At 43.2% G+C, this 144,179-nt stretch overlaps 1 protein-coding gene and 1 long non-coding RNA gene across 2 annotated transcripts; both read right to left on the reverse strand.

Moving 5' to 3' along the window:
- Positions 1-3,339: 3,339 nt before the first annotated feature.
- Positions 3,340-4,605, reverse strand: LOC309531251 (uncharacterized protein). Its single transcript, XM_082220621.1, has 3 exons — positions 4,356-4,605; positions 4,003-4,279; positions 3,340-3,757 (listed from the first exon to the last, which is right to left on the reverse strand). The coding sequence occupies exons 2-3, from the start codon at positions 4,195-4,197 to the stop codon at positions 3,380-3,382; spliced, it is 573 nt and encodes a 190-aa protein (XP_082076747.1). The 5' UTR covers positions 4,198-4,279; positions 4,356-4,605; the 3' UTR covers positions 3,340-3,379.
- Positions 4,606-32,454: 27,849 nt separating this feature from the next.
- LOC309531617 lies at positions 32,455-109,713 on the reverse strand. The gene is made up of 5 exons (XR_014219355.1): positions 109,709-109,713; positions 104,913-105,014; positions 84,489-84,609; positions 83,153-83,197; positions 32,455-32,675 (listed from the first exon to the last, which is right to left on the reverse strand). It is a non-coding gene; the product is annotated as an uncharacterized lncRNA (long non-coding RNA).
- Positions 109,714-144,179: the final 34,466 nt, after the last annotated feature.

Below are 144,179 nucleotides of genomic sequence, written 5' to 3' on the forward strand. Positions count from 1 at the left end.
AAAGTTAAATACTAGACACAAAGATTTGCAGGGGAATCAGAAAATACAACGAAGAAAAAAGGGCCTGGGAGGAATTGCTCAACAGAGGGGCTGTTTCTGAGGTTTGCCATCTTCTGCATCAACTGGTTCCTGACTCCATCTGTAGGTCATTTTTGCCTCTTCCACTCAAGGAAAGAGCTGGCATTCTGGACTACTGAATCAATTGCCTTTCTGAATCCAAAAGAGCTGCTGTCTTTGGCAACCAAAACCTTTGGCAGAACAGGGATGTGATGTTATACTTTTTTTGGGGGGGGGAGCTAAAATTAAGGTGTATAGCTGACTTACTGGCTCTGGTCTGGTGGAACGCTCTGTCTCATGAGACCAGGGTCCTGCAGGATCTGATTTCTTTCCGCAGGGCCTGTAAGACAGAGTTGTTCCGCCTGGCCTTTGGCTTGGAGCCAATTTGATTCCCTCCCTCTCTTTCTTTTTTCTTTTCCTTCTCCTCCTGCGATGAGGCTACATTTTAATATTTTAATGTTTCAATATTTTAATGCTGTATTTTTAATTTTGTTTTTAAGTTGTAATCATTTAACTTGTTTTTATTATTGCTTGTAAGCCGCTCTGAGCCCGGCCTTGGCTGGGGAGGGCGGGGTATAAATAAAAATTATTATTATTATTATTATTATTATTATTATTATTATTATTATTATTTATTACTGCTATTATGTGAATATGTTAAACATTTTCATGTTAAGTATGGGAAATATGTAAATGGCACTGAGGCAGCAGCAAATGAGGAAAGGCAGCTGGAATATCTGAGAATTGTGAGGAAGGCATCTTTGTTCCACCCAGTCCCTTCCTGTATGGCGACAGTAGCATCGGTCCCAGTGGGGATGTCCTGGACTATATGAGACAAAGCACCGTGTCTGAGTGGGGTTTCCTTGTTTTGGTGCTATCCCTGGGGAAGCTTGCATTTTACTGCTGAATCGGAGCAAACAGCAAATGGGTTTTCCATGGATTACCATTTTGCTCCAACTCGGCGGTATAAGATGGGTTTCCCTGGGGAAAGTGCCAGGACAAAACAAAAAGCTAAAAGCCCAAACTATTTGCTTGGGCATGGGGCTTTAAAGCACAGACCTGGGCATGAAGAATCTGGAGAAGAAGAAGAAGAAGAAGAAGAAGAAGAAGAAGAAGAAGAAGAAGAAGAAGAAGAAGAGTTTGCATTTGATATCCCGCTTTATTACTACCCTAAGGAGTCTCAAAGTGGCTAACAATCTCCTTTTCCTTCCTCCCCCCCCAACAAACACTCTGTGAGGTGAGTGGGGCTGAGAGACTTCAGAGAAGTGTGACTGGCCCAAGGTCACCCAGCAGCTGCATGTGGAGGAGCGGAGACGCGAACTCGGTTCCCCAGATTACGAGACTACCGCTCTTAACCACTGCACCATGCTGGCTCTGGCAAAACCTGCTTCAAGAGCCAGGCCATTCAGTTGCAGGATGGCATTTGTTCGAACATCAGAGAGCAAGGGGAGGGGGGCTTATATGAAGCTCTGCCCAGCTCTTGTGACTGTTGTATCACAAATTTATTGTGTTTTAAATATATTGTGAGCCACCCTGAGAACATTGATTAGTAGGCAGGGTATAAATACTCTTGAATAGATACATTGTGGAGGGCAATGGCTATGATCAACAGCCCTGTGGAACGCCCTCCCATCAGATGTCAAGGAGATAAGTAACTACGCAACTTTTAGAGGACACCTGAAGGCAGCCCTGTATAGGGACGTTTTTAATGTTTGATCTTTTATTATGTTTCTATATATGCTGGAAGCTGCCCAGAGTACCTGGGGCAATCCAGTCAGATGGGTGGGGTACAAATAATAAAATTAGTAGTACTAGTAGTAGTAATAGTATTTCGTTTTGAGGAGTAAAAATTGACTTGAAATAGTATTGTTTTGCCCAGCTTGATTTCTTTGTTAAATTTCCTTCCTTTTCACTTTTTAAGAAAATAGATCTACAGTTAAAAGCAGCAATGCAAACAGTTCTTGATCAGGCACTCCAACTTTCCCAACAGACATCTGTCAATCCTGTTACCCTCTAAGCTACCAACCAAAAATATTTCTACACAATATTTCATGACTGGCTGATTCTCTTTTATGTGCACTTTTTTCCTGCTAAAAGACACAGTAAAGAGAATAAAGTCTCTGATTCTTTGGTGCCCTTCTTTTTTCAGTATCTCAGCAAGCACAATGTTCTATAATTGCTGGAACCACCTGTTACAGGTGAAGTTCCTGCGTATTACCCCATTGCCTTGCCATTTACAGTTTTACAGGTATCAGCACAAAGGTAATCCATGCATACTTTTTGGTAGTTAACTCCGCTGCAACTGTAGGAAGAATCTGCCCATGACCCAATAATTAAATGCAGCCAACTTTATTTGACTTTGCTAATGTTACCATACCTATTTTTTCCAATAGTCACATTATACTGTTTTAAAAAAACTGTACAGAAAATGCAATCTCTTCATGAACTGCTGATATACTTCACTAACACAAGATTACATTTGCTGCAGCTACAGCCCTGGCATTAATAAGAAAAATATACTTGTGTCTAGAGAGGGAGGTGGGGGTGGGTGGGAACCAACATTTTAAAGTCACTCAATGTCATTTGCATGCAGAATTGGGATCTTCTGAATTTTAAACATGTGTAAGTCAAGAGAATCATATTAATTTGACTTATTCAATGTGGAAAATAATAGAAAGCATTTCCCATGAATGTGACACATATCCAGGTTTCTGGGAAGAATTGTTGTGAAAACTATGACCATTAAAGGCAAGACTCCATGCATTAACATCCACACCACCAAATACTGTAAATAGTGCATGATTAAATGGGCAGATAAAACAGTGGGAACTCATCCTGACTATTAAGAACTGAGGCTTCATTCTTCTCTCTCTCAAAAAAAGTTTTTGTTTTGTTTCTTAAATCACCACAACCAAATTCTGTTTCCAAAAGTATTGACATCACAAAGCTATGCAGTTTTAAAATGTAAGTATTTTTTTAACCCAGATCACACATACTAGATATGTGACTATGTACAGTGGTGCCTCACAAGACGAAATTAATTCGTTCTGCGAGTTTTTTCGTCTTGCGAATTTTTCGTCTTGCGAAGCACGGTTTCCCATAGGAATGCACTGAAAATCAATTAATGCGTTCCTATGGTCAAAAAAAGTCCAAACAAAGCCAAATTTGGTACAAAAAGAGTTTATTAAGTGCTCTTTAAAGTCACACATACTGTAAAGAGCATTTCAAAAATTGAAGGAACAATAATTTAAGTTTCTAAACATGACAGAAACATGACAGAAAAGCATTTAAAAATCACCAAAGTGTACTGTACATACATTTTCTAAGACTCTGGGGGACCACTTGAAGAAGGTTCCTCTTCCACTCTTTGCTTCTTGCTGAAGAACCTGTCCATGGTCTGCTGCTTCATCCGCCTTTTCAGCACCTCCCTGAAAGACGACATGACCGTCGTATCAAAAGTGTTCGCAAGGTCACATGTCAGGTCCTTGTCAGGGTGGTGCCGCTGTGCAAAAGCCTGCACATCTTTCCACTTCTGGCAAATGTCCCTCAGTTCTTTGGAGGACAGCCGTTGCTCAGTTGCTTCCTCCTCTTCCCGCGAGGCCTGCTCCTGCGCAGCCTCTGCCTGCAGTTCGACCAGCTCCTGGGTGGTCAGCTTGTGGTCGTGCTCCTCCACCAGCTTGCTGACGTCCTCCTCTGTGACCTCCAGGCCCATGGTCCTCCCCAAGGAAACAATGTCCTGCACCACTGTTGACTCTGGTGCATCAGAGGTTCCTGGCTGTTGCCGGACGAGGTCTGCGTGCAAGGCCTTGGCCTTCTCACAAATGAGGCCTCAGTCACTGTGTCCCCTGCATGCTGCTTCTCTTCTAACCAGATGAGCAGCAACTTCTCCACCTCCTCCAGAACAGCTGGGCGGTTCTTCACGATCCTGGTGACTCCCTTGGCTACATCAGTCGCAAGGATCTTCTCCCTCATCTTCAGGATGGTCCCGATGGTCGATGGATTCCTCCCGTGCTCCCTGGCGAGGTCTGTCACACGCATTCCACCGTCGTGCTTCCGGATGATCTCCTTCTTCATTTCCAGCATAATTTTCTCCTTCTTCCTCTCGCCAGCCTCTGCAGCAGCTGTCTTCTTGGGCCCCATGGCAGCACAGCTCCTACCTTCGCAAACCCAAAAAACAAAACAAACCAGTGCTTCACATCCAAAAAATTCAAAAGCACCAAACCTCCCAGAAAACACACAAGCTTCCAGATTCTTGCAAACCCCTTCTCAACAATTCCCTGACCCCCCCAGCCACCCACCACACAGAAATCCAAACCCAGAAATCTTTTTTTTTAACAACAGCAGAGTGCCCGAATGGTCACAAAAAATCATAAAAATGCAGAAAAAAACACACAAGCTTCCAGATTCTTGCAAACCCCTCCCCAACACCAAGTCCTTGAATTCCAAACACCCCAACCCAAAATCCAAAAAACCCCAAAAAAGTTTTAAAAGTTTAACTTACCAAATGGCTGCAAAAGAAGTTTTGGAAAAGCTTCAAAAATCACCAAAGTCTTCAAAAACCTCAAAAAAGGCTACCACACCGCGTGCTATGAGTTGCTCCTCGAAGTCAAGTCTCAACTGCACCTCTTCAAGCAATGCACCCTGGGTATTAACGGTTTTAAGAAAAAAGAAACAAACTTGCAAGACGTTTTCGTCTTGCGAAGCAAGCCCATAGGGAAATTCGTCTTGCGAAGCAACTCAAAAAACGAAAAACTCTTTCGTCTTGCGAGTTTTTCATCTTGCGAGGCATTCATCTTGCAGGGCACCACTGTATATGTTTGTGTGTGTTGAGGAACCTGGAAATGGTACAAAACTGAGATTTCTTTATTTCAGTCAGTTATATTTACTAATATACGCATCTGTTAGTTCTTGGCTTCCGTAAACAGATACTCATTCTGGAATCGCCCTCTCTGCCTGCAGCCAGGTGTTGTTCCACTGCAGGCCTATTTTACACACCCAGGGTGCCTGGAGCTGGATCATATTCAAGGTCCTGCTAGCCTACACTAGAGAATCACTCTTAAAAGGAAAGAATGGGATTACATAAGCATAACTTCAAAAACACAATTGGGGGCAGATACATTATTCTAATTAGCATACTTCAATTCTAGAGCCTGGAGGCGGAGAGATGGGACTCACATGGGATTTTGTATGTTATGCTTTGTGTTCCCTTAATATGCACTTATTACTTATTGTCTCTGCTATAGCACTGAGGTCAGTGAAATATGAAAAGCATAGTTAAAGGTAAATCCTTTTTTGTTTGGTCTCTCTGGATTACACAACCAGCAGACAGACCACTTTTCAATCTATTTGCTTTCTCATTAAGACTCAAATCTATAATTGGAAGCTTGTTCCTGGAGAAAGATCAAACAACTGTTCTGCATTTTGGATGCAACTGAGCCAGGTCCACATAAACACACACAGAGAGAACTGAGCGATAGATTTGCATGTGTGGAGAGAGAAATAAAAAGAATTTAATATAGACATAAGGGGGATGTGGCTCATAAAGTATATAGTTAATTGCCTGAAGGACTCTCCTTCAGTTACACATAAGAGAAAGAAATGTCTTCCCAACGAAATGCAGATGTGAGCTCATTTAAAAAAAAGTCGGTAATGCAATCATCCTTTTGTTCATTTCAGTGTTTGGGATTATAGTAGATTAGATGACTGCAACGTGCTCTGTGTGGGGCTTCCCTTGTGCCTGATTTGCGAAATGTAGTCTGTGCAGAATGCTGCAGCATGGTTGCTGACATGATACCCTGTCCGGACATCACACTTCTGCTCATAGATCTGCACTGGTTGCCCATTTGCTACTGGCCCACATTCAAGGTCAACCCCTCAACAGTTGTTTGCTTCGATCTGCAGAACCGGTACTGTAAAGCGTGTTCTCCCTAAATGAGAGCACGTGTTGCGGTGGGGTCCGCTGAGTCACCCCTCTGTTGCCAGGTAGGGTGATAAATATTACCCTGGCATTTAATTGGATGGCTGTGTTGCTGGGGGAATTTACTTGTTGCAAATTTGGTGGGAGGGACCGAAGTGTTTAAATTCAGAGCACGCAGCTTGATGCTTTCTCTTTCGCTGCATGAGCCGGATCACCCGCCCACCCGCCCTGAGTTTGGAAGGTTTTGCTTGACCCTGCTATGCCTGTCATGGGGTTGTCTGCCATTGGGGCAGGGGCCTGGTAGGAATTTTGTCCATCTGGCTGATTGGCTGAGCCATTTGGTTTTTGCCTACTGGATAAAAAATCGTCACAACTTGTAAGGTTGGCAGTTAGGCATTGGTTATCAATTGGTTGGAGGAGGGGTAAGGATTGGCTGTGCCTGCCCCTCCAATGCTGCTGTGGAAGGGAATTCCGTTAAAGGAATCCAGGGGCTTGCCACGATTTCGTCTGAATCCCTGGAGAGGGGCTAGGGCCGGCAAGCCCTGGGAAGCATGCGGGTGAGAGCTGAGGGCCTGTGACTCAGTTCCATTGCTCCCCAATATTGTTTTCCCTTACTGGCATCCGATGGAGTTCGGATGCCAGTTCTGTCCCCAGGCGGGCGGGGGGGGGGCAGATAGTCTTAACCAATGCCTAAGCAACCACTCATAAAAATTGTATTTTAATAAAGTTGTGGCCAAAATGATGCCCAAAACCCAAACAAAAAATTATGTGTGAGTTGTGAGTTATTTGAGGGGTGGCTTGGGGACCTCGACACGCAACAGGTGCCAGGCAATATTTGTTCCACACTTGTAATCCATTGTTCTATTGGCGTGAGAGCAACTACAGTTTGAAACTTTCATATAGCCACTGCCCATTCCTCCACTCTCATTATGCCAACTTCTGCCCCACTCCATTCGCCACCTTAGACAGATGAAGGCAGAAGCAGCAGGTCTATCCCAGCCCTTTTATTCTGCCTTCGTCTTTCTCTGTCTGCTTCCCTCCACTTCTTCCTTTCCACACGGGTCGTGGAAGCTGAGGGAACCCAATCGCTCCGTACCCTGTGCCCACACCTGTGTGTGAGAGAGGAGAGGAGGGGAGAAAGAGATGACAACGACCCAGTCATGGCTTTCTAAACCACAGGGCCAAACACACATTTATTTTACTTGGTGTCTCATCAGTTCATTATTCAGCACCCAAAGATTTGGATCTGAAAAAGGTGAACTGCCTCCTTTGGAAGACAATGAGTTTGAAGTGATACCTGTGAGATGAAATCTCTGGACATCAAGTTTGATTTGTGTAAACTGTCACTTGAAAATAGCAGTCATTAAATAACCAACATGCTTCCATGAACTCATCACAGCTCTTTTCTTTCACTTCTCTACACATGGAGAGAAAAAATGTGCTCACCCAGCCCCACCATTTTGTCCTCCACCAGCCCCAGCCAAGCTTTCCACATGTTGAAGAAAGTTCTGGAGGGGGGAAGCTTTTGGAGGTTGCCACATTATATCTGTCCTAAGGCAGGGCTGCCATCCATCCAGAATATCCAGGATTCATCCATCAAAAATAGTGTCGGGGCAGAATTTTCAAAATCCAGTTAAATTGTCTGGGAAAACCTGGGTGCACTCTTGATTTTTTGATGAATTTCCTAAAATATAGCTTTAAATTTTGATTTATTTATTTTTTGGAGGTTTTGCCAAAAGAGCTCAACAACTTTTGTTGTGTTTTGGATTTTCACTTTTTGAAATATAGCAAACCCTATCTAAGGTCATCTGGAGGCCTAAACATCTGAAATTATGACACTCCACCCCATTATCAGAAGACTCAAAGCATGCATCTGTGCCTTGGTACCATCAGTCAAAGTCTTCATCAATCACACATTAATATGCAGATTTTAATTAGTTTTTAATTCAAGATGTTCATTGTAATAATATTTTAAAAAGACAGTGCTTTGGGGAATGACAATGATGTTTACCTCTTAAGTCAGGTAATGGTTTTTAGATGATTTTATAAGAAGGATATTATTTGTCTGTGTTATTTAATCAAGAGGAACAGTTGTGCTCATTAAATATGCTAAAAGTATCATTTACATGATGGGCTGCTATATGGTGGATGAGAAGGAGGAAAATGTGACACAAGACTATGTCAATTTTAAAGATCAAGTTGGATAGTGATTATTGCAAGCTATTATCCCTGTGAAAGTTCTTACTCTCACAAAAGTGCTTGGAGGAAAATTACTACTACTACTATTAATTATTATTATTTGGACATTCTTCAGCCATGACTCTCAGAAAACAAAACGTAAAGACGCAATATAAATTAACCAACAGCTGGTTACTAACACAGCACTGTTGCAGCAAAATGAAAATGGTGTAAATAAGGAGGTATGAGGTCTTCTCATCAGACTACTTGGAAATGTGGGCGCTGTGTGTAGCAGATAATTGTACCTCACCCAAGAATGGCATGAGTCTGGCATGAAAAATGGCACCTCCTGGTCTCATTTCCTCCTAACCATGAGAATGAGAAGGATGCTCCACAAGTAATAGGACAAACAAAGATAAGCCACTTTGAGGGTTGTTGGGGTTTTTTTACAGTCAACCTGTATATAAATTTAATGAAATAAAATTAATGTAGATGCAACATTGACTAAATTTTGACCATTTTGCAAAACTGACTAGGTAGACAGCTTGTGGGCATTTTACCTTATGTTGTAAGGGTTCCAATTTAAGGAGGGGAATCATTTTTCATACTTACCTTTGTACTTTTAATTTTGTCTTTAAAAAAATTATTTGTATATCAGAATTTGAATTTGCCACCCTAGACACAGTTCTCAGAACAAAACAAAATAAAAATGAGGTGTATTGAGGTACAACGTCTTATTACAACATTGTTCTGCATGAGATGTTATAGAGGGAGTGTCATAAAATGAAACTTCATACCTAGCACTATAGATTAATGATGGTTTAACACCATGCTTTTCTGGAATGGATTTCTTTTTAATTTTATCCTTTGTTGTTACCTTAGCTGAAATGCCTCATATTAGAAGTGATAACTTTATATGGGTTCTTTTCAGCACCTAACATAAAAGTTGATTTTAAGTCTGCATTTATGAGTCTCATTTTTGTATCACTTGGTACATTTCAGTGTTGCAAAAATGCTATCCAAGCTTAGCAAAAATTTCCTTTTGGGAAATGTTTTTTCCCCTAGAATTTACATTTTCCCACCTTTAAAGTGTGTGTGTGTATAGAGAGAGAACCCAATTAGAAATCCCAAAATGCAATATACGAAGTCAATATGCAGACTAAGTATATTTAAAATAGAAATGATCCATTTTGTCAGTTGCTTACCTAAACATGAAAGTTGCAGTAGTAGGTCTAACAAGAGGTTTCATTGGCCTTGTGTGTATCATAATCTTGGACCTGCATAACAGTTTGATCTTCTTGCAGTCCATGGGACTCTCAAGAGTCTCCTGCAGCACCAGAATTCAAAAGCATCAATTCTTCGGCGAACAGCTTTCTTTGGAGCTGGACCATAAAGAGGGCTGATCGCCGAAGAATTGATGCTTTTGAATTATGGCGCTGGAGGAGACTCTTGAGATTCCCGTGGACTGCAAGAAGCTCAAACCTATCAATTCTGAAGGAAATCAGCCCTAAGTGCTCACTGGAAGGACAGATCCTGAAGCTGAGGCTCCAATACTTTGGCCACCTCATGAGAAGAGAAGGCTCCCTGGAAAAGACCCTGATGTTGGGAAAGATGGAGGGCACAAGGAGAAGGGGACGACAGAGGACGAGATGGTTGGACAGTGTTGTCGAAGCTACCAGCATGAGTTTGACCAAACTGCGGGAGGCAGTGGAAGACAGAAGTGCCTGGTGTGCTCTGGTCCATGGGGTCATGAAGAGTTGGGCACGGCTAAACAACTAAACAACAACAACAATGCATGTTTAATAACGAAGTTGTGTTATCAGTTTTTCAGCAATATTGCATGTCCCGATAAAGCTGTTAGCAAAATTTTCACCACAGTGGATAAGATCTGGGAGGACTGTGACCAATTTCTGCCAAAAGCAAAACCTAGAGGTAACCATGGAAGCTCCCTTCTTAGAAAAAATACAGATAGCAACTTCTGGAGGTTGGGATTTTCCACACCCATAATCCTGGTGACAAGGGGATCCTTTCTGGTTCAATGGGTCCTAACAAAGAATGAAAGGAGCTGTCAGATTTGGTTCTCTCTGTTTCTCATTTTTCCAATTTTTAATTCACTACTCCACATTCATTTCCTTGTGAACACTGGTCAGCATGTTGTATGCATTTCTTCTAAAGAACACATTTTTGTATGCAGTTTTTGACTAGTGTGCACATTTTTTTGCAAGCAGAAACTCCTGCTATAATTCTATTTTCGCTATTATAATCATTTTTATGCACCTCCCTCACGTATTTATTTATGTAAATATTGGTTGGAGAACTGCATCACAAAATTCAGATAAGTGTGAATTTCAAAGGATCGCTGTGTTTCAGTTCCCACATCGTTTGGAAAGTGCAGATTTGATAAATGTGCCTTTAAGTGAAAACTGATTCTAATTTCTCCCCCATCTTTACATCCTAACCAAGCATGAATACTTAAGAGAAGGGGGTTGTGGAATACACACACATACACAAACATATAATCTCTCTCTCACACACCTTTAATATTACATTGCAGAAATTGCATAACACAATGTTTGATTGAGCACAAACCTCCCTCGTTCTGTTTTTCATTACATCAGGGCCATTCTAAAAATACCTACTCGGTTCCATGGATATTCATTTTGCATTAACATTAACAGCAAGGGAGCACACATTAATCCAACCCAGAGAAAATAAAACTTAATTACTACACAATTAAAAAAGAAACACAAAATAACTGTGCTCATTATTTTAATTCCTCTGAATTTATTTAAGATCAAAATAAAAACACTGTCTGCTAATCAATCTGTCAAGGAGCCAAGGCAACAGAGAAAATATACGAGTCAGTGAGGAAATGGAATTAAATGCTTACTTACCATCTGGCTTAGTGAACCCCGCCTGGGCACTCTGATACACAAAACCAGCACTTCTCTCCCCCCCCCCTTCTGTCTCATGGCAGCAATTGCTTGCTGTTCCCCCCCCGGCACAAAACCATCTCTGATCTGACATCATGCCTCAGGTGTACAGGCTGCTGGTGGGTTCTCCCTGAAGCTCAGGACTGGCACTCCACAGGGATGCATGCTAAGTCCATACCTGTTGTATACATATGATTGCATTTCATCTGACCCTTCTCCTGCAATTATTAAGTTTGCTGATAACACCACCATAATGGATATAATTACAGGCGGAGACGAATCTGCGTACGGGGGGGGGAGGTTCAAAAGGTATCCACATGGGGCTCAGAGAAAAATCTGCACCTAAACATTGGCAAGACAAAGGAGATGGACTTTTGGAGGAAGAGAGGGGAGCTAGCCCCGTTGTATATCCGGGGGCTGTGTGGAGAGAGTCTCTTCCTTTAAATTCCTGGGAGTCCATCTTAGTGAAGACCTTACTTAGAAGGTCAGAACAGCCAAGGTGGTTAGGAAGGCCCAACAGAGACTTCATTTCCTTAGGGTCTTGTGAAAGAACAATGTTAGACAGTAACTGATGATTTTCTTCTATCGGTCCATGATAGAAAGTCTTCTCTCATACTGTATTATGGTACACTGGTTTGACAGCCATGGACAGAAAGTCCCTACAGAGGGTGGTGAAGACAGCACACGATATCATGGGCTGTCCCCTGAGTCCGCTAGATGTTATCGCAGGAGACCGTTGCCTCAGAAGAGCGAGGAACCTTCGCAGGGATGACTCACACCCTGGCCAGCACCTTTTTAATCCGGGCAGGAGATATAGAAGCATGATAAGCCAGACCAACAGGTTAAAGAACAGTTTCTACCCATGGGTCATGAGGCTGCTGAATGGAAGACAGCAATATTGCAGATGATGTTTGGGGTTGGTGGTCGTATGACAGCACACAGAGTGTAACAAGGACTGAGAGATTGGGGGGAGGGGAGCTCGCTTAATCTCACTGTAAACAAATGGTACAGTGACAATAAAGTATTTCTATTTCTCCTCTTCATCCCTGTTGGAGAAGCAGAACCTCCTTCAATGGAAAAATTAAGCAGTCAATGATCAGTTTCATATGTTACCCATTATTTCAAAGGACTATTTTAATTTTATTTTATTTACCTTTAGAGCTCTGAATAGCCAGGAACTTGGTTACTTCAAGAAAGGCCTCCCATATCCATCTAGTAAAGGCTGGGAGTCATCATGTTTCTGGTCAACTTCTGAAACCTCACCAGGCATTATACCAGACCAGGTGTTATCTGAAATCATTTATGTGGGATGGAGTTCCATATACTAGACCCGCATCCAGTGTCCTGGTGGATGCAATCACCTCTCACAATTCCCCCCACCTCCACTCCACCACAGTCTTCCTGTGTTAAGTGGGAAGGGCAGAAAAGAGATGGCATGTTCAGTGGAATGCACATACCATCATCGCCATTATTGGGGGTTCTGCACAATTGGGAATTCCTGAATGCAGGAAGACTTCTAATCCCTTTCATCTGAATGTGCTTACACCACCGCCTTCAAACTTTCCCACTTAACACAAGGAAATCACTTGCAGGGGTGTAGATCAGAACCATCCTCTGCTACCATTTGTTGGGATTTAGGATGCTTTGGGGTCACCCGGAGGCCCCCTCAGTCTCCCTGACCTTTCCGAGTGTTCTCCCGGTAAGCACAACTCTGGAATGGCACGCCCCTTCATTCCAGTGTGCCCTTCAGCAACATAAACCAGCTTGATTTATGCACACTAATGTGGCATAGCACAGCAAGAAGAATGAACCATCCGTAGAGCTAAACTACGTATTTATTTACACTATATACAGACACAGAATCATAGCTCTCTCTCTCATTCAGCGCCAAGAGAGAACAGCAACAGAACAGAACAAAGAATATGGAAGTGACGCATAATTCCTTCCGTTCCCATGCTTCCAAAGAATGGAATGTCAACACACAGAGCATGTGATCTAGTAGTCACACACACTCTGCAGCATGGGAGAGAATGAAAATCCTGACAGTTTCTGTGTGTGCCCCCATTGCCCTTTAACCACATTTGGAGTGAATGCCTGAAAAGGGTGATCTACCTTTCCATTTGGGGTGCAATCCTACCCCCTCCTGCCAGTGGGGCTTTGCACTGTGGCCATAATGGAAGGAGAAGAGGCAGGACATTGACCCTGATCTGTCCAGGGCCAGGCTTGATGCTGTCATGTGACAGCAGTGAGACCAGCTTGGGAAACAGCAAACTCTGGGCCGGCTCAGCCCCAGACCTTCCCACCCGCAGAACAACTCATTTCAGCTCTTTCCATTGCCTATAGATGGAGGGAATCCTACAAGCAGGCCTGGGGCCTGCCCTTCTATACACCTGGCAGCCAGTGGGACGCTAGCTTAGTCTGGAGAACTTGGCAGCAGGACACCATCACTCATTCCAAAACCCCTCTCAACCCAGCATAAGCAGGGTTGGACTGCTTGCTTAATCGCTTGACAGTAAACCTTATGACTTTGTATGATGAACCTATGGCAAATCTTCAATTATGGGTAAGCACTCACAGTAGGTTGCAGGCAGAAAGATTTCTGGATTTCCTGTTTGATTAAATTCTATTCTATTAGTGTAAATATGGTTGTTCCATGTTAAATAGCTTGGCAGTGAAAACCCATTTTCCTACATGGGGTATGCCTTTGCAAGCTTCCTTCTAGATTAGCACCCTTCCCATGGGACCTTCATTCACAAAAAAGAGAAGGAGGGTCAGAAGTCCACTTGACTGCGTCCTCTAACTGATGTTCAAGCTCGACGTTCCATTCCACTTAAAGACCACACCTGCAAGCAGGCAGGACTTAGAGACACTCACTCATAGGCCAGGCTCTCTACCTGGATAGGTAGGGCCTCAGGAGAGATGCACTCGGTGAGCTCACAAAGGCTTACTCACTGACATCAGGGTCTGGCCTCCCTGGGAGGGAGCAGCACCCGATTTAGAGTGGTTCCCTGAGCCGAGAGGGCACAATATTATACTTGAGAGGATTCATTTTGGGGCACCAATGTTTGGCCGCGCACAAGGGCATATTGTGAAAGATTACTGCGCAGGGAGGGAGCAGCCTGGACTTCAATCAGTGTGGTTATAAAGCCTGTCCTACTGACCAAACTCTCTTGGCCTGGATAGCACAGCTAGCTCAGGGAGGGAGCCCCAACATTTGGGGAGGGCAAATAGGGACATGCAGCCTCGCACCATCCCACTGCCCCCGCCACGACCTGCTCTTGCCCACCACCGCCTGCTTCCTTGTTCTCCCTTCCGACCTTCGCTTGCCATGGCCTCCCCCGAATCAGGTGCAACCCTGCTGACTTGTGTCAGGGTGCCAGTCTTAAATGGGACATTCCTGGATCCAAGCAGGGATTGGCTTCTGTGATCCAGGATGTCCCACTTAAAAGAGGCCAGTTGTGGGGTATGGGAGCCAGCCAGCCTGGCCTTAGAGACCACTTACATAGAGGGCCTACTATGATGTCAATTTCAAAGGAATCTTGTGGTGAGACATCCTCTATCCGGCGGTATTCCACCTGTTCTTGCAAGTTTTGGCAAGTTGAAAGGGGATTTAAGGGCCATGAGGAGATGTGATTTGGCAAAGCCAATAGAGGGAAAGCAGTAAATCTTTTGAAAAATGAAAGTAATTGTGATATATTCCTCATCATGAGGCACAGTGGAGAGTTTTCATAATTACTAGTTCTCGTCTGGTGCTTCCCAGACAAAACAGGTTTGCTCATTAAAATAAATTAAGTTCGTGAAATCAACTTCCCAGTGGATCATAACCACGACCCTGCCCAGAGATCTTTCCATTTGAGTTATAGCACTATATGTGCAAAACATATGTTTTAGAACATGTCGAGGCATTGGGGGCCTGTTCCATTTTTGTTATGTTCTCGCAACAACATTAATTAGTTCATTTTTAAAAAGAAAAAGAAGCCCCCCCCCCAAATTACAGAAGTTTAAGTGGTGCTACAGTGAAATCTGGTATGAGACAATTGAGACTGTTGTATATGAACAAATGAAAGAGGACTCTATTGCACAGTGGTACCTCTGGTTAAGAACTTAATTCGTTCCGGAGGTCCGTTCTTAACCTGAAACCGTTCTTAACCTGAAGCACCACTTTAGCTCATGGGGCCTCCTGCTGCCGCACAATTTCTGTTCTCATCGTGAGGTAAAGTTCTTAACCCAAGGTATTACTTCCAGGTTAGAGGAGTCTGTAACTGAAGCGTTTGTAACCCGAGGTACCACTGCAATGGAGGGGTCAGAAGGAGCTTGGCATACAGTCTACTCCCCTCATCCTGCCTGGCAAAAAATCCTCCTCACAACAATATGCTAGAGCAGTGGCTCCCAAAATCCCCTATCCTCCGCCATGGACCACTTGGAAATTCCTGGGAGTCTTGGTGAACCACTTAATGGTTTTTATTCCTGTTGTAGCAACTGTAATGCACTGTACTGGATAGTTTGTGCTTTCATTGCTTATTTCATTGATTTTTATTGATTTACCAGCTCTTGGGTTTTTTCTGGTTCTTAATCCTTTCCACTCCTTTCAAGCCACTTTCTCCTGCTCTGTCTTTCATACACCTAATCTTCTCCACTCCACTCAAGTGCTTCTCTCCCCCCCCCCTTCACTTCTGGTCCATCCTGCTTATCTTGTGGGTAGACCACTGCCTTCTGAGAGTGATTCAGCAGCTGCAGCTTCCACCATTCCCAGCCCCTGTCCCTGCCATTCTTCACAGATATGCTGTGGACCACTTGGGTGAAGGAGTTCACAGGCCACAGTCTGGAAACCCCTGTGCTAGAGGAAAAGAACAGGACATGGCTATCTCCCTGCTGTGGGCTTCCCATGGTATCCAGCTGGTTAGTGGTAGAAACTGAGGGGCTGAACCAGAAGCCAAAAAATACATTTCCATGGCCTGTAAGATGAAGCTGAACTCTAGAACATGCATTTAAACAAGTTGTATGAGGCAGCCGAACAGTGCTTTGCTGTCTCCGTATGTTGAAAAATGAGAAATAATTGGCCCACAATGCAGCAGCAGACAAGGAAAACTGGCCAAGAAAGGATGTCACTGGGTGTTTTTTTTTTGGTTTTTTGTCTGGAGACAATCATAGAAGTGATTACAAATTGCAACAGGCAAGGTTTTGTAAGTACATTTCTGATAGGGTGGCTAATTAAATTGGCTCCCTCAGTCATCAACATTAAACAGTTCATTAAGTGTGTTTCATCAAGGAAAAATGAAAAGCAAATAGATAAAAGAAATGTTCATGTGTCTTCTTTGCTTGACAGAGGGGTGTGCTTTTTTGACCCTATGGAGTGGCTTCTAGAAGTGGCTTCCTTTGTTAATTTTGGTGCCCTTTTTGTATGGCTATTTATTAGATACCATTCAAAACCCACACAAACTGCTATGCAAAAGAGAGGAAAGTGGGGCAGGGGAAATAGAGCAGGTGCAGATGGCTGGTTTAACTCTCTAATGAACCAGCAATCCCCATCGCGTTAAGCTGAGCTTTCTCCACAGGACTGGCAGAAGCCTCGCTCGTTTCAATGTTTTCTGTTTGGATTTTTATTTATTTTATTTTTTTTGCATCAGCAGAGTGCTTTGATTTTCTGGCAAATAAATAAATAAATAAATAAGCAAACAAACAGGAATCTCAAAAGCTCCTGTTTATGAGGTGCCCTCACAAGCTTTCCTGCTTCATGAGAGCATCACATAGAGCGTCCTCTCAGGCTTTTACTCTTCAGAGTTGAGTTTTCAAAGCGAAACTTCAGCTAAAATAATGAAAGAGAGACAGACAGACAGAGAGAGAGAAAAGGGAAATTGAGCACACCCTGAGCTGCCTACCTCATCTCCTTCTGGAGTTTTCCTATCTAATGATCTCAGCCAACATTCAGGCTCAGCTGGTAAATTAGAACCAGCTGTTCCCTGTAAGCCCTTTCACCAGCAGTGCTTCCCCGAAAGGCCCTTGAAACCATTGCAATATACTTTATCCTATCCAGAGACATTGACCAGACATTGTGGCACAGGAGGGAGAGTTGGGAGGTGGCAGGGAGGTGTGAATGCTCTGGTGAGAGCACTGGGTTGGCTCTGCTGGGATATCTGTGCCACAGCAGCCTTCTCATCACCTCATCCCACCTTGCCGGTAACTTGTAGTGATACCTGTGCTGGGAGGCCAGGTAAGCACCACCACCCTTCCCCGCCATTCACTCCTGTTTAGGAGCTCATCCACTCATTACACTAAACTCAGGTACAAGCTGTCTCAACACTAGGACTAGGGGGACCGGGGTTCAAATCCCCTCTCGGTTATGAAGCTCCCTGGGTGACCTTGGGCCAGTCACCCTCCCGGTCCCGACTTGTGACTCTCCCCCTTAGCAAGTCCCATGGAACTCAATGGGAATTCATCTGAGTAGACATGTGCTTGTGTAGCATATGTGGACAGCACCAATTCTCACACTAGGGATCATTAACAAAGTCCCCTTACAAAGCTGGCAGGGTGAAAAACAGCCAAACTGCTTTTAGTAATTGTGGCAGGAGTCACTTGTCCTCTTCCTCCCCCTGCCCTTGAATAATCCTGAAGGCTCTTTTCTTTCATTGGGGTGCTGTATCCATTGCTTGTCAATAACCTGTTCTGCACCAGGTTTCTGAAGGTGACTATGTTAGTAAGCTGCCCCTATCAGTTTTCTTTATATATATATAAAAGTAGGAATATTTCATCTCACAATAGATTTGGCTTGACTTACTATAGAGCAGGTGCAACTCAAACTCAACTATTTGTTATAGCAAGTTATGAGGGAAATAGTTAAAGCCATGGTTTTCCCAGTAGTGATGCATGGAAGTGAGAGCTGGACCATAAAGAAGGCTGATCGCCAAAGAATTGATGCTTTTGAATTATGGTGCTGGAGGAGACTCTTGAGAGTCCCATGGACTGCAAGAAGATCAAACCTATCCATTCTGAAGGAAATCAGCCCTGAGTGCTCACTGGAAGGACAGATCATGAAGCTGAGGCTCCAATACTTTGGCCACCTCATGAGAAGAGAAGACTCCCTGGAAAAGACCCTGATGTTGGGAAAGATGGAGGGCACAAGGAGAAGGGGACGACAGAGGATGAGATGGTTGGACAGTGTTCTCGAAGCTACCAGCATGAGTTTGACCAAACTGCGGGAGGCAGTGGAAGACAGGAGTGCCTGGCGTGCTCTGGTCCAGGGGGTCACGAAGAGTCAGACACGACTAAACGACTAAACAACAACAACGAGGGAAATGGATTGGAAGCAGTTCCATGGGGTTTTGTATCTACCTACCTACCTACCTACCTACCTATGCATATGCACTGAAGAGAAGATTATTTTGCCCTTGTCAGACTCTACTATTTAAGCTCTAGAGATGCAAGTGAGGTGGAAGAAACCTGAAGAAATCCACTGTGTGCATGCTAACCAGTTTTCTTATATGCCCTCCCCTACCAAAAGGCAAAACATATATAATGTTCCTTTATTTTTCTAGGTAGGGAAAGGGGACCAGCAAATTGGACTTGCATCAAAGCATACAAACACACACCTCGGGTGGAGAGAAGTGTTATGTGTGGCATTGGGGATCAACCTCAAATGGCTTTCTTCTCCCTTGTAAGACTGACATTATGACATTGTGATTTCATGTTCCATGTGATTTTGCTGTTGGAGATGATGGGAATACACACAACGCGATGACATTGCAAAATGGGGTAGCTGCACATTACAGTGAAGAGAACTCGAAATAAAATTTAAAAAATGGTTAATTGCTATGTAGTGCATAATCTGTAGTAGATGTTAAAAGCCCCATTGAGAGGATAAATCATGTTGCCCAAACAGGCAAAGCCATGTAACTTAAATCTTTCACAAGGATGCAGTCTGGGTCGCAGAGTGGAAGATTTTCTAATTGTGTTGTTTTTGAAGACAGACCTGCATTTTAAGTGTTTGAACCTAGTGCTATAAGACAGATAACACTGAATTGTTAATGCTAAAGATGTGAATCCAAATTAGGAAGAGGGTTTAAGAGGAGCCTGTTCCTCTGTGCAATCCATAGGCTTTTAAAAATACATCAGTTACCAAATAAAAAATGTTCATTCATGTTGTAAACTAGAGGGAATCAATGTTGGCTCATCAGCTATGTGTGACTCAAATCCAGACATTTTAATGAGGCATCGGGGTAAAGGCAATAATCTGGTCACTGAAGCAAATAAATTCCCCCCCGTGAGTTCAAATCAGTAGAAAGGTCTGGACACTTTTTTAATGCAGCAAAGATTAACCAAAGGGGATTTTCGCATTGTCTTTTAAGTGATAAAATCTTTATAAGTTGTGTGTGAGTGTGACCATCATCCACGGGCAAGCATGCATAAAGAGGTTAATTACTATTATCTCCCCATACCTGTCTACATATAGCATGCAATAAATAGCCATGGCAGACACAGGTATTTCAGAAGTGGCTGCTATTCATTCCATTGCTAGAGCAACTGGTGGGGAACAGTATTCTTCCCTGTGGCATTGGGAGGGGCACTGCTCGAAACAAAAGACTGAATGGGATGGATCTTAAAAAGGTAAAGGGACCCCTGACCATTAGGTCCAGTCGTGACCGACTCTGGGGTTGCAGCGCTCATCTCGCTTTACTGGCCGAGGGAGCCGGCGTACAGCTTCCGGGTCATGTGGCCAGCATGACTAAGCCGCTTCTGGTGAACCAGAGCAGCGCACGGAAACGCCGTATACCTTCCCGCCAGAGCGGTACCTATTTATCTACTAGCACTTTGACGTGCTTTCGAACTGCTAGGTTAGTAGGAGCAGGGACTGAACAACGGGAGCTCACCCCGTCGCGGGGATTCGAACTGCCGACCTTCTGATAGGCAAGTCCTAGGCTCTGTGGTTTAACCCACAGTGCTACCCATGTCCCAGGGGCTCATCTTAGTCGGTGCATATAACTTTTAGGCTGCAATCCTCTACCCATTTACTTGGGGGTAAGGGTGAAAGGAGCTTTCAGTTTCAGTTCCCCCAGTTTCTCATTTTTGCAACCTTAAATTCAGTTCAACACCTTTCTGCAGCAGTGTGTGTGTGTGTGTTTAATGCTCATGAAAAATCATCAGCATTTTGGGGCACGTCCTCAAAATCTGCTCTTGCTGGTTCCCCAAACCCTCCGGAACAGATTCTGAGGAAGCTGCACCGTGAAGAGGAAGGCAAACTCCCATTGCCCATGTTTTGCCAGTTTCTTTATAAGACTATCATCGGGGACTTTGTAAAAAAAGACCTTTCTGAAATCAAGAGACACTACATCCACAGCATTTCTCTGACCCCCCCAAGCTTGTAAGCCTATAAAAGCATGACAAGCATGCTTGTGTCTTTCTGCATGTGTAGGCAATTACTTCCCACAGTGCATGTGTGCAGTAAATATATATGTGCCAAAATGCTTCACACATGGAAATGTATAGTATGTATGAGATACATGCAATTTCTTATAGGTGTTTCTATGCAGAACTTATCTGAAGCTGTGTTTTGGATTGCATCTGTACTGTAATTCTACTGACTTCAGTAGCTTGTGTTCAGATTAGATTTATATTGTATCTGAAATTGAAATAATGTAATCAATACTCTTGAAGATTCTCTTGACAACCACAATTTGTTTGGCCTTTCCCCATTTCATTCATGAGTTACTGATCATGGCAAAGTGGTAGAGAAGACAGAAATCAGATCGTCATCAAAACGAATCAGGTATATCAAAATAAAATTTCCTTCTGCATTGAAATGATATATCATACAGTTTTAAGAATTTTATATATAACTTGGCAGTCTCGTATCACGGCCAGGATTTCAAGCAGTTAATAATCCAGAGTGTTATAAAAGGTCATCTTGGAAACATATTAACTGTACTCCCATTTTAAATTCCAGTAGATGAAATGTATGTTATTACGAAAGAAGAATACGGGTCTGTGAACATTTTGGGGATAATTTCTTTCCTTTCTGTATGATTTATATGCATGCACAGGGATAACTTAATTCGCAAGAGATGTGCAAGTAATTTATTTTCCAGCCACTGAACTAAAACTGGACAATAATTTATCTGACTTTTAGTGTGGGGTTGCAACCAAAGCAGAAATGACATTGAATGATAACCGAAGAGTTGCCATTTTGCTGTTTATCTTTGGCTCAGGGCACTTGCGCATTTTCTTTGCAAAGCCAAATTACTCTCTCCCCCACTTTTTTTTTTTTAATGTGCATGCAGAGAACAGATTTCCCTGGTCAGATATTCAATGGAAACCAAATGAGCAATAGTCATTGTTGACTATTTTTACTTCAATTGGAGAGCTCGAGAACTGCAGTAAAAAAAAAAAGAGGGAAATTACTAAAGCACTATCACGTACCTAGTACGACTAAATGCTCAACCTCTTTTTTACCACTCCACATAATCAACATATTTCATTCTGTGTAGAATTCAATTTTCAATGCCTTGCAGTTTGGAAACAAAGTGCTTCAAATTGCGTGCTCTCTCTCTCTCTCTCGTTCTGATTTTTACCAATTAGATTGAAAATATGCCTTTCCACTAGAGCGATATTACTTGATACTGAATGACAAGAGAGGCCTCTACATTGTCTTCATCTTACATGTGTCAGAAAGAGCTTTGGATACTAAAAAAATGATCAGATCGGGGGCCACTAGGGGGCGCATTGGAAGATGGCTGACAATAACATCTCTCCGACCCACACGAGGTAATTTGGAGGCTATGGTGGGAGTAATTAGCCTCCCTACCCCGCCAGGAAGGTGGGGGGGGGACTGCCCTTGCCTGCTGTGCCCTACACCACCCCCGAATTTGTGGGGGTGGGGGCATTAGGCACAAAGCCCTCCTGTGGGATTCCGGCACTCCTGGACGCTGTCCCTGATCTGCGCCACTAGCTGCAAGAACTTCAAAAGAAACAATTTGGATGAAGCTAATTGCACATATTTCAAGGAAGGAGGGGGAGTAAAGACAGCTAACAGAAGAGATTTCTGATAAAACAAGACAAGAATAAATCATGAGAAGATACGCTAAGATACGGTATGGCAAATGACTGATGGGGGAGGGGGAAAAAACTTTCCTTTCTTTCCTTATGTGATTAAACAAGAATCCCCTCCCCTCACGAGTCAGAAATGTCGTTTTAAGGACTTAAGCTGTGGATTTAAGACTGTGTGGAGATAAGCTTTAGAACCAAAGCATGTTTTAAGAAGAGCGTGGAATGTATAAGAGTTCTGGAATGACGCAGTTAAAAATGCCGTCGCCATATTGGGAAGTTCTGTCGGAGGTCTTGAGTCTGGGAGGAGAAATAGAGAAATAGAGCTGCTTTTATATTGTGGGTGAAACTCCTCAGAGGGACTTAAGAGCGACAGTTCTGCGAGATTAATGATGGAAAGAGCGATGTTATCTATGAAGGTGATGATATATGGAAACCATCTCGATTTGAGGATTGGAAGAACGGAAAAATTCACACAGGATTAATATTGGTGTTTATCAGCTTAAGGAGACTATCAGAAGAGATCATAAAGAAAAAAGAGAAAATATATGAACAAGCTGTGATGTGGAAACAGCAAGATAAGACTGTATAGAATTATGAACTCTGTTTGGACTGATTTGGTCTGATTTGGACATTAATGCAGCAGCAAGAAGATGATCAGAATCCCCCTTCGGATCTTGAAAAATGGGTCCCCCCAACAAAATTTAAAATTCGGCTTTGTAATTCGGAATTTATGTGATGTGATTTAATTTGATTTGATTGGCCGGTTAATAAAAATTATTTTTTTAAAAAAATGATCACATCAAAAGGTGTGTGTGTGTGTGTGTGTGTGTGTACCATCCTGGCTTTGATTAACACACTGCGATTGCAGCACCTGAGGTTGTGTGATGGATAAGTCTTTATTGATGGCCAGAATTTCACCTATCCAGTATTCAGCAGGGAGTTGGGGCCTGATTCCCCCTTTCCCACCAGCTGATCGGTAAAATCCCAGCTTCCTTTAAAGAGTTATGTCAGGGATAGCCAAAGTGGTACCTTCCAGATAATGCTGAACTCCAACTCCCATCAGCCCCAGTTGCTGGGGCTAATGGTCAAGGATGATGGAAGCTGTAGTTCAACAGCATTTGTGGGGACAACCCTGGCTTCCACATATATGCACACAGAAGCCTAATGGAAAGGGTTTATGTTGTCCATTCTCTCCTTCCACCCCATGTATAAATGGTTCTTATTCTGCCTTATCAGATCCCTTGTCACCCCAGGTTAGGGCTAAGTGTTTGATCTCAAATCAAGTAATATATGCTTAGGATCAAGGCACTGGTTTGCTACAATTTGATGCAAAATTGAATAACCACGCCATTATGTAGAACTTTGAAGCAGGAGTAGTCAAATCTTCTATCATTAAAGATCATGTTCCTCTGAGAGGATCTACAAGGGAACACATGTTGGAGATAGCAATGGGTGCGGTCGGTGCCACATCACTTACAGAATGTAAGAGAGAGAAAATGAAGTGAGGCAATCATCACTATCAGACGTATCTTTTCTTTCCACATATTCTTCAACCATCCGTACACATACACACACTTCTCCCAACCCAGACAAACACAAAACCACCCCTTCAGCACAGCTCCATGCTTTCAAAGCACCCTGTCCTCTTTACTCAGGTGTAGCTCCTCCTCACTTGGAAAGTTTTTTGTTTTAGAAAAAAAAATACGAATCTGCTTGTATCTGCCAGTGCTCAGCCTCTACCTGGAATATGTTCCTCAAGCTCTGTGCTCTTTCATGGCCTGAAAGCAAAGGAGGAGAGCAGTGGCATACCTTGGGGTCCCAAATTTCATTGTTGCCCAGTGCAATGCCAAAATTCAGCCCATGCCCCCACCTTCTATTTTACCTCATAGTTGCAGACATCCCCTGTGGTGGTGGGCTCCGTGCTCCCAAGATGCTGCAGAGAGGCCCTCTGCTGCCCTAAAAGGTTCATTGTATGTAAGACACTAGAGCTAAATGTTTGAAATGGAATACTTGAAATTTAAATAAAAATAAAAATGAGCACGGGATCATTTCATCATCATTTAAATTTGATACTATATGAATCAACTGGAATCACTAGCAAGATATCTCCAGCTCTTATAAGAAAAGTAATAGGCTCCAATCAGCTCTGGTATGGTGGCCTCTCCTTTAATTCAAGGTGACAGCAGTATTGATAATCTGCTAATGGGATGATGATTTCATCCCTATCAGCAATGGCTATGTCCATCCTGCTGCAGATGTAAGTTTTCCACACATAAAGAGTTCAATGAAATTATAGGTGAGTGTGTGATCTTACAGCACTATTAAGGACACAAATGACTTGGAGTTTGTAGTCATGACATTGCAGCCCTCTCAGGAGCAAGGTAAAATATGGCCTAGTGGCAGGCAGAAGGTTCCAGACCCAGTTCCTGGATGTCAGTAGCACTTGGGAAAACAACATTTCTCAGAACAATTTGCACTTCATGCGCTGTATGTGGCAAAGGAAGGAGCAGGGGTGGACATTGGTCATCTTTGGTAAGAAAGTGAGGCCAACATTTGGCACTCCAAAATGGATCTTCTCTGGTTTTGCACCTCCTCAGCTGGAGGGACAGGTCTTTTTCTTTCTTGTCACTGCAAAAGCAGCAACCACCAGACAGGTGGGTGGGAAGGAAGGTGAGCAGAGTTTGGAGTATCAGTGTCTAGGGGCGGGTGCCTGGATGTTTGGCAGGGAAAGAAAGAAGTTGAATTCTTTTCCAAGTCAGATGAAAATTAGTGTACTTGTGATATGTACCCCTCCATTTACACAATTAAGTGGCAGTGTAAACACAGGGGCATTCTGGCAACATTTTTAGGGTGAGATGTGAAAATTATTTAACATTTCAGGGGGCATGCTTGCTATTTTCTGGTGGTGGCAGAAACATAACATTATGCTGCTGTTTGGTCATCAATAAGAAAGAAATAATGGTAGAACTCTCTGTAGTGGGCACATTTTGGCAACTGCCCCTGCCACCCCCCTCAGTGTCCTAGAACAAGGTTACATCAAGGCATAGTGTCCTTACTATAGGAAAACTCTGGGATTGGCTCTGCCTCTGCCGGTTTCCTACAGCGATGAGCAAATACGTATCAGAAGGAGCATATATATTCATTCTCATTCTCTCTTTCCATATACAGTGGTGCCCCGCAAGACGAATGCCTCGCAAGACGGAAAACTCGCTAGACGAAAGAGTTTTCCATTTTGGAGGTGCTTCGCAAAACGAATCTCCTATGGGCTTGCTTCGCAAGACGAAAATGTCTTGCGAGTTCCTGCGGTCCCCCCCTTTCCTCCCCTTTCCCTAAGCCGCCAAGCCGCTTATCAGCTGATCCGATAAGCCTCTAATAGCGCTAATAGCGCTAATCCGCTAATCCGTCAATGGGCTTGCTTTGCAAGACGAAAAAACGGCTAAACGAAGAGAATCACAGAACAGATTCTTTTCGTCTTGCGAGGCACCACTGTACAGTGGTACTTTGGGTTACAGACGCTTCAGGTTACAGACGCTTCAGGTTAGACTCCGCTAACCCAGAAATAGTACCTCATGTTAAAAACTTTGCTTCAGGATGAGAACAGAAATCGTGCTCCGGTGGCTCGCTGGCAGCAGGAGGCCCCATTAGCTAAAGTGGTGCTTCAGGTTAAGAACGGACCTCCAGAACGAATTGAATTCTTATTCCAAGGTACCACTGTATATGTATCTGTTGACAACTACTTCTGGGAGTGGAGTCTTGGACCCCTTGAAATCCACCTGTGATTGGCTTGAAAGGGTAAAGTTAGCAATCCTAGCAATCTTGCAGCTTCCGGTGAGGTGTGCAGCATAACACCACGGATTCAGCTTTAGCTGATGTGACCCGAGGACATGGACAAGATGCTTGTGTCAATGTGACCAGCCATGTGTTCCCTCGACCCTTTCCCCTCTTGCCTTACTAAAGTTTGCCAACTGGGTGGATACAGGGTGCAGCCAATGCATTTTTGCCAGGGCTGGTTCATATACAGGTCAGCTGTTAGCATGCTGTTTTTCCTAATAAGAAGCTATCAGAGAGCACCACGGGGCACACCTTGCCCCCAGTACCACAGTTTCCAAGACTGCCTGCCTGTCACTCTTACTTCATTTTAAATTTCCTCCTGAGCCAGATGTCTTCCAAGCAGCCTTAAACTCTCCGGAATCCCACCCTCCTTCCTCCTCTGCCCTGTCTTCCGTGTCCACCCCCACCTTCCTCCTCTGCAGCTTCCCTTGGGGGTCCTTCGTCTGGAGCCTCCCACCACTTGTCTTTGTCCCTGACCATTTTTGAGGCAGGGAGTGGCAGCGGTGGAGCATAGGCCTGCGCTGCCCAGGGCGGGCCCGCTCCCGAGGGAGGGAGCGTGGTGTGTGCCCTCCCGGACATGGGATAGCCACTCGGGTGCTCAGAGTGGCGAGCCGCTCACGGGGGTGGAGCAAGCCACCCATGGGGGCATTCGGCACGCCACCTGCCTGCAACTCCCAAGACTCCCCCAAGCTGTCAAAATGAAGGGTGAAGAGGGGAATGCTACCGGGAAAGTGGTGCTGCTCCCCGCTTACACTGATGGCTCGGGGTAGTAGGCTTGGGAGTCGCAGATGGGTGGTGCGCTTAATGTCACCCCCCTAGTGAGGGCACCCGGGGTGGTTGTCCCCACCTCCCCCCTTCCTACACCCCTGGGGAGTGGTCCCAGCCATCTTGAAGGAGGTGGCAATTCAACCACTCCTGAAATCAATTAATTATGCACAATTAATTACACGTAAAAACACATGTGCTATGAATGCCTATGGGTTGCATTCAGTTCAAGGAATTCCACTTCTGAACACTGAAAAATCCTGTGAATACAGAGAATCTCCATATTTGTCTCTTTTTAGAGTCCAATTCTCTGACATCCACAGTGGCAGATCAAGTTTCAGAGGCTGAGCTTTTTCCCTTTCCTACTTTACTTGGATTCAAATTCACTTTCCTTATCTTGAAATAGAAATCAATAAGATTTGCCTGCCATCAGTATGTGAATAAGCAGAGAATGCAATAGATCACCAGGACTCAGGTCCAGAAATTCTATGCATTCAGTTGCAGCCATACCAATGCTCTGAGCAGTAATTGTTAATAAATAAAACAGCAAACACCTCATTCTGTTAATGGTTTAAGAAAAAACGTATTTGTGACAGGGGGTGAAAGCACCCAAACCATCATTTGTGTATATTAAAATATCTATCATAAAGACTGCATAATTAAGAGGAAGGACAAAGGAGCTTTGGATGTATGGTTTTGAATAGTTCATATCTTTTTTCAGTTATGTTTAATGCTTAATTATTTGGTTATTTAAATAAACGCACAACGATTTTCTCTTGCAGCATATAATTCTCCCAGTACTGCATGTTGAATTTAGTTGTAACCTTTGTTATTGTTAAAGAAAGGGAACAATCCCTCCCCTTTACAAATTTCCTTTGTTCTGAGGAAAACAACAAATTGTGTATTTCTTACCTACTCAAACTAGGAGAACTCTCTATGATTCATTGCAATGTGCTGAACAATTTTTTAATGCAAAAACGTGATTTTCAAAATTACCATACAACTACCTCTTATGCATTCAGAAAAATAAGACAGCTTCTAAATTATGATGATGAAAATGGTCACCTTTTTCTGTGAAGATACCCGGATGTTTGCGAACTACTTGACTGGCAGCAATTCAACTGCTGAAGCCTTTTCCTTGTTGTTTTAACTAAGTTGTGTGGTGTTGTTTTTTACCAGGAACAGAGGCAGAATATCCAGCACCATAAATCTGTGGGAGAGCACATGTTTTGCACAGAAAACACCACTATCCGAAACCAGAAGGACCAACGACCAGAATCTTTATAAAGAAAGTTTTCCAATCATCACTTCTGGTCTAAAACTTCCCTGAAAGGTGCCCTGTTCACCTACTTAAAACTTATGCAGATATTTAAGGGAAGGAACCCTGTGTGAATCACAGAAAGGAGTTTGATTCCACTGGCAGGTCAAATAAAAAACAACTAGGGAATTTTTTTATTTAAAATGCATCATGTAAAAAATTCCATGGTCATTATCATATTTTCTTTTGTTATTTCCTCAGCCTACTCCATATTTTTGCATCCTCTTAAAATGAAATGTCTGGAACAGAGTATAAGAAATATTTTTTACTTGATTAAATGTCATTACTTTTTAAACAGAATATTCATTATGTCTGATTTTTTTTTAAACCCCCCCCCCTCTGAATTATGTAAGTGATGAGCTTCTTGCAGCAGAGAGAAATGCTCTCCATTTTCCAGACAACCAGGAATGTAAGAAAAGACCTTGTACTTTATTTGTCAAAAGTACAGCATTTGCTCTTTGTGCATAATATATTTGTATTATATCAGTACCTTATGTTGTTTGCTTGACCTCCACATGGCCAATGATAGCACATCATTGAAGAGTAGCATAACTTCTGGGGGCTTTCGCATGCAGAAACATGACACTCGCCTGGAGATGCATGATACCAACACGTAACATTTCTGTCCTTAATAAATACTGTACTCTAAATGCGAGGTCCACAGCACGATGTTCACGAAACGTTTGTTCTTGCTTTTGAGGGAAACTTTTTTTCCATGTCACTTGATGTGAGTGTGGAGGTATGAATTCCTGATGTATAGCACCACACACAGATGGGTTTATTCTGTACCTCCTGGTGCAACTGACTGCCCAGAAAACTGAGTAAATGTTGAAAATGTAACCTGTTTCATGTATTCACTAGGTTCAAGAAAATCTGTGCATGGCTGAGCAGCAAGCATGCCTCCAAAAGCAGACAGAGCTAGGTGAGAGATGGGTGCTTCATGTGAATGCCAAATGACACCAGATCTCTTTTGGAGGAAGAAGAATGTGACTTGGGCATCCAACTGAAAAGCTATCCACGTGGAGCGATGCAACAGACACAATGCTATCTGCACGGTGGAGACAAAGGCAAAGGCATATCCACCCCATTGCCATTTGAACATGCTCACTTTCAAAGGTGGCAGCCCGCAGGTCAGGAGTCAGGCAACACTTTTAACGCTTTATTTTTCTACGAAAAAGAATTAAAATGTTGTAGCGTTCCAATCGACATTATGTCAGTCTTTTGTCAAACATAAAGCCATCAATCCATTCAATGGGCTTTTCTCTCCACAACAGCTTTGGAGTTTAGTCTAGCTTTGCAAAGCCTCACAAAATGGGGGGGGGGAGCTGTCTATTGAAACTGAAAATGAATGAAATGTGTGAATTACAGCAGACTGCATATTCTGTTTTGACAGGATAAATAATTATTTTAAAAATCCACCATACATTATGCTTTTCAGTGGTAACTACTTAACGACTCTGTTACCAAGGACATTTTTATTTGTGTTTCTCAGCTTTGAAGCTGAAAAGAAAGATGTACTGGCAAGGCCCTATATGCGTACTGTGAAGATGTCGCTTCATTAAGGCTTACTGGTTCATTACTTTAGAAACTAGTGTACAATTCACTCTTTTCAGCACTCTCTATATATTTTATTTATTCTTCAGTGCTGGAAAAAATGAAAGACTGCTGAATCTGGACACAACTCATTTTGGGAACAGAACTCCAGACCCTCCAAGCGTTCCTATTTTCCATGGACAGTCCCAGATTTACAGAAGCCGTATGATCCCGGAATGTCCTGCTTTTCCGTAGGACATCCCTATTTTCATGACAAAAATGTTGGAGTGTGTGGAGTAATGTGACCCTCTAAGCCAAGGAGATAATAACCAGGGGAGCCAGCTCTAGGTGGCCATGGGCATCCACAAAAATTTCCTGTGGGTACTTGGACATTGCCCACCACCACCGGCCACCAGCTTTCCTCTGGCACTGTGGCACCTCAGAGGTGAATGGGCCAGGGTCTGCACCTCTGCTGAAGGGCCTCTGTTGGCACCCGCTGTGGCCGCAGACACACCCCAGAAGCATGTCCGCAGCTGCAGCAGGTCCCAACAGAAGCCCTGTGCTTCTGCCACAGGCCCCTGTTCAGTTGTCGCCACAGCGCTGGTGGACTCGTAAGCCGTGTGCCACGCCGCCATGATGTAGTGACGTCAGGACATCACATGGTGTTGTGATGTCATGACAGTGTGGCACATGCATTCTGGCCACCCAGTCTGGGGTCCAGGTTGGCGCCGCTGTAAATAACTATACAACCATTAGAAGACATCTGAATGCACTCCTGTATAGCGAGGTTTTTAAAGGTTAAATTATGTTTTTATACATGTTGGAAGCCACCCAGAGTGGCAGGGGAACCCAGTCAGATGGGAGGGGAAATAAGATTATTACTACAGTGGTACCTTGGGTTACAGACGCTTCAGGCTACAGACTCCGCTAACCCAGAAATAGCACCTCGGGTTAAGAACTTTGCTTCAGGATGAGAACAGAAATTGCGTGGTGGCGGCACGGGAGGCCCCATTAGCTAAAGTGGTACCTCAGGTTACGAACAGTTTCAGGTTAAGAACGGACCTCAAGAATGAATTAAGTCCTTAACCTGAGGTACCATTGTATTATTAAATAGAATGTCTCTATTTTCACTGGGAAAACGTTGGAGGTTATGGAACTCTCTTTTTATTCTATTTTCAGCCTAACTATCAACAAGAGCTTTTTTTAAAAAAAAAATCTTAGAATAGGCCTTTTAACCCACTGAGCCAAACACAGTTCACCAGTCATGTATTGTAGTCAGAACAAGTGCGTGGTTTGTTTCTGCAGCTAAACCAGGAAGCCAGGTTTATCTAGCCCCTGGAGGGCTGCATTTGGCTTGGGCAAATTTTGAGCACAGGGTAGAAGTGAACAGGCAACATCCTTAAAACAGTATTAAACACAATAACCTCGAGGCATTATCAAACAGTTCTGTTTAGCTATAGTGTTTGTGACTTTGCAGTCATCCCAGTGGGAGCTCAATAGCATTGTGGCTTTTAGCCTGTGTTGCAGTGCGACAGGCAAACGGTGATCAATGGCACCTACATAATTACTTCCTATTAAGTATCAGAGTCTAACCCTGTGGCTTTGGTTGTTACACAAATAATAGCAAGTACCAATTTTGTTCGGATTATCATAATTTCAGCTACAAGAGGCATTGCATCTTGGCTTTCCATAGAAAACCTAAGGTTTACTCCAAATAACTCCATCATCACATTATGCCAAACATTTTATGACATTCCACACTTTTCACCTCGGTTCTGTCATTTGAAATCAATACAATATCCACATAAAAACTAGCACAAGCCACAAAAATCATTCAAAAAGCAACATTTAAAATCCAGCTATAATAATTAAATGCAAGTGTAGCAAGTATTTTGCAAAGTATTAGGTGTATGGAAATCCTGTAAGACCACAGGCTACCAGAACTTTCTAGCAGCATCCGGGCAATGCTAAACAGATTTATTCAGAAGTAAATCCCAAATTAAATTAGACTGCTTAGAATTGCAACCAAAATACACTTGTAAGGAAAAAGACCACGAATAATAGAGGAGTGGTTGCTGTTGTTGTTGTTTTAATCTACATTTAGGGAACACTTTCTCATTTGCTGAGTAACCTTTGAGCACCTGCTTTAGAATCCTTCCATGCTGCATACAGTTCTGAGGCAAGTTCTTGGTGCTCAGTCATTTCATCCAAAGCTTTCTCTCTTAATCCATGTGAACTGAGGGCATGCAATGTTTTCATTTGCTCTGGATCACTGCTGTATCCCCCCCCCCCCCGGCTTTGTGGATAGCTACTATTTTAAATTGCTTAGGGAAGAATCTTATGCACAAGAAGGTGGTAGAAAGCAAGCTGGTGCGAATTAAGCTGGCATAAAGTTATGCCAGATCCAAACACCATTCTCCAGTGGGGCTGCTTCTGCTCTGCCTGGGGGAAGGGAACTATTCACTTTATTAAGATAATGTTTTATGCCAGGTTGCCAGGTCACTTGACAGAGCTGAACAAGCAAAGGATTCAAACAAAGTCCTTCCTGTCTGATCCCACCTCTGCCACAGCGGTGGACTCTTGGGGGACTTGCATGAGCAAATTATGCAAGCATATTTTTGGCTGAGCCAGGGCTGGGCAATTAACATCAGCTGAGCCTGGCTAAGCCAGGCATCCTCTGCATCCTAAGTTGCTCTTTTTGGCATCCATCCATCCATCCATCCATCCATCCATCCATCCATTATCCCATCCATCTTGGCAGGTCTTGCCATAGAATCATCTCCTATGTTGTTATATTTTTGCAGGCTGCCTTGGGATTCCACATGAAATACCTAAATAAAATGAAATGAAACCAAATGCTAGAGCACTTCCAATATTTCCCTCCTTTATGTGTGAATCAGAGTATGTCTTCACAGCTATCTATAGAGAGAGTGCAGCAACTGAAGGTTTTGAACAGCTGAGCATTTCACCCCCACCCTTCATATAGTACTTACCTGACAGAATGGAGCCTCCTTTTCTCCCATCCTGCCAATTTACTTAAGATCATTTTGAAACTTTGACCTTACAGAACTTGTAATCTTTACAGTGATGACATAATGCTTTCTTTCTGCAGAGAGAATTTTAATGAGATAAACAAATGATGGGTATTGCCTGCCACAACTGAGGCATAAAAAATCAGTAATAAATGGAAATAATCTCATGTACTATATATTTTGAAAAATGAGCTCCAACAAGCCTTTTAATAAAGTCATTATTCCCCCTTTCCATAAATCACAAAAGCTTATTTTTGTCCAGTGGATTTGAAGCAGTCAAGGACAACTCTTTTAAATTTGTCCTTGCATGTAATTTATGGCACCAGAAGCGTCTTCCAATTTTTCATTAAAGAAGATATGAATATTATGTGTGCTCTATGTTGTTATTATCATACGTAAAGGAGCTTTTTATAGGATGTAAAGTTGTAGCTCCCTGAGTGCAAAAAAAGTCCATATCTTATTGCCAGCTAGTAGTGGTGCTGCTGCTATATAAGAAGTATTTTTGCTAGTGCTGAGTGCAGCTATGGGGGGTGGTGAATCACCAAGCAGGTACCCTGCAGCTCACATATTACAAAACTTGTTCTTGTGCTGCTGGGGTAGTTGGAGGGGGAAGTAACAGGGATCACAGATCTTCAGCAAAATACGGCAGAATCCAAATTGGTTCTAGAGCAGATGAACCCCTAATGAGGACATACCGTAACTTATTTAGTACATCACCACCAAAAATACACTCTCCCTAGTGTCAACTCACCTCACCTGCCCCAATAACATTCCTGTACGTAGGGAGAGACAAGGGCGACAGGAAAAATTCTGCCGCAGGGATTTTTAACCTTTAACCCAGCACCGCTCCCCAAACCCTATGGCGGGAACTTCCATCCAAGATGGAAGATGTCTACACCTAGGGAAGGGGAATCGACATTTAGCCATTCCCATAAGAACCCAGCATAAAAAAGTACCCTCAAGACCAAATGCCGGTGATATAGCCAGCCGTACTGGAACTGGTGCTACAGAGAGACCACCTGAGAGCTCTCATTTCTGACTTAGTAGACCTCAGAAAGATCTTAATATCCTCACCTGGAATTTGGCAGGGTGGGACAACAAGAAAGGAGATGAAGATTTAACTACGTTCCTGCAGAATTTAGATATCATCTGCCTGAAAGAAACTTGGCTGCAAGATGCTAACCTCCCACATTTGCATGGATAGCCTCCCTGCAGTCAAGAGGCATCAAAAAGGACAAGGAAGTGGGGGACTGACCACCTTTACCTCACTGGATCTGGCTGGGGAAATTAGTGTTGTAGAGTCGGATCTCCTTTATGAATATTTCCTGCCACTACAGTTTAGTGCAGGGGCAGGAGACCCATTTTTCTTTATTAACACTTACCTCCCACCAGCACGCACCCTAGACGTGGTGGTTAAGATTTGGATCGACCTAACTCACCTCACCCCTTAAGGCTGGGAAACCTGGAGAAGGATGTCTAATAGAGATCTTGAAGCATATACAGGAAAAGGTGATCCTTCAGGTAACACTGAGCTCCAAGCCAGTTAGGGCTTTTTAAAGGCTCTGGTTACCTCTATTCAGATAGGATTGAAAGCTGGTGTATCAACCAAAGCTTACAAAAGGTCTTATGTCAATAAGGCTACCTTTGCCTCCATTGACAATGCTGGTTCTAGTAGCTCCTTAAGACTATGAACTTGATCATTTAAGGGAAAGTGCAACCCCCAAGAAAAGCAGGATTAATGCCACTTAACTGCTCAAACAAATCACTCACAAGCAGCACCCTTGTCTTGATTGGATTGAGCACACTTTACTGGTCCTCATCTAGGGTACTATTGAGCTTACGTAGAGGTGCTTACGTAGCTTACGTAGAGGAGACTCTTGAGAGTCCCATGGACTGCAAGAAGATCAAACCTTTCCATTCTGAAGGAAATCAGCCCTGAGTGTTCACTGGAAGGACAGATCCTGAAGCTGAGGCTCCAATACTTTGGCCACCTCATGAGAAGAGAAGACTCCCTGGAAAAGACCCTGATGTTGGGAAAGATGGAGGGCACAAGGAGAAGGGGGCGACAGAGATGGTTGGACAGTGTTCTCGAAGCTACCAGCATGAGTTTGACCAAACTGCGGGAGGCAGTGGAAGACAGAAGTGCCTGGAGTGCTCTGGTCCATAGGGTCACAAAGATTCGGACATGACTAAACAACAACAACAACAACAACAACAACAACATGACATGGGCATTATTCAGCCGACATTCAAAAATAATCCACTGAAAAACCCACTTTCTTCTACTGCAAAAATCTCCTATACTCCCACAAGATTTGAATTTGGGACTTCTAGACATTAATAACAAAATAGCAGGAGGGAGCCAAGAAAGGGCTATCTGCATCTGTACGTTCCTAACTCTGACACACAGGAAGCAATCATATACCTGAGAAACTGGCATAAAACAAGGTGGTATATATTAAGCCAGCATAAAGTTACACCAGATGAAAACTCTGTTCAGCAGTGGGGCCTAACCTTGGCAGAGGGAAAACAAGCCTTTAAAATAGTGCCAGAGGATCACCACCCTTTTTGCCGGCTTAACTTCTGCCATGCTTGTTTAGGATTGCAGTATAAACTGGCAAAGAACTGCTCTAACTCAATTTGTATTTTCCATGCCACTATTAAGAACAGGGAAGAAAGACTTGCTCATATCATCAGGTTCTGTTGACAAAATTGCGTATCAAAATTAGGAGTCACATTTCAGGTGCCAGAAGGCAAGGCACTATATATCTTTATTTTCATTTTCACCTTTTTTAGTATTATTAATACTACTACTATATTAGCATCATCATCAATATTTACAGGTGTTGTACAAAATTACCCCCAAGGAGTGGCTGGGACAGAGCAGGGGGGAGAATCCGACTCAAAGCTTAAAACTAAATAAATAGCACAGCAGAAAAGTGGATAGAAAAGGGGAGTGGGGAAAGAAAAATGGAAATAGAAGAAAGATCTCCTCTCAAATATACAGTAACTGAAACAAATGAATGTTAAAACATTTAAAGGCGGCTAGAGATTGAATGTGTCAGGTCTTATTGGCAGAGTATTCAAAACAAACAAAGAGATCATGGAGACGAATAACATGAAGCAGAGAAGATATGAGGGAGCCATGAAATGGATACCCTTCGACTTTAATAATAATGTATTGAACTGAATACGGAAGGGATACGGTAAAGCCAATGAAAAGAAAGCAGAAAAGGCATGAGAGGCACAGCACATACAAATGCACAAGTAGAAAAATGAAAGACAGAAATAAGAAACCTAAAATGAGATAAGGCCAAGCCAACATGGAAGGAATTGAAATAATCCTACTGCAATAAATGATAATAATCAAACAACAAGCTTAAGAGTGAGTAGTGTCAACAGAAAGAAAAGAACAAATCTTTAAAGATTAGGAACCTAAGAGTAACAGAACTCAGCAATGGAAGTTTCATGGGATGAAAAATGAAAAGGACAAATAGAAACAGAGTGCCCAAAATTTCTGGCAGAGGAAGGAAAATGCCAGGAACAGCCGATGAAAGAGGAATGTACAGACATAATGGGAAGAGAAACAACAACTGCTTTAGCTAAATTAGGTTTCAGAAAATGAAAAGACAACCAAGAGAGGACAGACAAGCTAAAAGATTAGGAAATGATGCTAGAGCGATAACAGGGACAGAAAAGTCTAATTAAATATCATTAGCCTAGAGGCATTAATCAAAACCAAAAGGACCAAGAGGATGAAGACACAAAGTAAACATATGAGAACCAAGAACTCAGTCTTAAGGAACATAGAAAGCTGAGAATAGTTTAAAGAAGGAACATTATCTGTAGACAAATGAAATGTGAAACGAGAGAGGTAAGAAGAACACAGACTCTGGATGTTCATTTGGGAAATCAGAAGGAAATTAAATATCAATCGGGGGGGATGGGCTGTATTTATTTCAGATTTAATACATATGGATTAAGAATAACACATACTCATTCCAAAAGAATTGTTTGCTTTGGGTTTCTCTTTCTTTTGGATTTATTTAGTTACACACACACTGGAGACTTTTGCAGACCTGGGCTCCTTTGAGAAGAAGGGCAGGATAACAAATTGTGTCCTCCATCACGGAGAGCACGTCTTGCGGTGAGGTCACCCAAACTGCCCGACTGGATGGCCTCAACTCCCGATTGGTCGCCCATCGGTTGCTGGGGAAGGAATTTGGCTCAGGGAGCTCGCAATTGGCATCCGAGGGGCTATTTATATCCCTGCACGTGTCGTTGAGCTTCCTCTTTTCGCTGTGTGTACAGGATCACCCTCCCTCCCTCCCTCCCTCTATTTGGGGGCTTATTGACCTTGCTATGCCTGTCTAGGGGTCGTCTGCTTTTGGGACAGGGACCCGGTAGGAATTTTGCCATTTGGCTGATTGGCTGGTGCCATTTGGTTTTTGCCTACTGCATAGCAAATCGTCACAACTTTGTAAGGTTGGCGGTTAGGCATTGGTTCAATTGGTTGGTGGAGGGGGTGTGGTTGGCTGTCTTCCCCTCCAAGTTGCTGCTGCAAGGGTATTCTGTTAAAGCAGTGGTGCCCAAACTTTTTTCAAGGAGGGCCAGATTTGATGAAGTGAAGGGCTGTGAGGGCCAACCAAAGTTGTTGCGCCTTTTTTAGGATTGAAATTGTTGAGGGTTTTTTTTAGGGTTGAAGTTGTTGAGGTTTTTTTTTGAGGCTTTTACCCCATAAACTGCCGAAGGGGCTGGATTAGGCCCCCGAAACAGACAACAAGGGAATCAAAGGTGTGCTAAAGGCGATTCACCTTGCAAGCGGTGCGCCATCCCTTTGGCCCAGGCGAGGCAGCGAGGCGGCTGCGGCTGCGAGGCGACCTCCTCGCCCGTCTCCTCGTGAGGGAAATGCAGCGTCGGTGTCGAGGCGCCTCCGGCAGAGTAAGGCCGCTGGCCTTCGCCTTCGCCTTCCCCTCCACCTTCCTCCTTTTCACCGCGCCGCCTGCGCCCCCGCTGCCTCCCGTTCTCGGCGGGCCTTCCCGGGCTTCGGGCATCGGGCTCCAAGGGCGAAGGCGCCCCTCCTCGGCCCCACTCCACCACGCCCATCTGCAGCACAGGCCCCACCGCCGCACTCCTGCCAGCCGCCCTGGCCGCTTCGCCCGCCTCCTCCTCGGGCTCGAAGCCCGGGTTGACCTGGCTCCAGGCCTGCCTTGAGCAAGATGAGAGCGGCGGCGGCGGCGAGCAAGACGAAGGAGGAGAAGGAGAAGAAGCGCCGACGCCGATGCTGCTGCTGCCTGGCGGGTCCTGCAGCCGCCCCAGCTCCAGATGCTCCAGGCCGCCGGGAGGGCAAAGTCCCGCCCCTGAGCCTGGATGAAGGCCGCCGCCGCCACCTCAGAAATTTCTCTCAGGCCGGCCGAGTAACGGCGCGGGAAGAGAGCGCCTTCGCTTTCTCCACCGCCCACCTTCCAGCCCCCCGTCCCTGCCCACAGAGCGCCGCCTCGCAGGGGGAAGCGGGCAGGCTGGGCTGGCGGCTACACGGGCCACACAACGAGGTCTGGCGGGCCGGATTCGGCCCGCGGGCCTTGTGTTTGACACCCGTGTGTTAAAGGAATCCAGGGGCTCACTTTGCTCTTGTCCAAATCTCTGTTAAGGGGCTTGGGCCACGCCAGAGCCGCTGGGAGCATTTGGGGTGAGGTTAGAGACTGGTGTTCAGCTCAGACTTCCCCCAGATTATTTTCCCTTACTGACGTCTGCTAGAGTCCAGGCGTCAGTGCTGCCCTGCCAAGGTCAGGTGCAGCTAGTCAGGAACCAATGCCTAAGCAACCACTCACATGCTGTAATCAATAAAGTTGCGGCCAAAATTATGCCAAAAACCTTAAACTATAATTCTCTGTCTATTGTGAATTATTTCAAGGGTGGTTTGGGAGCTTAACACGCAACAACGTATTACTGAAAACAGGCCTGCATTTATTTGCACTGGGGTAACTGTCCATTGTCCACTAAGTACATTTGGGACAAAGTTCCCTACTACTATCACCATTTTGGACTACAGCCTTTCGTTCTGATTTATGAAATGTGAATTGGAACCCAAGTACAAATGAACTGAATATGAATTTTTAAAAAAGAGATGAAAGCTCAGCTCAGCCAGAAGGAAAACATTAAATCCAAAACAGAGAAAAATACATTTCCCCCCCTCTTCACATCCCTCAATAGAATAAACCCCAATATCAGATAGATAAAGAAAAACCGAGTGAACAACAGTATGAAATGCAGACAAAAGATGGACAGCAAGAAAAGAATGGAAAATGAGATTGCAATCCTAACAATCTCTATTGAGAAGCAAGTCCCATTGAATTCAATGGTGCTTACTCCCACTTAAGTGAGGTGTCGTTTGCAGCCTTAGGCAGCAATCCTACACACAAGAAACTGGCACAAAACAACTCCAGTATACGTTAAACCAGCGTTTACGCCAGATCCAAAGAAGTGGGGTTACTGCTGGTTGTGTCAGCCTAAGCCTGCCAGGGGGAAAACAAGCCTTTAAAACACTGTTTAATATGCACTGCCCTTTCTGCCAGCTCAACTTATTTGGGATTGCTCAGCCGGCTGGGTCCCAGTTGAGTTGCAGTGGAGCCAGCCTGAGGATGAGAGAGTTAAGCCTGTATCTGCTGGATCCTAGCCTGTCCATGCTTGCAAAACTTGCTCTGGGATTGCTCCCAAAGTCATTGGGAAAGGATAAGCCATTCTATAAGCAAGGAAACAAAGGGAAGTAGAGAAATTGGATACCAAAAAAGTGAACGCGGATGATAAAAAAAAAGGTATCGAAAATTATAGGACAAAGTTTAATGAAGTAGCAAATGCGATCACCCATCATTGGATACAGTGAACACAACGAGGCAATCAGGACAAAAACAATATTATGCCGGAGGATGTTGTAGATGTAATCTAATTTCCCACTTTTGAATCCATCTCAGACTTGCTTTACACATGAAGCAGAATGAAATAGATAGAATGCTGAGGTAGCAGAGAGGTTTATACCGCTTCAGACTATACGTGGGGTTGGGCCATTTTCTGAACGCTCCCGTAGGTAAAAAGAAATTTCCTGAAGAAGAGACCCAAGTAAGCAATGGAAAACTAAGATTCTAGTATTCAGCTTGCGGGGATGTTTGTTGTGGGCATCAGTCTCTCTTGAGAAACAATGGAGTACACCTCTGGAGGTGAAGTCAGATCTCTGGAGAATCACAGCCCTGCTGTAGATGCAGGGGCTGGTAACTCATGACCGCTGCCTCTGTTAGCAGCACCAAAGTGACCTCTCCGAGGCGCCAGCCTGGGCAGTGTGCATGGAGCTCCTGGGCTGCACAGACGAGAAGACTCCCTTCTCAGCCTCCCTTATGTAGGAGAACTTTAGATCATGGGATTGCTTCAGTCTGTGTTACTTCAGTATTTTAACATCTCATTTTACTGTATGTGTAGATAAAGCCCTACCATTTCAAACTTCAAGTGGGGGGTATGGCCTTGGAGTCTCCTATACAGTGGTACCTCCGGTTATGAACTTAATTCGTTCTGGAGGTCCGTTCTTAAGCTGAAACCGTTCTTAGCATGAGGCTCGCTTTCGCTAATGGGGCCTCTTGCTGTTGCATGCTAAGATTCCGAGACCTCCCCCAATAAATAAAGGCACAATTGACATGGAATTTAGTTTAAGGTTATTGGCATAATTTTGGCCACAACTTTATTCATTACAGATGATGAGTGGTTTGCTTAGGTATTGGTTCCTGACTAGCTGCACCTGACCTCAGCAGGGCAGCACTGATGCCTGGACTCCGGCAGATGTCAGTAAGGGAAAACATTGGACCAGGTTCAGACTCAAGCTCACCCCAGATGCTCCCAGGGGCTCTGGCGTGGTCCTAACCCCTGGAAGGGGATCGGACAAAAGCAAGGCGAGCCCCTGGATTCCTTTAATGAAATACCCTAGCATTGGAGGGGCAGGCACAGCCTATCCACATCCCCTCCACCACCATTGAACCAATGCCTAACCGCCAAACCTTACAAAGTTGTGACGATTTGCTACGCGGCAGGCGAAACCCAAATGGCACCAGCCATAAGGGGTGATATGATAGCCATGTTCAAATATATAAAAGGATGTCACATAGAGGAGGGAGAAAGGTTGTTTTCTGCTGCTCCAGAGAAGCGGACACGGAGCAATGGATCCAAACTACAAGAAAGAAGATTCCACCTAAACATTAGGAAGAACTTCCTGACAGTAAGAGCTGTTTGACAGTGGAATTTGCTGCCAAGGAGTGTGGTAGAGTCTCCTTCTTTGAAGGTCTTTAAGCAGAGGCTTGACAACCATATGTCAGGAGTGCTCTGATGGTGTTTCCTGCTTGGCAGGGGGTTGGACTCGATGGCCCTTGTGGTCTCTTCCAACTCTATGATTCTATGATTCTATTCTATGATTCAGTCAGCCAAATGGGAAAATTCCTACCGGGCCCCCAACAGCGGACGACCCACGACGGCATAGGAAGGTCATAATGATCCCTAAATATAAGGAGGGTGGGCAGGTGATCCGATGCATGAGGCGAAAAAGGAAGCTCAACGCAACGTGCAGCGGTATATATGTGCCCCTCGGTTAATGTATGAAATGATCCCATTGGCCGGATTTACCCCAGCAACCAGGGGACCACCAATTGGGTTGTTGTGGTTATCCAATCACTCCCACCCACAACAGTAGCGAGGTCAGTCTTCATGATCTCACAGCAACGTGTGTTCTCTGGGAGAAGGACATGATCTGCCGTGCCACCGGCGCATGACTTCCGCTCGCATCCCGGGGCAAAGTTCGCAACTAGGGGCATCTACTTCCGGATTAGCAGAGCTCGTTACCCGAAGCATTCGTAAGGAGGATGGTACATAACCCAAGGTTCCACTGTAATGTGAAAGGAAAAAACCTCCCTGCAGATATAAAGCTTGTATGGTAGATATAAAGGTTTGGGCCCAGTTGTTCTGCCACATCAGGTTGTTTTTAACACAGGGGAGCATTAAAAAAAAGTTAGACCCACCTGCCATCTATCACCTCCAGATTTTATCATTTTGTCATCAGCATGTGTAAACCAGCTCATATCTGCACTTTTTGGTTTAGTTGGGTATGCATTTTTGGGATGTTTCTGAGTACTCAGCTGCTTCAGAATTCCACAATGGGCAGAAAGCAAATGGCCTTTCATTGCCCAATGCAATTCGCAAACATCCAAGAAAACGTCAATGTAACAGAAGAGATCTGTTCTTATTGTTATGCATCCCAAGAATGTGAGAATGGTCTTCACAAGTAAAAACCATTACATGTTTGTATGCAATTTTGACAATTTTGTCAATTTCAAATGCTTCAAAATAACTGAAGCTTTTTAAGCTTCATAAGCAGCACTTGATGATTTAAAACGTTTTTCTCCATTAAAATGAATATATATTCAGTGATGCTATAATTTGTGTTTCACAAAGTGCACAATTTCAGCCTAATTCAACTTTTAAGTGTACCAAGTACCACAGTTACAGTCATGTAGATCTTCTGATATACAAACTGAAAGCAATTAAGCCATTTATCTATCGTTTTGTGAATGGAGAAATACACTCTGAATCACTTGAGAGCTCAGTACCAGACAATAGCGCCAATGCAAAAATTTAATGGTACCTGGGTGGTCTACTTGCTACCATTTCCACAGTTCCTCTTACGCTATTCAAGTCATATGTAAAACATCCACCCATGTGGGCCATGACCTGAGTCACGTGAGATCTATCCATCACACCACCGACCCAGCAATGTTCTTATGGGAAAAGAAGAAAATAATCAGGCAGAAATGAGAAAGGTAAAGAAAGTTATAGGCATAGCTGATGCAAAGATGAGGAGAAAATAAGAATGTGTGAATCCCGTAAGAGGGCTAATGTAAGTATATAACATCACCCAGAGAATAAAAGCTGTATGTTAGGGAATAAAATAGTAGTTCCACTATTTTTGGTGGGGACAAAGGAGAATCACATAAGCATGGACTGTTTTTTCCAAAACGTCCCTACACCACCAGCCTCTGCCTTCACCTGGTCAAATTTGCGCTGGTGATTAATCTCCATCATTTGACTCCTTTGGAGCAGTAGCCTAAAGGAAAGCCAAGGTCTATGCTGCAGGGTGTTAATGCAGCTGAATGCCCATACTGCCACTATTCCCGCTGACAGATTACTGCTGCACCTGTGACTCTTTAAATTAGCCACAGCTGGGATGGATGGGGCCTAATAGGAGCCAATTGTCCAAAAGTAGCTGACATCCTGTCTCTCTTTTTCTCTCTCTAGATTGAACTGGAAAGGGACCAGATACAATCCTTTTACCTGTTCCCTCAGGCAAAATCTCCCAGTCATGTTGTTTAGAACTAAAAATAAAAACAAAGCAATTCTGGGGTTTTGGTTTACGTTTTTAGAGGATGCTCAGCCTTCCAATTATAGCTAAATGGTGCCAACTTATATCACTCAATTAACACCTTAAATATGGTTCTCAAACTATTTTGTTTATTTTGGTCTACATTAGCATAACCTGGGAAGGAAAAATGAGACAAAGTCTGAAATATCACAGACAATATAAAGAATATATATTATTGTGTGTGTGATGGTTCCTATATCCACTGAACACATTATGCATGTATAATAGCCATAGCTCTATGGTAGAACACATCTGTCTATGCAAAAGTTCTATGGTCCGGTTATTATTTATTAAGATATTTCAGATCCTACTTTTTCACCAGAACATATGTAAATTTGTGTCCTCTTTTTGGTGATGCATTTCCTCTTTATTAGCTATAAAAGCTATTTGCTTTTTATACTCAAAATATAAGATTAATAAATGATGACTGTAACAAACTACAGTGGTACCTCAGGTTAAGAACTTAATTCGTTCTGGAGGTCTGTTCTTAACCTGAAACTGTTCTTAACCTGAAGCACCACTTTAGCTAATGGGGCCTCCTGCTGCTGCCACCCCACGATTTCTGTTCTCATCCTGAAGCAAAGTTCTTAACCCGAGGTACTATTTCTGGGTTAGCGGAGTCTGTAACCTGAAGCGTCTGTAACCTGAGGTACCACTGTACCTGTTTTTAACCAAAGACCCTTTCAAATGCAGCAATTAGAAGGCTGCCATTTGATGATTGTGCACCAGGGGGGGAGGGGGCACTTTTCAAAGGTTAAAGTTCTGAAGCTGACAAAAAAGAAGAAGTAAGAGTTTAACCTTCCAAATATGTAGGGTACAAATTCTGCATCTATTGAAAGGTGTGAGCTTACAAAAAGAAGTTGCTATTTCTCTGTTATACTAAATATACTAGTTAAGTCTCAAAAATAGATGTACAATCAAGGTCAATGCCAGATTCCACCCTAGTTTTCCCATCCCAATGATTGTAGTATGCATTTAAGTGTTTTAATAGTGGACACAGAGCTCATTCGACATAGGAAATGCCCTGTTTCTATGAACTAGGGCAAGTTCTACACATCTAATGGGAATGAATACCCAATATCTCAGACATTGAAGAAAATTGGCTAATGTCTTCTCCAAATTTCTGCAGTTCACAGAAGGCAGTGGCGCAGCTCCTAGGTCTAAAGAGCTCTGTGTTAAGTATTACAGCACTTGGGTTCACACTGGTGTCATTGCAGTTCATACTCGCCTGGATCTCAGTGGTTTACAACAAACCTGAAGTGCATTTCATTGTTATGCTTCAGTTAGCGGGTTGTGCCGAAAGACTAGCTTAGAGGAGCCCTGCAATATTGTCCATTGATAACATTGCAGGTCAGAGCTGATGCTGATTTGGATTCCTAGTCAAAAATCCCCATACCTCTTAAAAGGTAAAGGTAGCCCTGACCATTAGGTCCAGTCATGACCGACTCTGGGGTTGTGGCGCTCATTTCGCTTTATTGGCTGAGGGAGCTGGCGTACAGCTTCTGGGTCATGTGGCCAGCATGACTAAGCCGCTTCTGGTGAACCAGAGCAGCACACGGAAATGCCATTTACCTTCCCACCAGAGCGGTACCTATTTATCTACTTGCACTTTGTGCTTTTGAACTGCTAGGTTGGCAGGAGCAGGGACCGAGCAACGGGAGCTCACCCCGTCATGGGGATTCAAACCGCCGACCTTCTGATTGGCAAGTCCTAGGCTCTGTGGTTTAACCCACAGTGCCACCCGCATACCTCTTAGGTGGCAGCAAATGTCAATCTACTTATATATATATCCTTATGTTATCAACCTCAGACCTTATCGCTGGCTAAATTAGACACTTGGCTGCATGCAGACGTCTCGTGCTCCAGTAACTTGCATGCTGACTGGTTGCACTTATAAAAGTTCAGTAGGTATACTCCTGGCATTGATGCTGACTTTAGTTTTCCCACAGTCACAGACCAAGGTAACACACAAGGGGTACACTACCACATTTTTGCTGCAGTCTCCCACTTGTTCATTTCTATATCTGAGGAAGGCTCTTAATTTCTGAACCTCTGCCTTTGACTGGATTCAACAATATAAATAGTAAGGGGAGCCAAGGTCTCAGTTACTAACAAAATTTGGTTGAAGTTCTGCATACATTTGTTCATATTAGTTATGCTTAAAAATGAACTAGGAAAGGTTTATATTCCACTAGGTATTTTTCCTCCAGACTCTAAAGAACACTCCTTTCCTGTGTTACAACAATATGGGTCAAATGCTAACAGAAAATAACATAATTACACCAGGTATAGAAAAGCATGATAGCTGCCCCTTCTGTTTTCTAAATGACATTGCACAGAGAAGTCAGTAAACCTAAGGGAACAATAAACATTACCTACATGCAGTGTAGGTAAGTACGAATCTCTTTAAGTACGAATTGAATTAGTATGCCGATCTGCTGTTTTTCAAGGCCTGGAGCCGGCGGGAGAAGGGGAACTGTATCTGACAAAGAATATTTTAATACAGATTCACCCAAATGAACAGATAAAATTTATGTTTGTTTTCGTCTTTTATTGTCACATTTTATGAGTTTGTTTAACAGCAGATTCTGCAAAATATCACTACTATCATGTTATTGTCAAATCTCACAGTTATTGTGCAAAGACAGGTCAGGTCAGTTATGAGGCTATTGAAATGTTGCTGTTTTGCACTCTTGTTATAGTCCTGTACTTAGCCCTTTCAGGAACCCGGAGGCAGGGAGACAGATAGCTTACATTTCTCAGAAACCCATTGTAGTCATATACAATGCGGTTTTTTTCTTCAATTTAAAAAATACACATTCCACATCTGCATATTCAGCTTTTGCGCAGAAGAACCAGTTAATGCATGGAGCTCAGGCTGTGGAAAAGGTGGTGGTGACCTCAGTTTTGCCTCCACACATTATCTCTCAAATTGTCTTCTGTACAAGGTAACCATGACAGGTGGAAAGCCAAATTCTCAGTTTGCCGTTTGGAAAAGGAGTCTTAACACTGGAGGAATGCCTTTTCCAGCATAAAAACACCTTTAAAAGTCATAATTTTTTCAGGAGAGCCTTTTTCCTCAGCAAGTCCCTTTTGATGCAGCAGAATTGCCCGAGTCATATTTTGAAGGGACATTTTCGTGCTGCTCCTCCTTGGTGTTGCAGGCTACCCGATTCCAAAAGCTCATGTCCCACCTCCCGGTTCTCTTCACTGTATGTTTCCATGCCCACATTTAGTTCCAATGGCTGATAGCAACAGTCCTTTTATCACATTTCTAGCATAAACATGCAGAGCAAGGAGCAAGACCATCCTTTTCGTCCTACCCCAACATCACATCTGTGTGTGCAGAAACCCAGTACATGAACTTCTGCTCACCAGGAGTGGCTCTCCACAACCCAAACGTGCATTGCCTCTGTTTGTGAACAGGAACATTGTGATTTCTGCTCACACAACTAACTGAACAACATGTGGTTATGGAGTGATTTTTTTTTAAAAAAATTGTTAAATAGAATATGTTAACTTTGCAAAAATAAATAAATAATAAGGAAAGTAGCGAGTGGCTAAAAGGATGAGCCCATTCCTTGCTTTGTACACTTATCTCTTGCAAATGAATAATGGATGAACAGGGCTTATGTTTCCCATGGGGACCACATCATGTTTCCTATGGGGAGGGGAAATAAATAATCACGATGGTGGTGTTCTCTCCTAGGGTGTCATCCATATGGCAGGCTTAGCATATATCTGGAAAGGGTTGATTCACTCACACATGCCTGTCACTTCTTAACACTTGAGGACTCGTCATTCAGTACACTTGCAGCTGAATGTGTGATAGCTCTTCTCTTGATAAATATTGTTTCTGATGTGAAATGAGATGGAAATGCCAATGACATGTTGGTGAGCTGTGTCCGGCTTCGTGAGTCACTCAGAAATTGAATTTCTAGAGATTCCCAGGAAGGAGGCTGAAACCTGACGAAAGACAGCTCTAGCAAAAGCTCTAATGGACATTATTTTAATGGTATCTTCAACATCTCATCAACGGGTGAAATAGAGTGAAACATTGACAGTCATTTGTCAAGCATCAGTACCAGAAAAGAGGGTCTCCGCCCAAGAGACATATTTGGATTACATGCAGCAGCCATGTTCAGCAACTCGGAAGGGATGAGCAAACATCTAGAGGTGCTTTTTTTTTTTGAGACGGCAAAATTTCACAAAGGGCCAAATGTTCCCCTCAAATGGCTTCGTAGGAGAGTATAGGCTATGTATGTGAACGGTCTGAATTTCAATCCTCAACATTTCCAGATAAGGCTGAGAGATATTCCTGTCAGAGAACCTGAAGAGCCACCACCAGGGGTGGGGCCTTCCAGATATTGTTGGACTCCAAATCCCATCAGCCCCAGTCAACATAGCTGTTAGTCAGACACGTTGGAAGCTGAAAACCAACCAACACCACCACTGGTACAGACAGGAATGAATTAGATCAGTGTTTCTCAGACAGGGGAACACAATACCCCCAGTGGGCCTTGGGCCACTTACAGGTGTGTCTCAGTGGCACAGCCTGCCCAATGCCTTCTCGCTTGCCTGCCCTGCCCACTAGCTGTGGCATCGGCTTCCATGCTGATTAATGGTGGTAGAGAGACAAGCACCTTGGGGACAGAGAGAAAAATTCTCCCTCATTTGAGGGGAAAGGGCCAGAGGAAGTGCTGAAGGAAATTAGAAAGATACATAAAAGGTTAATATTTATTATTGGTAATAAAATAAACAAGGAATAAGAAGGAAGGGGGTAAGAGGGGGTAACTATTATAGGAGGAAGAAGTGAATGCAAAAGGACCAGAGAGGTGGATGGGGAACTGAGAGAGGGGAATGAGGTTCAAGTGGAGTATGAAAAGAGAATGGGAGAAGGAATACCTCCTTTTGAGAGGAAATTTTTTAAAAGAAAAGGCCTTTTCTACACACAGCCTCCGGGTCAATAAATTCTGCCTAAAATGGAAAGGCTGTCATAGTAACTCCAGAGCAAATATCTGTACTTAGCTTGAGGAAAGCAGAGCTGTGCTACACCTTGCCACAAGGAAAATGATGTACCAAAGAATTTAGCCATTTCCAAATATAGATTAAATACCAGAAAATGAAATTAGTGATTTCCATTTGATTATGCCAAACTGCCTCCACATGACGCCATTTTGTAAATACCCATGTACCAATATTTTGTTACTGGTGTCCCTCGACAATTTTCAGAACCACTGAGCTAGGTGGATCAATGGATTTACTTCCAAACAAAGACATTTAACATCAGAAGAAAAGATTGTTTGTACTTCCTTGCTTTATATTCTGGAATTGGAGAATGTAAAGTGATTAACAACAATACTTCGGAAGAGTGATGTATTATTAGCTTAGGTTTGCTGTTCCCTAATCAAATGCAGCTATAGGATTTTAATGAGGGCATGTTTATTGTTCTTAAAGTTTCATTCTTTTGTTATACGCAGAATTTTTGCTCAACTGTACTTTTGTATGAACTATTGTTAAGCACCATGAATAAAACTTGCTCCTTCATTTCACACACATATGGATGTACACAAAGCTTGACTGTTTTCTTTATAGTGTTAATTACTCTCTATATATTTTTAGAGAACTAGAGTGTTTTTATAAGCAACCTGAACACTCACTTTAATTATCACCCATGGCCTTATATTGAACTGCACTCTAAAATAACCATTTTCTATGCAACACACACACACACCTTTTATGCACACCTTTGGAGACTGAAACAGCATAGCAAAAATGTCTGTAAACTGACTGATGATTCTGCTCCAATTTGCAAGCAGGTTTGAGAACGCAAAATCAGATTGACCCACTGCAAAATGTTAACCAAACAGACTCCTCCTTCATTCCCCTCAAAACAGTTTAAAAAAACCAAACCTACTAAGTTAATTGTATTAACTGGTGGAGTGACCACTTCTTCCCCTGCTGTGGCCTAGAAAATTCATCTGATGAAGGTAGAATTTGCTTTGGGAGAAAATCCCCAATGATGACAGGAAGGGATTTCTTCCCCAATCTAAAATATCACCTTCAGAGGAGGGAATTTCCTCAAGATACCAGCAGGGCTAAATTCCCCTTACATGCCTGCTCTGATCCTCCAACTTTTAGCCTTGTACAGTGGTACCTCAGGTTAAGTACTTAATTCTTTCCGGAGGTCCATTATTAACCTGAAACAGTTCTTAATCTGAAGCACCACTTTAGCTAATGGGGCCTCCTGCTGCTGCTGTGCCACTGCCGCACGATTTCTGTTCTCATCCTGAAGCAAAGTTCATAACCCGAGGTACTATTTCTGGGTTAGCGGAGTCTGTAACCTGAAGCGTCTGTAACCTGAAGCGTATGTAACCCAAGGTACCACTATAAGAGGGATTGCTGAAATCACACTAATCACAGAAAACTCTGGTTCAATGAAACAATGGAGAAAGGATGAGGAAAGAGATGGGATGAAGGAGCTTTGAGCCCATCATTTCCTACCGATCCAAATACCTAGAAACTATGGATCCAATGAGTTTTCCGTTTGTCCTGCATTATCCAACATGGGTCAGAGTGGTTTTGCCTTCGCCCTGCTGCTTTCCCCTGGAAAATCCACTCTTTAACACTAAACCAGAATAAAATCACAACCCACATAAAACCTAATTGCCGTTTGTCCTGATTCAGCCCTAAAGTGGCAGGGCAAACAAAGGTGTGGAGAAGCTCAGAGAGGTTTGAGGAGGTTGGTGGTTTCAGCCCAGCAGGGAAGCCAATCTGCTGGTCCCACTTCTAGGAATGCAACAACTTGCTCCCTGCGGCATCATTCCCCATCTTGATAACGGCAGACCTTGGAGCCAGGAAGCCAGGTGAGCATCCCCACCCTTCCCAGCACTATTGTAAGAGAACCATGCTTTTGTGCACACCTGCAGTAGAAGAAAATTGTTATTTTCAGTGGTGGCAGCTGTGTTGTGGAACTCCCACCTCACAGAGGCTGGCCAAAATGGCTGGAAAACTTTTCTGCCTTTGGAAGTGCTCCTGGTCCTTTCAGATTCTGTTGCTCTTTTTCTTAATTTTAATTATAACTATTATGGAGAGTTTTTTATCTGACTCATCCCCCACCCCAAGATATCCTATGGGCATATTTGGCCATAACTGAGCGTAAATTTCATTTTATTGTTATTATTTTTATCACAGGAACCATATCACACTACTTGAACCACAACCACCTGAAACCCAGAGAACTGTTTCATTATAATTTTAAAAATCAATTTTCAGCAGAATAATGTATACTTTAGTTTGAAATATCCAAGGTCAAAAGAGTTAAAGATGTCTATCTTCCCTTCAAGAATCACCAGCATATTCTGCATTTTCTTCCTCCTATAGGAAAAAGAAGCCATGATGTCTGTAGGCTGACATTAATGTTTTAGTTGAATGTTCAAGCAAAGTCCATTATTACTTTGGCTTAGCTGTTGTACTCTTAAGATGTCGGCTAATGTACTTGATTGAAATGAAGTCAGCACATAAGCCTACTTTTTGCTTTGTAGTCTTTGAGTATTCAGAAATAGACATAAAAATGCATTGGATTTTGACCATTTCCCTAAATGTCCATTATAATCATACAGCTGTGCAGAAAACCTGCCATTGATACAAGATAGTCCCACAGCACAAAGCATGCTTACAAATAAGTGTTTTGTCATATAAATATTTGGTGCTTTCCTTTCATATATATGAAAATGCAGCAAATCAGACCAATTCCCATTGGAATAATATTTAGAGCCAGTTCACACATTGCCTGTACATGCTACTAGCCGTGGCAGCTAATTCTGTGTTCCACTTCTACTGTTGGAGTTAGTATGCTGCTGAATACCATTTGCTGGGAATCGCCTGTGGAGAGAATGCTCTTTTGCTCATGCCCAGCCTCTGAGCTTTCCATAAGCAGCCAGTTTGCCATTGTCAGAACAGGATACTGTACGGGAAAGGCTTTTCGTCTGATCCAACAGGCCTCTTATGATGCTCTCATGCCAAGAGTCCTAAGTAAACATCACGCGCCCACACAATGCACCTCTCTCACACAGAATCTGCCATATGATTGGACAAGCGCATGCACACATTCCCACGTGAAGCTTGCACTCAGGGCAAAACACCACTCCAACACCAGCAAAGGAGATCAGGGGTTTCATTGAAGGTGTGTGAGTGTATGTCTGTGAAGTAATGAAAGAAACAGTTTGGGGAAAAGAGGATGGATAGCTAAAGGCTCAGAGTACTTCAGGGTACAGAATGCCTCTTCTTGGAAATGTTTGGGGTTGCAGATTTACTGGATAGAACAAGTGCAGATGCCATTTCTCTCCGCTTATGCTATTTATTTCTAAGTGAAGCAAATATGACAAAAACACTGTAATCATCCAGTGCTGATTCATCCAAAGAAAACCATATTTAGATAGCATTCTTCCTGCAGCTTATTGCCTCTTGGGAAAGTAAGGAGTTTGCCACATTACATGTAGATACACATATGCACACACATTTTTAATATATCTCAATTGTTTTTGTTGCTGTCACATTTTTCTCTTTCTCTGACATATTTGATATTAGCACTTAAAAATATCCCTGCAGTCATGAATACATTTATTCTTGGCTGACATCTTTACAAAATGGAATAAAAACATCTTTTCCAGAATCTGAAAGGGCATGGTAGATGTTTTCTGACAACTGTTGGTAAGTTGCAACGTATTTATGTGTGTGTGAATTTCTAATTATTGTGCTTATTGCTTTTTCAGAGTACCTTGATCACTTGAATTCTCTAACTTTCTTCTCTTTCAGCTCATCTTTCTCATCTTTGCAATCTTTTTTCTGATAATACCTTTTGTTCCTCGCAGCTTCTGTCCCTTCAAGTATGCCCACGGTGGCTCCTAAACTACGCTTTGATACTACCTTTGTGTTTTGAGCTCTTGCTTGATTGCAAGGAAGATTCTCTCTTCTCTCCTTCTGCCCCCACTATATTATTCAGGGTAGCATGAAAAGTGACAACTAAAACAAAAGGCAACTTTCTAAAGTGTTTCCTTCTGACTGAAAATATTTTCTCCTCCACTGGAGAGACACAAAACACTATTACATGCTTTAGGAAATGAAATCATCTTACTCCAGATGAAAATGTTTCCCAACAGAATTTGATGCTGCTTTGCAAAAAGCACATTAACTTAGGGCTCGTCCACATGAAGACAGGCGAACTAATACCAGTGTACTAGAAGAAGCAAAGATCACCAGTGTCGAAGCAATGATTCTTCAACATCAACTTCGTTGGACTGGTCATGTTGTGCGAATGCCTGATGATCGCCTTCCAAAGCAACTACTCTATTCCAAACTTAAAAAATGGAAAGCGTAATGCTGGTGGTCAACAAAAGAGGTTTAAAGACTGTCTCAATGAATTTTTTTTAAAAAATGTAGTATAAAATGTGTTCTCCCTAGCAGAGAGCGTGTGTTGCGGTGGGGGATACAAGCCACCCCATTGTTGCTGGGTGGATTTGTGGAGGGACCCAGGCAGTGAATTGGTTAATCGGGTCGCTGGGGAGAACTGCTTGTTGCCAATTTTGAAGGAGTCAGAGGTTTTAAATACTGGACGCCCAACTTTGCGCGTCCTCTTGGCTGCTTGCACCGGATCACCCGCCCATCCTCCCTGTATTGGGGGGGGGGTTGTTCGCTTGACCTTGCTATGCCTGCCATGGGGTTGTCTGCTTTGAGGCAGGGGCCTGGTAGGAATTTGCCCATTTGGCTGATTGGCTGGTGCCATTTGGTTTTTGCCTTCTGCATAGCAAATCGTCACAACTTGTAAAGTTGGTGGTTAGGCATTGATTCAAATTGGTTGGTGGAGGGGTAAGTGCCTACCCCTCCAATGGTGCTGCGGAAAGGGAATTTTGTTAAAGGAATCCAGGGGCTTGCCATTCTTTTCGTCCTTGTCCCTGGCATTGGACTTGGGCCGTGCAAGCCACCAGGAGCATGAGGGTGAGAAGTGAGGGACTGAGGCCCAGCTTCATTTTCTCCCCAAAATTTGTTTCCCACACTGGCTTTCGCTGGAATCCGGAAGTCAGTTCTGTCCCTTGGGCAAGGACAGATAGTCAGAACCAATGCCTAAGCAACTACTCACTTGGATGTATTTAAATAAAGTTGTGGCCAAAATCGTGCCAAAAACCCAAACCAAAATTGAGGTGTGATGTGTGAGTTATTGGGGGGTGGCTTGGGGACCACAACATGCAAATACCAACAATTGGGAAACACTTGCATGCAATTGCTCCAATTGGAGAACAGCCTTTACGTGGGCTTTGAAGACACTCAGACTCAGAACGAAAGGGAGAAACGTGCTAAGAGGAAGGTACACTTGGCAAACTCTCACCATGATCAACTCCCACCCAGAAACCAATGTCCCCACTGTGATAGGATGTGTGGATCCAGAATTGGTCTCTATAGTCACTTACAGACTCATTGTTAAAACCATGTTTATGGAAGACAATCTTACTTGGCCACGATTTGAAGCATAATTTGAAGCAAAAATTATATGTTGCTTTTATCGATCTAAAGTCAGCTTTTGATACGGTCCCAGGACACGCATTCTGGCAAAAATTGGAAAAGACAAATATAGACCTCCGTCTATTATTTCTCATCAAAACATTATATACTGACATATCAATACAAGTAAAAGTGGATCTGGCTGGCCATCTCACCACTAGAATTAAGACCACTACTGGAGTCAAACAGGGATGCATTTTGGCACCTTTCCTGTTCAATATTAATGACATGGTTAAAGAACTGGAGGGCCTACAGTTTGCCCCTGTCACAATTCCTGACCAAAAACTCTCAGTTTTAATGTATGCTGATGACCTAGTACTTGTATCTAGAACCCAGGTGGGCCTGAGACGGCTGCTTGCAAAATTAAGTTCATATTGCATGAGGAATGCTTTATCTATAAACTATGATAAGACGCAGGTCATTGTATTTGGGAAGCGTTCTAAAAAGCATGTTTGGCACCTGGATGAACACATCATAAACCAAGTAAATACGTTTAAATATCTGGGATTGATTTATTCAGAAACGGCATCTTGGAATACACAGCTATCCAATATTAAATCGCAAGCCTTTAAATCAGCAAAAGCCATTCTGAAATTCACTGCATGTAAAGGTGGAGATCTGGTCAACCCAGCTCTATCTGTGTATAAAGCAAAAACAATGGCCCAGATTTTATATGGTGCAGAGGTTTGGGGTACCTCAAAGGTCTCCAGTCTGGAACCCCCACAGAATTATTTTTTAAGAGTTCTTTTAGGTTTACCCAAAGACGTGCAATCTGCCATGGTCAGGTTGGAAACTCGCATGTTGAGCATAGAGAGCCTAATAGATAAAAGAATTCTCTGTTACTGGTTTAGAGTTCAACAGATGGACAACACTAGGCTACCAAAAAAATGCCTGATTGAGCTCTCAAATGGATTACCCTTTAAAAACTGGGTACATCATGCTGCCCAACTGATGGGCAAATATGACCTCTCAGTGACTGAGATTAAAGCACTCCCCTTATATTCACAGAAAAATATTTTTAAATGAACCATAAGGGCAGTGGCAACTAAAAACGATCTAAACTCTATGTGCACATCTACATGCGCCCCATTGTATTTTAAACTTAGAGAGGTCAGTGAACACATATCTTATTTTAATGAATTGACTTTTGCACAGCTTTGAAAAGCTTTTACAGAGCTACGACTAAATACAATAAGCTCTGCTTATAGAGATGGGAGACACAGAGGCATACCAAAAAACGAACGTGTTTGCATTAGAGGATGTTCTGAAGTAGAGGACCTTATGCATTATATCTTGCACTGTACGTTATATAATGATGCAAGAAAAAGATTTTTGGTACCTATAATGACAGGGTCCCCTGGCCAGAACCCCCTTGATATGATGTTATATCTCCTTGCAGACACAGATAAGTATGTGACCTGGCGGGTAGCACTCTTTGCAACTGCTGCTAGGAAAATTAGACCAACTTATATAGCCAAGGTAGTCATTAACTGTAAAGGAGATGAATTTATTTGATCCTATCTATCTACCTCAGGCTATCTTTGTCACCTCTATCTTTGTCACCAAACTCTGAGTATAAATTGCACACTGTATTAATTGATATTGTTTTTAACATTAGTGACCATGTGATGATTTTAGCTTATGAATTTTATCGTTTAATGTTTTTATTTGTACATTGGGGTACTTTTATAGCTTTGTTTAGAGTATGTAATGTTTTAATAATATAAATGTTTTAAGTCTTTTTTTTACCAATTCAGTATATTTTCTTTTAATTGTCAAATAATTCTGTGTACATTGCGGCAGCCTTTGGCTATGTGCAATAAAACTGACTGAGACTGAGACTGAGACTTGGCCACGAGTGATCGCAAAAGAAGAAGAAATCATGGAACAAACAGAAGTGTGAATAAGCCATTAATCAGGGATAGGGATGTAAGAAGGCATTATTTCTGTTCAACCCTGTATTTGCCACTTGCAGAGCCATTTTCCATCTCACTGCAGATCATCTTCCATCAAACACTTAAGTTTTTGGTCTCACAGTCTACTGTGGTGAAATAACATAATTTATTAAAGTTATGTTGAGATTACATAATCTCACCCCTTCACTACAACGCAAACACAATGCAAATGCAGAGGGAACGTAATCAATTAAATATTGATTGCAGACTGAATGCAACAGAAAATAATGATCATATTTGCTGGATTGATTTCCATGCTAGACATGGGATGGATAAGCAAATATCTGCAATTTCTCCTCCCATTTCCATTGGATTCTCCAGTGTCCCTGCTCAGGGTGAGATTGTGGCCTTTGAACAGCTGGAAGGGTAGCCTCAGATATAGTTAGGAAAAGGTTAGCAAGAATTTTGCCGGCCGCAGCTAATAAAGAGATGCCTCGATAGTTTTCACAATCTGTTCTATCACCTTTTTTAAAGAGATGGATAATTTTGGCATCCCTAAAGTCTGCTGGGTTTCGCATTGTTTTCATGATGGTTTCAATACACTTGCTATGTACATTTGTATATTATGTTCACCACTTAGATATTTTTATGAACAAGTGGCATATACCTCCTCATGTAAACAAACAAATCAAGTTATTTCAGCTAATTATATATTTCCTGCTCTTCTACTCCAAGAGCATTTTTTAAAAAATCACACAAATAACACTGGCAACAATTTTTTACTTTTTGAATGTTGTCTAGATTTCTACAACTGATTTGGGGTATTTTTGCACTGCTGAATCAGGAAATGGCATCCGTTGCTCTCCATCAGGTCAGGTTTACTGTAAACTGAATAGTGGGCATTGATAAAGGTAAGTACACGTAAATTGCATGTTGTTTCACCATTTTTCAAACTTCAGGGCTTGAACTTCCTTTTCTTGGCACTCCAGGAATGCTCAGCGGCAGGGAGGTCTCTCTTCAGAGTCCAACAGTAGTCAGCCATCATGACTGCGTCCCAGCGACCCTGATACCTGGTCTCCATCTCTTTCATGTCCTGATGGAATCTCTCCCCCTGCTTGTCACTCATTGAACCCAGGTTCTCAAGAAACCGGTCCATATGTGAAAATAGGTAGTGCATCTTGACGCTCATGTTGCAGCCCAGGTTTCTGAAAGCAGTCAGCATGTTGTTGACAAGTTCTGCATAGTTTCTGGCCTTATTGTTGCCAAGAAAGTTCTTCACTACCAGAACAAATGCCTTCCATGCTTCCAGTTCCACTTCGTTCATTGCGTTTCCGAACTCTGGATCTCTGATGAGCTGATGGATCTGAGGACCGTCAAAGATGCCAGTTTTCAACTTCTTGATGGTCAATCCTGGAAAAGCCTGGCACAAGTAAGTGAAGCAGTCACCATCCTTGTCCAGAGCCTTGGTGAACTGCTTGATTAAGCCGAGCTTGATGTGCAGCAGTGGGAAGAGTATTCTGTCTCTGTCCACCAGAGGGTCGTTGATGACGTTTCTTTTTTTTTTGCAAGGCACCAATTCCTCCCGCACAGGCCAGTCCTTCTTCGTGTAATGCTGAGCACGGTCCCTACTATCCCACATGCACAGAAAACATGGGTACTTGGTGAAGACAAACTGTTGTCCCAACAAAAAGTTCACCATCTTCAGGTCAACACAAATAAACCACTTATGCTGATCATAACCAATTTTCTCCAGCACATACTTCACCGCTTCATAGTTCTGCCTCAGTGTACTCGAGTGAGCCAGGGGTATAGAGGCAAACTGGTTGCCGTTGTGTAGCAGAACACATTTCAGTGATCGCTTGCTGCTGTCAATGAACAGTCTCCAATCTTTGGGTTCGGCACTCCAAGCTTGAGAAGAAGCTGCGCAATATCTGCACAGTACACCAAGGCCTTTTACTGGCATTTTACCCCCACCAACTTCTTCTAAAATGCTCCACACAAGCGTACATGTGAACAAAAACGTAAAAAAACGACATGTGGCCATAGCTCAAAAACTTGACCTGATTGAGCAAAACCAATGTGATTTTGGGATTCAGCGCATCAGATTCATCCTAAATCAACTGAAAAAACACAGACAACAAATTTGTTCTTGACCAGTGTAATATATTGAAATCAATGCTGATTAAGGGAAAAAATCAGTACAGAACAATTTAACGGAAATTACACATTAAAAGTCTGACTGGAGTGCCCACCATTAGCACTGGAGCCACAATAAATCATTGCAGTCCTGAGATAACTTTTTCCTTCACATATATTTCTTTTCTGAGGTTTCTGCTTTGGGACTGTAGACCACAGCATGCACAAGAGGCCCACTTTGCCTTTGGTCTGCTGGATATTCTCCGATGAGATTGAACAATGACAGCCGAATTGTTTTTATTATAGGAAGGCTTGGGGGAAGCCCAAACCAATTTTTGCTGGACTTGGAAGGACTCCCTGTTTCAAAGTGTACAATTTGACAAAGACGTAAAGTGATGCTGCTCTATTCCCTGAATGCCCTCCAAAGGGCAGAAACGATTTGACCTTTAAATGAGTAACAGAACTGGCTTTGAGGGGGAATTAAAAGTTGGAATGACACACCAATATCAACTGTCTGAGATCTTTCTCCCAGGATCACCTGATTGGGCAAAGGAGAAGTGGAAATATTCCCCCTTTGAGAGCCATTTGGAGGAAACCTTAAACCCTTGTCCCTTTGTTAACCACAGTTCTCTGGCTAATTCACATTAGAGACTGCAACTTGAGCCCCAAGGAAGTGGAAGAAAAACAATGAAAAACATTCTAGAATACCACTGTTACCCAATGACTTTAGCAAGGAGACTCTGCTGCTGCATAAGGTGAGTGAAAACATCCTATGATAACAAAATCTCAGAATACTATAAATAAGGAATTGGATAGTTTTTAGACAGATCAAGAGATGAGTATCACTAAGCAGTTTGCCACCAAACATTTCTATTATTGGCTGCAGGGTAACATAACTAAGACATAGGAGAAATGAGTGACCTTGATCAGTTAAACCTTAAAATAGAACACAAAAGTTGTTTTACTGATGAAGTAGCTGAGTCTTTTGGATAGGGTTGTATTATATTTAAAGAACTGTAGTTTAGAAATATGTTCTGAAGTTTTGGGGTGTATGTTTTTCAGTGATGGTGCTGTGGGGAGCACTCATACTATTTTCAGAGGGAGGCAGATGTTTTCTAAAAATTGGAGGCTTGCCAGTAATGGTGCAGATGGCAATGCCTTTAAAAACAACAACATCTTATTTGCAAAAATATTCTTAGCCACTTCAAGGAGTCAGGAGCAGCTGAATTTGGTGGTCATTGTGGACTGCCATCTCCCCCACCAACAATGCCTCTGGAACAACACTGTGTCATGACTGACACATTGTGGGCAAACACAGTGGCCTTTTTGCCCACCAACTTCAAATACTCCTGGCAAGAAGAAAGAAAAGTTTTGTCTGCCCTCCTGAGAAGTTTTTTAAAACTTTAACTTTTGCTTGCCCCCTGAGGTTGCCGAAGGATGCCTTCTTACTTCTGTTGCTTGTGAGTGGGGTCAATGTTATGGTTTTATCGCAGTGTACTTTCACTAACCACAGTTAGAACAAAGCAGTCTCCAAGTCTTGGTGCAGTTGGTCACTGTGCTTAGTTCAAAAGTGAAAGCCCAATCAATCAATCTGCTCCTCTTCCACACAAACTAACCTAGAGTAAAGGTAAAGGTAAAGGGAGCCCTGACCATTAGTTCCAGTTGTGGCCGACTCTGGGTTTGCGGCGCTCATCTTGCTCTATAGGCAGAGGGAGCCGGCATACAGCTTCCGGGTCATGTGGCCAGCATGACTAAGCCGCTTCTGGCGAACCAGAGCAGCACACGGAAATGGCGTTTACCTTCCCACCGGAGCGGTACCTATCTATTTACTTGCACTTTGTGCTTTCAAACTGCTAGGTTGGCAGGAGCTGGGACCGACCAATGGGAGCTCACCCCGTTGCGGGGATTCAAACCGCCGACCTTCTGATCGGCAAGTCCTAGGCTCTGTGGTTTAACCCACAGCGCCACCTGCATCCCTAACCTAGAGTAAGCTGCCTTATAGTGAATCAGGCCAATGGTCCACCCAGTTCAATACTGTCTGCAGTGACAGGCAGTAGCTTTCCAAGAGTCTTTTCCGGCTCTCCCTGGAGATGCTGTAGACTGGATCAGGGCATTTTGCATGCAATAGCTTATGCTTTAACACTGAACTACAGCTCTTTCCCTAAGGGAGGGAAGAGCACCGCAGCAGTTTGTTGTTACACCTGAACTGGGGCAAAAGTGAATAAATTTTCTTTAATCAATATTTCCATTCCCACTTTTACATTTTTATAATGCCTTCTCTCCCTATGAAGGTTCATAAAATCAATCATTAACCGCATAAATAAAGCAAACAGAGAAATGATGAGCCATTGGTCTGAACTGATACGACTTAGCCCAAGGCTACTGTTAAAACTAATACCAAACTCACATGATTATTAGACTCTTGCAAGGAAAGATTCCATAATTCATGGAAAGTAGCAGCCTCAGAGCTCTATTTGTATCCTGGCATATCTTATGTCCAGTGGAGCTTCTGCATAATTATATGTGTATCCAGTTTTTAAATGGAGCATTTTACTTCTTGTTTACCAAACCTGGATGTTTTTGATGGGAATGGGGGAAAAAACATTTTTCTAAAAATGTGAGCAACATAAGGCTGGTAAGCTTTGTGGACTTACTTAGGAGCAAATTCCTTGAGCTCAATGCTTCCGATGGAGCAGATGTATGTGGGATCGCCATCCAGATATACCTGGGTGTATAAGCAACTCCATTCCACTTTGCCTTTGCTGTAAGTTAATACACTGGGTCAACTTGGCCTGGGGCCAGTCAGTGGTGTCAGTTATCCCTGCTGTTAATGTTAGTGTTACAGTGGAAATTACCATGGAACATTTATCAAAATTATAGTGTGAAAGCAATTTCATACTGAGCTGATTACCACCTGGACTCTACTGACTGTAATTGCTTAAGTAGTAAGTGAGGAAGGTTTAAAGGAATAAGAAAGAAAATACTTCCACCCCATTAGACGCCCTTCTGAGAATTCTGGGACATTGAAACAAGAAAAGAACAAAGCATTTGGGCAATCTGGATCCACATTGCGTGACAGTCTCTCTCTCTCTCTCTCTCTCTCTCTCTCTCTCTCTCTGTGTGTGTGTATATGTGTGGGATACGTATAATAAGAACACTAACATAATTATTCTCAGCTGCTTGAAAGCAAGCAAATGTATATGCACACTTCTGAGCAAAATCCAGTTCAGGTTCAGTGCACCACTCGACACATAGATGTGTACCAGTGGCCTATTTCCCTGCCTCTGCCAACACAATTGCAAAGGCACGTAAGCAGACAGCATACGGAGACACAACAGGAAATAAAAAGTCCATGCATGCCTCCCACATCCCTGCCCAGCACCTCTCAAAGCGCTGCTGAAAAGACTTTTGCCACAGCTAATATCTGCACATGAAGATTGCACAAAGATTGAAGTCCTTTTCGTCTGCAATGTATACAATTAGTCATTTTCTTCTATGAACCATAGTATACAACAGTGTTTCCCAACCTTTTTTGGGCAAAGGCACACTTGTTTCATGAAAAAAATCTCGAGGCACACCACCATTAGAAAATGTTTAAAAAATTAACTCTGTGCCTATATTGACTATATATAAAGTAATTCTCTTTAATAGGAATCAAATAAACACAAAGAAAGTATTTTATAATTACTTTATTATGAAATAGTAAGTAAACAGAAATATGAAAAATTATAAAATACTTTATTCAGTGCGCAACTTTTTCCTTTTCTGCAAAGGAAAAAAAAATGGGTTTAGATGGGGGGGGAGAGGCGGGGTAGTCGTTATACAGAACAGTTTTTACTGCCTGTATTACGGGCACGAATTATACATGGGAATGGCGGGAAGAGTGACGGCAGCACACGCAAAAGCGGAAGCCACGAGGTCCCCGAGGGCCTAGTGTGCCGCGGAACAGCGGTTGAAAAACACTGATATTAACAGAAGTTCTGAGGAAACATTGTCTGGTTTTGTTTTTAACAGAAATGATTGTGCGTGTTTTTGGTACTCAGATACCTGTTGGAGCACCCCTCCTGCTATGTGCCAGGCTGGCAGCTAAGATTTATGGAGGGGTCCCTCCTCCTGGTCCCACTCCTGTGCAGTGTGTGTGTGTGTGTGTGTGAGAGAGAGAGAGAGAGAGAGAGAGAGAGAGAGAGAGAGAGAGAGATTTTTATTTCTCTGCATTTTATTTTATATATTTTGTTATTAAGAAGATAATAAAAACTGAGGTATAAAAATGTCAGAATAAATAAATAAATACAAATCTTGAAGCTTGTCATTCTAAAACTTAAAATGGTCACTTTTTCCAATAGAACAATTCTTTCCACTCTTACTATTTACTAGGTACCTTTGCCATTGCACTGAGGATCATAAGAGACTGAGTCAGAACGAGGAGTGATGTGACAAGAATGAACCAAAGGATATTTACCATATTGGCACCAGCACCGCATAATACCTGCCAGGCTCAACGCCGGTCTCGCGCTGCCGCTTCCCGCGCTCTCAAGGCCCCGGGAGGAGGAAGGCGTGAAGGGAATCCCGAAGGCGCGAAAACCTCGCGCATGCGCAGGCCTTCCACCTGCGACAGCCCAGTAGGCCGGCCGAAGCGAGCTAGCGTGCGGCAGAGCGGCGATGGGATGTGGTAGCTCGCTCGCTCGCCGCCCCGCGTGTGCCTATGTGGTGCACGTTACAGCCCCGTGACGTCAGCGCCATGCAGGCAGGCAGGCAGACGGCGAGAGCCCCGCGCTGGGCGGCCTCTCCTCGCCGCCGCCGCCGCCCCGCCTCTCGCCGCCCGACTCGCCCGCCTCCCTCCCACGGCACACTAGGCAACATCTTGCGGCACACTAGTGTGCCGCGGAACAGCGGTTGAAAAACACTGGTATACAATTCTACAATTACAGCACTTTTACTCAGTACTGTATTCCTATTTACCCACGTCCTTTAATTACCGTATTTTTCGCTCTATAACACGCACCTGACCATAACACGCACATCGTTTTTAGAGGAGGAAAACAAGGGAAAAAATATTCTGAATGAAACAGTGGACGTATCATTTTTGTGCTTCATGCTGTGGCCACAGACATGTGATCTGATGGTGAATTTGGGGTGACCCAATGCAAAAATCCTGAGAATCCCTGTGGATCCATGCTTTGTAACCACATTTTAAGTGGGGAGGGAAGGAAAAACACAGAAGGCTAAGAATGCAGGAGAGGGCTATAACGTGAGGAAAGGAAGGCAAAAGTTTCCCCCCACCCACCCACACAAGCCAGCCACTGTTTAAGGATTTCATCCTTTTAAATGGAAGAAAGCATATTTGAATGCTGTGTGTCTCCAAAAACAAAAAGCAGGAAGTCAAATCAGAATTTTAAGCCGAACCTGTAATCTCTCTTCCCTTCACAAACATTGTTCCCTCCGGAGCAGGGAGAGGAATTAGAGGGACGCTCTGCTTTTCCTCTCTTCTTGCCTGGAGGGGAGGGGCTTCCCCTGCTCTTTGTTCCGTTTGAGCAAACACAGCAAGGAAACAGAGAGGGCGGGCAGTAAGACCCTGAGGCAGAATGCAGGAAAGCAGCAACTTCCTGTCTCACAGAGCTCCCTTCTCCCTGAAGCGCGGTTTGATTTTTGCCTTATTTTTCGGCTCCAGGGACCACACATTCGCTCCATAACACGCACAGACATTTCCCCTTCCTTTTTAGGAGAAAAAATCTGCGTGTTATAGAGCGAAAAATACGGTAAGTGGAAAACAAAGTTGGTTTCAGCTTAGGGCTAACACTTCTTGTCCAAAAAAACACAGAGATTGTAAGTTATGGCAAACTCCTAAACTTCTCTGCCAAGAAAGCAGTAAAGGGTTGATGCGCTCTTGTGCACTATGCTCTGTGATTCCATACTTAGTCCTGAGCTTCCAACTCAACCATGCCCTGGAAGCGGAATGCTTCTAGGCAAAAATTCAATAGGTGCAGAAGATTCCCCATCATTTGCTACATGCAAACCTCATGAATTTCTGGCTGATGCATTCATGCTCCATCACCAGAACAACACGTGTAATGAACCTCCAGGCAAAAATTCTACAGATGCAAGGCGAATTCTGCAGGTCTGTCTTGATTGGTCTTAGTTGGAACTTAAATAGTTGTCACGATATTTTTTCAGAGAAAAAGCAAAGCTTAAAAACAACAAAGTGCTTGCCCCATGTACACTCATTTTCAGAAACATTGTGATCTCAAGTCAAACAGGCACCACAGCATTTTAAAAGCCAGCAAAATACGTTGAACTAGAAACTGTAGTTAGAGCAAAAAGAATGAGCATGTATACCCATAGCTATGGTAGCTGTATCATTCTATCTTTATGCAACTAGAAATCTGCACATAACCTAAGAGTCATATGATTGCTTTCAATGGGATATAGGCCCAGGCTATGTTTTACTACATTGATTACAAAAGTTTGTTTTCCACCATGCCTACCACCCCAAGCTGACAACACTCATGACCCAGGGCCTTCATATCTTAAGTTTTCCTGTTGTGGGCAGGGGCAGAAGAAATACTATGCAATAGCCAAAATACATGCAGTAAATGTTGCCAAACAACATGGCTGGTCGGAGTGTGTGGGGAAAAGTTATCACAATAATTTTAATTCCTATGGTGGATGTAATGCATTTGTAGCATGAGCCCATGCCATAATTCCTCCTCCTAAACTGTGCCTAATAAATATGTATTTTGGAATTCAGAATCTGCAATTTGAGCCACAAATGAGATTAATTTAACCTCTAACTAGTTTGTAAACCATCCTCAGAGTTAATTAGTGTGAAGCTCTTTACCTGAGCTAACTTGGATCTGAATCACACCTGCCTGTTCATCATTCAGTCATTGTAACATGACTGGCATACGTGAATTGAGACCCCACAAGGAAAAAATAGTTTCCCTCATGGTGTAATGGCTTCATTTCACATACTTAAGCATGGTTCACACAGGTAGATCTTTTCTTGATTTTTTTTTTCTGGGCTTGATTACAGTGGTGCCTCGCAAGACGAAAAGAATCCGTTCTGTGATTCTCTTCGTCTAGCGGTTTTTTCGTCCTGCGAAGCAAGCCCATTGAAGGATTAGCGGATTAGCGCTATTAGCGGCTTATCTGCTGATCGGATCAGCTGATAAGCGGCTTAGCGGCTTAGAAAAAGGGGGGAGGGAAAAAAACCAGCAGGAACTCGCAAGACATTGTCGTCTTGCGAAGCAAGCCCATAGGAAATTCGTTTTGCGAAGCACCTCCAAAACGGAAAACTCTTTCGTCTAGCGAGTTTTCCGTCTTGCGAGGCATTCGTCTTGCGGGGCACCACTGTACTGTATATTTGATGTCTGTCTATATATATGGCTAGCAGTGGCCCTCATTTTTCCATTCTGCCCTGCCTTCCATAACCAAAAGGATGGAACAATATTCTGGGCACTCCATATCAATTCCCCATCACACAAAAGCTGTGCTTTTGTAATTTTTCTCCATCCATCAGTGTGGAATGGTAGCATATGCATTGTATCTTGCATCTGTAGTGGAAGGAAGGGTGTTCCAGCATATGATGATCAGTGCCATCAGCCATGATAACACAGGAGTGAGGGTTGCTGAATGACACTTGAATGTGTGAATTGAGTTGAGTGAGAAGCAATACAACTGAAGTGAAGGGAAACACAAGGAAAGAGTCATCCATGATATCCAATTCATGCATTAAATTCATCATTTGTTGCACTGTTTGATTGATACTGAATATTCATGTGAGAACCAGATTAAGAGAAAATAATTCAGATTCAGAACGGCATCCCATGGGCTCTCTTCTCCTTTCCCCTTTCTGATGTTTTCATCTACCTGCTATCTCACATAGCATGAAAGAACTTTTTATTATTTTTTAAAAATATAATTTTGGTTATCAGATCACATTAAGGAGAATATTGCTTGAAAAGGTGTTAATTATGACATTCATAGAAAGCAACTATAACAAGCAAAGGTTTTAGACAGATTACCGATTAAAAGTAATGCTGAATTCCTTTTTTTAAAAAAACAGCATCACCAAAAAACTTTATATCCCTTTGTCATGTTTGTTTCATTTTATATAATGTAGGAACTGACTTCTCAAGGGAAATATGGGAACTGAGAGTTTCATTTTTATTTATTTTTTGGCAGTGATCCATCTCCTTAATCTCCCATTCTCAGTCCGGTGTAGTTTTTACTCAACATTAAAAACTGATATTACCAAAAAATTGATCCCCACCTCCATTTTTTATGCAAAACAGTATTAACCATTCTTCCATGTATCAGTTCAGTTTTTTTTATGTGTGGGGCACAATTGTAAACTGTTAGATGGCTCATTCCTCCAACCCAACTAGGCTCTTCTATTAATCTTGATCATTACTTGCACAGGGATGACTGGATCCGGCTCTGTACATGTAGACTGGATGAGGATGCACATCTTTAAATGCATTCATATCATTCTGTACATCAAGCACTGGCACAGAAGGGGAGGTCCCAATCCACATAACAAAGTGGGTGAGCCTGCACATTTTCCTTCATGTTGGCTTATACACCTGACTTTCTAAACACATCTGTTCTCTCTCTCTCTCTCTCTCTCTCTCTCTCTCTCTCTCTCTCGGGCTTTCTGTAAGTGAAATTTGACAACCATTCCAAAATATAATCATCAATGCCACAGACTTGCAGTGGGAACAATTCTCACACAAGGGGCTTTATAATCATCAGCATAGCATAGCCAATAAGAGAAATTAATCAGAAACCAGGTCCTAAGGGAAGACGTCGAGGCTTCACCAACTAAATCTAGCTATTAATGACTCTGGGGGATCAAAGCTTTTGACAGCAACACACAACAGATATGTCAGTAAAACTAGAAATGATTTTATTATTATTTAAGTATTTTTAAACAGAGGCATAACTTGTGTTGAGCTGGACAATCCATAGGACCATTTTTTACCCCAGGATGAGTTGTTTTCCTAATTTTCAATGAAAACAACATAGTTATGGGCACACAAACAATTATATCCTGAAAGTTGCTGTGTGATAGGGTGGGTTTCTATCATGGGAAGAACAAAACACAGAGCACAACACTGCCCTCCCCCCGGTCACTTTGGTGGGTGTGAAGAAATCCTGTGTTTTAATGGCTAATGTGTAATGTAGTCTTTTATTTGTATTTTAATGTGTTTGATGGGGCAAGCTTTCTGTCTGGGCAGGGGAAAATTGGTTTAACTGTCCCTGGGGACCTTAACCAACAGCTGAAGAGGGATTGGAGATAGAACTCTTAGTGGGCAAAAGAAGGATGAACAGTATTATATAGGGTAGCTGGATCACTTGGCTTAGGCAGACAAGATGAGGGAAGAACCTGTCTCCAATGGTGAGGGACAAGGCATGAGAGGCTGTGTGAACAGCCAAAGCAGGTAGAAGGCCCTACTAGCTATAAAGGTCTCCTGCGCCAAAAAGGTCACCTGTGACCATGATGGATCCAGGAGGACCTCCTGACTATGAACCCACTCATATGACCCAGATCAAAGAAGGGAATCGACTAATTGACTAATCACCCACCCACAACACCTCCTTGCCTAGATTGAGAGTCAGTTTATTGGCCCTCATTCAGCCTGCCACCGAGCCTAAACAACTGTCCATGGCTTCCATGTCCTCTTCTGATTCAGATGTTACAGAGAGGCTGTAACTGTGAATCACCAGCCTACTGATGACCCCTCACTCAAGGATCTCTTAATGAAAGGAACCAATGACTCCATATAGATATTGAACAGCACTGAGGACAAGATGTGGCACGCCAAAGCACAACTGCCATTGGGGACAAAAGACAATCATCTAATGCTATTGTCTTAAACTGATCCTAGAGATGGGGTTAGAACCACTGTAAAACAATGCCTGCAATATGCATCCCACTAAGATGGCTGAGAAAGATACCGTGATCAATGGTATCAAGAGCTACTGAGAGATGAAGAATAACAGGGTCACACAGCCCCTGTACTTCTCAGATGAAGGTCATCCATCAGGTGCCCAAGGCTGACTCAGTCCCTAAACTCAGATTAAATGGGTCAAATCAATCTGCTTCTTTCAAGGGTACAGTGGTACCACGGGGTACAAACACCTCAGGTTACAAACTCCACTAACCCAGAAGTAGTACCTCAGGTTAAGAACTTTGTCCCAGGATGAGAACAGAAATTGCACGCCAGCAGCAGCGGGAGGCCCCATTAGCTAAAGTGGTACCTCAGGTTAAGAACGGTTTCAGGTTAAGAATGGACCTCTGGAACGAATTAAATATGTAACCCAAGGTTCCACTGTTCTTGCAATTGTTCCACCACAAGTCTGCCCATCACCTATCCTAAAGAAGGGATATTTGTGACTGGGCAGCAGTAGTCACAAATCAATAGGTTGAAGGTTGGATGTACAGTATGTATTTATTTATTAAATTTATATACCGCCCTTCATCTGAGGATCACAGGGCAGTTTTATAGACATGTGAAATGAGAACACAAAATATATAGTAAAACAAAAAGAAAACAAAATGACCCCTCTCCCACAAACATCTTTAAAAGGCCATATAATGTTAATCAGCCAAAGGCCTGGTTATAGAGAAAGGGTTTTGCCTGGCAGCTAAAGATATAAAATGAAGGCACCAGCCGAACCTCCCTGGGAACAGCATTCCACAAATGGGGATCCACGACAGAAAAGGCCCATTCTTGTGTTGCCACCCTCTGGACCTCACTTGGAGGAGGCACACAAAGAAGGGCCCAGATGATGGTCACAGAGTCTGGGTTGGTTCATATGGGAAGAGGCAGCCCTTTAGGTATTGTGGTCCTGAGATGTTTAAGGTTTTATAGGTCAAAAACAGCACTTTGAATTGGACCCGAAAACTGATTGCCAGCCAGTGCAATCGGGCCAGGATCGGTGTAATATGCTCAAACCGCCTTCCCCCATTGGGGAGTCTGGCTTTTTCTAGGACATTTTCAGGGTGGACTATTTAGAAAACAAACAAACACAGAACCTCCACTTTTAGTTTTGGTTTCAGTTCCATGCTGCTTTTATTATTGAGATATTTTTTTAAGCTTGTTATTTGTAAGTCAGCCTGGGAACATAATTGAAGGGTAGTAATAAAATATATAATAAATAAATAAATCAAAACACAAATTCTCAATGGAAAGTCAGCACTGGCTAGCAGTTCAGTAGCTTGACTTTTACACACGTGTAAGTTAAAAGTGAGATAAAACTATTGATTGTTCTCATGAAAGAGCTAGCTAGCCATTGGAAATCTGTAAGTTCACAGTTTTTGGATCACTGCCTGTAGGGAGATGGGCAAACACAACACAGATGGTAGCTTTTGAACCTAGCTAAGATGACTTCAACACTAGTCCATGTCTATCAAGTAATTCTTTTTAATTTTCCACTGTCATTCACAGATTTCTGGCCTTAGAGGTATAATGAATTTGCTGACTGCACACGATGACGTATGAAATAATCTCATTTTAATAAAGTTTTAATGTCAGATAGAGTGTGTGTAAAGTACATCTGCAAATACCACAAAGTCCTCAGATATATTTGTGTAGAGTAGTGCATTACTGAGGAAAGGCATGAATAATTGCCCCATTTTCAGAGATATGCTACCCTTTGTTTCTATGCCAACCAGGATATAACTGCTCTGCCTAAGAACAACATCAATGTACACAGGTTTAGAGGATTGTGTCATTTAAGGGCAATCCATCAAATGTTTCGTCATATAATTCAATTGCAATAAATGAGGGTTATGTAGAAGCAATGTTCCTACATCAGTTCAGAAATATTTTATTATGTTTGAAAGCATGATTCTTGACATGTCATACTTATATTCAGCAGCACAGTCTAAGAGGGAAAAGTAAAAAAGAGCAGCAACCTGATCCATCTGAAACAATTGTTCCTTCACACCATAAATGTACAGTGGTACCTTGGGTTACATATGCTTCAGGTTACAGATGCTTCAGGTTACAGACTCCGCTAACCCAGAAATAGTACCTCGGGTTAAGAACATCAGGATGACAACAGAAACCTGAAATCGGTACAGCAGCAGTGGGAGGCCCTATAAGCTAAAGTGGTGCTTCAGGTTAAGAACAGTTTCAGGTTAAGAATGGACCTCCAGAACGAATTAAGTTCTTAACCCGAGGTACCACTGTATTTCCCATTGTAGAACTTGAGAAGAACCTTAGGACCATTTAATATACTACTTAGGTATTGTAGTAGTCACCCCAAATGTTGTCCACTTTGTAAGCCTTTCACATCACAGTGGTGATGTACATACAAGGACCATGCATGGGTTGCATATAGATCATGTAGCTTTACCACATGCATTGTAACTTCACTAGGAAACTGACACTGGTAGTATGGGAAGCCAATTTTACTGTCTCTGCTTATGATATTGCCACAATATAAAGCTGAACCATGAGGAAGAGGTTTCTCAGCTGCTGGTATATGCCACCTGCCTAGGTAATGTATTCACGATGCAAGCACACTTCCTAGGAAATACATTCAGTGGCACTTATGAGTGAACAAGTGGGCTCTTTTGGAGTACTAATAAGAAACCTACATCTAATGTATGCTTTTGCACTATGTAGCATATTTTATTTTCAAGTAAAGAATAGTTGTTGTTGTTGTTGAGGAAAGTTAACAGAATGCCCAACAAGTTTGGGGGTGCTTGAAATTTGCATGAGAGTCAAAGCTCTTTAGTTTTCCAAATTTTCAGTTATCGAAATGGGGAGAAAGCAGAAGGTGAGAAATAGCTGACTGGCAACATATGTCAAAGCAGTCTTTAATATTGCACTGAGATCTTTATTGTACAGCTAGCTTTGGGAGCAGCAGAAGTTTGGGGTGCCGTGTATTTCACATCCTACAGTTCTCCTATTTCAATCTGCAGTTTCAACTTTATGTTTTGATGGCTTAGACCTACTTAGTCCTCCTAAAATATGCATTGAGTAGTTATTGGTTATTGTATCGAATCTGAGTTTATCATTGCAGACTCCATTTGAGGATCTCTCCCTCATTACAGTCGATCAGGTAAATGAAGACGAGCAGCAAAGTCAGTCCTCAGGGAATGTGCAGGCGACCTTGGAACGGCCAGCTCACGGAAGAACCCCGACCAAACCCAAGAGGAGGCGTGTAGTGGTGATAGGGGATTCCCTACTGAGGGGAACAGAAGCAGTGATCTGTGGGCCTGACAAGATGTCTCGGGAAGTGTGCTGTCTCCCCGGGGCTAAGATCCAAGATGTAACTGAACGACTGCAAGGAATCATAAAACCCACTGACAAATACCCCTTCCTCTTGGTTCATGTGGGAACCAATGACACTGCAAGCAATAGCCTCCAGAAGATCAAAAGAGACTACGGCAGGAAATTGAAGCAACTAAATGCACAAATTGTCATCTCATCTGTCCTCCCAGTTGAACGACGTGGCCCAGGGAGAGAGGGGAAAATAGTGGAAGTGAACAGCTGGCTTTGCAAATGGTGTAAACAGGAACGGTTTGGATTCTTAGATCACGGACTGCAGTTTCTTGAAGATGGACTTCTGGCAAGTGATGGGCTGCACCTCACAATGGTTGGGAGAAATGTTTTTGCCAAAAATCTCAGAAACCTCATCAGGAGGGCTTTAAACTGACTAATGTGGGGGATGGAGAACAGTGCTCCTGAAGGTAGGAGTCTATCAATTAATGAAGATGATCATCCAAATGTCATAGACCAAATGGAGCAAACAGCACGCGGACCTAGTGGTGGGAGGAAAAAATCCTTAAATAAGAGACACGGGGAATGATTAATGGACTTCAATGTCTGTACACTAATGCGCAAAGCATGGGAAATAAACAAGATGAGCTTGAGCTCTTAGTACAGCAAACTAAATATGACATAATAGGCATCACTGAAACCTGGTGGGATAAGTCCCACGATTGGAATGTAATAATGGGGGGATACAATCTATTTCAGAGAAACAGACCAGACAAGAAAGGAGGAGGAGTGGCGTTATATGTCAAGGATGTGTATACCTGTGAAGAGATCCAAGATTTAGAACCTCAAAGCCAAAGTGAGAGCATTTGGGTCAAAATTAAGGGAGAGAAGAATAACAGAGACCTCATTGTGGGAGTTTACTATAGATCCCCAAGCCAAACGGAGGACATAGATGATGCCTTCCTGGAACAGATGGCCAAGCATGCAAAAGGAAGGGAGATAGTAGTAATGGGGGACTTCAATTACCCGGATATTTGTTGGACGTCAAACTCAGCCAAGAGCTTAAGGTCAAACAGATTCCTCACTGGCCTTGCAGACAACTTCATTGTCCAGAAAGTGGGAGAAGCAACAAGAGGAACAGCCATTTTAGATCTGGTCCTAACCAATGTTGATGACCTGGTTAGTGGGGTAGAAGTGGAAGGATCATTAGGCGCGAGTGATCATGCTCTTCTGAAGTTTACTATACAGCAGAAAGGAGCAGCCAAGCATACTAGGACTCAATTTCTTGACTTTAAGAAAGCCGACTTCATAAAACTTAGGGAAGTGTTGGGTGAGATCCCATGGACAACAATACTAAAAGGAAAGGGAGTTCATGATGGCTGGGAGTTTGTTAAGAGGGAGATAGTAAAAGCACAACGTCAGGCAATACCAATGAGACGGAAACATGGAAGGTGCCTAAAGAAGCCAGGGTGGCTATCTAAAGAACTTTTAACTGAGTTAAGATTAAAAAAGGATGTGTACAAAAAATGGAAAAGGGGGGAAACCACCAAAGAGGAATTCAAACAAATAGCCAGCACGTGTAGACACAAAGTCAGAAAAGCTAAAGCACAGAATGAACTCAGGCTTGCTAGAGAGGTTAAAAGCAACAAAAAAGGCTTTTATGGGTATGTTCGTAGCAAAAGGAAGAACAAAGAAACAGTGGGGTCACTCAGAGGAGAAGATGGTGAAATGCAAACAGGGGACACAGAAAGGGCTGAACTCCTCAATGCCTTCTTTGCCTCAGTCTTCTCCGATAAAGAAAACAATGCCCGACCTGAAGAATTTGGAGCAAATGATTCAGCAAAGGAAACACAGCCCAGAATAACTAAGGAGATAGTACAAGAATATTTGGCTAGTTTAGATGTATTCAAGTCTCCAGGGCCAGATGAACTGCATCCAAGAGTATTAAAAGAACTGGCAGATGTGATCTCAGAACCACTGGCAGTCATCTTTGAGAATTCCTGGAGAACAGGCGAAGTCCCGGCAGACTGGAGGAGGGCAAATGTTGTCCCCATTTTCAAAAAGGGGAAAAGAGAGGACCCAAATAATTACCGCCCAGTCAGTCTGACATCAATACCAGGGAAGATTCTGGAGCAGATCATTAAGCAAACAGTCTGTGAGCACCTAGAAAGGAATGCTGTGATCACGAATAGTCAGCATGGATTTCTGAAAAATAAGTCATGTCAGACTAACCTGATCTCGTTTTTTGACAGAATTACAAGCCTGGTAGATGAAGGGAACACAGTGGATGTAGCCTACCTTGATTTCAGCAAGGCATTTGACAAGGTGCCCCATGATATTCTTGTAAAGAAGCTGGTAAAATGCTTCAAAACGACCTTGACAGATTAGAGAACTGGGCCAAAACAAACAAGATGAATTTTAACAGGGAGAAATGTAAAGTATTGCACTTGGGCAAAAAAAATGAGAGGCACAAATACAAGATGGGGGACACCTGGCTTGAGAGCAGTACATGTGAAAAGGATCTAGGAGTCTTGGTTGACCACAAACTTGACATGAGCCAACAGTGTGACGCGGCAGCTAAAAAAGCCAATGCAATTCTGGGCTGCATCAATAGGAGTATAGCATCTAGATCAAGGGAAGTAATGTTGTTGTTTAGTCGTTTAGTCGTGTCCGACTCTTCGTGACCCCATGGACCAGAGCACGCCAGGCACTTCTGTCCTCCACTGCCTCCCGCAGTTTGATCAAACTCATGCTAGTAGCTTCAAGAACACCATCCAACCATCTCATTCTCTGTCGTCCCCTTCTCCTTGTGCCCTCCATCTTTCCCAACATCAGGGTCTTTTCCAGGGAGTCCTCTCTTCTCATGAGGTGGCCAAAGTATTGGAGCCTCAGCTTCACGATCTGTCCTTCCAGTGAGCACTCAGGGCTGATTTCCTTCAGAATGGAGAGGTTTGATCTTCTTGCAGTCCATGGGACTCTCAAGAGTCTCCTCCAGCACCATAATTCAAAAGCATCAATTCTTCGGCGATCAGCCTTCTTTATGGTCCAGCTCTCACTTCCATACATCACTACTGGGAAAACCATGGCTTTTACTATACGGACCTTTGTTGGCAAGGTGATGTCTCTGCTTTTTAAGATGTTGTCTAGGTTTGCCATCGCCTTTCTCCCAAGGAGCAGGCGTCTTTTAATTTCGTGACTGCTGTCACCATCTGCACTGATCATGGAGCCCAAGAAAGTAAAATCTCTCACTGCCTCCATTTCTTCCCTATCTATTTGCCAGGAGGTGATGGGCCCAGTGGCCATGATCTTCGTTTTTTTGATGTTGAGCTTCAGACCATATTTTGCGCTCTCCTCTTTCACCCTCATTAAAAGGTTCTTTAATTCCTCTTCACTTTTTGCCATCAAGGTTGTGTCATCTGCATATCTGAGGTTGTTGATATTTCTTCCGGCAATCTTAATTCCGGCTTGGGATTCATCCAGCCCAGCCTTTCGCATGATGAATTCTGCATATAAGTTAAATAAGCAGGGAGACAATATACAGCCTTGCCGTACTCCTTTCCCAATTTGGAACCAATCAGTTGTTCCATATCCAGTTCTAACTGTAGCTTCTTGTCCCACATAGAGATTTCGCAGGAGACAGATGAGGTGATCAGGCACTCCCATTTCTTTAAGAACTTGCCATAGTTTGCTGTGGTCAACACAGTCAAAGGCTTTTGCATAGTCAATGAAGCAGAAGTAGATGTCTTTCTGGAACTCTCTGGCTTTCTCCATAATCCAGCGCATGTTTGCAATTTGGTCTCTGGTTCCTCTGCCTCTTCTAAATCCAGCTTGCACTTCTGGGAGTTCTCGGTCCACATACTGCTTGAGCCTTCCTTGTAGAATTTTAAGCATAACCTTGCTAGCATGTGAAATGAGTGAAATTGTGCGGTAGTTGGAGCATTCTTTGGCACTGCCTTTCTTTGGGATTGGGATGTAGACTGATCTTCTCCAATCCTCTGGCCACTGCTGAGTTTTCCAAACTTGCTGGCATATTGAGTGTAGCACCTTAACAGCATCATCTTTTAAAATTTTAAACAGTTCAGCTGGAATACCATCACTTCCACTGGCCTTGTTATTTGCAGTGCTTTCTAAGGCCCATTTGACTTCACTCTCCAGGATGTCTGGCTCAAGGTCAGCAACCACACTACCTGGGGTGTACGAGACATCCATATCTTTCTGGTATAATTCCTCTGTGTATTCTTGCCACCTCTTCTTGATGTCTTCTGCTTCAGTTAGATCTTTACCACTTTTGTCCTTTATTATGGTAATCTTTGTACGAAATGTTCCTTTCATATTTCCGATTTTCTTGAACAGATCTCTGGTTCTTCCCATTCTGTTGCTTTCCTCTATTTCTTTGCATTGCTCGTTTAAGAAGGCCTTCTTGTCTCTCCTTGCTGTTCTTTGGAAATCTGCATTCAATTTCCTGTATCTTTCACTATCTCCCTCGCATTTTGCTTGCCTTCTCTCCTCCGCTATTTGTAAGGCCTCGTTGGACAGCCACTTTGCTTTCTTGCATTTCTTTTTCATTGGGATGGTTTTAGTTGCTGCCTCCTGTATAATGTTGCGAGCCTCCATCCATAGTTCTTCAGGCACTCTGTCCAGCAAATCTAAATCCTTAAACCTGTTCCTCACTTCCACTGTGTATTCATAAGGGATTTGGTTTAGATTGTATCTTACCTGTCCAGTGGTTTTTCCTACTTTCTTCAGTTTAAGCTTGAATTCTGCTATAAGGAGCTGATGATCTGAGCCACAGTCAGCTCCAGGTCTTGTTTTTGCTGACTGTATAGAGCTTCTCCATCTTTGGCTGCAGAGAATATAATCAATCTGATTTCGATGTTGCCCATCTGGGGATGTCCATGTGTAGAGTCGTCTCTTGTGTTGTTGGAAAAGCGTGTTTGTGATGACCAGCTTGTTCTCTTGACAGAACTCTATTAGCCTTTGCCCTGCTTCGTTTTGATCTCCAAGGCCAAACTTGCCAGTTGTTCCTTTTATCTCTTGATTCCCTACTTTAGCATTCCAATCCCCTATAATGAGCAGAACATCCTTCTTTGGTGTCACTTCGATAAGGTTTTGTAAGTCTTCATAGAACTGGTCAATTTCAGTTTCTTCAGCACCAGTAGTTGGTGCATAAACTTGGATTACTGTGATGTTAAAAGGTCTGCCTTGGATTCGTATCGAGATCATTCTATCATTTTTGAGACTGCATCCCAGTACAGCTTTCGCCACTCTTTTGTTGACTATGAGGGCCACTCCATTTCTCTTACGGGTTTCTTGCCCACAGTAGTAGATATGGTAGTCATCCGAACTGAATTCGCCCATTCCCGTCCATTTTAGCTCACTGATGCCCAGGATGTCAATATTTATTCTTGCCATCTCATTTTTGACCACATCCAACTTACCCAGGTTCATGGTTCTTACATTCCAGGTTCCTATGCAATATTTTTCTTTACAGCATTGGACTTTCCTTTCGCTTCCATGCATATCCACAACTGAGCGTCCTTTCGGCTTTGGCCCAGCCGCTTCATCAGCTCTGGATCTACTTGTACTTGTCCTCCGCTCTTCCCCAGTAGCATGTTGGACACCTTCCGACCTGAGGGGCTCATCTTCCAGTGTCATAACTTTTATATGCCTGTTGTCTTTGTCCATGGAGTTTTCTTGGCAGGGATACTGGAGTGGCTTGCCGATTCCTACTCCAGGTGGATCACGTTTGGTCAAAACTCTCCACTATGACCTGTTCATCTTGTGTGCCCTGCTCGGCGTAGTTCATAGCTTCTCTGAGTTCTTCAAGCCCCTTCGCCACGGCAAGGCAGTGATCCATGAAGGGAAGTAATAGTGCCACTGTATTCTGCTCTGGTCAGACCTCACCTGGAGTACTGTGTCCAGTTCTGGGCACCACAGTTCAAGAAGGACACTGACAAACTGGAACGTGTCCAGAGGAGGGCAACCAAAATGGTCAAAGGCCTGGAAACGATGCCTTATGAGGAACGGCTAAGGGAGCTGGGCATGTTTAGCCTGGAGAAGAGGAGGTTAAGGGGTGATATGATAGCCATGCTCAAATATATAAAAGGATGTCACATAGAGGAGGGAGAAAGGTTGTTTTCTGCTGCTCCGGAGAAGCGGACACGGAGCAATGGATCCAAACTACAAGAAAGAAGATTCCACCTAAACATTAGGAAGAACTTCCTGACAGTAAGAGCTGTTCGACAGTGGAATTTGCTGCCAAGGAGCGTGGTGGAGTCTCCTACTTTGGAGGTCTTTAAGCAGAGGCTTGAGAACCATATGTCAGGAGTGCTCTGATGGTGTTTCCTGCTTGGCAGGGGGTTGGACTCGATGGCCCTTGTGGTCTCTTCCAACTCTATGATTCTATGATTCTATGATTCTATGATCTGAAGTATAACTGATATACAGTATATTACAACATGCAGAATACCTGGTAAGGTAAAAGCTGTTGAAGAGTGTGGTCACAAAATGGGCTACTGTAAAGGTGGCACGGCTTGGGGGGGTGGGGGAGTGAAAAAGACTGCCAATAAGACAGCAGATCCAGCCTCCTATCAGAATTTTCATCCCTCCCATTGCAAGGATCACCTGATCACTTTGTTTTACTTTCATGCTGTGAGAAAGGAGAGGGCGGAAGCTACTCTTCAAGACTTCCATCTCTAGTACTGTTGTACTTTTTCTTTGATCTGTCTAGAGACAGGATGGCTGTATGAGAGCTGCTCCTCTCGTACATATTTGTTACATTCTTTTATTTGATTAATTGGTAGAAATAAATTAGGTATGCTACAAAACCCCCACAGCTTTGCTTCCGTTTACTCTGCTGCATTTGGGTGCTCACATGAGCAGATGTGAGTCCACAGCACCAGGACCTGCTCCTCGGAAATGGTGCGCTGGTGTTCCTGCGTTCCTGTGATCGGAAGTTCGGAGAAGGTGCTCCCGTCACCCAGCCCATGCAGGCGCTGAAGACGTGGGCTGAACATGGGCCTACGGAAACCTCCAAGGAGTGCACCACAGCTGTTGTTGTCACAGTGGCAGCAGCAGTGAATGATGCATTCCTTGGAGGCGGGCTATGCCGCCCCTGTGGATCCTGCTACCCGAAGCAGCCGCCTCACCTTGCCTCACAGGTGGGCTGGCCCTGGGAGGCTTGGGAAAAGGCCTTTGGGTGGTAGTACTGTGACTTGTGGGGATGATTAGGGAGGCAGGAGAGGATATGCTATTTAATGATATCCTTCGTAACTTGCGCTAGCAAGTTCCATATCCTAGCAGAGTTCCAAACATCCCCCTTTTTATTACACAGCGGTTAGCTTGTTGCTGGATCATCTGAGCCTCACTACTTAAGATTCCTAGTAAGATCCCTTCTAATCCCTCTTTAAAAGAATAGACATGAGAATCTGATTAAACTTAATATAAAAGTAGTTTACTCACAGATTCATTCAGGTTCACAGATAGATCCCTGAAGGCAGGTTTAGGTTACATAACTATATACAATGGTACCTCGAGTTACAAACGCCTCAGGTTACAAACGCTTCAGGTTACAAACTCCGCTAACCTGGAAGAGTTACCTCAAGTTGAGAACTTTGCCCCAGGATGAGAATGGAAATTGTGTGCTGGCGGCGCAGCCCCATTAGCGAAAGCACATCTCTAGTTAAGAATAGTTTCAGGTTAAAAACAGACCTCCGGAATGAATTAAGTTCGTAACTAGAGGTACCACTGTATTTATATGAAAAGTCCCATAAGGGAATTAGCAGTCACTTCTCCTAACACAGAGGAACATGCAAAATGGAAAACACACACTGATCAGAACATGGAGGCCGTGTGCTCCTCCATGCTAGTACAACAGACCACACACCCTCTTCAAGTCACATGTAGTGGAAGTCTGTCCCAGCTCAGGAGGAAACAGGAAGTCTTCTCCTGAGTGGTATAAAACATCCCCTACCATGTCCACTGTAGGCATGTTGTGCTTGACTGCAGTTTTACATCTCACATGACTGACCCAGCAGGCTGGACATTATCCCAACAAGTAGGCTGGATTCACAGTTGTCCGGCATTCAGACCAAACTCTGCAATATTGGGATCACATTTTTATAATGCAAAACTTTTAGAAATGTTTTTTCCAATAAAGTTTTTGCCCGTTTTTTTCTTCTTCTCCTGAGTTTAATGTGTTGGGTTTCTTGTGGACAGAAGGATTCTCTTGAAGCCCATTTAACAACCTTTCTGAAGGATTAAATGCACTCACCACAAGATGGCTCCCCAGCAGCTTTCGGTTGCATTGTTTCCCCGTCCTATCTAGTCTTGCAGTGAAGGCATTGATTATCTTTTGGAAGTCTGGAGTACTACTGAGCAGCTTGTGGATTAGAGCCTTGTCTAATAAAATAATAGCTATTTTTACATTAAAGCCCTGGGGATCTCTTTGAAAGGTAATTCTGTTACTTTAATTTCTGTACCCCATAAAAGGCTGTTATCTAGTTTGTGCCTCTGTTCATATTTTTTTTCTAAGAGACAAAGACTGGCTCAGAGAATTCAAACTGATTTCAAGTTTTAAGCCTCCTGCTTTTAAAGGCTAAAGCTGCTTATGCTGTTAAGATTTTCCCGTTTTTTAAGTATGAGAAATTTGAATGTCATTTGGGGTTGTTTAAATCTTTTTGCTGGCCTCAGATTTGTGGAAAGCACATCACATGCAAAGGGGCATGAGAGGTTAGTAAGATGTGTTTTCTGGATGACATGTAATCAAATTAGATATAGATTTTTTTGATTTTAAAAATAAACTTCTATTGCATTTGTGCTTTTGTCATTTACCTTAACAAGTGAGGAGTCCAGAATGAACACAGGATACAAATGTTGATCTGATTATTACCATTTAAAAATAGCAGTGCTAGCTTGGGCAAGTTGAAGAGAGAGACTCTTGAGATGATATATGTTCCTATAAATTAAATCTATATTGGATTGCACTTGCATCAGGGATGCTTCTAACACCTATTGGCAGAGCTGCTGAGCATGAACTGTTCTGAAATAAAAAAAAGACTGGAATGTTTGCAGCTCCGATCTGTGGTTGAAAGGACAATTATCAATTTGAGTGGCATCAGTTTAAAATGACACTGATTGTAGGGGGATGTGGCAAAACCATACTGAGTTGAAGTAAAGGGTTTTTTGTAACAATGTTTCGATAATTAAAAAAAAACTATTTTAAGTGATTAACTGTAAGTAGTATAAAACCCTTGTATTTTACTCCTAACTAGAGCCTTTGCCCAAATTCAGTCTCTTTTCTGCCATGCACTTACAGGAAGGAAGAAAACTCTTACTAAACCCAAACCTACAGGTTGATTGGTCATTAAAGAAAAATCATCCAGCCACTAACTCCTATTTAGGAAATGGTAACCAGTCAAACATCAATGGCCATTGTATTAAACCATCAGGAATCACAAGATAGCCACTTGACAATACAGTGGTACCTCATGTTGCGTAGCCTCCAGGTTACGGAATCATCGGGTTATGGCCACGGCAAACACAGAAGCGTATACTTCCGGGTTTTGCTGCTCGCGCATGCAGAGAAGAGTTCTGTGTGCCGTGAGCAGAAGTGCTCTGTGCATAGAAGTGCTCTATCGTGCCCTGCGCAGAAGTGGCGCCTTTAGTTGCAGATTTTGCGGGGTGTGTACGGCACCCCGAAATGAATTAAATCCGTAACCAGAGGTACCACTGTATACTCTTAGCAACCTCAGAAAGCAGATCAGTAGAAATGTTTAAGGAGCTGGGCATGTGCTTGGGAAAATCTATTTGGGCTTCAGCACACATTTCAATTATTTTTTTCCCTCAAAACTAAAATTCACGAAAGAAAAACTAAGAAAATCATTGACATTTTCAGTGCCACTGTCTCATTAAATGAAGTGGCAAAGCCTGCCGCAGCCTAGTAGGTTGGGGGGCAGAAATTAAACTTTGTGCAGTTTAATTTTAAATGGATTTAGGAAGGAAGCATGACTGTATTATACTCTAAAAAGGATTATATGCCAGGGTTGGAGTCAGGTGTAGATCAGCAACAAAACACCCGAGGCCACTGAAGTTAACTCTTTATTCAAGGAAACAAACCACAGCTCCGGGCTAGTGGTCTCAGCAACTCTTTCTTAGGTCTTGCGAGGACTAAAGGTCCGGCTTTCCTGGTGCCCACTAGGAGATCCTCCTCTCCATGGTGTGTCTCACACTGTGTCTGTGCACAGCCACCCTTTGCTCTGCCCATTTCATTTCTCTGCATGTTCAAGGAACCCAGGGTGAGGGGAGCTGGTTGCAGCAGGAGCGGGGAGATTCCCTGGCTTCTTCAGCAACCTGCTTCTCTGTCTCCTGGCCTTTCAGCCCCTGCTTCTGCCTCAGAGTCTGAACTGTGCTCTGCCGCAGCTTCTCCCTGTTCACTAAGCCTCGTCCCCTCTTCTACTTCTGATGCCTCCTCCCAGTCTGCTCCTTCTTGTCCCTCTGACCACTCATCATCACCCCACCACCAATCCCCTGGCCCTGAGCTTCCTTCCCCTGGGGGTTCCCTGGCTGGTGTCTCCCACTAGTCCTCTGCATCCAGATATTATACTTCAAAGTATAGCATACTTCACAACTTGTTAGCTTCTGACAAAAGCTTAAGCCATTATAGGTTTGTGGTCCTGTAATTCTAGACTATACTGAACCTGCTGATCGTTATACGCACACATAAAGGCAAGCCATTTTTTTCATTTAAAAGCAACTTATCACTTCTACTACATGCTTGGCAGCATTCAAGAAACCTTTCAAAATGCCTCTCTTTCAGATTCTGGGAGACTCTTGATTTTGTTCAGGCAGAGACCCTTCATACCAACCCACAGACATTTGCAAGCCACTTCTCTGTGATGTTACCCTATGTGGTTGCCAAAACTAGAACTGTGTGGCTTCATTCCACCAAATGGATTTTCAACATCATCCCCAACTGGGGGGGGGGGGACGACGACAATTACGTGGGGTGAGCCATTCATTCATCCCCACTCACGTTCTTGCTGTAGGCAAATATATACTGCGTTCATGTAAAATCACATAATTCAAATGGAAGGTGTGTGCATTATGTTTCTGTCAGTTTCTGTAGGGGGATGGCATAGCTACCCATCTGGAATAGGTTGAGGCTATTAGCTTCTTGGATTGTTTGTGTGCATTCTCTCTCTCACCAACCTACTCATAAGCCCTTTCATGGATTGGTTCAGCATAACACACATCCCTGAAAATATTTAGACTGAGTTATACAGTTCAACAAAGATTTATTTCTGAACACACTCAAAAAGCTATTTGCGAATTCCCTTTCAAATGGAAAAAGAAAGAACTGTAGGTTGTAATATTTAGTCTGAGACACAGAATTGATGTATTGAATTAGCTCTGCTTCTTGAATGAAATGAATCTACAGAGCCCTAATTATGCAGAAGTTTCTAGCAATTGAGTCATTTTGACCATTGTATGTAGTCTTATTGCCCCCACATCCAGAAAGGAGACTCAGAACACCTTATTAAGTACAGTGGTACCTTTGGTTGTGAATGGGATCCGTTCCAGAGGTTCGGCCATATCTTGAAGTTTTCGCAACCGGAGAGACCGCTTCTGTGCATGCGCACATGGCGGTAGGCCGCTTCTGCGCATGTGGCGAAACACTTCAGGGTTTGCCACTTTCGCAACCCGAAATTTATGTTATCCGAGTAGCAGGAGCGCACTTGGCCCCAGAGCATTTTCCGTAGTGTAGTGGTTATCACGTTCGACTAACACACAAATGGTCCCTGGTTCGTAACCAGGTGAAAACAGAGTAAGATCTTTTCATTGTAAAAATCAAGAGAGCTATCTGCAATGTGATTCTGTGTCTTGGCGGCTGAGTGATTAGGCATCCGGACATTAAATCTGTCAGACAATACCTCAGGGAGGCAGTGAATTAAGGCCTTACCTTTCCTTACCTGCCCACAGTTAGTGTGAAACAGCCAAATAATACTAAGTCAACACTGAATTTTCTACAGTGTGGAGGAATTCGCTACATGTCCATCTTGGGTTCCCCCAAAATTACTACTCAGTCTCATAAAAAGCAAATGGCCAAAGCCCAGACTATAGAGGGAGGGTGCTGAAAATGGGCACAGAGGGAGAAAGGAGGATGGAGCAGCTAGTCTGACCTCTCTGATTAGACAGATGCCCCCATATGGCTCACAGCCACCTCCCAGAGGAAGATGCGACATTGAGACCCTTTCCCCTAGGAGGGGAGGGAGCAGACTCACCTCTGCCAAGGACAGGAGAAGAACAATCAGAATGCAGAGTAATCTCTAGAAATCAGCAAAGGTAAATTAATTATGATGAGCACTTTATAACAAAACCATTACTCTTATTTATTCCTCAAATGGTGAACATTTCAGTATAGTGAATCCCCACCACAAAATACAGTGGTGCCTCGCAAGACAAAATTAATCCATTCGTTGAGTCTCTTCGTCTAGCGGTTTTTTCGTCTTGCGAAGCAACTCTATTAGCGGCTTAGCGGATTAGCGCTATTAGCGGTTTAGCAACTATTAAAGGCTTAGCGGCTATTAAAGGCTTAGCGGATTAGCGGCTAAAAGGCTATTAGCGGCTTAGAAAAAGGGAAGCGAAAAAAATCAGAACACTCGCAAGACGTTTTCGTCTTGCAAAGCAAGCCCATAGGGAAAATCGTCTTGCGAAGCAGCTCAAAAACGGAAAACCCTTTCGTCTAGCGGGTTTTCCGTCTTGCGAGGCATTCGTCTTGCGGGGCACCACTGTATCCAGATGTTTTGGGTAAAGAAATATGGCAGATTCCAGTTCCCGGAGTCTGCCACTGGTATTGAAAATAACTATTAAAAGGGAAGGTATATGTGCAATGTTTTCTCTATCAGATTCTGGCTCATCAACTTATTGCAGAAAGTGGCGGCTTTATATCGAAAGTGGCCTACATGAATAGCAGTTAACCAGGGAAGGTTCTCCCTCATTTAAAAAGTGTTTAACCTATGTGGCAATCCTCTTATGTTCAGCCTACGCACAGAAGCATGGCTTCTTTCCAGCCCATAGTTCATGGGAGTGGAAATGCCACATATATAGGGGATGGCTCGGGGGGTTAATAAAACTAATGTATTTTTTCCTTTTCATATAAATTAGCCCAAGGTAGAATCCAGGCAGTGATCACAAACAGATTATGCTAATAAATGCCAAACCAAGAGTGTGTGGCTCTATGTAATTGGAGAGAACAAATATTTCAGCACAGCTAGCCCTGAAATTGCCTAGGTGTACGAAGTAACTTGCTGAATTTCCACAAACCTATATAAATACTGTTGAGAAAGATATGCCAATTCAGGCGCTTTGGTTATATGAGCTCTGAAACAGAGCACTGCTTATCAGTAAGGCTCCTGAACTATCAGCACCCTTGCTGGGAAAGATTTATGGCTAACCTTTGCTAGGTTGGTGGCAAATAACAGTGGGGAAATGTTTCTTACAGAACAGGCAGTGAGGTGGCTCAACATGAAATTAGATATGTTTCCAGACTTAGCAGGTAGCTGTAGGTCTGATTGAAATCCGGGATCTCAAATAACAAAAGAAAGAAAGACTCAGTACCTGGTGTATGGTCTTGCCACTGAAAAACCGCTGTGATGTTTTCAGCACTACATGCACTTCAGAGGAACAGCATGGCTTTGATTCGGTGTGGTATGTTGGTACAGCACGAGGCCTTCCACTCCTAGGAAGCAGAGCAAATGATATAATTCTCACAAGTGCATTACTGAACATCAGTCTCCCCCTTTCGAGTGTCCTTCAACTGCTTTGGTGGATCCAGGCTTATAAATAAACATCCCTTGAATAACCACGACATTTGTATTTCTGTCTTCAGTATCCCAGGGCGTCTCTCTGCTGTGCCAAACAGCTTTAGAATGGAGACAAAACCAAGAGAACTCCAGTTCTTATAAGGAAAACATGAATTTCATACTGCAGCTATGGGAAAGTTCAAGCCGTATGACACCTTTTTGCATAAAGTGCCTTGCTAAAGATTCAGTGATAATTGGAAATGATACATTACTATCTCAGTCTGATGTTTTACAGATGAGATATGTTGACCTCTATCCATCTTTGGAAACAACAGTGGGAGACTGTGTGATCTTGTATGATTGCATGATGCACGGGGATGCTCAGCTAGCCTGCTAAGCCAGCTCTGCTCCCACTTCCTTCTCTTCAACTAGCATGGAACAAGGAAGGTACAATCCACTATAACCTTTGCCAAATAGGAAAAAGTCAACTTTTGGAGGAGGTAGTCAAGCAACAGGGAGGTCTCAATGGTGCATATGGATGGGGGACAGTTCGGTTTGCATTTAAAAGCAAACCTATCTAAATATGTGAAGCGAAACACAGCCATCCTTCAGAATTCCCACTTCTCTGAATTTAAGCAAGTAGTTCTCAAGCCGAGTAACGTGTAGAAAAGTACATATACTGGGATGGATGTGCATGAAAATGAATATATTAGTGGAAATAACATACAAAAAGTCATTATATTCCGGGAAATAGAGTTGCAGAAAACACATATACTATTCTTCAGAGAAAAATGTGTAATATTAGGAGAAATTTACACTAATATACTGCTCAATATTCATGATAATATTTTTTATTGCAAAGTGAGGTGGAAATGTGCAGCACACTGAACGTAAAATTGGAAAAATGAGAAACTGAGAAATTGACCAATTTGTCCACATCCCTACTAGTCAATGAAACATTATTTCCTTTCCCTATGTGTCATTTCCATGGTCCTCAGCAGGAAATGATGCTCTGAGCATTTCCTGCCTTTTGCAACTCCTCCCAGCTACTAGTTATCTCTCACATAAAATCAGCAGAAAGCATGAAACCAACATAAGCAGCACGAAAGCAACATTTATTCTAATACGCCACCACAGGATCTGTTTGATGAAGGCTGCCCTCAGAAATAAATAGTAATGGAATATGATAGCATAATGTAAAACTAGCCTAAAAACTCCCGAGAGGAAAAAATGCTAAGTGGCAGACATGCGAAATGCGCCATAAAAACCCAAACAAAATTATGAATGAACAGATTGGAAAGCATCTCAGACCGATGATGGACTGTACTGTCCATCCATACTAGACAGGAAGAGCTCTTCTGTTTGCCACATGAGAAATGGAATATGTAACTAGGCTCTAAATCAACAGGGCATAATTCTGATCAAACATGGTTAGGCTCAGGGTGCAAGTCACAGTTGAGGACATTGTCTGCCGTGTTTTAGCATCATGGACATGGGTTAGTTTAAACTCTGAATTGCAGTTTTCTTTTGAAACACTGAGATGCACTTCTTTATACATTTATATGAAGTGGCACAATATACTGCCTGATTTTAGATCTCCTTCTGCAGTAGTAAATGGTACCCAGGTGCTCGTGTGTCATATGGAAACTGTGATAAACTACTAGTGGTAATTGGGTTCACTCTAAGTATGGCACTTGCATTATCCTGGAAAGGAACTGTGAATAACATTGGTTGTTTCTGCATACTGATTTACACATATGAAATTGCTGGAGCTCGAGAAGAGACTTCAAAATATGTAGGCGTACTAAATCAGTATGCAAAAATTGCCTATTAAGAATTAAAAAATATGTCTCAAACCAAATATAGTCCTTGAATATATAGAAGCATATAACCATATATCTTTAAGTGTACAGAACCTTGCAGAAAGTATCTAGGTTACAAAAATATCAGCCTCTCTGTATAATGTATTTCCATCAATTCACAAGTGTGTGCATATTCCCCCTGCATGCTAGTCTCCTGAATTTTGAAACTTCCCATATAGCTTCAGCCACCACTGAAAATAAGTTCAACTCTGGGTGCTCAAACTTTGAAAATTTCAATAGCTTAGCATGTCATAGCAGGACATAGTCCAAATCATATACCAACACTTTCTGTGGCAGCCAAGAGGCGATGGTAGGAGTGCCCCATGCATTTTTTGTGTGGGATATTGGGGAGAGGTGAGTGATTCTACAGTGACATACATGGAAGGATCCAGGAGAAAGACAGAAGTCCTACTGGGTCCAGAAGCTGTCACTTGTGCAAAATGAAGCATCTAGGCTAGGCAACCTGAGATATTAGATACCTAATATTGGCCTGGTCAATAAGATTTTGCCCTACTGATTGTCCTGCAGCCTTCAGAGATTTGTCTTGCTAAAGGGGGGGGGGACACAAGAGTAGCCTCTCCCTCATAATGTCCTGGCATTCTGTGTGACCCTCAAACTGCGCAAGAAGAGGGCTGAGGCTTAGCCAAATGATAATGTAGGTGCACAAAGGCTAGGCTTAAAGACTGTTGAAAAGGCATTGGGAAACTTTGGTCATCCAGATATTTCTGGGCTCCGACTTTCACCACAGTCGCTGGGACTTATAGGAGATGCAGGGGTGTGTTACCCATAGAGGCTAGTGGCACAGGGCAGAAGGGCGCCAGGTTCTGGAGGGCGCCAGGGAAGAGGCGGAGGCTGGACGCGGCACCTCCTGGCATCAGCTCACCACCCTTGCCTGCCTCCGCCACGTTGCGTCGAAGCAGTGCCATGCCCGGAGCCTCCGTCTGCTGGCCACCGCAGCACAAAGCGTCCAGCTGGAGGCGCCATGTCCAGCCTCCGCCTCTTCCCCGCCAGAGGAGCCACCCTCCAGCCGCTGTCCGCCTCCTCCAGCCCCTCCATGGCAGCGCTGTCCTCCCTAAAAAAAGGTAGACAACTCTGGGAAATTGGGGGGGGGGGCGGCAGAGGAAGCTTTGCACCACGGTGCCAGATATGCTTAAGAGGCCCTGAGATGGAGTCACTTGCATGAGTGAATTTGCACAAAGCTTAACTGTTCTCATACATTAAGGTTTTTTAAATTTAATTTTAGAAAAAAATCCATCTTATAACAATATATTACGTTACAGTGCTTTATACAACACCCTTCCTTTCGTTTGGAAAAGAGATGGGACCTGCTGACCCAGATTTCTCACTCAAAAACAATAAATTTAACTGTGAATTGATCCTGCAACAAATGCATCTTTTTATTTTTAAAACTTTTAAGGTACTGTTTGAATGTTTCCCACACGTTTCCCACATTATAAGAGTAATCATAATCACTGACCCTGTTTTCTTTCCCATTATTTCCTTCTCATTGCATTCCTTTCCTTTGCTAGTTCAATTTTTCATGATATTCTCTCATGTAACGGGAGGGCGGTTCATACCAAATATGAACACTTCTTTCCCCACAGAGACTTGCAGAGTGTGAAGAAGAGAAGAAAACCTATTTCCTTTAGAGTGTTTGTTAGCTCCTTTTATGTCCTCTGCCTAATAGATGTGCTACTAACAATGAATTAATCTTACCACTATTTAATGTGAAAATTACTATATCTTGTTTTCTATCACCTGTATACTGGAGTTGACCCAGCAATTTCATCTCACAATGGATTTAACTTTTTAAAGGAAAGAAATCAAATGTTCTATTTAGGCACTATAAATTAATTAAATTTGTGACTCAGATTGGTGTTCTCAGTTTCCCAGTAGGACACTGGTGCTTTGTGATGATTTTTATCCTAAACTAAAGCATCTCTCACCACATTTTTTAATTTAAAAACATTTTAATACAACCAGAAAAAACATAAAATGGAGAACAAGAATAGTACATATTATTTAAATTCATATGCCACCCTCCATCCAAAGATCACAGAGCAGTTTGCAAAATAAAAATACAAAAGGATACAGAAATAAAGATACAATGACACAATAAACATCCTTAAAACAAATACAGTGGTTCCTTGGTTCTCAAATTTAACCTCTTCCAGAAGTCCGTTCTAAAACCAAAGTGTTCCAAAACCAAGGCATGCTTTCCAATAGAAAGTAATGCAAAACGGATTAATCCGTTCCAGACTTTTAAAACCAACCCCTAAAACAGCAATTTAACATCTATTTTACTATCTAACAAGACAATTGATCTATAAAATGAAAGCAATAATCAAAGTAATGTACTATAAATATTGTAGATGATAAAAAAAAATATTATTACCTGCACTGATGATAGTCATTGTTTGGATGGGGGGCTTTTATCCATTTCTGCAGTCACACAATCAATCTATCAGTAGCTGAACTGGGTTCAACAGAGTCACAAAAACAAATGATGCAAAAACAAAATGCAAAATAAATAGCAAAAACGTGCCAAGCTTATTTTTTTTTAAAAAAAAAAATAATTATTGGTTTTTCACAATTTATATAAACACAAACAATACACAATACAAACAAACAAACACATAAACACACATGTATAATTTCAAATCCTTTTTTCTTAAACCTTACTTCACCGACTTCACCGTACCTCCCCTTTCTGCATCCCAATTTCCAAATTTGTTTCAGCAAATCCTCCCCCTTAAGTTTATCTAATTTTCCCTTGTTCTTTTCTTTTACTTAATCTTTTACAGCTGTAGTCCCCTTTTTTCTACAACCTCAACATTTTAGCACTCATTAATTTTACAATATTTCTTAAGATAAATTTTGAATTTCTTCCAATCTTCTTCCGCCGTCTCTTTCCCCTGGTCTCGGATTCTGCCAATCATTTCAGCCAGTCCCATATAGTCTATCACCTTCATCTGCCATTCTTCCAGAGTGGGTAGATCCTGTGTCTTCCAATACTTTGCGATGAGAATTCTTGCTGCTGTAGTAGCATACATAAAAAAGTCCTGTCTTTCTTTGGCACCAATTGGCCGACAATGCCCAAGAGAAAGGCTTCTGGTTTCTTGGGAAAAGTACATTTAAGTACCTTTTTCATTTCATTATATATCATTTCCCAGAAAGCCTTAATCTTCGGGCACATCCACCAAAGGTGATGAAAAGTACCTTCAGTTTCTTTACATTTCCAACACTTATTATCAGGCAAATGGTAGATTTTCATAATATTCTCTTAAGGCATTACATGCCGTAAATTTTATACCGGTGGTCCACAACTGTTCCCAGTCAGCAAACATAATATTATGACCAATGTCTTGTGCCCACTTAATCATGGCTGATTTAACTGTTTCATCTTGTGTTTTCCATTTCAGCAACAAGTTATACATTCTTGACAAATTCTTAGTATTGGGTTCTAACAGTTCTGTTTCTAGTTTTGATTTCTCCACCTGGAAGCCAATTTTCCTATCCTGTTTACACACCATTATTTGATAATAATGGAGCCAATCTCATACTTTAGGCTTCAATTTCTCATAACTCTGTAGTTTCAGTTTATCACCCTCTTGTTCCAAAATTTCCCAATATTTTGGCCATTTGGCCTCCATGTTAAGCTTTTTCACAGCTTTAGCCTCCATTGGCGACAACCACCTTGGGGTTTTATTTTCCAACAAATCTTTATATCTAATCCAAACATTATATAATGCTTTCCTAACAATGTGATTTTTAAAAGCTTTATGAGCTTTCACCTTGTCATACCATATATATGCATGCCATCCGAAAACATTGTTAAACCCTTCCAAATCTAAGATATCTGTGTTCTCAAGAAGTAGCCAGTCTTTCAACCAGCAGAAAGCTGCTGATTCATAGTACAGTTTTAAGTCCGGCAGGGCAAATCCCCCTCTTTCCTTTACATCAGTTAAAATCTTAAATTTTATTCTGGGTGTTTTGCCCTGCCAGACAAACTTCGAAATATCTTTCTGCCACCTCTTGAAACAATCCATCTTGTCCACAATTTGCAATGTTTGGAATAAAAACAACATTCTAGGCAAAACATTCATCTTAATAACAGCAATTCGGCCTAACAAGGAAAGCTTCAAATATTTCTAGATCTTTTTTTACTTCTGTCCAGCATTTCTCATAATTATCTTTAAATAGATTCACATTCTTAGATGTCATATTAATCCCCAAGTATTTCACCTTCTTTGCCACAGTTAATCCTGTTTCATTCTGGAACCGCTCCCTTTCAGTAACTGTTAAGTTTTTCTCCAATACCTTAGTTTTTTGTTTGTTCAACTTAAATCCTGCAACTTGACCAAATGCTTGAATTAGTTCTAAAACCCTTTCCGTACTAGTGTCTGGCTCTTGTAAAGTAAGTACCAAGTCATCTGCAAAGGCCCTCAATTTGTACTGTTTAGCTCCGACCTGTACCCCTTTAACCAGCTGGTCCCTTCTAATCATATTTAGCAAAACCTCCAGGACTGATATAAAAAGTAATGGGGAAATTGGGCACCCCTGTCGTGTCCCTTTTTCTATCTTAAATTCTTCCGTAACCACGTTATTTACAATTAACTTAGCCTTTTGTTCAGAATATATTGCACCCATACCATTCTCAAATCCTTGGCCTACCCCCATCCCATGTAGATTCTTCTTCATAAAACTCCAAGAAATGTTGTCAAAAGCTTTATCTGCATCCACAAATATCAATACTGCTTTAGTGTTTATGTTCACTTCTAATAATTCCATAATGTCTATTATATTCCTCACATTGTCTGACAAATGTCTTCCTGGGAGAAAGCCTGCTTGGTCCTTATGAATCTCTTCCACCAATACTTTTTTCAATCTTTTTGCCAAAATGTCTGCAAAAAGTTTGTAATCCACATTGAGTAATGATATAAAACGTGCCAAGCTTAATCCATTCCAGAAGTCTGTTTGTCTTCCGAAATGTTTGTGTGTTTTTTAAATGATAGTTATTGAAAAAAGATTTTTTTAAAAAAATACAAAGAAAAAAGACAAAAACAGAAAAAGAAAAAACCATCATTTTCAAATTCTCCACTTTCATTACCTTCTTTCCATGACCTCCTCCTCCTCCCATCTCTTGTATCTTGATTAATAATTGTCACAGCAAATCCTTTCCATAATTCATAATATTCTGTCATTACATTACCTTACTCTATTTTCATCTTATCTTATAAAAACCTTAAAACTTAAGACTTAAATCTTATTTTTACCAACTTCTCATAATCATTACCTTTTTACCTAATTCTTTAAACATTTTTACAAGAGCCAAGTAATTTCATTTCAACATTTTTCCAACGTTCATCAATTTTATAAAACATTTCTAATGATAAAAAAAGAAAATAAAAACAATCCAATCTTCTTCCAGTGTCCCCTCCCCCCCGGTCCCAGGATTGTCAGTCCTTTTTATCCCATTAGTCTGGCACATTAACCTGGTGATCGTATATCCAAGGCCTTCAAATCTCTTCCATGTCCCTTCCGCAGCTCTTCTTCATCTTTTCCTTTCACTCGTGGGAACTCCAGCTTCGTAGTGTTTTTGACCCTTTTCAACAAATCAGCCCCTTTCCCATAGTCCAGACTAGACTCCACGTGGTATTTTAAGTCATGTTTTAAATTCCCTCCAAAATTGGAAGTCCCAACGGCTCCAAACCTCTGACGGCCCATTGCCAGACTCAGAAAGTCCAAACATCCCTGCATAGGGGGGGGGGGGTGTCAGTCCAACCCCCCATTTCCAAATCAATCCAAACTTTGTCTTTCCAAATCTGGTTTTTTCCAAGTTCATTTGTCAAATCCAAAGGCTCATTTTCCTGCTGGGCCAAAAGTCCCTCCATCTCTGGCGCCCAAGATTCTGCAACATCCTCTTCTCTCATGTGCTCTGTCAGGACACACTCCTGTTTAAGTTCCTGGGTGGGCTCCATATAGTTTCCCACTACCTGTTCAAATGTTCTGGCCGCTTTAGTCATCAAATCCGTCTTCTGACTTAACTGATCCAATAGGGCATTTATTTTACAGAAAGCACCCAACAGTGCTTCTGAAAACATTGTCACAAGTCCTTTCCCATGGTTATAATCTGTAGCAGCTGCAAGCTCCCTAGAATTGGTTACAGTTTCACAGTCCCCCTCTAGGGGGGAAACTTCTGGTTGTTCTTTCTTTTAAGGACAAAAGCAACAAAGTTTCTTTTTAAAAGATATTTTGTCAATATTTGTTCCTTTAAAATGTGAAAGGAAACAGTGGAATCACAATGTTGCTCTTCTTTTAACTATCTGTCAAAAACATTTGTCTCTGGTCAATGAGCTTCAAAACGTCAATTCTGACACCCCGCTCCAGGGTCAGGACGGTGGAAAGTTACTTTACTTTAAACTCACTTCTGCAGGTTTAAACAGTCCAAAAAAGATCCCCCTTCTTCTCCTGCTACCGAAGGGGGGTTCAACGATTTTAAATGGTGAAAACCGATCCTTTAAAAGTGATTTTCTAAGCTCTAGTGTACGTTATCTTTGCTTTCTTCTGACTACAAGGAAACGGAAGGCTGACTTCCTGTTTAGACCTTCCCGTTTCAGTACCAAATTAAGGTGAATTTTTAAGTCCAATTCCTTTCTAATCACCAGTTCTTATTTGCAGACCAATTGTTCAATGTTTAAGTACTCACGGGTGATTATTTTAGATGCCAAATTGTCCCAGGAAAAAGGCAGCGATCTCCGGCAACAGCTATGCGGCTTCGCTCCATGGAAAAAGCAATTGACTCACAGCACTGCGCCACTTCCCCCTCTTCGCTTCGGAGCCCATTAGTGGGTTCCTTTGCGGGTTGGGGGGGCACTAAAGGTGCCCGCCGAGTCCCACGGTCACAGGCTTCATCCGCCTGTGATTTCTAAAAGGGTCCCCGCTTCGCCGCAGCGGAAAGGACCCGTTTCACACGGAGCTGGTCCCTCCAATTCAGAGGGAGTCCGCCATTGCCGATGGCGCCACCTCGGATGTCCTGTCTTCCGAAATGTTTGAAAACCAAGGCACAGCTTCTGATTGGTGCAGGCGCCCCAGAAACAATAGCCGACAACCGCACTGGATGTTCAGCTTCTGAAAAACGTTTGAAAAACGGAACACACACTTCCGGGTTTTTGGCGCTTGGGAACCAAGGCATTTGAGTACCAAGGTACCACTGTACATCTTCACCAAGCAGTATGGATGAGGCCATCATAGCTGTCAGCAATGGGTGAGAGATCCAGCTTTGAGAAGCTTTCAGAAAGCAAGCAAGCAAGGAGTCCCCTTTAGAAATGGGAAACATGCCACAGAAAGAAGCAGAATAGCCATGATCCAGCCAAAGTTGTGTCAGTTACTCCATAAGGGGAGAATTCAAGGCGGAGAATTCAAGGTTTGCCATATTTCAAAAAGCAGCTGGAGGGAAATAATGTTACATGCCAGCTTCAGGACTGCAATACCTTTTCCCATGTTCCAAAGCTTCCCCCAACTGGCCCCCTTTTGCCACAGTCCCCAGCAGAACAGCAAAGGGGACAGGAAGGCTTGAGAGGGTCGATCTTGCTCTGTCTTCCAGAGCTGAATGTTTCATTCCCTAGGGAACCAGACGGAGAAGCAGTGGCTCCCTGGCCAGATCAGGCCTGCATCTCCTTCCGATCCAGCCTTCAACATCTCTTGCAGTAGTCCTCTCTTTGAGCTAGGCTAAAATTCAAAGATCACAATGTCTATCAAAAAGAACGTGGAGATCCTCAGCTTATGGAGTCCAGCTTCCAAGCCAACCATCACAGCAAAGTTCACAAACTTTCCAAACATAGCCCATTACATTCACTTCACACTAAGCCAGGCTTCCTCAACCTCGGCCCTCCAGATGTTTTGAGACTACAATTCCCATCACCCCTGACCACTGGTCCTGCTAGCTAGGGATCATGGGAGTTGTAGGCCAAAAACATCTGGAGGGCTGAGGCTGAGGAAGCCTGCACTTAGCTTTCTGATGGTACATCTCCCTCTCACCCTGTCCGAGTAATATAGGAGGACTAGACAGATGTATAAGCCTACCCTATAGAAGCACACCAAATTAGGCAAATTACACGGGGGCGCTGTGGGGTAAACCACAGAGCCTAGGACTTGCTGATCAGAAGGTCGGCGGTACGAATCCCCGCGACGGGGTGAGCTCCCATTGCTCAGTCCCTGCTCCTGCCAACCTAGCAGTTCAAAAGCAAGTCAAAGTGCAAGTAGATAAATAGGTACCGCTCTGGTGGGAAGGTAAACAGCGTTTCTGTCTGCTGCTCTGGTTCGCCAGAAGTGGCTTAGTCATGCTGGCCATGTGACCCGGAAGCTGTACGCCGGCTCCCTCGGCCAATAAAGCGAGATGAGCGCCGCAACCCCAGAGTCGGTCACGACTGGACCTAATGATCAGGAGAGATGGAGGAACACTGTGGGGTTGTTGTCTTTTTATTAAAAAACAACAACAACCAAAACCAAGTTTCAACAAAGAAATTGGAGAGATGTGTTCAACTTAAAAACTAACACCAAAAAGTAAACACAGCAGAGCCTTTCCAAATGCCCTTCTAATAGAGTGTGGTAGTCAGGGTTTGAACTGATAAACCTTAACATTTTGACTGCCTTTCTAGACCTGCAAGAACAATGTGTGTGTGTTGTGGTGGTTGGTATTAAGAACTTGGCAGGAAACGATAAATGGGCAGATGGCCAAAATTTACCTTTACCTTTTAACAAAAATAATAATGAAAGCCTTGATTCTGTCCTCACAGATATGAGTTGTACGATTCTCTTTGCCTTCATCACTGTTTCTGCTTTTCCTGTTTCTAGATCATTAAACTTACTAAGCTCTGAATGAGGGTTTTGTTTAGCTTCTAAAACATTTCATGGTGTTCCTGTTAGCAAGCTGGTAGGGAAGATCAAACCAAATATTTTGAATTCGCTTGTGAAGAAGTATTATTATAGGTGACAAAAAAAAATACAGGGGCTGGAGATAATGTGAATTGCACTGATTATACCTTCAATACCACCATTCAAAGTGTTTTGAAATGCTGGCTAGTAGGAGGTTTGCACCTCTGCTGTTGAAAGCATTACAAAATATCTGCTTGCAGCCAATGGTGACTTACATGATGCTGAACATATTGTCTATAGATAACTACAAGGAGGATCTGAACATGTCAGTGTAGAAAGGAAGCATGATTCAGAGCAATTCCATGGAGATAAAACTTTGGTATAGACTGATCTAGGAACAAATATACATTTTACTAATCTTTTCTTTACTTGCATTCTTAAAAGATGCATACCGAAGTTCCAGGAAACAACAGAAGACGCACACAGAAATAGTATTTTGACAGAGGAGGGCTGTGCTACAAAAAAGAAGAAACAATTTGGTGTCTAGGACTGCTGAACAGTCAATAATGATTCCAATTTCCTTAAGATTTTGTGCTCAGAAAGTACCGGTAGCAACATGGGGGGAAACCCACCGCATGTGGGTAATATGTGTCAACAGCATCACATATTCTCCAACAAGTCTGATTAATGGTATTATGAACATATGCTATTCACACCAGTGTACAGTGGTACCTCGGGTTACATACGCTTCAGGTTACAGACTCCGCTAACCCGGAAATAGTACCTCGGGTTAAGAACTTTGCTTCAGTATGAGAACAGAAATCGCGCGGTGGCAGCAGGAGGCCCCATTAGCTAAAGTGGTACCTCAGGTTAAGAACGGACCTCCAGAACGAATTAAGTTCTTAACCAGAGGTACCACTGTATAGTACCTTCTATGGATGATTTCAGTGGAATTATCTCATATATTGACCAATACAGAGAAAAGCAGCTTAGTGTACCAATTTTAATTCCAAACCATGTCATCCAAGGTCTCACTCAAATCGACTTCGCATCCTTTAACTGCCTCACGAGTCGCAGCCTAAGTGGCTGTTCCAAACAATGGCAGAAGTTTGAGTAAAGCAGCGGTGGGGAGACAATGAGAGGAAAATGGCAATTTTAAACAACAGCAAAAGTTTGAGTAAGGAGAGATGGAGGAACACTGTGGGGTTGTAGTCTTTTTATTTAAAAACAACAACAACCAAAGTTTCAACAAAGAAATAGGAGAGATGTGTACAGCATAAAAGCTAACACCAAAAAGTAAACACAGCAGAGCCTTTCCAAACGCCCTTTTTAGGATTATTAGAGTGTGGTAGTCAGGGTTAGAACTGATAAACCTTAACATTTTGACTGCCTTTCTAGAACTGCAAGAACAATGTGTGTGTGTTGTGGTGGTTGGTATTAAGAACTTGGCAGGAAATGATAAATGGGCAGATGGCCAAAATTTAGCATGGATCACAAGTTGTTCAAGCCTTATTTAGCAAATTCACATAAGTTGCTGGACGTAATTTATAAGATGATGTTTCATTCCGAGGACTGCAGAAAAGGCGTATGTGGGTGGATGGATGGATAGATGATAGATGGTATGACAATGTCCAAGATTCATTGTTTCTGTTGGTAACTCATTGAAGATAGTTTGAGAGACAATATAAATGGCATTGTTTAATTAAAATCCAAATATCATACATCTGTAATGTCAAATATAGATCAAAACTATGTTATAGGACAAAGATGTTAACTAATTAGCAAGTAAAAGAATGCAAAGCAAATGCATAACAATCCTTCAGGGAATTTGCATATATGACCAATTTCCCTCCGGGGCTAGTCTACAAAGCATTGTTCTGAAGATCAAAGGAATAAATTAGCATCAATAGCTATATTGTTTATAGCTGAAATGCAAAAAAAAAAAGAGCTGTGGGAAATCCCAACTATTTCCGACCTGAAATCAACAATTCATGGTCTTGCTGTCCTGAAGAATGTCAAGAGGTGGCTTAGTGGGAATATGGTCAGTGCTGAATACCCAGCAAAACTGTTCTTCATTTCATCATACTATTTCTCAGCCTACTTGCAGAGGTTATGATGTGATGTTAAGGAATCCATATTCTGGATGCACGCCAGCCTACGAACGCGGGAGCCCTGGTGGATTAAACAAATGTTTCATCTAGTCCAGCCTTCTTTTCCCAGAGGTGGCAATGAACTCTCCCTGATCTTTGTCCCAGCATCTGATGTCTGAAGGCATTCCACCTCTGAACAATTTAATGCTCATATGTGATTTGCACTTCAACTATGACTGGGTTAAGTCAGTCAGAGAATCACTTATTTTATCATGGCTTTTTTTCGTTAGTCACACTTAAAGCGGCTATTGTTTTTGAATTATTTCTGGATGTAAATGTAAGGGGTGCATAAATTGCTTTTGATTTGGTATAGAGATGACATTAAAAGAATGAGGGTGTGACATATTCTCTCTCTCTCTCTCTCTCTCTCACACACACACACACACAAACACACACACACTCATTGCTTAATGTCTGAAGAAAAGTCCTACAAAGATTGCTACTTCTTTTGTCATTTTCTGGTTGGTCCTAATAAAGGCATTATTCCAAGGATATTTTGATTTTTTTAAAAAATCCTGATGGACCAGTGGAGCTTCAGACATTAGAGCCAATGGTAGCATGAGCATAAGGCAGGTCACACAACCAGTCTTTTCATCTTTAGGGGACCATCTGGAGCAGTGGGAACTGCTGAACTGAGAAAGAGAGGTGGAGGGTTCTTGTACAAATGGAAATTCTGCTAGCATTACCAGTACGTTTCCAAGCACAATTCAAAGTGTTGGTGCTGACCTTTAAAGCCCTAAACGGCCTTGGCCCAGTATACCTGAAGGAGCGTCTCTACCCACATCGTTCAGCCCGGACACTGAGGTCCAGCTCCAAGGGCCTTCTGGCAGTTCCCTCACTGTGAGAAGCGAGGTTACAGGGAACCAGGCAGAGGCGTCTCAGTAGTGGCGCCCACCCTGTGGAACACCCTCCCTTCAGATGTCAAGTAGATAAACAACTACAGTGGAACCTTGGGTTGCAGACGTAATCCGTGATGGAGGCATGTCCGCAACCCACAGCGTTTGCATCCTGAAGTGCCACGTCTGCACGATTTGGCACTTCTGCACATGCGTGAGCGGCGAAACCAGGAAGTAACCCGTTCCAGTACTTCCGGGTTTCCCGCGGTCCGCAACCCGAAAACACGTAACCTGAAGCATCCGTAACATGCGGTATGACTGTATATGACATTTAGAAGACATCTGAAGGCAGCCCTGTTTAGGGAAATTTTAAATGACTGATATTTTGATGTATTTTTAATCTTTTGTTGGAAGCCGCCCAGAGTGGCTAGAGAAACCCAGCCAGATGGATGGGGTAGAAATAATAAATTATTATTATATATAAGATATCAATCAAATCAAAAGTTAAGAATGGAGTGGAAGTATTTCGAAGATTATATGTCAAAATATTGTTCTAAAAATGACATGTTAATAGGCTTAGAATAAAAAATGTAAGCAATAACAAAACCAGTAATGAAAGAAGGAAAAATCAGAATTTAACAAAAATAATTTATTATAGAATGAAACAGGAAAAAGGTAGAAAGAAATATAAAGTCAAATTGCTATGGAGGGAAGTAGAGGGTGGGTGGTGGGTTTTATAATTAAGTGTATAAATTTGCAGCTGTTGTAATTTAGATATTATATTTTATGTGAGGGAATCATTGGGAAGTTTGGTTATTGTGTATATATGTTAAGTTTCAAAATTAAAAGAATAAAAATAAATTATTATTATTATATTACTATTATAGCATAAGATTGCTCTTCCTAGTTTTGGACAATCACACTCAAGGGTGGTGTGTCCCATTTCACTGCTTGAGAGGAAACAGTAAGCGCTGCTGTGCCACCCACATCAAAGCATCCCTTAACTAGGTTGTGTGGCGGCAGTGCAAAGCAACAATCAGTTCTGGTGAGGTCTCAACAAAATCTCACAAAATCTTGCATGCTTCATAAGATCTTGTGAGATTTAAGTGAGACTGGTGAGATCTCATCAGAAACTGGCACCAGTGCCAGCAGTGCTTCTCTATGGGTGGTGGAGGGTTGTGGGGTACCCACAGGGGCACTACCTTGGGGTCTTTCGTCACTCAAGGTGGCTGCTTCACCCCACCTCATGGGCAGGTCGGCTCTGATCCCACTGCAGCGCCAGACAACACAGAAGTGAGTCAGGGGACCCATTAAACCCCTGGAAAGGGGTTTTTGGGCAGTATGGTGGTCTCCAGAGGAGTTGGTTGAGTTTCCCTCCACTTGCACAACTATTAGATGCAATCCTTTGTTTTATAAAGAGATATTTGCTTTGAAGCTTCAATTATCTGTCATATTCCATTGGAAAATATTGAATTCTCTCCCCGAAGAATTTGTTTTCTTTCAAATTCACATCTGAAAGGAGAATATCTACGAGGCTCAACCATTCTTTCCCCATAACAGAATGTTTGCAGTTTTGGAGAAGTGCTACACTGCTTAAATCACCTTGCATTTCTGCCACAGTCCATCATTTAATACAACAAGTGGAAATAGCTCGCCATCTTTTCTAAAACATTTCAGAAGGAAGGGTGACACCTTATTCAAATGGAAGACTGGGAAAGATTATGGAAAAAAGATTTACAATTCACAGCATACTATTCATTAAAGGAAAATGGCTTGAAAATGGTTTATAGGTGGTATGTGACACCTAGTAAAAATTATAAGACATACAAACACATGTTGGAGATGCAACCAAGGGGAGGGAACCCTATTCCATATGTGGTGGATGTTAGGACTCTTGCCCAGTGTTTGCAGTCATGGGATTGTTTTTATCACATGACAGTGCATGTTTTCATTCCACATAATGGGAAGTGATGGAGACAGAATGTTTTTATTACTGTGTTTCCTTGATATAGGACTATTGTCCTTTGTTTCTTTCTCTTTGCTGTCTGATGAGAAAAGGGAAGGAGCTAAGTCAGAATGCTCTGAGTGTATTATATGTGTAAATACAGTGGTGCCTCGCAAGACGAAAAGAATCCGTTCTGTGATTCTCTTCGTCTAGCGGTTTTTTTGTCTTGCGAAACAAGCCCATTGACGGATTAGCGCTATTAGCGGCTTATCAGCTTATCAGATCAGCTAATAAGCGGCTTAGCGGCTTAGAAAAAGGGGGGAAAGGGAAAAAAACCTGCAGGAACTCGCAAGACATTTTCGTCTTGCGAAGCAAGCCCATAGGAGATTCGTTTTGCGAAGCACCTCCAAAACGGAAAACTCTTTCGTCTAGCGAGTTTTCCGTCTTGCGAGGCATTCGTCTTGCGGGGCACCACTGTAAAGTAGTTTAGTGAAATGCTGCGCTACTGAGTCTGTCACGCGAACTGCCAACACTCTGCAGAATCCTGAAGTGGTATCAGTCGCTGTGATGTTCGGGCTGGAGAAAGCTTTTGAAGCTCTGACCGACCAAGAGGGAGAGAACATGCCAGTCGGGCATGTGTCTCTGCCGGATTCCTACTTGTGTGTAGGACGCAATATGGGATATGATGAAATTTAAAAAAAAAAATTGGGCAAACATTTAGTAAAAAAACCAGAAGCTTTCCTATTGGGCATTATGACTATAAATATCTCAACAGATAAAAAAAGGGTGTTCCTTTACATGATGACAGCAGCCAGAATATTAATAGCAAAAAACTGGAAAGGAGAGATAATGCCAACTAAGGAAGAGTGGCAAAACAAAGTGTGTGAATATATGGAATTAGCTATGATGACAGAGGCAATAAGGGATCAATCAAGCCAAAGATTTAAAGAGGAATGGGATTGTTTTGAAAGATATTTACACAAGCATGTTGTCTAATGGGGAGGAAAAATATTAAGAGGTGCTGAAAATAAATTTCACAAAGGGATAAAGTAGTCAAGGAAGAATCATTCTTTTTAATGACAATAAATAAAGTGTAAAATAACACAGTTTGGAGAAAAGTGAGTATGAAGAAGCTGTAAGGAGGTGGGGAAGTCAACTTGGAGAAAAAGAAATTTATGGTGGGAAATGTTCTTTGGTGACTGTCATTGTACTTTGAAAGGGAAAATTCAATGTATGTAAGTAAGAATATAGTATATATAATTAACAGGGAGTGGAAGAAGATTTATACATATGTATATGTAATTTTGAAAATGCAGTAACAAAAAAAAATTCAGAAGGAAAATTTACAGAAAGTTCTCTAGGGTACTTGTGAAGTAGTCATTATATTTATGTACATATATTTTGGGCCTATAAATCCTACCAGCAGCCCCTGCTCCTGCAGTCCCTGGGACCAGGTTCTGAGATTATTATGGTGTTTTGCCCCTCCCACCAACTGTCCCTTTCCTGCCCACACACAAATAATACTTGACTTATTTTTGGAGGGAACATGTCACATAATCCCTAAGTTTGTCAAACTCTATGTCCTATTTTAACCACACGGACAGACACATAAAGAGTGCTAGGGGCAGCAGCTAACTATTCAGAATGTTGCCTGTTCTGCTTTAATGCAGCTATTTTTTTTTTATTGGCTCCAGCAACTCTCACAAGATCTGAACTATAGGTGAAAAAATATTACCCAGAATGATCTTCAATTTACTTCTATATCTTCCCTCATGATGATGGAGTTGCAGCCTCAGCTAGGAGCATCTGGATCTCCAAAGGCCAAATAAAGCCTTTTTCCACCTCTCCATGCTTGGGCCATGTGCCGGCTCCATGAAATTCTGCTACTCTGATCAATCCGATTTTTGCATTCCTCAAAATGGGCATATTTCCCCTGAACCAGGGACTCCAAAATAGCCTGAAATCTTTAGGCGAAACATAACCACAACCCTAAGACTGATCAAGAAGCAGCTGGTGGCTAGTAGCAGCAACAATCACCTTAGCTAAAAGTTTAGAAGGATCCTCCTTTTTGGAGCAGTGGAGATAAATCTAACCAGAATGACGGCCGGAGCAGGGGGGAATCAGAGAAACTGAGGTGCAGAGCCAACTTCTAAATCTCCTCTACCACTATTGCTTCCTGCAAATAATTCAGAGGGGGGAAAAATCACTGAATGGAATCTGCTGTGATTTTGCTTAATTCCACTTGTGAGTTAGTCAGATTAAGAGTGCCATGAGAATGTAGACTGCTAAGTAGCCAAGGATGTTTCACATGTCTTAATTACAGCATGTTTATATTTCTTCTTGATGATGTTCTGCTTCCTACCAAATTAAAGGAGGGAGAGGGAATCTCAAGGAGAAAATTCCCCAGGCAAACGAGACATATGGCTGCATCCTATCAAGCCTAAGAAGAGTTCTGTTTTTTTACAAATGCCATTTATTTTACAAACCACAGAGCATAATACACAAGACAATCTCATTTCAAAATTTAAAAGGAAAACCAGGGAGCTCTTTCTGCATTGCACATCCAAAGCATTGCCGAGTTGCACTCTCATGTCCTCTTTGGTTCAAATCTGATTGAACCAAATTGCATGCACCAACTGTCCTCAAATATGATGCCAAAGCCATATGACCCAACGGCCTCGGAACATGTCTGTGGCTCTGCTTCCAACAAAAGTTTGGTTCTCCAGGAAGAGATGCCATGGAAATTCTTCAAAAATGATGGCCATACAGCCAAGTTTGCCCTCAGTTCCTAGTCACATGAACCCCATGGTGTGGGTGAATAAGCCCAGCCATGGCATCATAAGGCCAATGCAAGTAAGTGCCACCTGGTATAATCACCCAGGCAGGCAAAATTTAACAGCCGAATTTGGTGCTCCGGGCAATAAACAAGCATCCAAGCAATGAATCCCGGTACACATTCCTGCCCTTTTCTTAATTACCCATTCCCAAAGGAACTAAGCCTGCCTTTCCTGAAAATAGTGCGCACATGGGGATGGAGAAGGCTAAACAAGATTAAGATCAGAAGCAGAAATGTTTTGTTATTGCAGGGGAGAAAAGCGAGAAAAATACAGCCATTCCTGAAGTCCCTTCTCTACCTGAGATATAGGGCTGAGCCCCCTGGTGTGGCTGGAGGGAAGTCAGCTCGTCCCTTAAATAGGGACCAAGCCCCTCCTCAGACCCCCCCCCTCAGGAATGTACCAATCGGCACCAAGGATTTTCCCGCTCCGCCCCTCTTGCCCAATGGCTGCCCTACAAAGTGAAGGCGGTGAAGGTCCTGTGTGAGTGTCTGGAGGCGGTTGGAGGATGGAGTGCAGCTAACAGATTGAGGCTGAATCCTGACAAGACAGAAGTACTGTTCTTGGGGGACAGGGAGCGGATGGGTGTGGGGGATTCCCTGGTCTTGAATGGGGTAACTGTGCCCCTGAAGGTCCAGGTGTGCAGCCTGGGAGTCATTTTGGACTCACAGCTGTCCATGGAGGCACAGGTCAATGCTGTGTCCAGGGCAGCTGTCTACCAGCTCCATTTGATACGCAGGCTAAGGCCCTACCTGCCCGCAGACTGTCTCGCCAGAGTGGTGCATGCTCTGGTTATCTCCCGCTTGGACTACTGCAATGCGCTCTATGTGGGGCTACCTTTGAAGGTGACCCGGAAACTGCAACTAATCCAGAATGCGGCAGCTAGACTGGTGACTGGGAGTGGCCGCCGGGACCACATAACACCGGTCCTGAGAAATCTGCATTGGCTCCCAGTTCGTTTCCGAGCACAATTCAAAGTGTTGGTGCTGACCTTTAAAGCCCTAAATGGCTTCGGTCCTGTATACCTGAAGGAGCGTCTCCACCCCCATCGTTCAGCCCGGACACTGAGGTCCAGCGCCGAGGGCCTTCTGGCAGTTCCCTCATTGCGAGAAGTGAGGTCACCGGGAACCAGACAGAGGGCCCTCTCGGTAGTGGTGCCCACCCTGTGGAACACCCTCCCATCAGATGTCAAGGAAATAAGCAGCTATCCTATTTTTAAAAGACATCTGAAGGCAGCCCTTTTTTGGGAAGTTTTTAATATTTTATGCTGTATCGTTTTTAACACTCGATTGGGAGCCGCCCAGAGTGGCTGGGGAAACTCAACCAGATGGGCGGGGTATAAATAATAAATTATTATTATTATTATTATTATTATTATTATTATTATTATTATTAGGGTCTGGAAATATCCCAGTCCCCTTTAGCCAAATAAAGGCAGCGGCGTTGTGGAAAGAGTTCAAATTTATTGCAGATTGCAGTAAGAATGGATGATCCAGAGGAATTTTCCAAATCCAAGACCCCAAATACAAACTGCAAGGTACTTTTGTAATATCCTCTTTATGTGATTAGCTCATGAACACTCCCTTTCAGCAATAGGATTGGATAACTGAATGTGTGGGCAGCTTGTGAGCCCCTAAAACTAATTTAATTGGTCAGAACAGCCTGCTCCTAAATTACTACGGCAACAGGTGTATTTGAGCAAATAAATTCGCGAATCTTCCGCCTCATGCCAAACCTTGCTTTTCTGCTATCTGCTACATGAAGACTTGTCTGCATCAGGAGAATGCACAACTCTGAAGTTGTGAAGACCAGTTGCGCTTCTGCTATGTGGGGCCAACTTGTCAGCAAAAAAGACAAAAAAATGCATATTCATCTCACCGGTGGGGGGTGCAGGGAGGCTGTGGGATCTAACGAGCATTACACTAAGTGTGTAAAACAAATATATAAACATTTCCCAACTAACACACCTGCATCTGGTTCTATTCAAGGTTTAATTAGCAAGCTGGCAGTTCAAGCTCTTAAATGAAAAACAAGAAAAGAGATGGAGGATATAAGGCTAGGGCTCTGACATACTTCCTGGGCCCCAATGTCTACCTGGGTCCCAGATCATAATGTCATGTGACAAAGGTATTTTTGGAGCAGAAGCTGTAAGGGAAGCAACAAAGGAAATGTTGTGAAATGCTGAAAAGCTGCAGAATCATTTAGCATGCTGAATCACTGTAACTCATCTTGAGGATGATTCATTCTCTGTATAAGTATTGTATCTGCTTGCAGGAAGACTCTGAGTATGTGTGTGTGGTGGAGCTTGTGCTCAATGGAGACTCTGTGACGCAGGAATTCTGTATGCTCTGAAGCTAGTTTTAAAGCCTTATTTCGCCAGGGAATCATTTTGCCTGCGTCCCCAGGACCGAGGAAAGAACAAGAGAAGTACCAGGAAAGTTGCTTCTTTGGAGAAAAGAGTTTTATCTGTGCACAGAGACAGCCAGCAGAATCATTTCTGAAATCTGGCTGCAAAGTAATACACATCAGCAAACTTTCTTATACCTGAAAGCATTCACCCATCTCTCAGACCTCCCCCAAAACTTCCCCAATCAGCTTGCAAGTTTTCACTTATTCCCTTTTAGGGCATATCTATATTGCTTGCTAAGCAGTCCCTCATCTTACCCCTGTACGTGTGCCTTTTCTGCTTGCTTAGCAGTCCCTCCCCTCTCCTTCGTACACGTGTCCTTTTTGCTAGCTAAGCAGCGCCTTGTACGTGTCTATTCTTATCTTGCATTACTGAAGCAGGAAGCGCAAGGCAGGAAATGGCACCTCAGCCTGTCTGGTCAAATTTAGCTTACAACTGTGGGTCTAGCTAGCTGCTTAACCACAATTTGCAGAAGTAAGTTTTGCAGAAACTCACAATGTGTAGTTAATATGAAGATTAATCCTTCAGTTTAATCTTCTGTTCACTATGCTATTATTTGCAAACAAATTTATTTTAACACAGTAAAGCTTTTATTCTTTTACTGAAGAAGACTCTGTTATTAATTTAACCCAGGGGTAGGCAAACTAAGGCCCAGGGGCTGGATCCGGCCGTCACCTGCTCAATCCGGCCTGCAGATGGTCTGGGAATCAGCGTGTTTTTACATGAGTGTCCTTTTATTCAAAATGCATCTCTGGGTTATTTGTGGGGCCTGCCTGGTGTTTTTACATGAGTACAATGTGTTCTCTTATTTGAAATGCATCTTTGGGTTATTTGTGGGGCATAGGAATTTGTTCATTTCCCCCCCCCAAAATATATATATATATAGTCCAGCCCACCATGTGGTCTGAGGGACGGTGGACTGACCCACAGCTGAAAAAGGTTGCTGACCCCTGAATTAACCTGTGCGTCACATAAAGCCAAGGCACCAGAACTTTCTCACTGGGTTACCACCAGCGTTCAAAACTCCCATTGTTCTAGGCGCATTTTGCAGAGTGGAAGGAAAGTAGGACCTTTTTCTGCCTCCCCTCTTCGAGTTACTCTCTGAAGACTGCATAAGAGACCCTCTTAAGACTATTGGGGAGGCGACTATACCATGTGGAAAATGAACATAAGATTTAAGCTGCAGTTCATTCCTTTTCAGCTTTGTATTGTTACGTATTTAAAAAGTGCACCGGGACATTTCCTTGGTTTAAGGTGCCATTTAGCTCCTAGCTTTCAGATCTCAGTTTCTAACACTGGTTACCACAATGGGCTCCTAAGAATACTAAGAAGACTATCAGTAACAACAGAGGGCAGCCATCTTTTTGTACATAAAATTGCACAGCAAATGGTAACCACACAACCAACATATCTTCTCCTGTTTCCACTTGCAGCAGCAGCAGCAACACCACACCCCCTTATGGAAAGTTACAGAAGCTGTACCATTGGCACTATAAATGGTAAGTCCAACCCCTAAGAAACGTCTGCAGAATTTCAGGGAAATTCCCTTAGCTCGCTTCTCTCATTGCAAAATAGAGCAAAAAAATTACAAAAGGTCAATTGTACACGGCTATTTCCTACCTTTGAAGCCAACCTGCTTTCCAGGTTAAAACTTGCATTGATGAAAGCTTACAATCCAGGTAAGGATAAACATTTGATCAAAAATAACAGCTTATACAGCAAGGAAAGAAAGAACCCGGCCAATGCTAATGAAAGCATCTTCTGTGGTTATATCAGACCAACTAATAAAAACGTTCCTGTAAGGGAGTATCGTATCGTAACTCTGCCTTCTAAAACCTTGAATCCCCAATTATCTTCATAGAGCTCCCTTTGCAGGAGATAAACAAAGTACAGTGGTACCTCAGGTTAAGCACTTAATTCGTTCCGGAGGTCCGTATTTAACCTGAAACTGTTCTTAACCTGAAGCACCACTTTAGCTAATGGGGCCTCCTGCTGCTGCCGCGCCGCCGGAGCACAATTTCTGTTCTCATCCTGAAGCAAAGTTCTTAACCTGAAACACTATTTCTGGGTTAGCAGAGTCTGTAACCTGAAGCGTATGTAACCTGAAGCGTATGTAACCTAAGGTACCACTGTAAGAGCTGCAATGGTCAACATCCTGGTGCTGATAGCCACAGGCCACATTTCAAGTCTTCTCCTGATGGCCACAAGACACAGTTAGGTGAGCACTTGTGGAAAGAGAATTCATCATTCTAAATTGTTAGAGAGGTGTCCTGAAGCCATTTCTTTACACACAAAATGTATGCATATTGATTATTAAAACTCTTTTTCCTTAGCTTCTAGAAGTGCCACGGTTTAATTTTCTTCCCCCCTCCACCCATCCACCGGTGTGATAAGTCTTCTTGCTAACTTGCAGTATATAACAGCATGATGCACAGCATGTCATAGGAAGATTTGAAAATATGCATATTTAGCTACTCTTGCTTCCTGCATGAGTTTGCTACACGAGTCTTGGAGGAGGCATTAGGGTTTCTCAGGAGGTAGCAACCATGCCTACTTTTCGAGGCTGTAATAACCAACATTAAAAAAATATATTTTGAACTTGTGCAAATCAGCACTTATGGTCATTTGACTTCAGTTAATTATGGACTGGAAATGCTTTTCCATTTACTTTCAAATCCACTGCGGATCATCCGAATTGGTATGCTACAGCGCCACAGGGAGTAACCTGTGTACTATCTCCATTGGCATATGGTAAGAGTTTTTCCCCTCTCACTTTACTGGCCAGTTTTACAAACAGCCCATTAATTTTTCATGCTGTAGCAGTTTTTGGCATAACTTCTGTAAGACTCAACATTTGCTGACATGGCATTAAAAACTTTGATGAAATGGGGGGAAAAACAAAAACAACCCACTCCTTTTAGGCCATTCTGCTGATACTGCCTAAAATTTTTTTTTTTTTTTGTTTCTCTCTTGTGCTGTGTTTTTATTCATTGACACAGGTTCATAAAAACTATATCCGTTCATTTAAGAGCCCGTTTGCTTTGACAGTTCATCTCTTTTGCATGCTGCTTCTGGCCGGTTAGTCCAAAGATGCACAGAATGTTACAAAATGAGGGTCTTCATTTAATAATAAGGAGGGCACATCTGATTTGGCAGCATCATGCACAATGAATCTGGGGCTAGAGCACAAAACTAGCAGCATGAGGAGCAACCCAGGTAAGAGACCCTTGCGCTCATTCTGGGATGGCAACTGTGTGTAACTGAGCTGTGCAGGCTGATGGACAAATGATGTCAGATGGAAATACTCAGTCTAAATGAATAAACTAAGCAGCACTGTCAAAGCCCATGTAATTCTCTAAATTTGAGCAACATGCTCCAACATTAACTGACGAAACAGGCAAGCTTTATCTTTCTTCTATTGAAAACACCCTTAAGGTTAGCTTCTGCAAATAATGGCTTGATCCAGACATACAGTGGTACCTCGGGTTACATACGCTTCAGGTTACGGACGCTTTAGGTTACAGACTCCGCTAACCCAGAAATAGTACCTCAGGTTAATAATAATAATAATTTTTATATCCCGCCCTCCCCAGCCAAGACCGGGCTCAGGGCGGCTAACTACCAATAATAAAAACAAGTTGATTAAAATACAATTTAAAAGATTAAGATACAACATTAAAACATTAGGATGCAGCCTCTTCACAGGAGGAGAAGGTTAAGAATTTTGCTTCAGGATGAGAACAGAAATCGTGCTCCGGCTGCGCGGCAGCAGCAGGAGGCCCCATTAGCTAAAGTGCTGCTTCAGGTTAAGAACAGTTTTAGGTTAAAAACGGACTTCCAGAATGAATTAAGTACTTAACCCAAGGTACCACTGTAATGGTAAACCATGGTTTGGCATTCCGAGAACAAGCCATGGCTAGTTTCAGGCTTATTCATTCCCCACTCCGCTCTCCTCCTCCTTTGTGCATGAGAGCACAAAATGGATAGCATCTACTTCCTCTTTTGAATAAGTCACAGTCTCCTCTCATATAAAAAATTTGGGGAACTACGGTTTATTTTAAATGTGACTTGTTCAAATGAACCAGGATCAAATCTTGCATTCAGATCCTGCTTTGATAACTAACCGCATCGTAAACCACAGGTTTCCGAGGTTGGATATAATGAGAAACTGCAGTTTGTTCAAAATTTAAAGTGGAAGCTTTCAATCTCCTCCCCACACGCACATAGGAATTGCAAAGGCTAAGAAGCAGCGTGTAAATCCAACATTCGCCACACCTCAGTTTGGTAACACTAAAGTTTAGTGACTAAACCATGGCAGAGCATTATGTCTGAACTAGGCCAATATGTGGATGATCTCAGTAGCACAGAATTATAGAATCACAGAATTGTAGAGTTGGAAGGGACCCAGAGTGTCATCTAGCCCAAGCACTGCAATGCAGGAATCTCAACTCAAGACAAAATGTTCATTTTTTTTTTACTAAGTTTAAAATTGATCAATTATCTCAAAAAAACCCAAACCCAGCTGAATAAATTGTTGTAGTATCCCATATATAACACAGGAAACGATAAATTAAAATGAGATTTGGTAACTGTAAATTGGGAATTTAAAATTGGGGCTATAGACTTCAACCAGTTTTTAAACTAGGATTGCAGACATTTTTTTCTTGCAAGTGAAGCTGCTTCAGGTATGGTGATGAAATTATGGGGTAGAGCTCCACTTGCTAAATGCCTTCATGCAAAACTAAAGAAAGTAAGCTAATGGCCAAATCTGATTTAAAATCAGTATAATTCTTGTAACTTGCACAAGCATAAACTTTGAGGGGAGTGGTACTTTTAGCTATGGTAAAAAGGTCAAGACCCAGGACTTTGCTCATTCCCTTCTCCTTGTTCTAGCATAAATTCTGTTGTTGACTTTCTTAGCCATGGTTCAGCATTACATCTACACTGATGCAAACCACAGTTGACTCTAACCGGGTTTGCAGACACTGTTCAATATCCCCACTTAAGCAGACCATAGTTAGCATGCAGTCACTCTAGTCTAGCATCTTAAGCATGGTTCAGAAAATGTCAACAGTAAATCTGTAGTGAGTGATTTCTCGCTGTTGTTTCACTGATGCAGTAATATCCATGGTTGGTTTAAGACTAAAGCTTTGATTGCATACAGCAGTTATATATTAGTTATTTATACCAAGATATGTGCAACGCTTTTCCAGCAATAGCACCTTCTCATAACACTACCTGCAATATCAGCAGATAACAATAGCACCAGTGGTAACAGAAAAATATAAAATAAGTTAAGCACCTTACCTTTCCGCACCAGTCATTCTTTGGAACTAACTCAGCTACAATTCTCTGAACTACCACCAAAGTATCACTGAAAACGTTACTCCATACTTAACAGCTCCACAATGAGCTTCTTAACTCTTCTGTTTACCTCAGTATTTTAATTTGCACTGGTCTGATTAGGAGGAAGTAGTAATGGCAAAGCAGATGGTTGTCAGAAATCTGCTTACCCCAATCACGCATTTGAGAGTTTGGTGAGCTGCGCTTTGCAGCTCAGAACACTATGAAATATTCCTGCATTAAAAAGCCTCCCAAAATCAAGAGCTGGCAGAATGTTTGGTGCTTATCATTCATGTTGTCATTTGGGGCTTTTTTGCTTTTGCTTTTCCAGAAGGGTGAAATGTATAAAGTACAAATGCGGAAAAGTGAGACAAAGTCCTGTGTTTTTTTAAAAAAAATAAATTAATTTAAAACACAAACATATCATAGAAGCTTCAGATCCTTTCTCAATTAACTTTCAAAACAACCTGGAACAATGGACTCCTCTACAAAAATCAGAATGATTAATTAGATTTCAAGTAGCTGTGGAATATTAGGCCAAACTCCAAAAGAATGGGGATTTTCTTTGAATATGTCATGCACAAACATCCTATACATCTTTGTTTCTTTGCAACAATCTTATACCAAGGATTTCAAGTGATTGACTCAATTAGCAAACAAAGAAACCTGAGGTTGTTTGGATAATTAGCTGGTTAGACTCTGTCAGAAACAGATACATATAACACAATTAAGGGACTTGAAAGTAACCATCCAGAACAACAAGGAAAGAAGAGAAAAATAAGTACTCAAAAGCAGAGGTGTAGTTTGTTGTTCTGAACCTGCTTGTCTTTTGATCACATTATCGTCACTCAAACTCAGTCTGTCTGTTGCAGTTTGCATTTCATTAAATTTGTGTTCTTGGCACAGTAGGGCAAGGAGGTCGGTGTGGAGTCAGTAATATGTGAGCAGGGGGAGGGAAAGATAGGCCAGTGCAAATTATGTTATGCATTTTTGTGTTTTCATTTTGCAAATTGCCTTGTGATCTTCAGATGAAGGGCGGTATAGAAATTCAATAAATGATAATAATAATAAATCCATTACAAATCCACGCAAAATCCATTACAAAATGCTTGCTGCTGCATACTGCTGCGATAACACCCCAGTCTGCAGATTCCCTAGGTCCCAAATACAAATCAATGAACTTTCTCCATCTCGATTCATAATATGTTCATTCCCTCTGAGTTTGCCCTGCGGCACTGAGAATTTGTGGGGAAATGTTTTCTCTAGCTCTTTACTGATATTTCAGAAAGGCCTGTCTTGCTCCAAATGCCTTCCAGCCAGCCCTCCACTGTTCCCAGTTTTCCCAGTTGCTCATTTGCCCCCTTCCTTTCCCCAGAAACTTACCTTTCTGCAGCAGTTTGAGTGGAAGAAGGGAAGCTAAACGACTGAGCCTAAAGAAAGTTCCCAATGAAAGATAGATGTTTGGCTAGGGCTTCTCGGTCCTTACAAAGGGGCCTTTGCCATGGAAATGCCCTGTTCATAAGGCTTTGAGCATCATTAAGGCCTAAAATCATCATTCCTACTCCCATTCATTTCAGGGAAAGGGGAGGAACAGAAGTAGCTTGGAACGCCGCAAGCATTTCTGCACACTTAGCCAAAATCCAAAGGGATTCTGAATTCAAAACCATGAAACACTTGCTGAGGTTCTTTCCACCAACCCACCTCTGAAGCTTGCCAACATCGCTGGTCAGAGGTCACCAATGGCTGGATGTTAGCATGCTTTATTTAGTTATTTTGTTAAATTTCTGCCCTACCCAGGGATGCTGAGAATGGGGGAGAGATTTAACACACGCACACACCAATTAGGACTTTCTCCCATCAACACTATGGCAACTGAAGCCTTAATGTAATGTTACTTTCTGAGAAGCTTGCTTGGAAATAAATTATATAGCAGTGGGCTAATTGAGATGCAGTGGGGAAATGCTTCCCCTTGCTACACTACATTGCCGTCTTCAAGACGGCCACGTGCTTCATTTATTTCTAGGTAATGATGTAATCTACATCAATATGCCAGTCCTACCATATAATTTCTCTTTCCCGGTAAGTGCTTATCTTGCACTTTTATAAACATAATCGCAATAGGAGATTTCATTTCGGGGCTTGCAGTCCATTCCCCATATTAATTGCCACCTGCCTAAACACAGCAGCAAACCTCTTGAATGGTCAGACTTTTCCCCATATTAGACAGTCATTTAAAAATATTATTATATGAGCCTGTCACCATCTAGAATTCTTCAGACATTTACTACAGTGGTGCCCCGCAAGACAAATGCCTCGCAAGATGGAAAACCCGCTAGACGAAAGGGTTTTCCGTTTTGGAGGTGCTTCGCAAAACAAATTTCCTATGGGCTTGCTTCGCAAGACGAAAATGTCTTGCAAGTTCCTGCGGGTTTTTTTCCCTCCCCCCCTTTTTCCCAAGCCGCTTAACAGCTGATCCGCTAAGCTGCTTATCAGCTGATCCGCTAAGTCCGCTAAGCCGCTAATAGCGCTAATCCGCTAAGCCGCTAATGGGCTTGCTTCGCAAGACGAAAAAACCGCAAGACGAAGAGACTCGCGGAACGGATTCTTTTCGTCTTGCGAGGCACCACTGTATTCCATGGTACATATTTTTATGTTTTATGGTGTGCGTTCCCCCCCTTCTTCAGACTTCATGCAGATGTGCAGGGGTTTACCAATCATGTTGCATCACCACACAAGGAGTGTTCTGTGCCACCAGGAGCTGGCCAGGTGCTTCTCGAAAGCTTACAATCAGAACACTCAACAGTATACCACTGAATATCAGGTGATGGGTGTCACAAGTGAGAGATACAGCTATTCCACTCATGTCCTGCTTGTGGCCTTCTGACTGGTCAGTGTGATAACACAATGCTGGACCAGGTCAGACACATGCTCTGTGAGTTAGCCTTCATTTTGCACCTGTAAATCTTCACAAAATTGTAGAGTTGGAAGGGACCAAGATGGTCATCTTGTCCAACTTCCTGCAATGCAGGAATCTTTTGCCCGAGGTAGGGTTTGAACCCACAACCCTGAGATTAAGAATCTCATGCTCCACCAACTGAGCTGTTTACATACAGGCTTGGAGAGTGACTGTTTTTGCAGCCTGGACAGTTCTCTTCATCCAAATGGATCCCAACTCTCTTTTCTTTCTTTTTTTAGCCTCTTCAACTCTTGGCTTTCATCTCAGCGTAGGCAGACCTTTGGTCTCATGCAGCTAATGGTAGTGCTTATATGTCAATCCATAAGGTAAGGTAAGGTAAGGGACCCCTGGATGGTTAAGTCCAGTCAAATGCGACTATGAGGTGCAGCGCTCTTCTTGCTTTTCAGGCCGAGGGAGTCAGTGACAGCTTTCGGGGTCATATGGCCAGCCTGACTAAACTGCTACTGGCGCATGGAGGACTGTGACAAAATGCACAGAAATGCTTCTTTTAGTCTGTGAATATAGCAAGCCCTAGTTGGGAAATATAATGAAGCTATAGTGTGCCTCCTTTGCTTAAGAAACTCTTCCCCACTCTGCTCTCCCATGATGTCTTATTATCTCAACCCAGCCAAACATCTTCAGATGCATAATGTTTAAGGGTACTACTGGCCCACCCAGGATGGTATTGCCAAACAGGGAGTGATGACAGTAACCCCCCCCATCGCAGAAATGGGGTCTATTCTATTTGTTTAACAATGAAGGGCTTCCTAGGTAAGATCAAAACATTTAAAAATAAAAACGAAACAAGATCTGAAATCCAAAATAATGGTACCCCTAGGATTGAGCGGAAGGCTGTGCTAGAATATTAAAGCAAGACTGGGACTGAATAGTTGTCCTCTTAGGCAGGGCAACAGGGCTGAGCAACTGAATCCATAATGGATGCAAAACTTTCCTTGCTGGCAATTGGCATTGCCAGGTTTAGAATGTGCGCAGATCGGCGCGGCACCCCTGTGCGATGCCGCGGATCACCGCTGCACCCCCATGCGCAGATCACCGCAGTGCCTGTAGGAGGCTTGCCCCACCCCCACTGCTCTGGGTGCTGGAGCAGCTAGCTACACCGCTGGGCGGGGGCCAATTAACACAATTTGTACAATTAAACCAGATTATATCTTTCCAAGGCCATGTAGTGTGGTTTCCCCTGGAGTAGCCCATATCCATTACCAACCCTCTGGAATTAAGGGGGTTGGCCAAAAGGGGCATGCCACCTGAGGAATCATAGGGACCCAGGGAACAGACCAAACATTATTCCCTTTTTATAGCCATCTCCTCTGCTAGGGTTATCCAAGTGTTGTTCACGGCTGCCCTTTTCCATAATATGTCTTCCTCGCTTTCTCCCACCTCAAATGAGGTGCCTATTATTGGGGAAGGGGCACAAAAATAAAATATGTCCAAAAGGGTTCAGCTACCATGGTCCAATCTGGATGGGGGCCACCGGTGGGTGAGCACGAGGATTAGGAGCTTGGGCTGGTGACACAAGACACTTCCTGTCCTCTAGCAACTGTGTTACCCCACTCCCTTCCTATTTATACCCAGTGAGCCCTTTTTTCAGTACCAACAACATTAAGACAGACCTCTTACCTTTCATAAATAGAAAGCAGCTGAGGCTGTTTCTACTTTTGTTTCCTTTGAGAAGAAGCCTTCCTGAATAGACTTTGCTACGGGAAAGTGGCAAGGCCTTTTGATGGGTTTGTTGTTGTTGTTTAGTTGTGTAGTCGTGTCCGACTCTTCGTGACCCCATGGACCGTAGCACGTCAGGCACTCCTGTCTTCCACTGCCTCCCGCAGTTTGGTCAAACTCGTGTTCATAGCTTCGAGAACACTGTCCAACCATCTCATCCTCTGTCGTCCCCTTCTCCTTTTGCCCTCAATCTTTCCCAACATCAGAGTCTTTTCTAGGGAGTCTTCTCTTCTCATGAGGTGGCCAAAGTCTTGGAGCCTCAGCTTCAGGATCTGTCCTTCCAGTGAGCACTCAGGGCTGCTTTCCTTAAGAATGGATAGGTTTGATCTTCTTGCAGTCCATGGGACTTTCAAGAGTCTCCTCCAGCACCATAATTCAAAAGCATCAATTCTTTTGCGATCAGCTTTCTTTATGGTCCAGCTCTCACTTCCAAACATCACTCCTGGGACGGGTTGGCAGATCAATTGACAGATGAGTCCAAAACGCCTTCCCTGCACCAAAGCTTGATATAGGCCCCAAATAAACCCTTTCATCACCTATCAAAATCCCTCTAGACCATGTTCAGAGATGGTCTGTTAACTGACTCTCACATTGGCAGGACTTAGAGCTTAGACTGTTGGTGACATCATGCATGACATCAGAATGTTATGTTTGCATTCAGCAAAAGCTGTTTCCATGCCAATTCTAGTGGCCAGTAAACCTCTGCAAGCAAGTAGCCATCTGCCTGCCTATAGTTCAAGGTATAATTTTGTTTTCATAACCCAAGCTTGAAGAATACAGTTTCTAGTATTTAAAAAAGTACAATGATCCAGTGAAACAAATTGACCCAAATACAGTATTAATGTTCAGATGTGATCCACTTTTACCCTCAAAATCTACCATTTTGGAATATTACTTATATTCAAGATAGCTCTTGACTATTTGAGTTCCTGATTTGAGGATTTATTTTTACTCATACCGGTTTTTCGTTTTAAGCGAACGTTCTGTATGAAATTAAAGCCCATGGATCAAAATAATAGTTTTGATGCCGTTTAATCTTACATCTTACTGCTTAAAACTACTCCATAGTTTAATGCAATTGCTTTTGTGGGAGGAATGGGCTGAACACGTTATCGATAATCCTAATGCAACTGTATCCAAGTTTGTTCTGGGATTTTAAAAGGCGGGTTTAAAGAGAAGATGTGCTTACAGATTTGCTTGTGAGTAAAAAAACACAGAGAAATTACCAATTAACGCCCCCTGGCTTAACGTCTGCAAATACATTGTGCAGTCTCACATATTGTGATTGCTTAGTTCCAGTGCATGCCCATGTTCTGAGACCAAGATGGCCCTGCGGATGGAGTTTCATAAGGGGCAGCAGCGTGCTGGGGACTCTGTATCTGCATTTCAAGCTGAACTGCGGAAGCTTGCTCAGCACTGCGACTTCCAAAATCTGGAAGAGACTCTCCTGGATCGGTTTGTCGGTGGTCTGAGCAGCAAGAAAGCCAGAAGATGCATCGTGGCTAAAGAAGAGGTTACCCTTGCTTCAGCCTTGAAGGAGGCCACCGCCACGGAGAATTATGAAAGAGAGGAGCTTGATGCCAGTCGCAAGGCCTCTAAGCCACAGATAGAAGTTGCGCATGCCATGGACGAGCTAGAGGCTACTCCGAGCCAGAGCCCAGTCCGTGGGGTCGAGTCAGTGCGTCAGGCCTGTACAGTGCACAATGATCACTGAGGCAGGTGCCCAGGTTGTGCCGGAAACCATGAGCGGAAGAGTTGTCGTTTCCGGGATGCTATGTGCCGGACGTGCGGGAAGACAGGTCACATCACCAGGGTATGTAGATCGGCGGCGTTGGGAGCGACAGGAGCACCTAGACTGGAGCATTGCAGACCGCCCACAGCAACCCATTTTCTAAAGGACTGACACTACGTAATGGAGATCAACGGGAAGGTCGTGCAGTTCCCAGCGCAAGGCAAGGCACATGTCAAGGTGAAGATTGAGGGTCAGCAGTGTGACATGGAGGTGGACTCCGGATCTGGATTCACTATCGTGTCGGACCAGACCGCGAGGACATTCTTCCCCAGGGGTAAGTTGCCCCCTCTGGAGCCCTTTCCGGCAACCTTGCAGTCATACTCAGCGGGCGCATCCATGTTATGGGAATGTGTGCCGTGAGAGTTCAGTTCCGGGACAAACAGGCTGTACTCAAACTGGTGATTGCGAAGGGCAGTCGCCCCAGTCTCCTGGGCACTGACTGGTTCCCCGCCCTGGGACTGAGTATATCAGGGCTTAATTCAATCCAAACCTGCCCTGAGATGAGCGAGGCATTATGCAAAGAATTTGCTGGTCTCTTTAATGGAAAACTGGGTTGTTATAAAGGGCCCCCAGTTGACTTCGAGTTGGACCCTGGGGTGGCCCCAATCTGACTCAAACCAAGGCGAGTGCCATTTGCACTGCAACCCAAGATTGAAGCAGAGCTGGATAAATTGGTCAAGCAGGGAGTTCTCTCACCCGTGGACTCTGCTAAGTGGGAGACTCCAATCGTCACGCCCCTTAAAGCAAATGGGGAAGTCAGGATCTGTGCAGATTACAAATGTACTATCAATAAGGCACTCAGGGGAAACTCATACCCCATTCCAGTCGTATCACATCTGTTGGCTAAACTGGCTGGGGGCAAGGTGTTCGCCAAAATTGACCTGGCACAAGCTTACCAACAGCTGCCAGTAACCCCACAATCAGCGGAAGCACAAACTATTGTCACACATAAAGGGGCGTTCAGAGTTAACAGATTACAATTTGGAGTTTGTGTGGCCCCAGGGATTTTTCAAGGGCTCATGGAACGCCTGTTAAGAGGTCTGCCGGGGGTCTTGCCATTTTTTGATGACGTTTTGATTGCTGGAAAAGACCCACAGGAACTGGTTGCGCGTGTCCGTGCAGTGTTACTCAAGTTCAAGGAGGTGGGGTTGGAACTGAAAAAGGAAAAATGCAGTTTTGGGGTGCCAGCTGTGGATTTCTTGGGGTTTAAAATTGATGCATCAGGCATCCACCCCACAGATGCTAAGATTAAGGCCATCATCGAGGCACCACGACCACAGAACAAGACGGAGTTGCAGTCATTCCTGGGACTTATTAACTTTTATCATTCGTTCTTACCCCAGAAAGCTTCGGTAGCTGAGCCATTACATAGACTGTTGCAGAAAAAGAATGTGTGGCGATGGGGGCAGGGGCAGCAGAAGGCTTTTAACTCCTTGCGAGGAATGCTGAGTAGCAGGAGCGTCCTTGCTCATTATGATGAGTCAAAAGCGCTGGTCCTGGCATGTGATGCCTCTCAATATGGCCTGGGGGCGGTGCTGAGTCATAGGGAACCGGATGGGTCAGAAAAGCCCATCTCTTTCTATTCCCGTACGTTGTTGCCCACGGAGCGCAACTATGCTCAAATTGACAAAGAGGCGCTTGCAATTGTGGCAGGAATCAAAAAGTTCCATGATTATGTGTACGGTCGCCATTTCACCATTGAAACGGACCACAAACCACTGTTAGGGTTGTTCAACCCGAACAAACAAACGCTACAAATTCTCTCCCCCAGAATGTTGCGTTGGTCTATATTCCTGAACGGGTTCCAGTACACCTTGACCCATGTGCCGGGGAAACGGTTGTGCCACGCTGATGCGCTGAGTCGATTGCCCCTCCCTGGCGGGAGCAATGAGGATCCCGCTCCAGCGGAGCACATAATGATGCTGGAAACACTTCCGGGGGCTCCTGTAACGGCTACTGATATAGCTGAGAAAACGAGGAAAGATGCTGTTCTCTCCCGTGTGCTCACTTGGGTGGAGAGGGGGTGGCCAGGTGGTCCGCATGAAGACAAATTCAGGCCTTATGCGACAAGGCAGCACGAGTTGTCCATGCATAAGGGGTGTCTCCTGTGGGGAGATAGGGTGATCATCCCAGCACCACTGAGAAACAGGGTTCTTGAGATGCTTCACATGGGACACCGGGGAATGGTCAGGATGAAGTCGCTAGCCCAATGTTATGTGTGGTGGCCTGGAATGGACCAGAACATAGAACAATGGGTACGAACATGCAAGGCATGCCAAGAGGTGCGGCCAGAAGTGGCCAGAGCACCAGTCCACTGGTGGGAGCAGTCCAGATCTCCCTGGAGCCGGCTGTACTTAGATTTTGCTGGGCCATTCCAGGGGAAGGTCTTTTTGGTTATCGTCGATGCATATTCCAAATGGTTAGAAGTGGCGATGGTCCCTAGCATGGCATCAGCTGCCGTAATCAAGGTGTTGAGGCAGCTGTTTGCAACCCACGGGTTACCTGAGACCATTGTATCAGATAATGGGGCAGCTTTTGTATCCCAAGAATTCAGGGCATTCTTGGCTGATAACTTCGTAAGAGGGGTCACATCCACGCCCTTTCACCCATCCTCCAATGGGCAGGCTGAGCGCATGGTAAGAACAGCCAAAGAATCCATTGCACGCTTAATGGAGGGTAAGTGGTCAGCTCGCATCGCGCGAATGTTATTTTTGCAGCATGCGACGCCGTGTACTGCGACGGGCAAGTCGCCAGCTGAGCTGCTCTTGGGTAGAAGACTGGTAACGGTGCTGGATTATGTCCACCCGGATAAAATGCCAAACCGTAATTCAAGAGCAACCCCCCAGGCTGAGACTGACACAACCAGGTATCTCGCCCCTGAAGATCTGGTCTGGGTGAGGAACTATTCACGAGGTTCACGGTGGGTGGCTGGTGTGGTCACCCGGGCTAGTGGACCTGTGTCCTATTATGTGACCTTGGAAAATGGGCAAGTTTGGAAGAGACATATAGATCAGCTGAGGCGCCAGGCGCTCAGCAGGGAGGAGTCAGATAATTCATCCCTGGCTAATGACGCAGAGCTGCAAGACCAGAGTGAAAATGGCCCAGAGGTGCAGCCACCAGGGGCTTCAGCAAATGAACCAGGGTCTTCTAGTCCTCATGATGACGAGGTACAGGTAGGGGACCCTGAGATGTCTGGGACTCCATCTGTTCCTGACGAAACCCCTATAGCAGCCCCTCTACCACAGGTAACACCCAATCCAGAACAGGCAACACCCGTTGTCAGGAGATCAAGTAGAAGTTGTAGGACCCCACAGTACCTGAGAGATTACGTCTGCTGTGCTCACTAGGGGGGGAGGGGTGTTGTGTATTGAGTCAAAGGATTTTATATCTGTATTATTATTGTCTGTATTTGCATTAGGGTAAAGTAACTGCCTTTTGGTTTCAAAGGGTACAGCTACTATTGGTTCATTTAAGCTGCTGTATTTGGATCCTCTGTCTTATTGGTTCCCTCCAAAAGGCAGGACTGTGATTGCCTGATATTGTTCCCTCCAAAATGTATCCTTCCTAATTAGTCCCCTGTCCCTATAAATGTAGCTTTCCCCTCCTCAGTCTTCAGTCTTGTTGCTTTAATAAAGAAGTGTTACTAGAGAACTGTCTCCAGCATATTATGTCAAGAGAGCTGAAATCACAAACCCCACGTCACAACAGCATTAGTAATTTTGAAATCAATGTAACTCTTTATTTTTGCAACATTTGTTGTTGCTTAAGTCGCCTGTTGTTGCTGTGAAGGAAATGCCTTTGCAACCCAAACCTTTAGGACCCTAGGCCTGTAATAAAATATGGAAATAACTCGTTCAGGCTCTCTTACCCAAATGCAGAGATAGAATGATGGAAAGTTTTGCTGTTGATTTAGATGCTTGGGGGGGGGAGGGGACGACACACCTTTCTGATTAATTTACCAAAGTTTGCTAGCTTCTGTTTGTTATTATTGACTTATTCTGTCAGCTTGACCTGTACAAAAATATGAACCTTATGCTAGGTGTGTGGTTAAAATAGGCAGAAGCTGACATAGAGCAAAAAAGTTTAAAAAGTTATATAGCAAAAGATTCCTGCATTGCAGAGGTTTGGAATAGATGACCGCATAGTCCCTTATTTTACTTAATTATTTGCTAGTTGCAGAAATGCATAAAAGTCTTGACAATTTATTTTTGGGGGGCATTACCTTTGGGTTTTCTCCCAAGGTGTTTCCTGCTGCACAGCATAAATGAAGAAGGGTGCCTCTTTTGGTGGCACTGTGGTCTAAACCACTGAGACTCTTGGGCATGCCGATCAGAAGGTCAGCAGTTCAAATCCCCACGACGGGTTGAGCTCCTGTTGCTCAATCCCAGCTCCTGCCAACCTAGCACTTCGAAAGCAAGCCCAAAAGTGCAAGTAAATAGGTACTGCTCTGGTGGGAAGGTAAACGGCGTTTCCGTGTGCTGCTCTGGCTTCGCCAGAGTCATGCTGGCCACATGATGCAGAAAAACTGTCTGTGGACAAACGCCGGCTCCCCCAGTCTGTAAAGAAAGATGAATGCTGCAACCCCAGAGTTGTCTGCGACTGGACCTACCGTATTTTTCGCTCTATAACACGCACCAGACCATAACACGCACATAGTTTTTAGAGGGGGAAAACAAGAAAAAAAATATTCTAAACAAAACAGTGGATGTATGATTTTTGTGGTTCATGCTGTGGCCACAGACATGTGATCTGACAGTGAGTTTGGGGTAGCCCAATGCAAAAATCCTGAGGATCCATGTGGATCCATGCTAAAGTCGCCCTAAAGTCGCAGGGGCGCTGGGGGAGTGAACAGGAAGCAGGAGGAGGAGAACAATCCCTCTCTCACACACAGACACACGGAGTATCAATCCTAAAGTCACAGGAGAGGCAGGGGCGCTGGGAGTGGGAAGCAAGAGAAGGAGAACGACCCCCCCCTCTCTCTCTCTCTCACACACACACACAGTATCAATCCTAAAGTCGCAGGAGAGCGCTGGGGCGCTGTGAGAGAGAACAGGAAGCAGGAGGAGGAGAACGATAGCTCAAGCACACACACACACACACACACACAGCCCCTACAGTGGCTGATCCAAAATCGGACAGCAAAAAACTGCAGGCAGGGACAGAGAGCACGGGGTTGTTTTAAAGCAGCCAGCCCCGCTCTGCTTCTCTCCCTCCTCCCGGCTAGGCTGGCTGAAAAGCTTTGCTGCTACGTAGCAGCTCAGTGGGGAGGAGAGCGGGACAGAGAGCATGGATTGTTTTAAAGCAGCCAATCCTGCTCTGCTTCTCTCCCTCCTCCCAGCTCCGCTAGCTGACAGGAGCCGCTTACACCCGCTTTGCAGTTTCAAAGAGAGCCATGGACTGCTCACAACTGCAGCAGATTCCCCTGCCATCCGTAGGCATTCGCTCCATAACATGCACAGACATTTCCCCTTACTTTCTAGGAGGAAAAAAACTGCGTGTTATAGAGCGAAAAATACGGTAACTGTCAGGGGTCCTTTACCTTTACATTTACTTTGAATATTCATTGGTTGTGTTTTTATTTAAAAAACTCCCTACCTGGGGAAAAACAGGTGAAGGGGACTGGCACTATCTTGGCACTGCTTTAGTTTTCTATATACTAATTAGATATATTTTTACTTACTTTTTAATATACTAACTAGTGTAGAAATGAAGTACAAAAGTAAGTAAAAATAAACTTGTCCCTGCTACATGTGCATGCCCTGGAAGCTGTTTGGGTATTCTGGGCGCTGATAAAGTCGTTGATTGGGTGCCTAAGGAATATCAAGCCATGAGGTTATCAGTACAGGAAGTGCTGTCATGAGTTCCTCTAAGCAATAAAGCTGTGCGGACAAAACTTGCTAGGTTAGAACTGGCAGCTTTATGGGATCAGTCAAAACACTATCAGTCCCTTATATCATCTAACCACTATTGAGCTGTTAGCTGCAATACTACCTGCTGGTGATCTGCAGAAAAGGGCAATCAAAACCAAGAGGTTTGGAATGCTTTCCCTGAAAGGAAAGGCTAAAGCATTCGGAGTTTTTCTTTTTTTCATTTAGAAAATGCAGGGAGGAGTTTACTGTGCAGATGGGCATGATAAAGCTTTATAAAAGTTATTTATTTCACAAGATATATATGCCGCTTGATTGTAATTGAACCTCAAAGCTATTTATGAAAAGAATGTATCGGGTGCTTTGGGTTTTTTTTTTAAAAAAACCTATTTAAAATAGTCAAAAATTATTAAAATCAGTGGTAAGCTAAAAACTAGCTTAAAAAAACGCATCAACCTTCTTCATGTCTGGACAGGCTTGCCTGAACAGAAACATTTTCATGACGCACTGAAAATAGTATATGGAATACTCCTGCCTGATGCCAAGGGCAGAGAGTTCCGAAGGGTGGGGGCTGATAGACTAAAAGATCAATTTCTTTCAGGTGAGAAACTGGTATTGCGTGGCACCTGTAGGAGTGCCCGTTCCACAGATTGAAGTGGTCAAGGGGGCACATAAAGTGTAATGCAATCTGGCAAGTAGAATGCTCCCAAGCTGCCAAGGGTTTTATATATCTTGAACTTGGCCCCGTAGCAAATCAGTAACCAGTGTAGGTCTCTGAGCAGAAGTGTTATCTGCTGATAGGGTCTCACTCCCATCGGTGATGGTGCCACAGCATTCTGCACTAACTGCGGCTTCTGGATCAGGCACAAAGGAAGCCCCACATGGAGCATATTCCAATAATCCAGTCCTGAAATAACTCAGTGCATGAACTACTGTGGTCAAGCTTTCCTGGTCCAGGAATGGTCGTAGCTATCACACCAGTTGCAACTGGTAAAAGTCTCTTCTAGCCACTGACGCTACCTGTCTGTAATAATCTCAGACAGGCAAGCAAACCTCGATATGAAGCAATGACTCTCTGGCAGTTTTATGGTACGTTTATTTATTAATTACATCCAGAACTCCTGGCCTGCCACTCTTTGAAATGAGGTTACTCTGAGTCTTTGCCCCTCTCGCAGCACGAAAGGCGCCAAATTCCAGTCCTTTCTCTCTTGTACTTCCGTTTCATTTTAACCCTTTCAACTCTGGGTTCAGGAAGAAGGAGGGTGGAATTCCCCCCCCCAAAAAAAGAAGAACTCTCAGCACGCTGTTTCTCTGCTGGTTGCATAGCAACCCTCTCACTGCCACCTATCTTTCCCCCTCCCACTTCTTGTGAGCTGTCTGTGTCTACTGAAGAATTTGGAGCAAATTATTCAGCAGAGGAAACACAGCCCAGAATAACTAAGGAGATAGTACAAGAATACTTGGCTAGTTTAGATGTATTCAAGTCTCCAGGGCCAGATGAACTGCATCCAAGAGTATTAAAAGAAGTGGCAGATGTGATCTCAGAACCACTGGCAGTCATCTTTGAGAATTACTGGAGAACAGGCGAAGTCCCGGCAGACTGGAGGAGGGCAAATGTTGTCCCTATTTTCAAAAAGGGGAAAAGAGAGGACCCAAATAATTACTGCCCAGTCAGTCTGACATCAATACCAGGGAAGATTCGGGAGCAGATCATTAAGCAAACAGTCTGTGAGCACCTAGAAAGGAATGCTGTGATCACCAATAGTCAGCATGGATTTCTGAAAAATAAGTCATGTCAGACTAACCTGATCTCGTTTTTTGACAGAATTACAAGCCTGGTAGATGAAGGGAACGCAGTGGATGTAGCCTACCTTGATTCCAGCAACGCATTCGACAAGGTGCCCCATGATATTCTTGTAAAGAAGCTGGTAAAATGCGGACTTGACTATGCTACCACTCAGTGGATTTGTAACTGGCTGACTGACCGAACCCAAAGGGTGCTCATCAATGGTTCCTCTTCATCCTGGAGAAGAGTGACTAGTGGGGTGTCACAGGGTTATGTCTTGGGCCCGGTCTTATTCAACATCTTTATCAATGACTTGGGTGATGGACTCAAGGGCATCCTGATCAAATTTGCAGATGACACCAAACTGGGAGGGGTGGCTAACACCCCAGAGGACAGGATCACACTTCAAAACGACCTTGACAGATTAGAAAACTGGGCCAAAACAAACAAGATGAACTTTAACAGGGAGAAATGTAAAGTATTGCACTTGGGCAAAAAAAATGAGAGACACAAATACAAGATGGGTGGCACCTGGTTTGAGAGCAGTACATGTGAAAAGGATCTAGGAGTCTTGGTTGACCACAAACTTGACATGAGCCAACAGTGTGACGCGGCAGCTAAAAAAGCCAATGCAATTCTGGGCTGCATCAATAGGAGTATAGCATCTAGATCAAGGGAAGTAATAGTGTCACTGTATTCTGCTCTGGTCAGACCTCACCTGGAGTACTGTGTCCAGTTCTGGGCACCACAGTTCAAGAAGGACACTGACAAACTGGAACGTGTCCAGAGGAGGGCAACCAAAATGGTCAAAGGCCTGGAAACGATGCCTTATGAGGAACGGCTAAGGGAGCTGGGCATGTTTAGCCTGGAGAAGAGGAGGTTAAGGGGTGATATGATAGCCATGTTCAAATATATAAAAGGATGTCATATAGAGGAGGGAGAAAGGTTGTTTTCTGCTGCTCCAGAGAAGCGGACACGGAGCAATGGATCCAAACTACAAGAAAGAAGATTCCACCTAAACATTAGAGCAGGAAAAAATTGGAGCAGGAAAAAATTGAACTGGGAAGACACCCTTTTCTCCCCTCCTCAGTAAAATCAATTGACAAGAGATTCTACAAGATATGCTAATAGCCACAGATTTTGACATATCCAAACTTACCATGTTTAGTCATGAGAGCTATATGAAATCTCCAGATCCAGAGGCCGTCTGCCTCTGAATACTAGCTGTTGGGAAGCAACAGTGGGAGAGGACTGTGGACTTCATGCATGTCTTGCTTGTGGAGCTCCTGAAAGCATCTGATTGGCCACTGTGGAAACAAGGATGTTCAACTAAATAGACATTTGGTCTGCTCCGGCTGGGCTCTGTTTTTATTTCTATGCAGCAGAGGGCTTGAGCACAGCAGAGAACAGGTCAGTTCTTGGAATCAAATACAGGGACTCAGATTGTAAAGCATATGAGTCATCTTCCAAGCTGGGACTGCTTGAACAATTCTATGAAATTTCATTGGCAGCAGTGTAACAATAAAGTCACACCAATTATACTGACAAGATGGGACACTGCCTCAGATTCTGCCCTTGCAAATTTTCTGTGTTTTGGGGAAAGAGCAGAGTAAATGAAGCATAACAAACACAACACCTTTATGAACCCAAAGATGCCAGGTATGGCAGAAGCTCTTTGAAGGCAGCAATCAGCGAATTGGCAACAATATTGTTGTGGGTTTTTTGTCTGCCAGCCTACTGAATAGGTCTAGCTTGATCAGAGCCTAGGATTTAACAAAAGAATGTTCATGTTTCTTAATGACACATAATGGGCAGTTGATGTCTCTTGATAGTGGGCAAGCTCACTGAGTGTTCTGAATGGGAAAGCTATCACAGCATGGAACTGTAAGACAGACCCAGCAAAGGGGAGAGGAGCTGTTATGTGTGGGCAGCCTACCTGGAACAAAAGGAGCAGTTTTAGAACAAAGACAGGGAGAGTCAGAAGCACAAAGAAAGCTGAGAGTTAGAAGCATTTTGAACTGCCCATCTCAAGAGATCTGATATGACACAGCGCATTAGAAGCTTGGTAGGAGTGCATACAGTAAGCCCACAACTTACGCACATTTAAGGTGTGTGCATTCAGCTTTATGTGCTTGGCAAAGCAATATTTTTTTTATTTGTGTGTGGAAAGTATGGACAACTGGGGGAAAAATTTTGGCAATCCCACCTGCCATTGCACCCAATGTGTTTTGACTATATGCAATTTTGGCTTTAGGCGCGATCTCCATAACATAACCCCTGCATAAGTTGTGGGCTTAGTGTATACATTTGCCTCCTCTTACTGTCTATACATATATTTGTGAATTTTAAAGAAATTAAAATGTCATAGGAGTCCAATGCTCTCTCCTCCACAGGAGACCAAACCTTTGGCAGTGCTGCCCCCAGGAATGACCAGTGGTTGTCTTTCCCAGACTGGGCTGGACTCTCATTTAATACATTAAGGTGATGGAAACAGATAACCCATGGGTAGGCAAACTAAGGCCCGGGGGCCGGATCCAGCCCAATCGCCTTCTAAATCCAGCTCACGGATGGTCCGGGAATCAGCGTGTTTTTACAAGAGTAGATCGTGTCCTTTTATTTAAAATGCATCTCTGGGTTATTTATGGGCCATAGGAATTTGTTCTCAGCCCCTCAAGATAGTCCAGTCCCCCACAATGTCTGAGGGACAGTGGACCGGTCCCCTGCTGAAAAGTTTGCTGACCCCTGATACCCAAGAACCTCATCTGAAGGAGGCAGTGACAAGGATGTTGGGCACAGGAAATTTGTTTTGGCATAATCATTTGTGGATTAAAGTTCAGAGACCACTACTTCAGATGCAAAGGAGAGTAATACACCTGGATCTTGTGAATATGTAGATTGACAAAAGGACACTCATATACAAGGGGTTGCTGGAGAAGGAAGTGGGGTCGGACATGAATGAAGCAGGGCAGGACCAATTTGTGGAGGGGAGTCCTCAAAGTATTATCATGTGTGTATGTTTGTAAAATCTGAGTTTTTACAGAACAATGTCTATGTTGACTATGTGTGGCTCTTGAGAGAGACAAGTTAAATTGGTTAATAGTGAGTGTGGGCATGGGTAGATAACTACTGACAAAGTACACTTCTCAAGATGCTTTCAAATTTTCTGTTTGTTACCAATTTCCTGGGCAACAACATCAGAATTGACCTTTAGCTGTCCCACAGGAGTTCACCCATTATGCAGATACGTCAAAATACTTCTCAGTTTTCTGAGATTCTTCCTCCCCCCCCCCCAAAAAAAAAATCCAATTAGGTTTCTCGTTTACAGTTATTAAACTACTATCCTTGGTAAGCCACCAAGGAGCTTGTAGTCAGTAAATTAAGTAGATTTAGATGGTGCGTATCGAAATGTAACACTTTCCTTAAATTTGCACAATTAAGCAAAATCCAACGAAGCAGAATTTTATTGGCGATTCAGTTTAATTCAAAGGGGAAGATGTAGCCTGAATCCAAACTGCATGCACTTAGGATAGCTCTGGATGCTGCCTTGCAATAAATAGCAGGGTTGCAGCACCAGCTTTTGTGAGAATTCTCTCTGCTCTGCTCCCCCTCCCCTTCTTCCTGCTCTCCTGCCGTAATTGTGCAAAATTCCTCCTTGCTGTGAGGTCTCTAGCATAATCTCTCTGTGTGATGAGTTCAGTGGACAAATTTGTATTTTGCAAGACACCTGAACAACCGCAAAATTTAGAATACCAGCTATTATCATACCTTTTTAAAATAAAATAAACCACAAAAGGCCAAATATTTGGATAAAACCTGGAAAATTAAATAGGGGTGGATGGATTTGACTCTTTCAAGTCATTTGGGAAGGATTAGTACATGTAATCATTCGTACATGTAATCCCATCCTGTTTCCTCATTCACCTATGAATTCAAATATATATTTCACAAAATCAAAATGTATTTAAACGTATATTATTTCTTAGAATATGTATTGACGGGGTGAGCTCCCGTTGCTTAGTCCCTGCTCCTGCCAACCTAGCAGTTCGAAAGCACATCAAAGTGCAAGTAGATAAATAGGAACCGCTCCGGCGGGAAGGTAAACGGCATTTCCGTGTGCTACTCTGGTTCGCCAGAAGCGACTTAGTCATGCTGGCCACATGACCCAGAAAAAGTGTCTGTAGACAAACGTCGGCTCCCTCAGCAACTCCAGAGTCGTCCATGACTGGACCTAATGGTCAGGGGTACCTTTACCTCTATCTATATATCTATATCTATCTATATGTGTGTATAATCTTAAATGTGTATTTTGACATATGTGAAATTCAGTCCTGTACTCAGAAGCAAGTCTCACTGAGTTCAATGAGTATAGGATTGCAGCAGGGATGCCATCTGGCTCCAATTTTCAAGAAAGGGGCCAGGCCCCCTCAATATGCCACAGTGCGCCTTGGCAAGCACTCCTGCCACCCCAGAGGACCTCGTGGGGACTACCCGTAACTGCAGCAGGCTCTGTCAGGCCTTCCTGTGGCCACAGGAAGCCCATCAGGCCTCCTCCTACCACATTATGTCACGCACAAAAAGGTTGGGCAGAGCCCATTGTGTGTGGATTGTAGCCTTTAACTGCCACAAACTGCTTTGCAACGCTTGGCATAGGGCAAAATCCAGTGGCAAGCTGAGTTCCATGCATTAGTTGTGTGGATCAGGTAATTTCATAGAGGAACTTGCAAAAACTGAATCAGGAATCAGTAGAAAACTTGCATGCTCAGGAAGGGATTATTTCATTTCATTTCCAGCCATTATGCATTAGAGAAGTAAAATCCCACAATGTATTTTATGCAGTTAAACCAAAGCCAAATTTTATTCCATGTCCTCATGAAACCCAGTTGCTCGTGTTGATCTAATATTCGTGTTAGAATTTCATTCTTCTTGGTCAAAGGAGCAGAATTATTAATTTAAAGAAAAGTGGCCCCGCTATATGCCCAGTGATAGAATAAATGAGACCAATGGGAGCAAATGCTTCAGGTATGGCTAGAATTTCCAGCTCTGTTGTTGCTGTTATTATGATGTCATCACAAACCTTTGATATATGTGTCTGGCTGTGCAGACTACTATCTCTGATGACTACATTGCCTGAGAGCTTTCAGCCCCTTGATGTACTTGTCTAGCCTTAGAGCCTAGCTCAAAGTGTGCATGATGGATGAGATTTTCAGCCAAATCTTTTGAACAGGCGAAGTTCCTTGCTGGGCTCTCAACACAGCTTGAAGGTCTGTATAGACAAACACATAAACCCACACATGTTTGAGTACTAGGGCTACAACAGCTCAGGAATCAGCTGTTGTGCGGCCAGCTTCTGCTAGTGCAACTGTTGTGTTTGATACTTTTGTCACACAGACTTTAAACTCTGCTATCTGCTGGTACAAAGGCTCTTGTGCTAGGAGACAGAGCATTGGGCATGGCCGTTTGCATTCAGACTTGGAGCATCAACTCTGGGTGGATGCACTCAATGGCTGACCTCTCTTGTTTATTTGGTGCCCACCTTTTTTCCATCATACAACTCAAGCCAGCATACATGAGATTTCTAGGAACTCTCCACAATGAGGCATTTGGACTGTGCTCCCTGCCACATTCTCATCGCCCTTTAAAAGAAAAATATGCCACTGTTTTCTTCCTTAAAAAGATATAGGGGGACTGCAGTGGTAATGTTTATACGTGTGCCTACATTCTTTCACTATTTGTGAAAGAAAATAGTGGCGACCCATTTCCTACAGTCGACTATCTGTAGTTTATAAGGTCAAAGTCTTGTTTGTTATAATTTTCGGTCTAAGATTATATTATGAATATGTCAGTACTGTATATTATAAATGTATTAAGAACCCACTCGAGTCATGAAGCCATGAGAAGCCTACAGATTTATAATTTTATAATATTTGTATGTACAGTGGTACCTCGGGTTACATACGCTTCAGGTTACAGATGCTTCAGGTTACAGACTCCGCTAACCCAGAAATAGTACCTCGGGTTAAGAACTTTGCTTCAGGATGAGAACAGAAATTGTGCTCCGGCGGTGCGGCGGCAGCGGGAGGCCTCATTAGCTAAAGTGGTGCTTCAGGTTAAGAACGGACCTGCGGAATGAATTAAGTACTTAACCCGAGGTACCACTGTAGATCCTTATGCATTGTTTGGTCAGCTGCTGTGCAGCTAGAAAGGAAATCTTTAATAGCAGTTAGTAATATATCTTAGGTAACAAATAGTATTTGATTCAGCCTTAGTAACAAAAGATTCCTTCGCATATAACAAATCTTAGAACAAAAAAAAGTGATGAGGTTGTAGGTGTTACCATAAAGCACCAATGCTGCAGCAAGCAAAGGCTCCAGCAGCTCAGTCAGCTGCTTGTGGCTGGAAAGCCAGACAGGATGTTTGTGACTGTTGCCATGGAAACAAAGGGGCAGTCCATTCTGTACTGAGCACCGGATGTTAGCTCAGTGTGTGTGTCATATGACCTGTACTGGAAGTACATGGGAGGAGTTTCTTCTTGCTGTTGTCGAGTGCAGACATGTTTCTCTGTACTGATATGAGAGACAGAAATAAAAGATGTAAATAGTTTTCTGTCTGCTTCTTTCCCCTCACTGGGGGACACCAAAGGGGAGAGAGGAAGAACGGTGTGTTCCTCTCACACATCTGAGATGAATCGCCGGGACCTCGCCTGCTTATCAGCAAAGTGGAGACGCGGGGAGGTCGACAGGAATATCTGCCGGTGCCTACGCTGTGGCACATTCCTCTGGCCCAGGCAGAATTCCAACAGTAGGATCACTATCTGAACGGGGTGGGAAAAGAATAGCTAAAATAATTACCGGTATGTACTAATTAGAAGCAATTCAGTTCTGAAGTTTTCAACACTGCTTGTTTTTTGGAGGTGATTTCTATCCTAAAGACTAAATGCATTTTCAATAAATAGTTTGAATCAATTCAAACTCTTTCAATCCCCTCAACAGCTCAGGTAATCATTAAAATTGAAATTCTAAGCCTGTCTCCATAGGGCTCTGGTTTCCAGAGGCTTCCCCACTCCAAGTACATTACACGTGATGGTTTCAAGCATCAATGACCCCCAATTTAGTTGTTGGGGTCCATAGGAACCAACTTCCTTAGCCCCCCCCAAATTGAGCCCCCCCCAGTTAATGGCCATTGACATTCAAATGGTGCGTGTGTGTTGTGTCATGTGATTGGTTATGTGGAGCAGGGCTTACATGCCCCCCCCCAATATTTCATTCAAGCTGGCACCCCTGCTGGGGTCTTCCACCAAAAAGACCAGATCAAATCAGGTGATCTCATTTCCTTGGCTCCTTAGAAAGCTTTCTGGATCAAACTTCTGAGCAATCGGGCGACCTGTTTTTGCTCTGTCACTGCCCTGTCTCAACCATGTGTATGGTAACATCTGCAGTATATAAAAAAAATACAAGACTATTCATAGCATTTTCCCAGAATGAACATGCAGAAATCTCCAGCCTATATTGCAGATACAGTTGTCTATGTTATCTTTTATTGGGATAGCAGCTCAGAGCTATTCCAAAGTCATTATTCTGGATATCATTTGCCACCTCATTTGCTACAGAAAGATCTCTCATACAGAACTCCTACACGGAAGCAAATAACACCGTCTACCCTCTCACCACTTTTACCTACATGCTTGTCTGTGTCTCTGAGACTTATTACTGCGTGACATCACTTTAATGAACCTTAATCAACTTCCTTTTGTTAACAGAGCTTTCCCCTAAAATTTCAAATTGCTGCATTCATACTCTTGGTGGAGCTTTTGTTTTATTTATTGGACTTCTGCTTTACATTATGCATAGGGTTCCTTTATCTGTATTTTAACCACATATAAGGCATTGTCAGTGGAGTGAAAATGATCTAATAAATCTTATCGCTACCACTCTCTTCTTCATCGTTCTTAAAAAAAAAACAGAAAAAGAAAAAAAAGTGTATCGGAAGGTGTCAGAAATATAAAACCATTTGTTTCTGCAACCTCCCCAAACATTTTTACAGCTATGTCAATGTTGGTTCATGGCTCCCGCTTCCCTGTTTAATAACGGAGAAGCAAAAGTTGAAAGTAGTGGAAATCAGGCTAGCCAAAAGTAAATCTGTGATTGTAGAAATGACTTGTCTACATTTTATCCAGTTAGCAAGTCAGGAGTAAATAATCTAATCAAAATTTGGTCATCCTGAAAGTAACATTACAGAATCCTGTTTACATTAAGCCAACATTTCAGAAGCTTCCAGTGACAAAACTCTTGGTATTTCTGTGCATCAGATGATAATGAGACAAAGGAAGACAGAAGATCAAATATCTATTTATTAATGTTTTTCAGGAATCCATGGAAATTGTTTCTGTCCCTTAAATCACTGGTTCTAAACAAGAAAAAGAAATGGATAGGTTTGTTCTGTGCGATCAACTGTACATTTTGGGCCATTCCTCATATGTGGTACCCTGTGGGCAGCACCCAAAAGGCAGCCTAAGTGCACCTAAATGAATATATATTTATTCATTATCATTGTATTCATTAGCAACCCACCCCTGTCTCAAACAGACTGGTGTACGATACTAACATGTACATCCTCCTACCAAAGTGGCTTGCTGAGTGGGGTGGAGCCACTTATGGTACCTCCGTGGCAGGAGGGCTTGCTGTTGCTTAGCAGCAGGGGGAGAGGTGAGATGACAAGGAAGCTGGTGGAGGGCAAACACACCAGCGGAGCCAGTTAGGGGGTCCTGACAGTGTGTTTGCACCATGCCAACCTCCCAGTTGCCTTGCCTCTCCCCACCACCCCTGTCAGCAACAGCGACACACCTGCCAGAAAGCTACTGTGCTGCTTCCGTCATGCAGACCGTGACAGGCCTGCTCATCAAACGGTCCATGCACTGAGTACATCATTACAACAGGGTGGTAAGGATGTAATATATTTTGACACAACCTGACAGTATCTCATTTTGTAAGCTTTCAGAATGGAGAGGAGTGCTTACCTGGTGAGAAAAGAAAAGTAGTCCAGCTGGCAGAGGGGAAAATCTAATTTTCCAATGACTCTGATGGATATTTGTCATCAGTTAAAGGAATTATTCACTGCTGTGACCCTCCTTAACTTAAGCTTGACCCAAAGAAGATCAAAGATTCCCTAGCAAGAAATAATTAGTAAAGATATTAATTTAATAGTCAGAGGCTAAAAGAGATTGATTTATTAATTTCTCTAAAGGGTTAGAGCTCTGTATGTTCTTTTAAAACATTTTTTCTCGCTTAAAGGAGATATGTTTATGTCTAAATCATTTTCCAATAATTTATATTGTATTTTGATTAGGGGGCTCTCAAGTTTTTTCAATAGTGAGACTTTCAAGTTGTTGATTCCTGGATGGTTCAGGATAACTCAAATCTTTGTCATTTGGGGTGTGTGTGTGTGTGTGTGTAAGTGATACCCGGCTTTATTTTTTGAGATTGACACCTGTTGAAGAAATGCTGCCAGAATATGAAGGGACAGCAAGCTCTTTTCCTTCCACATCTCCATAGAATAGCATATAAGGCAGGAATGCAGATGTTGCTGGACTTTTACAGATCCATTATCTTTGACCATGCTGATGAGGGTTAGAGTCCACCAACATCTGGAGGGCCACAAGCTCCCCATCCCTGATACAAAGGATTCTGTTCCTCATTCTTCTTTATCCCCCACAGCTCCGTTCCTTGTGATGGCTCTACAAACATTTTGAAGAACATTATGAGGGAAGTGAGGATCTCTTTAATGACATGGTCACTTCCCAGCAACAAAACCCGGAAGCAGAACTCTGAAAAGTGACTCCACAAGAGATACAGATGGCAGAGCCAGCTCCTGAGACCAAGAGGATAGGTAGCATAGACACACCCTTGGGCAAATCACTTGAGAGGTGAGTACTGATATCCTCTGAAGATATGCTTTGCCAAGTACAGTTGTGCCTTCGATCCCAAACGCCTTGGTACTTGGACGTTTTGGCTCCCAAACGCCACAAACCTGGAAGTGAGTGTTCCTGTTTGTGAACGTTCTTTGGAAGTCGAATATCTGATGGGGCTTCTGTGGCTTCCTATTGGCTGCAGGAGCTTCTTGCAGCCAATCAGAGGCTGTGCTTTGGTTTCCAAATGTTTTGGAAGTCAAACGGACTTCTGGAACGGATACCTAAAGCTCGGGATATTTATGATAGCCGTTGGGCTGGGGTAGTGTAGCGGACTAGTGAAGGGGAGACTTGGTTCTAATCCCTGGTCCACCATGAAGCTCACCAGGTGATTGTGAACAAATGTCAGGGCTGGAATCAGATGCAGGTCCACACGAAGAGTCAAAGTCAGTTGTCAATGAAGTCAACTCTTTATTCAAGGTAATGGCATACAACTCAGCAACACTTCTCAGTAGGTTTTGCCCCCATAGAGCAGTTGCCAGGACTGAAGCTCCCTGCTTTCTCCTCTTTCTAAGACTCATCCTCTCCCAGATGTTTCCCAAGCAGCCTCAAACTGCTCTGTTCTCTGTTCTGGTCTTCATGGTCTTGGAGACCAGGTGGGGAGGAGAGCTTGTTGCACCTGGAGAAGAAGACTCCCGGGATGCTTCAGCAGTCTCTTGACCCTCCCCCCTCTGCTTCAGCCTCAGAGTCTGAACTGCTCCCTGTCACAGGTTCACTCTGCTCACAAAACCTTGTTGGCCCTTCAGCATCTAGCCCCTCCTCCTAATCTTCTTCTTCTGACCTCTCCTTGGTGTCCCACCACAAACGCTCTGGCTCTGAGCCTTCCTCCTCTGGGGTTTTCCCTGGGAGTTCCTCAGCTGGTGCCTCCCACCACTCCTCTTCGTCCAGCCAGTCCCGGACAAGAAGTCACTCATACTTAGCATATGTTTCTTCACAGAGTTGTCATGAGGATAAAATGGATGGTGTGGCAGGACATTGGGTGGGGAGCATGAGCACTGCCTTGAGTTCCTTGGAGGAACAATGGGATAGATATGGGGGGTATTTTAAGGAGTAAAATAACCAACTTGAAATATGAGTCTCTATTTCGGTATGCTGCCAGCTGCCCACTGTCTTGACTTTATTAAATTTCACAAAACTGGCTTTGGGAGACTCTATAACAGGCTGACATAGGGTGGATTTTTTGATACATGTTTGTGCATTTAGCAGATATAAAATGGAGTTGCAGTTCACAATGGAAAAAGTTATTTTTAATTATGCATGAGCATGAATATGTATTTAGTGAAACAGACCCTAAGGGTTTTTTGTGGGGCTTTTTTTTTAACTCTAGTCAGTCTTGCAAAATTATTCTCATTTAGGGTACAAGTTACATTATAGCAGAAATCATGATTGAAATTCAAATCCTAATACTGTTAAAACACAATGTTAACAATGAAAATGCTTAGAGTGGCATTAAAAGTATCTAAGATAATGAGAATAAATGATGTGAATTAGAGTTAAATTAACAACAGATAATACAATTGCAGATCAAAAGCCAGATTGCTGTGTTATTAATCTTACAGTAGAAAAGCTAGGATGAGGGGCTTTTCTCCTCTTTAAGTTCTCTTTTGAGAAGCATAGCTTTATAGAAGTTCTCACTTTGGGAACATTAGCATACTCATAACAGGAACATTCTAAATATTCATTCGGTGTGTTCATTTCTAATAAATCTAACTGATAACCAGGGGAAAAAAATGTATAACATGTTATGTTTATTCCAGAAGTCCCTGTAATACAGCAAAGTACAATCAGGAGGAGAAATTATTGGGTCTCATAGTTAGTAAAACATGGCATTTTATGGTTCATTCTAGAAAGATACAAATTATGAGTCCTATTACATTGTGGTTCATACAGTATAATTTCACAAATATATATCGAGCTGTTTATTTGAAAGAAGTGGCGTTGCCTTTTCAGCAAAAGTAGCAGGTGTTTCAGTAATGATGTGTTTTGGATGTTATTGGTTCTTCCTTCAGAGCCCTCTTATCATGCAGAGTAATTTGGCAAGGATGTTCAGTCAGGTTTCATTTCAAGAAAAGCTTTAAGCATGGATTTAGTTTGCAACCAGTTGAAGACAGTGCTTAAGCACACTTTGGATTTCATACCTTCCAACAGTTCCCAAATGGAAAAGCGGGGGGCACTCTCCTTGCATACAGTGCTGGATTTAGGTTCAGGTGGGTCCCCAGCATAGGGGGCCAAGTTGAGGGGGGCAAAATTGAAAAGAGCCATCACTGAGAAGATTCATTGGGGGACACCAAACTTTGGCCGTGCTCAAGGTGCAATACTACAAAAGATTATCAAAGTCTGGTGGCACATTGGGACTTGCAGGAAGAGGAGGGCAAGGGCCATCAGCTGGTGCTGCTGAGCTCATCGGCTCTGTTGCTGGCATGGAAGTGCCGCCTTGTAAACACCCGGAGCCGGTGCTTTCTCTGAGACCCAAGGCAGGCTGATGGAAGCCTCATGGTTAGGGCAGCTCAGCCAGCCCCGTCTTTTTTCCATATTCCATCGACAGTGCATGTATATGGGGCGCAGGGGTGTGTGTATAAACTGATGTAGAATAGAAGGTCCCTATTTTCATCTGAGGAATATTGGAGAAATATGCCATAGCTGGAACAGAAAGCAGGTGCTACATGTAGAATTCTCTATCTCTAATCTAACCTAAGCATGTCCAGCTTTTGTTAAAATGCTAAAACCTGAATAACAGCGCTTGGTGTCTAAGCAGGGTGGGAGGCTAACAAGGAAGGTTCCTCTTTACCTGCTGATAGATGCTGATAGGCATCTAGCTTTTCCAAAGGGGCCTGCACTCATATGAACCTTCCTGGGACTGAGGATTCTGCTTGCCGGCCCACTGCCAAGGTCCATGAGGTTGGTGGGCACTAGAGACAGGTGCTTTTCCTTTATCTCTGGGATTCTCTCTCAAAGGAAGTACATACGCCCCCAGTTTTGTTAACTTTAATTGGACCTTGGAAACTTGTTTCAATCTGTATTTTACGAGGAGTGCTGTGCTAAGCTCTTAAACTGCAGCCATTTTTAGTTTTGTGATTGGATTGCTTTGTGTGTATTGTAAAAAAATGTGTCCGGAGGAGGGCAATCAGGTTCGGAAGCAACATCCTATGGGGAATGCTTGAAAGAGTCAGGTACGCTTAGCTTGGAGAAGAGAAGATTAAGGGGAGGCATGATTGCCGTCTTCAAATATGATGGCCTTTCGCATAGAAGATAAAATAAGTTTCTGAATGCCAGTTGCTGGAAACAGGCCATTGGCTTGACCCAGGAGACTCTTCTGAGTAGACATTCTCTGTTGCTCCAGCAAGCAGGACTAGAACTAGGTGCACAGGAAGAAGCTGCCTTATACTGAATCAGACCCAGTGGTCGCTCCTGCTCAGTATTGTCTACATTGATGGGCAGTGGCTATCCAGCATTTCTGGCAGGACATCTCTCCCAGCCCTACCTGGAGATGCCGTGGGTTGAACCTGGGACCTTCTACATTCAAGACAGATGCTCTACCACTAAGCTGCGGCCCTTCCCCTCTGTAACTAATGAATGGAAGTTGCAGGAAGCAGATTTCATGTAACGTTCATAGAAACTTCATAACAGTAAGAGCTAGCTGACATTGGAACAGATTGTCTTGGAAGGTGATAAGATCTCTCTCACTAGAGGTCTTCAAGCAGAGGCGGGACTGCCATTTGTCAGGTCTTCTCTAGCTGCACCCCACTTTACAGATCCTGCACTTAGCGCACTGTGTTGGACTAGAAGACCACTAGATGACTTTCCAGTTCTCAGAGTCTACATTTGTGATTCGAGGACCCGATCCCTGCTTGGGGAATAAAGACACGTGGACACAGAATGTAAGGTTAATGGGTAAGGTAAAGGTCACAACTTTATTGATTACAGCATGTGAGAAGGTATTGGCTTAGGCATTGGACCACGGAACATTAGACTCCACCCACTCGTAGAGGGGTGAGTCTGAGGAGGGGTTAACCCCCAGTAGGGGAAGCCTGTTGATGCTAATCCAACTATAGGCTCTCTTCCTGATGTCACCGAGGGTCATGCCATGGCCCCCCGCCACACGGGCATCGGACAGGATCCACGACCGCCGGATTCCTTTAGCGGAATACCCAAAATTGTCGGGGAAGGCGATGGCCACACCTTGCCCCCCGAAACACCAACAACACATTCCAATGCCTAACCGCCACCCGAGCCAAAAGGCTCGCCGCCAATACCCTCACAGCTGCAACCAATCCCTAAGATATGTTAGCCAGCCATATGTGGTTTCCGCGATCTGAAAGATGAACGCCGTCATCCCGGAATAGGGTCTGGTCGCCAATCTGGATATCATCATGAGATATAACTAGGCCATTCATAAAACGCACTTTGCGCTCTACCGCGCGATTCAAGAGTTTCCTGGATTTCTCAAAGGCCATAATGTTATGCGCACCGCGCCAAACTTTCTCTTCAAGAGAGAGGACCAGAACAGGGTTGTTCTGGGAAATAAGGCAGCCAACTCATCCAAGACCTTTCTCATGTTCCACAACAAGTCCACACTCTTCCTGCTAGCCAGGTTGCTCTCACCCAGCTGAATGATTAGAATGTTAGGAAGGGCCCAACAGCGCAGCTTTTGCCTTCAGCAGTGGCATGAGTTCTTGCCAGCGCATGCCCCTTCTTGACAACCAGGAAACTCGCACCCATGATGGTAGCCCCAGATTAGGCATGAAGCCGGAACTTGCTGACTGGAGGCGGGCCCAATGCACGATACTGTGGCCGCAAATCCACACTGGACTACTGAAGACAGCTAAGAAGAAAGAAAGAAAAGACAGGTAAGCGGAGCGTTCTCAGAATACTTTTTTAGGCATTAGATTTCCAGTGGCCCATCTCCTTGATCCTGTCTGCAGGAAGGCCCATGAGGCCGTTGTGGCCACACCAATCCTAAATGAATGTGCCGCGTAGTCTTTGGAAGGGAAAGTGCAGGCATCTATCGCTTTGCAAAGTACCCTGGTGAATTGGTGCCTCATCAATCGGGATCCATTCTCATGAATGAAGAGCAGGCCAAGGCCGGGAGGTCTGAGGTAAAGGTATCGCCTATGTCCTTTACTGGGCATGGGCCCTTCTAACCGGAGGCCGTGAGTTGTACTACGGTGCCCTTAACGCCCTGATCCATCTTAGACTGATGCACCCGCACCATCACGCCTGAACTGGACACCTGCATGTCCTCCAGGAGGAGGCTGTGCGTTGTTCCACTTGAGGTAGCTTCTGCTACCACCTCGCCAATCCAAAAGGCACCAAAGAAGGCTATAGCGTATGCCGCAGAGGACAGCCGGGCCTCAAACTTGGATCAGCAGATTGACCTAAGTTTCATACAATAGGGGAAAGGGACGATACTTTGGACCTGAAACCTGTGAAGTCGCACCATACTTTCTTATAAGACCTGAGGGTAGAGGGTGCAACAGACGCCAATACTCCCTTGATCACTTCGCGTCTCCAAGGTTCTGTGGGTGATCCAGAAAGGGTTCCGGCAGCAGCTGAGCCCAAGGTGCTAACGACCGGAAGCAAGGCACCGGAGCACAAATGATCGAAGTAGGCGAGACCCCTCTCAGAATGCAATGACTGCTAGCCAGTATGTTAACCACGGCCTGGTTATCAGTTCTGAAGCACACCCGGCGATTCCAGAACTCCTCGGTCCATATGTGAACTGCCACAACTATGAGAAAAAACTCCAGAAAAGTGAGATCCCGCATGATGGCCTCCCCTTGCCACTCTGCTAGTCATTGTTGCGCGCACCAACGTCCCTTAAAGAACAGACCAAAGCCCAGCGACCCTGCCGCATTGGAGTGGACCTGGAAATCAGAGGCCAAATTAAGGATTTCCTGCCATAGGGAGACTCCATTGTAGTGTTCAGAAATCTGATCCACATCTCAAAATCCGCCTTGACCGACTTGGGGAGTCTTACTCTATGGTGCGGGTGCTTGAGGCCCGCTGACCACCTGGCTAAGCGGGAGCAAAATGGGCAGCCTGGTGAAACTACTCTACATGCGAAGTTGAAATGATCTAGCAAGGACTGGACCTATCTAAGAGCGACTTCTTCTTCTTCTTCTTCTTCTTCTTCTTCTTCTTATTGGAAGGGTCTGACGAATTGTTTCCCTAAGGGCAATTATTTTCTCCTCTGGCAGGCGGGCGGGTTGAGCTGCTGTGTCAAGCTCTATACCCAGGTAAGCAAGATGTGTTGAGGGTCCGTCTTATCTGCCATGAGGGGAACTCCCAGCTCCTGGGCCAAAGCTGAAAAGGCCTCCAGAAGGGAGGCACATTCGCCGGTATTGGGCTTCCCAACGAGTAGAAAGTCACCGAGGTAACGTGTCACCCCAGGTGAGTTGGTTCTGTAGCACAAGGCCCAGTCCCAAAAGGTGCTAAATGTCTCAAAGGCCGAGCAGGCTACAGAACAACCCATCAGCATAGCCTTGACAATGTCATATTTCCCTTGAAATTTGAATCCCAGCAAATGGAAGTCATTGGGATGAACCGGCAATAGACAGAAGGCTGACTCTATGTCACATTTTGCCAAGAATACCCCATGACCAAAATTCCGGATAAGTCTTAGTGCCCGATCGAAGAATTTGATCGAAGAATGTGGAGAGGAGGGAGCTGGATCAGGGAAAATGCTAGACCCTGATGACTCCTGACTCGAAGAAAATGTGTGTGCAATGGTGGGGATGGGCCAAGCTTCCCTATTGGGTGCCCAACCGGGGAGGGGCGTGGCACCAGCCCTGGAGTTGAAGCAGGGGGCGGAGCGCCCCCTGCATGACGCGGGAATCATCTTCCGCTCACAACCGCTTCCCTCCTGGGAGTAGGAAAGGCTTTGTAAGCCTCCTTGGGAGACCTTTGCCTTGAATGGCAGCATAGAAATTCCTTAAATAAATACATTTTTGTGCAATGCAGTAGTCTACAGGGTAGACATGACCATAGACAGCAAGGTCTGTGTTGGGGAGATATAGTTTTCTACTTAAACATGCATCCAAGACAGCTCTCACTCACTCACTCACTCCAAGTGAGTAACAAATTATAATAATTTTTAAAAGGCAAATACGGCCTCTTAAGTTCCCTCCATCTTCTCCTTTTAACTTACTAGCATCTGTTGTTCTTGTTATTATTTTTACTATGGGGTACATCTTCATGTTTTACCAAGACTAAATAAAAATGAAGTACAGTATCTTAACGTATTGTGCATGTCTTAATACTACAGTATCTCCAACATGTCTCCATCAAAATTGCATGGTTGAATAATGCCTTTTAATGGTTTAGTACAAGCGAAGTTTATAAATATTCATGTGTAAGCACCCTTATTAGTATGTGTTAGATAATGAATATTAATGACTACCTTACTCATGCAAAAGCAAGTGAACACTGTATGCGATGAGCATGGATATTTTCATTAGGACAAAGCAAGGAAGAGCATATCAGCCCAGCTCTTGCAGGTGATACTACTATTGACATTCTTCCAGTCATGCTGTAAATAATATTTAATTGTTTTACTGCCAATTATCTCCCCCTGCCCAAAGAAGAAATGTGATCTGTTCAAGATATGAACATCTTTTTGTTTTAAGACTCCCAATAGGCAGGAGTATGATTAAGCCAAATATTTGACAACAATTAAACTAAACCAACGAACATTTGCATTAATTTTATGAACACAGTTTCAGTATCACTATAATTTCATAATTTTATTAGCATGCAATGCATACCTAACTCACAGGCTTAGTATATAAGAGGAACAAACTGATACTAACCATGTGTACTTAGAAGTAAACCCCACTAATTTAGTGAGATATGCTTCCAAGTTAGTTTACTTATGAATGTAGCCAGAATTCCTAAAGGGACTCGAAAGTATACATCAAAATAGATCATTAAATAAGCAGTTAATAAATACATTTTAATAATAATAATAATTTGTACACTTAGCTGTACGGCTAGTTCACACATGCTGGTTCACTTGAACGGCAGCAACATACGAACAGCAGCAGTGGTATGATAGAATCATACAGAATTTTAGACCTCAAAGGGCATTTAGTCCAATCCCCTGCAATGCAGGAATCACAACTAAAGCATCCATGACAGATAGCCATTGGGATTTGAATATATATTGCAGATAGGGCCTAATTTACATTCCCCAAACCAATACACAAATCAAAACATAGATAGCCTTTGAAATTCACACTTCTCTGTCCATTCCCCCGCTTTAAAATGTATAAAAATAACACAAAAATGCTTAGAATTTCCATGCAGATCTGTGTCTATATCTATACATAGAGCAAACTGTTGAGGAAGAGGAGAAGCAATAATAATAATAATAATAATAATAATAATAATAATAATAATAATAATAATTTATTTATACCCCGCCACTCTGGGCGGCTCCCAATAGAATGTTAAAAACATAATAAAACATCAAAAACTTCTCAAAACCTTCAGATGTTTTCCAAAAGTCAGGCACAGTGGTATCTTGGCTTAAGAACTTAATTCGTTCTGGAGGTCCGTTCTAAATCTGAAACTGTTCTTAACCTGAGGTACCACTTTAGCTAATGGGGCTTCCCGCTGCCGCCGCCGCATGATTTCTGTTCTCATCCTGAAGTTCTTAACCTGAGGTACTACTTCCGGGTTAGCGGAGTCTGTAACCTGAAGCACCTGTAACCTGAAGTGTCTGTAACCCGAGGTACCACTGTAGTTGTTTATTTCCTTGACATCTGATGGGAGGGCATTCCATAGGGCAGGTGCCACTACTGAGAAGGCCCTCTGCCTGGTTCCCTGATTCATCCATCATCACCCTGAATCTATTGTTCATTCATTTGTATCCTTTGTCCTCCTCTGAACCTCTGTGAAGACACACACTGAATCATTCCAGGTCTGCTTCCTCTTTCTCTGTTTCCTGGGGCACCCACCCACCTATCTTGGCTTTCCCTTCTGCCCCAAACAATGCACCCAGCGCTCATTGCGTTCCCTTTCTTCATGGAAGGTGATCAAGGGGTTGTAAGGGAAAGTTAGGCCACACTGTGGCAAGAATGTGAGCATTGAGCTGGAAGAAACTGGAGTTTAAGTTGCTGCTCCCGGCCCCTGCCATTTTGATTTTCCTACTCA

This window comes from Podarcis vaucheri, assembly GCF_965113315.1.
Source record: "Podarcis vaucheri genome assembly, chromosome: 4".
Classification (NCBI taxonomy): Eukaryota; Metazoa; Chordata; class Lepidosauria; order Squamata; family Lacertidae; genus Podarcis; species Podarcis vaucheri.

What these genes read in the sequence shown, in the direction of transcription:
- LOC309531251 (XM_082220621.1), bottom strand. Translation starts at nt 4,197, where the DNA reads ATGGGGCCCAAGAAGACAGCTGCTGCAGAGGCTGGCGAGAGGAAGAAG. An exon ending in AGAAGATCCTTGCGACTGAT is followed by an intron (nt 3,758 to 4,002) that starts GTAGCCAAGGGA and finishes ATGGGCCTGGAG; the next exon opens with GTCACAGAGGAGGACGTCAG.